Raw genomic sequence first — 105852 nt, forward strand, 5'->3', positions numbered from 1 at the left:
TGTGTGGGTGAAGGGCGGTTGGTCATTCTATCGATTTATGACATTATTCTGGTGAGCAAGGGTTTATGTAGTATTCTAGGGCAAGATATAATGACAGAAGATACGCTGCATGTAACTAGGATATAGACAAGTTGACTAACAAATAGGGTACAAAAATGTCGGAAATTATATGCGTAAACATATCTACAGTAAATCAGGCAACAAAATAAAAACGCACCGCTGTCAAAAAATTATTCCGCCGTCTCTGACTGTAGCCTACAGAGCATTTCATAAATTAGAGGGTTAGGGTCGGGTGCAGGCCTCAGATTTTCACTGTATCACATAGTCAGGCGGTTGCGGATTGGTTAGCAATTGCGGGTGAACAAACAGCTGACCCGCGCACCACTAGTAACGTTAGCCTACATATATACATTAATAGCCAAACATTTTCCTGGAAAGAGAACCGTAGACGTCCCCATGCCCAGTGCACGCAGTACCTCCTCCCCTCAGAGCAACGTGACAGGAATCAGGACACCGGATGATAAACAATATGTGCTGCTGGTCCTACATACAATATAGACCTACCGATGAGGTAGCAGCATCGGCTGAGGAAAATTGGTTACATAAATGACATATTCAGAGTAATAATGGCAACAGTTAAACCAGATGACAGACTGACAAGTTCTCAGGGCTTCATGTGCGTTGGTTTTGCGGGAGTTTTCAGTAAAACTGTCACGTCGCCCCTGGAGGTGGTGAAAATCAAGAGTCAAGTGGGCACATTTCACTGTAAAAAAGGCTTTCTCCACAGCTTTCTTGTAGTCTACCAGAAAGAAGGCATACGAGGATTTTGGAAGGGGAACCTCGTCTCCTGTCTCCGCCTGTTTCCTTACAGCGCCGTCCATTTGTCAACATACAAACAGTGAGTGAATAAGCAATTCGGTGTGTTGTTTCTGAGTTATGAAAACGTTAATCTTAGACAAGTAGCTACGTTGCTACTATCTAGCTATAACGTTACAGCTAGCTAGCAGTATAGTTAATTTAATTATCATGCTAGTTGGCTATATTCAACCAGGCTGATACTGTCTTTTGTCCCAAACACCCTACGTCTTTATACTGGGTTGACATATTTGCAAATACATATTATGATTACTTAGGCGTCTTCTGCGGAACTGGTATAGCTAACGTTAGTGCCACACATTTCTATCCAATTCACTTCCGTTGTTTTTAAGATTCTTGTGAGACACGCCTTCTATCATTGTCCAATCAGACTGCTCTTAAAACTCATCCGAGTATGGTGTCACTTCATATCCAAACAAACGCAGAGGTAGTCATGTCTAACTTCTTGACGTTTATGGTTGTTGTACTCCCATTCGACCATGCCATGGTAACTGAGGATATATGGTACATGGTGTTTTCTAATTCTAGCGCTGACAGTAAGACCTCACGCGTCAGTGCATGGGCACATGTAAACACGAACCCTGCCCCGCTCGCCAGGGAAATGTTATGTACATCGTGTTCCAAGAAAAGGGCAGCTCCTCTCCTTTCTTGACTCAAAGTGAATATTTATTAAGTCAAGTTTGCCAGACTTTATGGCTGTTTATTAAATATCAGATGAGATTTACTGCGGCTCTACTTCGACACCCATCTTAATTTTCGGACGTATGGTAGTGGGTTCTCAATGGAGAACATCACTATGAAACATACATTTGAACGGTTCTTGAATTAGATGCTCAGTCTGTTACAGTTATATAACATACAGTTACTTACTACTAGAATTTCTGGCAGAATCTTGAAAAACCTGTAGCCATAATAATGCATATATTCACTGGCTGTACCTGCCTCATGAATAACGTATGCAACGATGAAAGTAAATATATTTTCAGATAGGCTCCTTTTATAAAGATAATTAAGAACCAAAACATTGACCTCTGTGTTCTTGACTTTCCAGGATCGTCCACCTCCATATGGATGAATTGGGCTACGTCTCTCAGTGGAGGGCCATTTTTGCTGGTGGGCTAGCTGGTATAAGTGCAGCGCTGGCCACGTACCCTCTGGAGGTGGCAGAGACCCACCTCATAGCTCAGAACTGCAGAGAGCCTACCTACAGGGGGGTGGTCCATACGCTTTCCAAGATATACCAGACCGAAGGCCTTCGAGCACTCTACAGGGGCTTCTCTCTCACAATCCTCGGTACGCACTTATCTCTGTATACTACAGAAATGTGGAGAAAGATATTCTTAAGAAAAGCCAAACAATGATTTAGTATAACTTGTTGTATCACTCTACATAAAGTTTGTCTAGTCTTCTTACTTGTGAAACACATTTCTTACAGATTATAGGGCTTTCATTGTTGTTTGAAATTTGGAACAGCCAAACAGAGAATATTTATATCATGATGATACGTTTTTCTATGGGGCAGTGTTGACCTAGCTAGTAACTGTGGATCTATTCTGCTACAGGTGCATTTCCCTTCTCTATTGGTTGCTATGCAGTCTACATCAACTTGGACAAGCTGTGGCGGAAGCCCCAATTCCGGTTCACAGCCTTACAGAACTTCATCAATGGCTGCATAGCCGCAGGAGTGGCCCAAACCCTCTCCTACCCCTTTGAAACTGTGAAAAGGAAAATGCAGGTAAGTGCGCTCAACTCATTGGGCCATTATATGAGACACACCCAGTTTGGTAATATCACATCAGTCCATATGGTGGTGCATTTGTACACATTTTTACCGGTACCTTTGACAAGTACATGCAGGCAGTAAAAAACTTGTCCTTACACAGCAAAACACTTGCCCTTGATAAAGTAGCCTACCAGTGGATGTGTTTTTTTTTTCTACTTTCTAAACAAAATGCAACATACAAGCTTAGAAAATAGCCAAAAAAGATAGTTTAAACTTTCAAAGCGTGACTAAGACTAATAATTAATCTTCATAGACTTTAAACTACAATAACTGACCATAGTTATTGGCACATACCATACATTGGGCTGATGTATGAGTTCATGTCTCCCCTCACATGTCCTTCTCTGTATGTATGAGAGGACACAGGGTTCAATAGGACTTCTATGAAGGACAGAATACTACATCCGTTTTTATCAATTTATTATTAGTGACCACAAGGTGCTGTGGCAGCTGAGAATGTGAATGCTGTTCAGGGTCTGCCTGCGCTATAGAGAATCTCTCTAAATATAGCTGACAGCTATCACACAGTGGACAAAGCACCGTCTCACTCCATAAGACAAACTGCACCTCTCTTTAATTCCCTCTGTCTAGTTTCAGACACACAGAATTAAAAATATATTTTGTTCATGTTTTGTATAGAAGTATATCAGATTTTTTGGGGGCCTAAACAAGAAGTTCAATTAGAAACGGATGACACAACCCACAAGCAAATATTTTTAAGGAAGCTTAAAGCATGGGTGCAGTTCTTGTTTCTTCAGCCAGCCAGTAACATAGCATTTCCTTAACAAACTCAGCCTGTCGTGACTGGAAGTGTGTTGTCTTTGGGGGATGGTTATTCTCATGGATTAAAGAGCAATTATCGTAAATTCATAAAATCATTCCATTCATTCCATAGTCTCTCTCCCCACATAAAAAATACTACAGTTTACTATAGAACACTATATTACTTACTATGGAATTCTATAGTACATTTATTTATTTATTTAACTAGGCAAGTCAGTTAAGAACATTCTTTTAAGAACATTCTTATTTACAATGACGGCCAAACCCGGACGACGCTGGGCCAATTGTACGCCACCCTATGGTCGGGTGTGATATAGCCTGGAATTGAACCAGGGACTGTAGTGACACCTCTTGTACTGAGATGCAGTGCCTTAGACCACTGCGCCAGTACACTGTAGAATACTACACTACACCCTTGTATCCCTCATCATGTAGTGCTTTCGTTAGAATTTTTACATCGATTGGACTGCTAGATAGCTTTGTCGATGCAGAAATTAGATCAAAACGGATTTAAGTTTTCCTGCATTAAAATCACCGACCACTAGGAGTGCTCCCTTTGGATGAGCTTTTTCTTGTTGACTTACAGCCATATATACAGTTGAAATCAGATGTTTACATACACCTTAGCCAAATACATTTAAACTCAGTTTTTCACAATTCCTGACATTTAATCCTAGTAAAAAGTCCATGTTTTAGGCCAGTTAGGATCACCACTTTATTTTAAGAATGTGAAATGTCAGAATAATAGTAGAGAGTGATTTATTTCAGCTTTTATTTCTTTCATCACATTCCCAGTGGGTCAGAAATGTACATACACTCAATTAGTATTTGGTAGCATTGTCTTTAAATTGTTTAACATGGGTCAAACGTTTTGGGTAGCCTTCCACAAGCTTCCCTTTTTCCTCCAAACATAACGATGGTCATTATGGCCAAACAATTCTAATTTTATTTCATCAAACCAGAGGACATTTCTCCAAAAAGTACGATCTTTTACACCCATGTGCAGTTGCAAACTGTACTGGCTTTTTTATGGCGGTTTTGGAGCAGTGGCTTCCTCCTTGCTGAATGGCCTTTCAGGTTATGTTGATATAGGACTCGTTTCACTGTGGATATAGATACTTTTGTACCTGTTTTCTCCAGCATCTTCACAAGGTCCTTTGCTGTTGTTATGGGATTGATTTGCACTTTTCGCACCAAAGTATGTTTATCTCTATGAGACAGAATGTGTCTCCTTCCTGGCGGTATGACAGCTGCGTGGTCCCATGGTGTTTATACTTGCGTACTATTGTTTGTACAGATGAATGTGGTACCTTAAGGCATTTGGAAATTGCTCACAAGGATGAACCAGACTTGTGGAGGTCTACAGTCTTGGTTGATTTCTTTTTATTTTCCCATGTTGTCAAGCAAAGAGGCACTGAGTTTGAAGGTAGGCCTTGAAATACATCCACAGGTACACCTCCAATTGACCCAAATGATGTCAATTAGCCTACCAGAAGCTTCTAAGGCACAGTCAACTTAGTGTATGTAAACTTCTGACCCGCTGGAATTGTGATTAAGTGAAATAATGTCTGTAAACAATTGTTGGAAAAATTACTTGTCATGCACAAAGTAGATGTCCTCACCGACTTAGTTTGTTAACAAGAAATTTGTGGAGTGGTTGAAAAACTAATTTCAATGACTCCAACCTGAGTGTATGTAAACTTCCGACTTTAACTGTAGTTTGTTGAGTGCAGTCTTAGCTATACATCTCAGCGCCATTCTTTATACTACAGTCATGTCTGCAAAAACACGACAGTAAATAGTCATGTCCGCAAAAACACTACAGTAAATAATACAGTATACTACAGTCATGTCTGCAAAAAAACTACAGTAAATAGTAATTTCTGCAAAAACACTACAGTAAATGCTACAGTAAAGTCTGCAAAAAAACACTACAGTGAATAATATAGTAATACTACAGCATTTTCATGTGGGTCACTACTTAGATCAGATGCTTATGAGTTTGTCCCAAATATCTGTCATTCATTTATCCTAAATGCATTTATTTTATACTGGTGCACTCTAGGGTCACTTTCCTAGTAACTGGAAATCTCTCACGACATAATGGAGTGTCAAAACTCATCTATTCAGGAATGTTTGTCCTCTCTTTCTCTCGCCAGGCCCAGAACCCTCGGCTCCCCCATTATGGCGGCGCTGATATCCACTTCACTGGAATGTTGGACTGCTTCAGGCAGGTGATCAGAAACAAGGGCATCCTGACACTGTGGAGTGGCATCACAGCCAACATGGTCAAGGTAGGACCACCTGAGTCATGTTCCCATTTTTTAAAATACTTTAGCCTATTACTGTAATGATTTATTGCGCTCTACCCCCGACCCTCTACCAGTCCTCCTCAGTCTTGTCTGCTGTAGATATAATGCAGTAATAGATATAGTAATATACAGCCAATGCACATTTATCAAACAATGCCATTTTTATATCAGAGTGAAACAGTAGAATGGCCCATAACTTGGGAGATGGACCTTGAGAGAGATGTGCTTTGTGGGTAATTTATAACAGGGTTATTGCAAGCTGGCAGATGTGGGTCGGATCCTAGAACAGCATACAGTGCTCTCATCTATCATCTCCAAATGGCTTTTCATGATGGCAATGGAGTTGTTTCTTTTACTGGTCTAAAATCTCCTCTCATAATCAGTCTACCAAGTAAATTGTGTACTTTGTGGAAAAGAAGATCATAACCAGGTCCTACTACCAGGGCAGATTTGAACCTAGCTCTTCACATTTTATAGAGCCCCTTCAAAAGCAATTTATCTGTTTGTCCTCCTCAGATTGTTCCATACTTTGGCCTTCTCTTCAGCTGCTTTGAGATGTGCAAGCAGGTCTGTCTGTACCGCAACGGGTACATTGTGTCTCCATTGAGCTATAAGTTGGCACCAGGCGTGGACCAGAGCATGGGCCCTACTGAGGTGGAAGAGGTGAAACAGTACCTGAAGAATAGGAAGTTTCAGTCACAGCAAGGAAGTCGCTGGTGAAACTGGTGTAACAAAACCTGCAGAAGGGGATGATGACCATTGGTATAGGAACGTGTCTGAACTATCAAAAAGAGTCAGGAATATTTGTTGGAATGCAATACTTTGAAGATGACAATTTGGTTGATGCCAGGTCTTTTACAGCTTTGTGAATTAGTAACCATTTCAGAATCGGAGGTAGATCCATTGATAGACAATCATGCTGTATTGTTTTTTAAAGTTGCAATGCAATCATAGGAATTGTACTTTTATACTTAAACACATGGATTTTTTTTTACTGTTTTGTTCAGAGCAAGGTTATGGTATTTTCTAACGTTGTTATACAGTTTGACAGTATTTGATACTATTGCACTCATTCCGCTCCAGCCATTACCAGGAGCTCCTCTTCCCCAATTCAGGTGCCACCAACCTCCTGTGTAATATGGTCGGCCTTACGTAAAGGTCATGAAGAGGAACACAAAGCACAAACCTGTTATAAGATGGAATTAGCTTACTAATGCCAATTAATGTTTTTCATTGTGTACATTAGGTTGTAATGACTATTTTAACAGACTTGGGTATATCATATTTATATGCCTTAAAGTTTCCATATTTATTATAAGTCTTATTTCACTGACTGTTTTAATTATGCGTGGTAGTTATTCACCCAAAGGATCTGATTGTGTCCTAGCCACTTATCAGTCACTAACTTTCATAGCACATACAGTATGTATCATTGTGTTGTGAATCTAGCAATAAGATTGTAACTGAAGCACACCAATGTCAAGTTTACGTGTACTGTATACGGTATGTAATACATTGGATTGATGAAACAATGCAAATCTCTGTTTTAGATTGAGATGATTCAGAATCATTGAAGTGAAATGTACTTGAACAGTCATTGTAATGGCTGAGATTTGTACTGTACATCAAAGCACAATTAGAGAAGTGAAAGAGGTGGCCTGAGAGGGGCTGATATGCGGGCACCCTGACAAAACTACACTAGATATAAGTATGTGGACACCCCTTCAAATGAGTGGATTCGGCTGTTTCAGCTACACCTGACAGGTGTATAAAATTGAGCACACAGCCATACAGTCTCCATAGACAAACATTGGCAGTAGAATGGCCTTACTGAAGAGCTCAGTGATTGTTAACGTGGCACCGTCATAGGATGCCACCTTTCCAAAAAGTCAGTTCATCAAATTTCTGCCCTGGTTAACTGTAAGTGCTGTTGTTGTGAAGTGGAACTGACTAGGAGCAACAACGGCTTAGCCACGAAGTGGTAGGCCACAGAATGGGACTGCCAAGTGCTGAAGCGTGTAAAAAATGGTCTGTCCTCGGTTGCAACACTCACTACCGAGTTCCAAACTGCCTCTGGAAGCAACCAGTTTGTTGGGAGATTCATGAAATGGGTTTCCATGGCCGAACAGCAACACACAAGCCTAAGATCACAATGCCAAGCGTCCGCTGGGGTGGTGTAAAGCTTGCCGCCGTTGCACTCTGGAACAGTGGAAACGTGTTCTCTGGAGTGATCAATCACGCTTCACCATCTGGCACTCGACGGACGAATCTGGGTTTGGCAGATGCCAGGAGAACGCTCCAGTGAAGCGAAATCTTAACACTACTGCATACAATGACATTATAGTCGATTCTGTGCTTCCAACTTTGTGGCTACTGTTTGGGGAAGGCCCTTTCCTGTTTCAGCATGTTAATGCTCCTGTGCACAAAGCAAGCTCCATACAGAAGTGATTTGTTGAGATCTGTGTGGAAGAACTTGACAGGCCTGCACAGAGCCCTGACCTTAACCCTATCGAACACCTTTGGGATGAATTGGAATGCCGACTGCGAGCTAGGCCATTCAGCTCGTGGCTGAATGGAAGCAAGACCATGCATCAATGTTCCAACATCTAGTGGAAAGTCTTCGCAGAAGAGTGGAGACTGTTATAGTATCAAAGGGGGGACCAACTCCATATTAGTGCCCATGATTTTGGATTGAGATGTTCGACTAGCAGGTGTCCACATACTTTGTAGTGTATCACAGCGATGCCCAGTGAGGTGAGCTTACCAGACAAGCTAAATGCCTTCTATGTTTCGCAAGCAACCCTGAACCAAGCATGAAAGCACCAGCTGTTTCGGATAAATGTGTGATCACATTCTCCGTTGTCAATGTAAGACTTTTAAACAGGTTAACATTCACAAGGCCACAGGGCCAGACAGCATACCAGGACACATACTCAGAGCATGCACTGACAAGCTGGCAAGTGTCTTCACTGAAAGTTTCAACTTCTCCTTGGCCCAGTCTGTAATACCTACATGTTTCAAGCAGACCACCATAGTCCCTGTGCCAAAGAGCGCCAAGGTAACCCGTCTAAATGACTATTGCCCTGTAGAACTCACATCTATAGATATTAAACGCTTTTAAAGGCTGGTCATGGCTCACATCAACACTATCATCCCAGACATCTTGGACCCACTACAATTCGCACACTTCCAACAGATCCACCGATGACACAATCTATATTGCACCCCACACTGCCCTCTCCCACCTCAACAAGAGAAACACCTATGTGAGAATGCTGTTAATTGACTACAGCTCAGCATTAATAACGATAGCTCATCACTAAGCTAAGGACCCTGGGACTGACCACCTCCATCTGAAACTGGACCCTGGACTTCCTGACGAGCCACCCTCGGGTGGTGAGTGTAGGCAACAATACATCCGCCATGCTGACCCTCAACACGGGGGCCCCTCAGGAAGTCCAGGGTCCAGTTTCAGATTAGTCCCCTCCTGTACTCCCTGTTCACCCTAAGACTGCTTGGCTGCGCACAACTCCAACACCATCATTAAGTTTGCTGATGGCACGACGGTGGTAGACCTGATCACCGATCACGATGAGACAGCCTATAGGGAAGAGGTCTGAGAACTGGCAATGTGGTGCCAGGACAACATCTCTCCTTCAACATCAGCAAGACAAAGGAGCTGATCATGGACCACAGGAAAACGGAGAGCCAAGCACGCCCCCATCCACATTGACAGGGTTGTAGTGGAGCGGGTCGAGAGCTTCAAGTTCCTCAGTACATCACTAAGGATCTATCATGGTCCACACACACACACACACACACACCTGACAACACCTCATCCCCCTCAGGAGGTGGAAATGATTTGGCATGGGCCCTCAGATCCTCAAAACGTTCTACAGCTGCACCATTGAGAGCATCTTGACTGGCTGCATCACCGCTTGGTATGGTAAATGCTTGGCGTCCAACCGCAAGGCCCTACAGAGGGTAGTGCGTTCAGCCCAGTACATCACTGGGGCCGAGCTCCCTGCCATCCAGGACCTCTATACCAGGTGGTGTCAGAGGAAGGCCCTAAAAATTGTCAAAGCCACCCAAGTCATAGACTGTTGTCTCTGCTACCGCACGGCAAGCGGTACCAATGCACCAAGTCTGGAACCAACAGGACCCTGAACAGCTTCTACCCCCAAGCCATATGACTGCTAAATAGTCCGTTCTGGTAGATATTTGGTTAAAGCTACAATATACAACTTTTTGGGCAACCCCACAAAATGCACATAGAAATGTGAGTTATAGATCTGTCATACTCATTGAAAGCAAGTCTAAGAAGCAGTAGACCTGTTCTATGTGAGATATTTCTATGCTGTTCCTAGGCCGTCATTGTAAATAAGAATTTGTTCTTAACTGACTTGCCTAGTTAAATAAAGGTTAAATGAAAAAAATTGTACAATGATACTCAACACAATGAATGCTTGTTTTGTCACAAACTGAAATTAGGCGAACTTTTAGAATATTAGCAACCAGGTAATTGCGGAGAGATTTCTGCATAGTGCATCTTTAACTATCTGAATTGACCCTTTTTGGACATTTATTTGTATTTTTTAATAATCTCATACGCTGCTGTTACTGTTTTTATTTACTATCCTGTTGCTTAGTCACTTTATTCCTAGATTTTGTACATATCTACCTCCAATTACCTCGTACCCCTGCACATCAACTCGGTATTGGTACCCCGTGCATATAGCCAAGTTATCATTACTCATTGTGTATTTATTATTACTTTTATTATTGTGTTATTACTTTTCTATTATCTCTTTTCTTTCTCTGCATTGTTGGGAAGTGCCGGTAAGGATGTAATTCACTGTTCAAATTTTATTGGTCACATACATATGGTGAGCAGATGTTATTGCGAGTGTAGCGAAAATACGTAAAATTATTAGTGCCATTATTAAAGTGACTAGTGTTCCATTTATTAAAGTGGCCAGTGATTACAAGTCTGTATGTAGACAGCAGCCTCACTGTGCTAGTGATGGCTGTTTAACAGTCTGATGGGCTTGACATAGAAGCTGTTTTTCAGTCTCGGTTCCAGCTTTGATGCACCTGTACTGACCTCGCCTTCTGGATGGTAGCGGGGTGAACAGGTAGTGGCTCCGGGTGGTTGTTGTTCTTGATGATCTTTTTGGCCTTGCTGTGACATCGGGTGCCGGAGGGCAGGTAGTTTGTCCCCAGTGATGCGTTGTGCAGACCGCACCACCCTCTGGAGAGCCCTGCGGTTGTGGGCGGTGCAGTTGCCATACCAGACGATGATGCAGCCGACGGGATGCTCTCAATTGTGCATCTGTAAAACTCTGTCTGGGTTTTAGGTGACATGCCAAATTTGCGCCTTCTTCACCACACTGTCTGTGTGGACTATTTGTTTGTCTGATCAAGTCAAATCTGATAAAATCAAGCCTACTACTGTTGTTGTCGTCTGCAAACTTGATGTTTAAGTTGGAGGCTTGCATGGCAACGCAGTCATGGGTGAACAGGGAGTACAGGAGAGGGCTGAGCACGTACCCTTGTGGGGCCCCAGTGTTGAGGATCAGCGAAGTGGAGATGTTTCCAACGTTCACCACCTGGGGTTGGCCCATCAGGAAGTCCAGGACCCAATTGCATAGGGTGGGGTTGAGACCCAGAGCCTCAAGCTTAATGATGAGCTTGGAGGGTACTATGGTGTTGAATGCTGAGCTATAGTCAATGAACAGTATTCTTACATAGGTATTACTCTTGTCCAGATGGGATAGGGCAGTGTGATGGGGATTGGACCTATTGGGGCGGTCAGCAAATTGAAGTGGGTCTAGGGTGACGGATAAGGTGGAGGTGACATGATCCTTGACTAGTCTCTCAAAGCACTTCATGATGACAGAAGTGAGTGCTACGGGGTGATAGTCATTGGTCTGCGCATGCTCTGTGGACACGGCTAGGGATGCCTTCTGGGGTCTCCTATTCCATCGGCTATGTATTATCCTCAAAGCGGGCAAAGAAGGTGTTTAGTTTGTCTAGAAGCAAGACATCGGTGTCTGCGATGTGGCTTGTTTTCCTTTTGTAGTCCGTGATTGTCTGTAGACCCTGCCACACTTCTTGTGTCTGACCCATTGAATTGCGACTCCACTTTTTTTCTATATTGACATTTTGCCTGTTTGATTGCCTTGCGGAGGGAATGATTACTCTGTTTGTATTCTGCCATATTCCCAGTTGCCTTGCCATGGTTAAATACGGTGGTACATTTGTAAGTCTACGCCTGTTGTTTATGAAGAATGCGATGAATAAAATTGTATTTGAATTCAATTAATTTGCTAAACAATGTGGCTTTCCTGAATATGAGTTGACAATGTATGTTCGAATGACAACACAACTGTTTGTACTTATACAAAGGTTCTGAATGGAGCAATTGCACCATCATTATCATATTTGGCAAGACATTACATTCAGAAAACCGTCTCTTATGGAAATGTTGAATACAGATAACAGATTGATTGTTCACATGTAGTTCTTTCATGATTTCTATCTCAAAGGCTCTGAGCGGTGCACTCTGAGAAACCCCTAGTCTGGTGACTGTAACCTGATCTGCTAGTTCCCCTAGTCCCAGCTGAACTCACCACTACCACCTTACTACAGTAGGCCAATGTCATACAAGAAAGACAGTAACATTTTATTTTCCCAAAAGATGTAGGATGTTGAATGGATATTTGAGGAGCAGATCCATTCTTTTTTTTCTTCCCAAGGAAGTTTGATCACAGGACTGACTATCATTATCGTTATTGTCACTTAATTGTAAGACTAAGATAAGTTGTGTCAATGTAATAATAATATAACATCATTATGCCAATTATATCAATTATAATATCATTTGATCTGCTTGATCGTTGTATATAATCTAAAAAGGAATTCTATCTCAAATAAAATTTTATTGGTTACATACACATATTTAGCAGATTCTATTTTGGGTGTAGCGAAATGCTTGTGTTTCTAGCTCCAACAGTGCAGTATTATCTAACAATTCACAACAATATACACATGTAAAAGAATGGAATTAAAAAATATATAAATAGATAGTGAGAAAATGCAGAGTTAAGGACATTTTAACCTGGTAGTGAAATGGATGACCTTTTCCCCCCTATAAGTAAGCACCCTCTCACAGCTGATCATTAACTCAGAGTAGACAGGAGTTTCAGCCAAAGATGATGGATCACTCAGGCCTATACCATTGAAAATAATGGTTTGTTTCTGTTTACTTTAGGGGGGTGGCTCTCCCATAGGCACCAATGCCATTGCAACTGGGTCTAGTATACTCAGGCTGCGTTTACACACGTAGCCCAATTCTGATATTTTTCCCACTAAATTGACTTAACCAATCAGAGCTGATCTGATTGTTCAAAAGACCAATTAGTGGGAAAAAAATGTCAGAATTGGGTTGCCTGTGTAAACGCAGCCTTCATCTTCTGTCTGTTTCAGCTACTCCAAGCTTCCATGCTTTTCACATATGACCTTGGGTCCAGAACTCACGCACAATCAAGGTGTGTCAAGTGTCATTCACAACCATGTAGCCTACTTAGCCAGCAACCTATTGAATGACATCACTCAAAATTAACTATTTTAAACCTTGGATAACTTTAATGTTATCACATGTAATATTATAGGCCCGTCTTTCATGTATGATATTAATTAAAATGTTTATTTTGAAAGAAATAAATACTCTTGGACACAGGCCAACAACACAGCTGAATTCATGAAGGCAGGACAAATCTCTCAGGCCAGGGGACGTTCATAAAAACATCGTCTCCGCCCACTAAATCCACCAGCGCACCAATGGCATGCCGCCTTTCAGCTCCCGCTTTGTCTCGCGAACACAGTGGTATTAAATCCGCTCTCAACTAAAAGTATCGGCCATTTCGACTGAGCCGGCATACCTCAATACCTCAGCAGTCTTTGGTAGAGCGGGAAGGTTTCCGTGTATCAACGTCCCGGATAACAACACAAAAATGAATGAGACCGTCGTCTCGTTCGCTAAGGACTTCTTGGCTGGTGGTATTTCCGCTGCCATCTCCAAAACAGCTGTAGCTCCTATTGAAAGAATCAAGCTTCTGCTTCAGGTAAGTTTGACTGGCTTTTCAGAAATTAACTTTAGCTATAGTAACGTTATAGTACTGTAACGTTACTAACGTTAACACCGATTGAAAGGGATTCGTTTGGTACTAGCTGGTTAAGTTACTAACGTAACTCCTCTCGTAAATGCCATTTAGTTTCTATTTTTTTTTAACCTGGGTTACCTAGTTAACTCACTCCTGTAACTTAGCTAATGTCATTGGTGCCTTGCAAGGTTGAAAAGATGCGAGTGACTCGTCCATTTTGGTTCATCTTGGGACTGTCAGTTCAGCAGCAAACCGGTGTCTGGGTATTTGGCTAACGTTAACTACTTTGCCTGCTGCAAATTACAAACGTTATTATGCAACCATGTAACGTTGAGTTTTTAAAGACTCCTTATGTGTCATGCTCATTGTCATTCCTACTTACTAGTTATTTGTTCACGAGCTAGCTTGGACATTGAACGTCGTTGTGTCCTCCGTCATCAAATTACGTAACTAGCGGTTACTAGGCCCGAGAAGTTGCCAAGGTCGTAGCAAGGGGAGGCTTCATCCTGTGTTTAGATGAGGCCTAGCGAGAACCAATCTAGTGCTGAGGAGGCGCGTCGTTATGGTGAATGGAATGTGGAAAGGCAAAGTGCTTGGTGCTGATGGACAACGTTGCCTAGCTTGCTTCTTGTCTACATGATTTTAGCTACTATTAGCTGTGTATCCACAATGTTGCCAACATTAAATTACAATGACTGGTATTGTTAGGGGTGTTGGCTTATTTAGTTGACCTAGTTGGCTAAAGACATTGAATGCTTGAAGCATACCTATTACACTTTTATTGATACAGGTAGGCCTTGTCCTCTATCTTTGTCATTAAACTGCTGTTTCCTTTTCTCTTTAAAAATATTGTATGAAGACTGAGTGTTGGCTTTTGATGTGTTTGTGAATACAGGTGCAACATGCTAGCAAACAGATCACCGTTGACAAGCAGTACAAGGGTATCATGGATTGCGTCGTCCGTATCCCCAAGGAGCAGGGCTTCCTGTCGTTCTGGAGAGGCAACTTGGCCAACGTCATCAGATACTTCCCCACTCAGGCCCTCAACTTTGCATTCAAGGACAAATACAAGCAAATATTCCTGGATGGTGTGGACAAGAAACAGTTCTGGAGGTACTTCGCTGGTAACCTGGCCTCTGGTGGTGCTGCTGGCGCTACCTCCCTCTGTTTTGTGTACCCCCTCGACTTTGCCAGAACCCGACTGGCTGCTGATGTCGGCAAGGCCGGTGCTGGGCGTGAGTTTAACGGCCTGGGCGACTGCTTGAAGAAGATCTACAAGGCTGATGGTCTGAAGGGCCTGTACCAGGGATTCTCTGTGTCGGTCCAGGGCATCATAATCTACAGGGCATCTTACTTTGGTGTCTATGACACAGCCAAGGGTGAGTCCATGGACTACTCTGAGCACAGGCCTCATTCCTCATGTCTGAGAAGAACTGCAAGTGTGTTTGTTTCACAAATCTTAAAGCCTGTTTTAATCTGCTTGGTTTCTCTGTAGGCATGCTGCCAGATCCCAAGAACGCAAGCATCTTGGTCAGCTGGGCCATCGCTCAGTCTGTGACTGCAGTTGCTGGTCTTACATCCTACCCCTTCGATACCGTCCGTCGCCGTATGATGATGCAGTCTGGACGTAAAGGAGGTAATTTAACTTTTGAACACTTGTCTGTATTTTAGTTTAAAGTTATTTATTCACTGTCATGCTATTCACCAACAGTGGGCAACTGCTTGAGAAACATTCAGCCAAGGCAGAGGTATGACCTGTTGCTTTTGTTTTGCAGGTGACATTATGTACACTGGCACCATTGACTGTTGGAAGAAGATTGCGAAGGATGAGGGCGGCAAGGCCTTCTTCAAAGGAGCCTGGTCCAATGTTCTCCGAGGCATGGGTGGTGCCTTCGTGCTGGTCTTGTACGATGAGTTGAAGAAGGTCCTCTAAACTATTTTTAGATGTCTCCCCATAAATGTTTAAACTGTAACATAACTTGTACATTTGGAAGGACTGTCAAATTCCGCCTTATTTATAGGGACCAACTAGTATGTTTGTGCTAGTTGTACTGGAGAAATCGGTTTTGCGCTTTTAATTTGCCCAATGTTTTTCTGTTTTCCCCCCCAGAATGTCATTCCCATTTAAAAAAAAAAAAGTTACTATGCCAGGTCTTCAAATGTCAACCTGTTTCATCCGGCTGGCCTGTTTCTAGTCAATACTGTAAAAATAAAGGCAACCTACTGAATGAACCTACAATGAGCTTTCCACTTGGTTTGTGTTTCTTTGGCAGTAGCATCACTGAATGGCATGTAGTGTTACTCCTGGATTCTCCCTGGTGTGGTTTCTCTTGAGAGCCAGCTGGTGTCTTATTCGTTGAGGTGTAATCTTAAGAGCTGGGTTGTCCTTGACAGTTATGGTTGGGCTCCAGCCAAAGTCAGCTGACTGGCGCTTGGACTGGGTGTGTGTAATCTATAAACTGGTGATAAGGTTCTAAACATGGATGGTGAGAAAGAAACTGCTACAGAATCTTGTGGCATGAAGTTGATGGCTTGTTCTTACCTGGCTCAAAATGCATATTTGAGTAAATTCTGCTCAAACGAAGTAACTGACATCCACTTCTGAGAGGAATGCTAGGATTATCTGTTGCGAAGTGGATTACTTCAGGCATCTAAATATACTCTTCGTTCTCTCAAGCTGGGTGCTGGACCGTTACCTGTATGCGGAGCAAACTGTTTATAAAATGACAATCCTGCTCAAAGATCGACGTTGAACTTGAGTTTGACTGGGTGCCAATCTACACTGCTCCAGCAAATAGACTGTAGAGAAGGAAACTCAACCCTCCCTTTTAGAGTAGTTAGCTGAACGTCAGAATAAAGTACTAGGAAATGGTGGGTGCTGACATGTTAAATCTGAGACTCGATCCTGCACTAGTGGTATTGCTGAGAAATTCCTCCAGATCGCAGCAGCTGTTAAATGGGAGCCTATCCAAACTCATGTCATCAAGAAGTCAGAATGCGCCTTAACAGTGTAGTTGTGAAAAGTTAAGACTTCGGTACATCAGTGTTGGCTGCAATATCCGGTTGTAATCCTGTCCTTGGGCTACTTTCACCAGCTAATGTCAACTACCGGAGTAGGCAGGCCAATGTCATGCTCTTTGCAGACATGGTATTGTCTACAATGTTCTTCAATGGAGGACACTCTTAATTTAGCTCTCAGTGCCTCTCAGATTACACATGATTTACCCAGCAGGGTATGGAGTACCTAATCTTCCTTGGGCTGATGAGAGTTAGGAAGTCATCCTTGGCATCAGCATTGCTTTAGTGACACACCAAATATGGTCCTGACTGGTGGTAACTTCAGGTGTTTCAGCACGCCCTTTCCACTTCTGCATCATTACAGCTGAACTAGGAGGCATATGTGAGTTGCTTAGGTAACACCCATTTGAGGTCATTGGTGAGAGCTCAGATAAGCATGCTTTCAGTAGTACCACACCTTTGGACTTCTAAACTTCAGTGTCTTATGGTCTATTGCAGATTGAAAGCGAACCACACTAAGACCAATATTACAATTACTCGCAGCATGGGCTGTTATGTAAGAGGCAGATTATTGCAGTGAGGTTATTTACAGGTGAAACTGGTTTGATCTGCCCTTAACTGGTGTCAACCTAATGTCAAAGAACAGAGCCTGCTGATGGATCACGTGGTTTTAGCAAACTCTGCTGCGGTTTCATAATCCTTTCCTGCTGAATGACGTCATTTACACGTCTCTGCTCGTCACTGAAATGAAAGGAATGTGATTATGGAACCGCAGCATTGGTTTCAAATCAGATCGATATATTTTTTAATCTATATATATCCAATTAGCTGCTTCACTACAGCACCTTAGACTTAAGTAAATACATCTAAAAACATGAGAAACACTGGATAAGAGCCAGGAAGTGCTCATTTAGACTACTTAGTTAATATTTTAATTATACTCCATATTTAAAATGGCATTTTGAATGTTAAACATCACGTAGGATCTGAACGTCTTTTTATGCACCGTTTTACCATTGCCAGTATGGTTTATGGTTACCTGCCAGCTCATCGAAATGCAGCGAGTGCCATCATGTGGTGATTCTGTTATTTGCGTTTTATCTATTCCCTTTACACACTGTTGGTAGAGTGGGTCACCAACAACAAAATCGTCAATGGAGCAAAAGCATTCCTTGTCATTTCGCATTTTATTTCTATGATAAATCTATAGCGCTCAAATGAAATTCCTTGAGAGCAATTTTTTGGTTTTTAAATTTATATCATTTTACAAAGTCATGACAAAACAATGGTCCTTAGTTTTTGAGTTATGATAAAGAGGTGTGCTAGTGAGGTATCTTATTGAGAAAGGTATAGTTAGTGTGTAACAGATTCCCAGGATTTGGTATGCTTAATGCGGCCATTAAGCATACCAAATTTTAAAAACCATGCTTCAGGTTTCCGGGAAGCTGCACTTGTACAACTGTTCATTTAGCCATAACACCTAATTGTTTTCATAGGTCAGATCAGTACCCAGTTCAGGCTGCACATCCTGAACAGTCTCAGATCTCTGTTTGGCATTACACTTGCAATTTGTGGATAATTAAACAAAAATACAGCACAGGCTTGGATCCACCAAGGGGGGAAAAAGTGTCATTATGGTCGTAATATCCAATTAACTTTAAAACATTGATGGGAAAACATAAGGATTTTTTGGGGGGAAAAACAAAGATGTTATCCCCCTGTATGTGAATGTACTACTAGACATGGATTTATATGGTATTACAGCCTAACCGAGGTAAAATCTGATTTATTGGATATTTGGTTCTCTCAATAGCTATTGAACCAAGCATGCCATGACTATGAAGATGGTATTTTCTGAATCGGGTGGATGGAGAACAATCCACTTTTTAAATATTTTATTACTATAAAAATATATACTGAATCGGGGGAAGATTTACATTTTTTTGTTTTCCATTCTCCCCTGATTGAGAGTATCCTTTTCAAAGTCATGCTTTGTGACCCCCTCCCCAAATACAACATATACAAAAGTATGTAGACACCTCTTCAAATTAGTGGATTCATTGCTGACAGGTGTATAAAATCGAGCACACAGCCATGCAATCTCCATAAAGAAACATTGGCAGTAGAATGGCCTTCCTGAAGAGCTCAGTGACTTTCATAGGATGCCACCTTTCCAACAAGTCAGTTCGTCAAATCTGCCCTGCTAGTGCTGCCCCCGGTCAACTGTAAGTGCTGTTATTTTGAAGTGGAAAGTCTAGGAGCAACAACAGCTCAGCCACAAAGTGGTAGGCAACACAAGCTCACAGAACAGGACCATCGAGTGCTGAAGCGCGTAGCGAGTATAAATCGTCTGTCCTCGGTTGCAACACTCACTACCAAGTTCCAAACTTCCTCTGGCAGCAACGTCAGCACAATAACTGTTTGTCGGGAGCTTCATGTAATGGGGTTCCATGGCCGAGCAGCCGCACACAAGCCTAAGATCACCATGCGCAATGCCAAGCGTCGGCTGGAGTGGTGTAAATATCGCCACCATTGGACTATGGAGCAGTGAAAACGCGTTCTCTCAATTAATGAATCACGCTTCACCATCTGGCAGTCCGATAGATGAATCTGGGTTTGGTGGATACCAGGAGAACACTACCTGCCCCAATGCATAGTGCCAACTGTAAAATTTGGTGAAGGAGGAATAATGGTCTGGGGCTGTTTTTCATGGTTTGGGCTAGGCCCCTTAGTTCCAGTGATGGGAGAGCTTAACCCTACAGCATACAATTACATTTTAGATTCTGTTCTTCCAACTTTGTTTGTCAGTTTTGGGAAAGTCCTTTCCTGTTTCATGACAATGACCCCGTGCACAAAGCGAGATCCAAACAGAAGTGGTTTGTCGAGATTGGTGTGGAAGAACTTGACTGGCCTGCACAGAGCCCCTGATCTTAACCCCATCGAACAACTTCAGGATGAATTTGAACGCTGACTATCCTCCTGATTCCTGCTTACAAGTAAAAATGAAAGCAGGAAACATCTCCAATCAAAAATCAAATCTAGAATCGGCTTTCTATTTCGCAACAAAGCCTCCTTCACTCACGCCGCCAAACTTACCCTAGTAAAACTGACTATCCTACCGATCCTCGACTTCGGCGATGTCATCTACAAAATAGCTTCCAACACTTTACTTAGCAAACTGGATGCAGTCTATCACAGTGCCATCCGTTTTGTTATCAAATCACCTTATAACACCCACCACTGCGACCTGTATGCTCTAGTCGGCTGGCCCTCGCTACATATTCATCGCCAGACCCACTGGCTCCAGGTCATCTATAAGTCTATGCTAGGTAAAGCTCCGCCTTATCTCAGTTCACTGGTCACGATAACAACACCCACCCGTAGCACTCGTTCCAGCAGGTATATCTCACTGATCATCCCCAAAGCCAACACCTCATTTGGCTGCGTTTCCTTCCAGTTCTCTGCTGCCAGTGACTGGAACAAACTGCAAAAATCGCTGAAGTTGGAGACTTTTATTTCCCTCACCAACTTTAAACATCAACTATCTGAGCAGCTAACCGATCGCTGCAGCTGTACATAGTCAATCTGTAAATAGCCCACCCAATCTATCTACCTCATCCCCATACTGTTTTTATTTTATTTACTTTTCTGCTCTTTTGCACACCAGTATCTCTACTTGTACATCATCATATGCTCATTTATCACTCCAGTGTTAATCTGCTAAATTGTAACTATTCTTTCCTATGGCCTATTTATTGCCTACCTCCACATGCCTTTTGCACACACTGTATATTGACTTTATTTTTTCTACTGTGTCATTGATTTGTTTATTGTGTTATTGGCTTGTTTATTGTTTACTCCATGTGTAACTCTGTGTCACACTGCTTTGCTTTATCTTGGCCAGGTCGCAGTAGCAAATGAGAACTTGTTCTCAACTAGCCTACCTGGTGAAATAAAAAATAAATAAAGACTCCAGCCACTCTAGTAATAGACTGTTACTTTTACTTTTATTTCTTATTCTTATCTGTATTTTTTTTAAACTGATTTTTTGGTTAGGGGCTCGTAAGTAAGCATTTCACTGTATGGTCTACACAACATTTGATTTGAGCCGGGCCTAATCACCCAACATCAGTGACCGACCTCACTAATTATCTTGTAGCTGAATGGAAGCAAGTCCCTGCAGAAATGTTCCAACATCTAGTGGAAAGCCTTACCAGAAGAGTAGAGGCTGTTATAGCAGCAAAGGGAGAACCAATTCCATATTAATGACCATGATTTTGGAATGAGAAGTTCGACAAGCAGATGTCCACATACTTTTGGTCATGTAGTGTATATACAGCAAATTCTGAAAGTATTCAGACCCCTTTACTTTTTCCACATTGTTACATTACAGCCTTATTCTAAAAAATATTACATTGTTTTTTTCCCTCATCAATCCACACAATACTCCATAATGACAAAGTGACAACAGGTTTTTTGAATTTTTTGCAAATTTAATACAAATTCCCCACAGATCTGGGGAAGGGTACCAAAACATTTCTGCAGCATTGAAGGTCCCCAAGAACACAGTGACCTCCATCATTCTTAAATGGAAGAAGTTTGTAACCACCAAGACTCTTCCTAGAGTTGGCCGCCTGGCCAAACTGAGCAATCGGGGGAGAAGGGCCTTGGTCAGGGAGGTTACCAAGAACCCGATGGTCACTCTGACGGAGATCTGGAGTTCTTCTGTGGAGATGGGAGAATATTCCAGAAGGACAACCATCTCTGCAGAACCACCAATCAGGCCTTTATGGAAGTGGCCAGACAGAAGCCACTCATTAAAGGCACATGACAGCCCGCTTGGAGTTTGCCAAAATGAACCTAAAGGACTCCCAGACCATGAGAAACAAGATTATCTGGTCTGATGAAACCAAGATTGAACTCTTTGGCCTGAATGCCAAGCGTCTGGAGGAACCTTGCACCATCCATACGATGAAGCATGATGGTGGCAGCATCATACTGTGGGGATGTTTTTCAGCGGCAGGGACTGGGAGACTAGTCGGGATCAAGATGAACGGAGCAAAGTACAGAGAGATCCTTAATGGAAACCTGCCCCAGAGCACTCAACCTCAGACTGGGGAGAAGGTTCACCTTCCAACAGGACAACAATCATAAGTAGACGGCCAAGACAATGCAGGAGTGGCTTTGGGACAAGTCTTTGAATGTCCTTGAGTCGCCCAGCCAGTGCCCGGACTTGAACTCGATCAAACATCTCTGGAGAGATCTGAAAATAGCTGTGCAGCGACACTCCCCTTACAAGAATGGGAGAAAGTCCCCAAATACAGGTGTGCCAAGCTTGTAGCATCATATCCAAGAAGACTTGAGGTTGTAATCAGTACCAAACATGCTTCAACAAAAGTACTGGGTAAAGGGTCTGAATACTTATGTAAATGGGACATTACAGTTTGTTGTGTTTATTTTTCATACATTTGCAAAAATGTGAAAAAAACTGTTTTTGCTTTGTTTTTATGGATATTTGTTTTAAGAGAGAGCGATAAAACCCTTTTTTTACACAAACCAAAAAGGTCCACACGTCATATAGAATATACCATCTTTATAGTCATGGCATGCTTGGTTCAATAGCTATTGACGAGAGAAACCGGAATATCCCATACAAAACACATTTTACCTAGGTCTCTGACCTAGAGGTCCAGAATTTAAGTACTCACCCGGGGGATCACTGGATTAAGCCCCAGTCCATCTGTTCCAAGTTTGTGGTAGGCAAAAAAAAAACTCGTGGTTAAAAAAAAAGTGAAAGAAATTGAGCCGGGAAAAATGTGATCTTAAATGTTTTAGTTGTGTTGTTTTCCATTCGCCTCTGAAAAACATGTGGCGCATGCTACACCAGAATTACCTTTGTCAATCGTTTTAAATAATTTTTTCATTTTAACAAATCTTGGCAAGCTCAGTTGATCCAACTATGGCCAATAAATAGCATGCCATGCCATAATCAGTTGCAGATACCCAAAGAGTAAAAAGCATCACTCTGACCAATCAGTGCCCTCCTCTGGGTGCACATTTTTTTTTCTTCTTAATGTCTTTTTTTTTCTTTCAAGACGACGATCAAGCAAGTTGAAATGGCTTTTGCCATATCTCCATGAATTAATGTTTTTGTTAATAAAGATATATATTTTAAGGCTGAAAAGCTACGAATGGAAACTTCGTAGTGGAAGGAATGTTACTGGTGTCTTGCAAAGATAGAAAATGTACATTTTGCGCTTCTCTCTCGCCATGATTATTGGGCTTGTTTGGTATTTCTCGGACTGCGGACAGGTTGTGGCTCAAATAGTTTTGTGTTTACTATTTTGGCCATCAACCCCTAATTTCTTCATAAAGACCGGGCGGGAAAGCGGCACTCAAACATACGATGTGGCTGAAGACAACTCATTTCAGGTAATTAAAACCGTTATATACATTTCATACGATTGACTATTTGCAGTTGTTATTTTTCGTTTGTCTTAGAAATCATCATCGCAACAATGTAACGCTGGTCACGAGAATCAATGTAACATGGCGTGAGCCATGCACGTTACTTCTGTTTATAAAATGACACAATGAAACAAGCTTATGAATCATGTCATTAATACCAACAAACATTTAAATATTTCAACGGATTGTCAGTCTGTGATCTATTACAAATCGTTAGACCATGAACGATTACTGTTGTCTAGTAACTTAGTTGTGGTGTCAAGTGACACTAAACTTATGACATAAAATTTTAATGACGTGCTCTTGACATGGACTTCCTCATGTCCTATAAAGCTGGTGGAAAAATGCCCGTATTTTTGCAAGTGGACGGAAAATAAGGTGAGAGTTGAATATACACATTGGCAATGAAAGGAGTGCTAATGACAACAACCGAGAAATAATGGTGTCTCTCATGTTGTAGCCATACACAAAAGTGAAGCTCTACCTTCCATGCACATTACTCTTTGTAGTTTAGCTGGTTTCTTTCTGTGTACACATGCTATAGGGACTGGACTTGTGCCATCTTTCTACTTGGTTTAATCTACAAGGTAAGGAATGAATGATGTCAAAACACTAATCCTTTCTGAATTGTTTTACAGGAAACACTAAAGGATGAACATTTAGGTTGTGGTGTGACTGATACAACAAGCACTAAAGCTAAAGCATCACAGGAGACACAGTTTCCCCATGTGAAGAGGTCTCTTCAGCAAGGTGTGTAGTTGTGCTCAGTATGAGCTGAGGACCTTACAGAATTTTGCCATTATAATGTAGAAAGTTTTTGTAAATCATCCTGTCAGGCTTTCTTCCAGGATGAAAGATTTGTAAAGAAGTGTCTGTTCTTAAGATCGGTTAGTAACAAGACAAGGACACATAACGGAAACATTTTGTGCCGAGATTCTGCCTTTTGTTTTAGTGATATATGGTCAGCCAAATGTAGGTCTGTATTCTGCGACAGTTGAGTAGGACAGCAAATGCGGCTGCAGACATCTGATGCTAAATGATCTGGGAGGGGCTTGGGTATCAAAAATGTTGGGGGAATAGACATTCTACACCCTTTTCAATGTGCTATGCTTTGGAATATGGGAAGTGGAGGTTTTACCAAGTTGTGGTTGTGCATGAAAGAGGAAATGGAACAACGTTGTTTGTATAAGGCATACTCAGTCAGGTTTGGACTGTTTTCTGTCAGGAAGTTGTTTTGACAATCCTGCTAAAATGAACACCGCTCACTTCAAACTGCACAATATGTAAGTACAATAAGTAGCCTAGCTTATTGCTTACAATACTCAGGGCTCTTTTAAATGTAAGTTATTTTTGTCCAACGCAGCTGTTTTGCTTTTGGGTTGATTTTGAATGTGTGTTCTCAGTGTTTGAGTGTGCCTACGCCCAGCTAGTCCTACCCTGGTACTGCGTCCCTGAGCCCTGTGACAGTCAGCTCCTGCACGGGGTGCTGTGGAGGGAGTTTGACCAAGTCATTGATCAAGTCATCAGCAGAGGCAAAGACTTTGATGTCTGCTCAGCAAGTGTGGGCTGCATTCGCATCCTGACCCAGCACCTCCATAGTGCCAAACAGTCTGATAGGTAATGCGGCTCTCCTGAAGTCACTTGTAGAATAGGTATTAAGTTGCCGTTCTCCAGCTATATCACTTGCCTATACTGTTGAATTGGTTTATGTATATTTGAATGTTTAGGATAAATCATTATCAATCATAGTTCTGAAATTCAAACTTTTTTATTGGGTGTAATGCATGTTTTTGATAGATTTCATGTGACCAAGCTAGGGAACTATGTATGTTTTCACATGTTGGAACAATGACCTGTATTTAGATGATAGAATTTATTGCTAATACGTTTGTAATACTCTGTCCTAATGTAATTTATCTACATAGTAATACTCTGTCATTAGTCCAAAAAGGCTATTTTTATTGACTTTGTCTCTGTCTGTTTGTCTCTTTTTGTCTCAGAGAACCATTGTTCAGCTCTAGGGGAGAGGAGGTTGAAGTTCTAAGAGTGTTCTCTGAAGCACTGGTGCGAAACCTTTTCCCTCAGTCTCTATGGGGACTGGCAGTCAGCCACTGTGCCTTAAATGAGATTGTTGCCTTAAAAGGTAAACCCCACAACATAAGCCTATCAGTGCCTCAGTTTTCTCTCATTGCTAAACTTTTGAAAACGAGAATAAATTAGCATCAAACATTATCATTCCATCATGGATAGAGGTACTGCACATACTGTGCTACAACTAAAATAAGGGCTCTCCTTAGAGGAAAGCTAAAACCGTGTGTTATCATGGAAACGTACTGATAATGGTTGGTGGCCTTCAGTGGCTCTGATCACAGGAGTCAGTGAAATGAGTTGAACCATTACTAAGCCATAAATGTAATTGTACGGAATTTCACTGTTGTAGATAAAATATTAACTTCTATATTCTGCATCTGTAACTTTTATTGGATTAAATGAGCCTTGAAATGTATCCCTTTTTTTGTTGCCCGGGAGACATGGACAATGGTGGATACTGGAGGTGTCCATTAGTATAACAGTGAAACCAGTGGAAAGTGTCACAGTAATTCTGAGACTAAGTGTGTGTTTTTTCCCCCTATGTATATTGAACATGGCTTTGTCCTACCATAATAGTTTACTCTGTATAGCCCTTCACATTGACTTTGTCATCCATGCCCTAAGTGCTGGACCTGCTGGTGCGGTGGCTATCAGACCCAGACAACCTCAACCAGCTGGTGGTGAGTCAGCTGGATGGAGTGACCCCCAAGAGCTCTGTGGAAGAGCTGTGTGAGTCTAACTCTGACGGGGCCTCTCCAGCCGCCCTGGAGAGCCAGACCAGTGACGCGTGAGTGACCCTTTTCTTACCAGGCTGCTTCTCTTTTTTTTCTTTGGTAGACACGCTTCAGTGTTGTTAGGGTGATGTGCCGACAACACCAATAAATAAATTGTGCTCTGATTTTGTTTGGTTGCCATTTTAGAACACTGGAAGAAACCGAGAATGCTCAAACCGGTGACGGCAAGTCCAAAAAGAAAGGTGTGGGTGTGTTTATTTGGAACAATAACTAGGCTAAATTGAAACACTTTGTTTGGCACAAACAACAGTCAATGGACCAAAATAAAGTTAATTTAGTTTGTGTCCAATTTCTGTTTGTGCTGTGATGTTTTAATTTTTTATGTTTGTTTTTGTTTCCCCTGTGCCTTAAGGTTCTTGCAGTTTGCAGTCAACCTGTGACACAGTAAAGGCCACGGAAATGTGGACACTTAGCTAATTGGATATGTGTTGTTTTTCCAGCCAACAAATTGAAGGAAGGCTGGTCTAAAATCCTTGACAAGATGAAATCGAAGAAAGATAAAAGGAAGAAGATGAAGAAAAAGGAGCAGGTGCTGGTGGTCAGAGCCAAGTCTATCCAGGATTGTCCGTCAAAGGAAAGTGAAGGTAGTAGCCGGGAGAGCTCCATCCAGAGCCAGCAGGACCCCGATAGCGTAAGGACACTGTACCAGATAGAGCAGGTCTGCAGTCACAACTTCACTATTCACTCTGCTCTAATCTTTTTCATAGTAAATGTTGTAGATTTTATCCATTTTATTTGATATCTTACAGACAGTACATGTTTTGCCATCTATCCAATAGAAGGTAAACATGAAAGCCTTATTTCTGGATGCCCTCTGAGGTTGAAACGTAACACGGCTGACATTAGGTTTTGTAATTGGTTTGGTTCACCAGGAGGATGGTGATCTGGAGAGCTACTTGACCAGCGTACAAGAAGAAATGATGGAATTCAAGCTGTCATATGAGATGTGGCGTGTTGGCCACTGGGCTGTCAGCGTCCCTCATGTGAGTCACAAATCACACACAAGTCACTGGAATGCAACTACTGCTGAATATGAAAGTGAGTTTTGTGAAGACATGTCCTTGGTTGTTCTGTGGTCTAATAATGATTGCGCCAGAATGGTGTGTAAAGTAAGATGTTACTGTCTGCAGATGGAGAGGGAAAACGAGGAGATGTGTTTTACAGTTCACCTAGAAGAGAGGGATAACCCTGAGAACCTTCACTGGGATGTAAAGAAGACCCAGACGGACATCATCCATTTCCGCAACCTATGGCAGGTTAGAGATGGATGAAGAGAGAGATTGTATTGTTGCAATCCCCCCCACAAAAAAAACAGTGTCAAAACAGACTGCTGTAAAAGTTTGGAATGCATCAGATACTGCACTGTTTAATTTCATCTCTGACATTTTATGGATGTTGTACAATTAGATAAAAGCATTGCAGGTTCTAATAGTCTGAGTGCACCCTCTTTTGACAGTAGTCTCTTTTGCATCCTCTATAGAGCCATATCATATAGTTATGTCACACATCATTCTTAAATATCTTTCATGGTTTGTGTTTTTTGTTTTGTAGGACTCTGCTAATTTACCCTCCCTATCCGTGTTAGAGGCAAGCACTGAGTGTAACAGCGAGGATTTTAGAGAGACCAAAACGTCCCTCAAGGTCTTCTTACAGGTACACTGGCACACTTCAGACACAAGCAGAAATGCACATGGTATAATAAAAAATGCATGTCTTAATCTCCATGCCCTCTCCAGGAGCTGGTCTCTGATGCTCTGATGGGCCACACTCAGCCAGTGTTTCAGTTTCTGTGTCCTCTGGACAAGCTGCTGAGTGAAGAGGAGCATGTGGGGGGAGTGTGGGGTCTCCTCAGCGGCCTGGCCTACTTCCTGTCTCCAGGGCAAGAGGAAGATGAGGTAGGCATTTTAATTACATGTTGAGCAAGGCCTTCAAGATCATCTTGTATCATAATGGGTCACCACAAATGACAAATAATGCCCTCTGCTGGTGCATTAAGAAATCACAGCAGCTGTGAATCTTAAGCAGTCTGTCCGTATTTGTAAAGGTATTGCAATGCACATTGCATTTTTCAGGACAAGCACAACACTCTTCAAAGAGGGACCAAATCAGATGATTCCAACACAACTGAGAATGCAGACTCAACTGCAACTGAGAAGCTGAATGAAAACATTGGTGATACAAGGGATGGTTCTCCTTCAGAACCAAGTCCCATTGAGTGCTGCAGAGGTAAAGCGATGGTGCCAGTAGAGAAATCAGACTGTTTGGTTAATGCAGGCAAAACCGAGGACAAAAAAGAGGAATCGGAGAACCCTGTAACTTCTCACCTGAAGATGATCAACAAAGAACTATCCAGATCAGAGGAGTGTCTGGCCCAAACAAAATCAGACAACCTTGAAGACCAGACCGACTCTGTCTGTAGGCCGCGACATTTCAGTCAAAATGGAGGCTCGCAATATGACCTCACTGACAGTCCGTCATGGTGTTATTTAGTTGGAAAGTCAAATAAAAAGGATAAACTCACTTTCAAAATGTCAGGAGGGATCCACAGGAGTAGAGGAAAGGACATGGGGAGTCAGTCAAAATTAGAAGACTCGCAGTGTTTGAAAAAGAACCAATCCAGCTGGGAGCAAATGGAAGCAACCAAAGCCATTTTTGATTTGTTGAAAGCAATATCTGGTTAGTTTTCTTTTCCTAATTTGTTTGAAATTGTAATTTTGGATGTTTTATATTTTAATCAGTCACCTGTAGTAGTGTGTAATAATCAGCGCCCTACTTTTCCCTCCAGGTAATTCCATCCTCCTGAACATATTTGATGCGATTCTGAAACCCGTCATGCCGATATTGAAAAAGTAAGAGGTGAAATATTCTCCCATTTTCCACTGCAGTCCTGGTTCGTCATAGTGACAGTGTAATAAGATGATCTACATTTGGCCTTTTGAGAATCCCAGCATTACTTTTTATAATCTCCTCTAGGAAAGTGAAAAGCTTCTTGAATAAGATGAACCCAACGGATGCCCAGATGGCCTCCTATATCGATAACCTATGTGACAAACAGTGGCCTGAGGGCTCGCCAGTGGTGACCAGCCCTAAACCCCACCGCAACAGTCAGGAAAAAAACGAGACCAAAGACCGAGCTCAGCACCTCATCAATGCCAGATGTACAGGATATACACTGTTTTTCACTCTCATCAACACAGCTGCTAGAGTTATGATTTTCATTCTAAGACTGAGATGTGGGAATTGTCCCAGTTCACTAACATCATATTCTCTACTATAGATTCAAACTATTTAATCTTGAAGAAGACTGATATGGAGACCGTGTTTAAGCTCTTCCAGGACTGTGAAGAAAACAAGAAGCTGGTCTATGTGAGTGTTTAGCCTCTTGAGTTTCTGTGGCGAGCACTGGAAGAGATGTCAATGTCTTCATTAATGTTGCAGCGCTCGCTCTGTATATTTGATGTTTGTCAAATGTCATAAAAATATGTCTAGACTTGTACAGTTGGGTAGAAACATTGACTCAGTCCTTTTGCTTCATTTCAATAGATGCTGCTTTCTTTCCTTTTGAGAGAGCTTCTGCCGGGTGAGGATGCCCTTAATGTGAGTGCCATAACCCTGCAGAAAGTCAACGCCAACTAACTCATTTTAAGATGTTCACAGGTCATGCTTTTAAATTAACTGTAGTTCTGATGTTTTAGAAAATTAAACAATTTATTTGATTGGTTGTCATGCCTTAACAGTCCCATTTAAGTCTACACTTGGTGGGAGTATTATAATAAAGAAATCTTATGATACATTTCCAGAGAAGTATATTTTACCTCATACATTAAACATGCTGTGAATCATGCCTATTATTTAAAATGTATCATATGTTGACGTGTTATGTATTTGGCAATATCAGCACACTAATGTGAGGTTATTCAAGTTAAAACATCCTCTACCGGTGTAGAAAATAGAAACATTTGCTATCGAGATGGTAACGATGTACTCCATTGTCAATCTCAGAGGGGGCATAAATGTACTTTGATTTCACTGGTAGGGACACACAGAGCACTTTGAATAAAATGTTGAAGTTTTGACGTAAAGGGTTTTGAGCACTTTCATAGTTGATGGGGGGGGGAATGTGTTAAATAAGAAGCTTTTGAGGAAAGTTGTTAATATTTTGTTATTGGGTTTTGAGAATTTCCAGTAATTACACACACACCTGCCTTCTAAAAGAAAGCTTGCAAGACACTGAATGTGAAAATTAAGTGCCTTGTTAATAAAGCTATTTTATATATATATATTAGATTTTCCTTGCTTCTTTGGCTACGTTTACACAGCAAGCCCAATTCTTTTTTTTTTTTTACCAATTGGCCTTTGACCAATCAGATCAGCTCTGAAAAAGAGCTGATGTGATATGATTGGTCGTAAGACCAAATCATGGAGAGAAAAAAGTCAGAATTGGGCTGCTTGTGTTAACACAGCCTCAGACATATGCCTGGTATGCTTTAGATTGTGTGGTAGGTATATTCTGTCTTCTGATTCTTCCAGTCCTACCATATGGGATTAATGAGTTTTAATGAGTTTCTCTATGTTGAGCATGTTCACAAAAAAAAATTGATCATTAAAGTAACTGTTTAGCATTTCCAGATGTCTATGAAATAGAACCTTAGAATATGAGTGAAATTGTTTCCGTTCACAAAAATGTAAGAATATTAGAAGGCAGCCTTTCTTTGTTGGAATACTGTGTGCATACCCCATCAACAGAATGGTGTGGGCGTATACCGGTTGATAGAAATATTAACCCATGTAGACGGCTGATTGGCCAGGTCATCCTCTTCAGGAGGATAACATCATCCTCTGAGTAAATGGCAAGTATTTTTAAACTGTCTGAGATGTGGATTCGAAGTGCTTTGGCCACATGAGTATAGGATGAGTCAACAACTTTATTTGGGTATGAGTTAACAGATTATAAACTTATAAAAGTCAGATTTCACTGAACAGTTTCTTTAAAGCCCACATGCAGTCTTTTTTAAATCACTGTATGTGCATGAAAATAACGTTCTTATTAACTTTAAATATATTTACATACACAGCCCTGATTGGCGGATATAATTGTCTAGACCATGGTTTTCCAAACTCTTATCTGTGAAAGTTTTGTTTTTTGCCCAAACACTACACAGCTGATTCAAATAACCAACTCATAATCAAGCATTAACTATTTATGTAGAGGAGTAGTGCTAGGGCAAAAGCCCAAATGTGCACCCAGGGGGGGCCACAGGACCAAGTTTGGGAAGCCCTGCTCTAGAGAAGTGATTCACAACCTTTTTTGGTTACTGTACCCCAAATCACATTACATTTGCTCTGTCTGGAGAACCCACAAAGTACCCCCTCATGTTCATGTTACCAGTAGGCCTATGGTCACTCATGAGTTTTCCTGAGTACTTCCTGTGGATAGCACAAGTACCCCAGGTTGGGAACCACTGCTATAAAACCAATCATGCTTACCCCATCAAAGAAGGAGGATACATATGCAAATAAAAGATGACTGGTTATTGGTCTGAATAATCAGATCATATTGTGATGTCATGCTGTGGACCAAAAACTCCATCTCACCTGAACTGGCTGAATTATAAACATTTTCATCGAAAAACTCTTACACTAAAAGAGCATTATCAAAATGTTACAAATTCCAGAGTGTTATTTCGACCTCATAGTGTGGAAATGTCATTTAAAAAAAATGGAAATCACATTGTTAACTGCACTGCACCTTTAATGCTATGCCTAATGATGATACCCAAGTAAAATATTTGGGTATCATCGAAATAGTAATATTGATCTAGCTACTCTGTTCAAGCCAGTCAGTGTTGTTTTGAATGAGAAGAAAGTATCTGAAAATAGTATAAATACTTCTGTCTTAAACAGCTTCTTTATTTGAAAGAAAATACCATAGGCCTTAGAGTATTGTTGTGTTTAGTGCTCCTTTACTCTGCTGAATGTGCAGAAGGGCATGAGACAAAGGAATATGTAACATTAGGGAAAGTAGTGGTATGTGTTAATTGTAGGGGTGCCCATGGGGCTGGGAATCAGAAATGTGAAGTGCGAGAGAGGCAGGTTGAGGTTTCCAGGGTTAGAGTAGTGCATACGTTTTCATATGCTGAGGCAGTGAAGAAAGTAGAGGGAGATGGGTAAAGGGAAGGGATCCTGAGAGGAGTGGTGTGAGTAGTAGATCTGTATATGGTATATGCCAATAAGTGATTTGTTTCAGTAAGATTGGATTTTTAGCATTAATAGCAATGGTTATCAACTGTACTGCAGGGATGGAACGTAAGTCACAGAGAATTGAGGTTGTGGTGGAAGCTGCAGAGAGTTATTTGGGTGTGTGAGACTTGAAGTCAGAAGAGTTACAGGGTGTGTTAAGTGATGGTGTTCCATCCCTTCAGGTTGTTGACCTGAGGTAGGACTAAATAGATTTAAGTAGTGGAGTAAGGTGATGTGATTTTTATTTTATATTTGTGAGTGTAGTGTTAGATGGTAGGGTATTTGTTTATAGATTTTTTTTTCAAGCAAAGTACAAGGGACTTGTACTTCAGTCTAGTAGGTGGTGGTAATGCATATGGATGCCAACCGCCATTAAACCTCATCGAAGAAGAAGATGAACGCGATTCCTGTTTCCCTCCAACACAGTAGGTGGCGTGCTCACCAGTATGACTGGTTAATCCAAGATGGCTGCGCCCTGAGAATTAGTTACAACGTGAAGGTGCTTCTGCTTTGGACATTGAATAACGGATAGGTATGGTACAAATTACAATGTGTTACTTACATTGAAGTGTCTGCTAGCTACGTTTGTCCTATTTCGTCATCTCTAATGTGTAGATTTATTTCGCTAGCTTGTTTCAATCGTGTGATTGCTAGCTAACGTTATTTCCTATTCCGCAAAGTAGCAAGCACGAGCTGACACTAACTTTGCGAAGGGTAACGTTATTATCTAAATGTTGTATGAGTGTCTGCAATAATGCTCAAATCAGTATTTCCCACGTTATTCATCTTCCTTTTGTTGCAGGCTTTGGTTTTTCCATTTATGTTTTGATGTTGGACTTTAGCACATAGGGAGGGGCCACTGATCCGTGTCACCTCGTTGACATCTCGTTAGTGGGAAGGTCTTTCTCTCCCTATTTGATTTCTAGAAAAACATTAATTTGTCTGCCCTGTTTTTCGTTTTGCTCCACTTTTTGGTTTGCTTCCCGTCTTTAAGTTTGGTGTGGGCTTTAATTTTGTTTGTCTGATAGTAGGCACATTTAGTGGGCGCTCATGGCGGGTTTCTTATTAGGTTCCCGTTGTTACAGAGTTAAAAAAAAAAAAATTCAGGTTGGATATTCGCCTGTAGGTTTCCTTACGTCCACCAACAGCAGCTAGGGACCGTCAACATTGTGACAAATCACATTTTCAAATTTCAATAGTTATTTAACCAATACTCCTAAAACTTTCACAACTGGTTCTAGCTAACCCGATGGCATAGACACACATTGCACACTTATTTTTTTGTCGATTTGCATCTCGCACTATTTTGAATGTATTTATTTACATGTTTTAATTCCAATAGCTCCTTGGTCATGTGACCTACCCTTCTATATTGCACACCCTTTAGTTAGTCCATTTTCATCTCAAGATTTGTTCAAAATGTAACATTTCAATAGCTCCTTGGTCATGCGACCTAGAGACTTAAAACAAGGTTCAGAATGTCCACTCAGTGGGCCTACACTGCACATCCTTTGGTTAGGCAATTTTCATCTCACACATTTTTACATGGATTTTTCCAAATGTAAAATTTCAATAGTTCCTTGGTCATGTGACCTACTGACTTCAAACATGGTGCAGAATGTACCCGTCTATATTGCACACAGTTGTTTGTGTACTGTAAAATCACGTGGTTTAACATACATTTTTCATAGTTTTAAATTTCAATAGCTCCTTGGTCATGTCAATTACACACCTAAGAAGCGTTCAGTGGATATACACCCATATTGCATAACCTCTAGTTATGTCTCTTCTATATTGTTGTACATTAAAATGTGTTTGACAATTAGGGGGTTCAGTCCAATGTTTACCCTTTTCTTTAATATTTATCTATAATAATTGGTAGTTCTTAGTACTTATTTTCCCTGTTTTTTTATTTTTCCACGGTATTTAACAGCGGTACACAATAGGAGACAGACAGATAATATCTATTTTCGTCGTTAATATCAACCATAAAGGGAAAAGTACGAGAATCATGCTATTAATTGTCCAAAGCAGGGATGGAGAGTGAGTTAGTGAGGTAGGCTGCAGTGGGTTTGTTGGTCAATACATATACTGAACATGCAACCACAGTAATGGCAGCCAGTAAATCAGTGAATACAAATATAACATTGACAAATTAAACAAATTGTAGACCTTTAATCTTATCCAACATGTCAACAGACACTTTACTTCAAATAAGTATGAAACATTTCAGTGTTAACTTTCTCTTTATCCCTGGTTGATGTACATTTCAGAGCCTCTTCAGTGTGGATGGGGTATAGCATACATTTTCAACAACAACTGACTGCACTTCCAGTTTGTGTTCTTTACTTTGTTGAACTGTTTTGTCTTCATTGCTAGTTACAGCACATGGAACCACCGTTGGCAGGCATAACATTCAATCTAAAACAAAACAAAGCGTAACACTTTATAAATAAAAATATTTGATTTGATTTGAAATATCAATGTAGTATGACGAATTAGCCATCCATTGTGTTGTATCATAAATTACATACCAGACATTTGTAGTATATCCTCAGCCATTTCTTTTCAGTTGCTCCATGTGTTTTTGAAGATTCCATATCAATTTGGGAGGGGATGTTGGGGAAGTTTTGTGCAACTTCCTTGGCCATCTACACCAGAAAATAAAATAGAGTTTTGACCTAATTGTCACATAACAGTTAACCATTCATTATTGAAAATATAACTATCAAACCTGCATTACAAAGACCCCACAGCTGAAGGGGTCCTGCTGCATGGTGTGAGTTATTTCCCCTCCTTTCCACTTTATGTCCGTCCGCCCAGTCGTCTTTTCCATGGCAGAATCTTCTCATTTAGAAGTATTCTCTTTTTTTATATAAAAATAATGGAATTCTGATTAGTTATAGGCAAATGAATACACAAGCCAAATTTGTATGCTGTTTTCCTTATCTCTATAATCTAGTAGTAATTTAGTAGTAGAGGTCATTTCCTTTATGCCCCATTCTACACACACACACACACACAGCCTAAATTATAGGCACTGAACCATTTACAGGACAATAATAAAAGTAGCATATAGGATCCAACCCTGTCACAGAGTGAATAAATGTAGAGCGTTTGTAGACTTTAAGAAAAAAATATTAAGTGACCGTTTCATCAGTACGTGCTTAAAGAAAATCATATCACAAAGATGACAGTGCCCACCAATTCTATGACAATAGAGAATGAATTGTAAAAATATCTGAAAATGTCAGTTGTTGAACATAATACTTCTATTTGCAATAGCAATTTATGATATATGCAGTGGAGGAATATTCCATGTACCAACACTACATGTAGGACGGACATAAGACATTCCCACAAGTTCTCATTTACAACTGCGACCTGGCCAAGATAAAGCAAAGCAGTGCGACACAAACAACAACACAGAGTTACACATGGAATAAACAAACGTAGTACAGTCAATAACACAATAGAAAAGTCTATATACAGTGTGTGCAAATGAAGTAAGCTTAGGGAGGTAATAAATAGGCCGTAGTGGCGAAATCATTACAATTTAGCAAATAAACATGGGAGTGATAGATGTGCAGAAGATGAATGTGCAAGTAGAGATACTGGGGTGCAAAGGAGCACAAAAAGTTATCTGTAAAACTACCACAAACGTAGCACCAAGTAGTTATCACTACACAAAAAGCAATCCAGAGATTCAGTCCATTTCTACAGTGCCCAAAGATAAAGATCGGCAGAAAACAGGTTTGTCATTACTGCCGTGAGAAAGGGCACACTGTCTCTGTGTACTAAATTGAAGCAGAAAAATTAGAAGGGGAAAAAGCTGTTTATTTTTGTGGGAGCACTCCAGCCCATTAAGTCTCTGATTGGGATATCTCCTCAACAAGATTTTGGATCAATGTGATTTAGTGTTGTGTTGTCTCGCTTGTTGTGATGTGTGTTTTGTCCTATATTTATATTGTATTTATTTATTTTAATCCCAGGCCCCCGTCCCCGCAGGATGCTTTTTTGTATGCCGTCATTGTAAATAAGTATTTGGTCTTAACTGAATTGCCTAGTTAAATAAAGATATGCATGAACCCGTTGTTTCAGAAGGCTTTGTGTGTTTGTAGAGTGGTGATGCTGTTAAGCAGCCAGTGAAGATACTGAGAGACACTGGGGCAGCCCAGTCCTTCATTTTGGAGGGTGTTTTGCCTTAGTCTGACACTTCAGCAACTGGTTACAGTGTGTAAGTACAAGGCGTGGAGATGGGTTGATTTTATTTCTGGTTCTGTTGTCGTTGGAGTGAGGCCTAGACTCCTGGTGAAGGGGGTCTCATTCATTTTGGGAAACAATTTGGCTGGAGGGAAGGTCGTGCCATATCCTGTCATTTTGTAAGGAACCCAGATTAGAGGTACCTAATGGGTTATTAGAAAAATAATAGGGATGCACAATATATCGGTGAACATATCGAAATCGGATGATATTAGCTAAAAATGCCAACATCGCTATCGGCTGATGTCTAGTTTAAAGCCGATGTGAAAGCTGACGTGCATACCTATATAACGTAACATGATGTAATGACGCCATGTAAAATTTTGCACTACACATGCAACGCAGCATTCCCAACTTAGCCCACAATGTCTGCTGTGTGGATCGAGCAGTCATTTGAAAGAGTAAAAACATTTCAGCGAGACAACTCAAAGGCAAAATCCATTAAAGCCAGGATAATGGAAAGCTAGCAACACCAGCAGTTGCAGTCGAACAACCTGAATATGCCAAAAACACTGGGCCAATTGTGCGCCGCCCTACGGGACTCCCAGATGTGATTTTGCCTGGATTCGAACCAGGGACTGTAGTGAAGCCTAGTAACTGTACTAGAATGCTTAAAAGGCCGCACATTTTTTAATTGTTTATCGGTATCTGTTTTTTTTTTGGCAAGGAAAATATCGGTATCGGCCAAAAAAGTCACATCAGTACGTCACTAAAAGATATGCTAAGAAGGTCACCGAGAGCAAGTCTAGTGTTGAGGATGTCAGCGTTCCCACCATGGTCCATCTGTCTGAGGCATTTATGGGTGATCCTGATTTTGCTAAACCTCCTGAGTTGACCTCTCCTTTGAAAAACCCACATTTGAGCGAGTTTATAGGACCGCTGAAGGAAGAGGGTCCTTACAGTTGATACTTAGATGTCTAGAAAGCAGCTGATTGCAGAACAAAGATGTTCCCCTCTCCCCTCTTTGCTGAGATACGTCCAGAGGAGGATTTGATGAAGTTCATGTAGGTTACTTTGACAGAGATGGTGTTCTACTGAGGAAATTACGTTCTCTCGCCACTTCTGGGCAAGACGATTGGCCCAGTGTATCTTAAATTGTTGTTATAGTTACGCTTCGACAAGAGATACTGAGGTTTGGTCATGATGGTAGTATGGCAGGCCATCTTGGGGTCAACAAGATGTATGGACCGGATCTTGCATAACTTCTTCTGGTCTGAAATAGGATGTTGTGGCTTACTGTAAATCCTGTTTGCCAACCAAGCTGTACTGGTTGCACCTTTGCAGCCTATTCCTGCTTTTGATGAACCTTTCAGCAGGTTTATGTTGGCTTGTGTTGGTCCTTTGCCCAAAGCAAGGAGTGGTAACCAGTTGTTTTGGACAATCATGTGCGCTATCACTCATTTCCCTGAAGCCATTCTACTGAGGAAAATCCCTAGTGGAAAGTTACTATGGATATTACAGGCGTTTTGTCCCTTGAAATCAGGCATGTCTGTGTTAAGGACCATTTGGTTGTTATAGAAGAGTACGTGAGTTTTAGGCAGCAAGAAAAGTGGGGGGTGGGGGCCTGTTTTGTCTTGTATTTAATTGTTGAAAGACAGTAGATGCCATTTTTATATTGAATGCAACGCGTTTAAGTAGTGACGCATTTAAGTTGGTTATGTTGTGCAATGGAAGTTGTTGTTTTCTGTTGGTGATGAGAACTTGTCCAACAAAAATATAGAATATATGTTTGTCTTAAGGGGGAAGGTGTTACAGGCTTTGGTTTTTCCATTTATGACTTGATCACATAAGGCGCACCGCACCGATTCATGTCACCTCTTTTGTCAGTGTGTGCTGGTTGCCATCTCGTTAGTGGGAAGGTGTTTCACCAGTGCTGACCCAGGTGTGGAGGATCAACACCTTTTATTTGGCACTCCCTATTTGATTTTCTAGAAAAACATTCCTTTGTCTGATCTTCCCTGTTTTTTTGTTTTTGCTACACATTTTGGTTTGCTTCCTGTCTTTAAGTTTGGTGTGGGTTTTAATTTTGTTTGCCTGTTCTTGGGAAAATGTAGTGGGCACTCATGGTGGGTGTCTTTTAGGTTCCAGTTGTTGTTGTTGCTAGTGAACTTTCCGAGGACAACCCATAGTGTCTTTTCAGATCCTCTCCTAAAAGCCTACCTATTTCATTTTGGTTGTTGTCAGTGACGTGATTAGTACCCCCTTCTGTTTGAACAACATTATTTGTTTTTCTTGCTGGGGAACATAACACTATGGTTGGTGTCTTGTGCAGTCCATGGAATTGCAGGGCCACAGTGTTTCAGTTGACAGTGGTCCACAAATGCATTGGTGAGTAGCTAGCTATCCCATTCATAGACGCTAGCTACCTAACATGCTGACCAGGCTGCCAGCGTTGCATGGGCGAGTGTTGCACAATAAATGTACACGTGTTCTGTCATTTCATCCAAACTGCTTGTGCGTCAACGGGCGACTGCTTAGCCACGGTCCTAAAATAGAACTTGGTTCTATTTTCGAAGCTTGACGCGATTGAAAGATGAATGAGGTCCAAACTCAATCCAGTTCTTCTTCAATGAGGATTAATGTCAGTTGGTGTCCAATAAATGTTGCATTACCTTCAACTAGACAGAGGTATAAATATCTTATACTTTGCATGGAAGGGAGGGGGGAAAATAAACAAATACCCTACACTCATTATAAACCCACCACCCTATTCCACACTACTCCACAATTTAAATCTATTTAGTCCTACCTCAGGCCAACGGCCTGGAAGGACGGAACACCACCACTCAACACACCCTGTAACTCATCTGGTGTCAAATCTTGTACACCCAAATACTTCTATGCAGCTGCCACCACAACCTCTATTTTCTGCAACTTATGTTCCATCCCTGCGGACAGTTGAGAACCGTTGCTGTGAACGCTAAAAGCCAATCTTACACAAGCATATATCACTCACTCATTGCCATATCCCTCTGTACTGGCACAGATCTACTACTCATACGAATCCTCTCAGGATCCCTCCCCTTGACCCAACTTCCTATACTTTCTTCATTGCCTCAGTATACGACACCCTCTGCACTACTGACCCTGTTAAACCTCTCGCACCGGACATTTCTGATCCCCAGCCACACATACTGCTTCTTTCCCCCAATACTACACATTCCTTTGTCTCATGCCCTTCTGCACACTTCTCACACCTAGGAACCTCCCTCCTACACTCTGCAGCCACATGCCATAAGCTTGACACCTGTAACAATGTAATGGATTTGGGACAAAAGCTTGCACGGGACAACTGAAATATCCTAACATCACTTTGTCAGGCAAAGACTCAACATCAAAACTCAAAAGAACAGACAATAACTCTTCTGTTTCACAACTCATGCCACCCTTTCCGCGTCACACCAAAAGACAAGTATCACAAACACTGGGCATCTTTCGTTTCTGTTGGTCTACTTTCACATTTACTGCTACCCCAGTTATCACACCCTGGCACCCTTTTGAGAGCAAAACGCAATTATCACAAGACCACTTTCGGTTACCTTCACTGATTCCACAGCACCCAACTCTGTTTTCACCCACCGTGAAACACCATTGGGGATCAGCAAAAGGCAGGAGTCCATTTTCTCAAAATGTCAATCCTACCGTCACAGACTACGAGAACTTCACCACACCTGCCACCGCTGTTAGTTTACCCTCATTCATTTCCATTTCACCTCTAAATCCACAGAAGAAAAAGAGAGATTAATTAACAAGGATAAATTTAATCAATGAACTAACTAAAAACGAATGAGGTTTTCCCTTTTGTCTGTGGATTAGTTGTCGGAGTAGAGAACAAACTATTTTGTATGACTCAATGGGTAAAAATCCAGCAAAAAAAAAAGGAACATGCATTTCAGGTAAAATAACAACCCAACATTTACCTTTGTCATTTGGAAATTGCTCCCAAGGATGAACCAGACTTGTGGAGGTCTACAATTGTTTTTCTGAGATGTTTTGATTTTCCCATGATGTCGAGCAAAGAGGCACTGAGTTTGACGGTAGGCTTTGAAATCCATCCAAAGGTACACCTCCAATTGACTCAAATGATGTCGAGTAGCATATCAGAAGCTTCTAAAGCCATGACATCATTTTATGGAATTTCCCGAGCTGTTTAACTTAAGGTATAGGGGGCAGCATTTTCACTTTTGGATAAATTGCGTGCCCAATTTTCAACTTCCTGCTACACATGCCAAGAATATAAGATATGCATATGATTCATATATTTGGATGTAAAACACTGAAGTTTCTAAAACTGTTTGAATCATGTCTGTGAGTATAACAGAACTTATGTAGCAGGCAAAACCCCGAGGACTAACCGTTTTTTTTGTCTGTTCACTGAGTTCTCATTGGCAAACAATATTTCTTAGGAACTTGTTTTCAGTTCTTACCGCTTCCACTGGATGTCACCAGTCTTTGGAATTTGGTTGAGGTTATTCATTTGTGCAATGAAGAAGTAGGGCCACCTAGGAACTGCGTAACACTGTTAAGAGTTGCGCAAGACTTGAAAAGTAGCTTGGTTTGTTGTCTTCCTGTATTGAACACAGATAGACCCGTCTTCAATTTGATCGATTATTAACATTTTAAAAATACTGAAAGTTATATTACAAAAGTAGTTTGAAATATTTTGCCAAAGTTTATAGGCAACTTTTGAAATATTTTGTAGTGACGTTGCGCATTTTGGAAGCTGTTTTTTTCTGGATCAAACGGGTCAAATAAATCGACGTTTTGCATATATATGGAAGGAATTAATCAAACAAAAGGACCAATTGTTATGTTTCTGGGACATATTGGAGTACCAACAAAAGAAGCTCGTCAAAGGTAAGGCATGTTTTATATTTTATTTCTGCGTTTTTTGTAGCGCCTGCAGGGTTGAAATATGCTACCCTCTTTGTTCATCATCAGATAAAAGCTTCTTATGCTTTCGCCGAAAAGCCTTTTTAAAATCTGACATGTTGGCTGGATTCATAACAAGTGTAGCTTTAATTGAGTATCTTATGTGTTATTTAATGAAAGTTTGATTTTTATATCGATTTATTTGAAATTTGCCGCGCTGCATTTCCCCTGGTTTTTGGCCAAGTGGGACGCAAGCGTCCCCTATACCATAAGAAGTTAAAGGCACAGTCAACTAGTATATGTAAACTTCTGACCCATTTGAATTGTGATCCAGTGAGTTAGGAGTGAAATAATCTGTCTGTAAACAATTGTTGGAAAAATTACTTGTCATCACAAAGTAGACGTCTTAACCAACTTGCAGAAACTGCAGTTGAAAAACGAGTTTTAATGACTCCAACCTAAATGTATGTAAACTTCCAACTTCAACTGTAGGTGCTCATTGGTGAGTCTAGAATGGTACTTATTGTTAATGATGTTCATAGTGGAGAGAAAAGACTCACAACTGTATGTGTTGCCAAACATGGTCAAGGTGTGTAGTGCTACTTTATTTTCCCTGGTCTCACCAGTCTCAGACACAGCCTGCAGACAGAAAGCGGCATGATCAGTTAGTTGAAAGTGCTCTCTCTGCAACATTTGCTTGCAGATCAATCAGTTCCATCTGTAGAGATCCAGCATGTGCCCACTTGAAGGTCTGTCACCTCCTTTTGAAAATCCCCTGCCATCTGTGATGAGGAATGGATTCTCAAGTAGAATGAGCTGTTGTCCAAGGCTGAAGCTGTCAAAGCGATTTTTCTGAAGTTTCCAATCAGTTTATCTATGAAGTCAACATGAGGAGAAACATCTCTCACCCTGAATCTGTTCCTGCACTTTTGGGGAGTGTGCACAGTCTCCTTGTTTTCTCTGGAAGGAGCTGACAGATGTCATCAAATCACAAACGGAATTGTTCTTGCCCTATAGTTTCACGTTGAGCTCATTAAGGTGTGATGTCTACCAAAAAAGCAACATCAATTTTGCTCGTCTTGCAAAAAAAGTTGAAACTGTGTTGTCTTCTGACTCCTGAGCTGTACTACAAAAGCTGTTATTTATTTTCGAATGGACCACAAGCGTTCCAACACCCTGCCTTTACTGAGCCATCTTACGTTGTTGTGCAGCAGTACTTCATTTGCCTCAACTTCTTTCAGGAATTCTCTCAGCAGGTGATGTTGATGAGGATGCCCTGAGGAAGTTAATGAGTTTCATCATTGTATTCATCACTTCAGCATACTCTTCTGACAGATTGGCGAACAGGACAGACTGAATGATGCAGTGGTAAGCTGTGAGATCAGGGTTGTCCTCTTTCAGCTGTGCCACAGCTCCTCTTTCTCTTCCTGTCATGGCAGGGGCCCCGTCTGAGGTGATAGAGATCACCTGTTTTAGATCTATCCCCCCCTCTTTCTCAGTATCTCCTTTATGGCCATGTAGATGTCCTTTCCTCTTGTGTGTCTTGAGTGGAGTTACACCTAACAGGTCTTCACAGAATTCCTCCTTCTCTATGTGGTAAGATCTAACATACACCAGAAGCTGGTCATTATCACTCACATCAGTAGATTCATCAGCTTATGCTCTTTTAAATAATTATAGGCCAATCTCAAATAGAGGTCGACCGATTATGATTTTTCAACGCTGATGCTGATTATTGGAGGACCAAAAAAGATACCGATTAATCAGCCGATTTTATATTTAAAAAAAATATATATATATAATAATAAATACATAATAATGATAATTAATTTTTTTTTATTTTAACTTAATATAATACATCAATAAAATCAATTTAGCCTCAAGTACATAATGAAACATGTTCAATTTGTTTTTTTATCATGCATAAACAAAGTGTTGTAGAAGAACGTAGAAGTGCAATATGTGCTATGTAAGAAAGCTAACATTTCAGTTCCAAGCTCAGAACATGAGAACATATGAAAGCTGGTGGTTCCTTTTAACATGAGTCTTCAATATTCCCAGTTAAGAAGTTTTAGGTTGTAGTTATTATAGGACTATTTCCCTCTATACCATTTGTATTTCATTAACCTTTGACTATTGGATGTTCTTATAGGCACTTTAGTATTGCCAGTGTAACAGTATAGCTTCCTTCCCTCTCCTCGCTCCTCCCTGGGCTCGAACCAGCAACACAACGACAACAGCCACCACATCCAAGCTTAACCCATGCAGAGCAAGGGAAACAACCACCCCAAGGCTCCGAGCGAGTGAAGTTTGAAACGCTATTAGCGCGCGCTAACTAGCCAGCCATTTCACTTCGGTCACACCAGCCTCATCTCGGGGGTTGATAGGCTTGAAGTCATAAAAAGCGCAATGCTTGACGCACAACGAAGAGCTGCTGGCAAAATGCACGAAAGTGCTGTTTGAATGAATGTTTACGCGCCTGCTTCTGCCTACCACCGCTCAGTCAGATATTTAGGTACTTGTATGTTCAGTCATATATGCAACATAGGACACGCTAGATATGCAACACAAGATACGCTAGATAATATCTAGTAATATCATCAACCATGTGTAGTTAACTAGTGAATATGATTGAATGTTTTTTATAAGATAAGTTTAATGCTAGCTAGCAACTTACCTTGGCTTACTGCATTTGCGTAACAGGCAGTCTCCTTGTGGAGTGCAACGAGAGAGAGGCAGGTCGTTATTGCGTTGGACTAGTTAACTGTAAGTTTGCAAGATTGGTTCCCGGGGTGACAAGGTGAAAATCTGTCTTTCTGCTCCTGAACGAGGCAGTTAACCCACCGTTCCTAGGCCGTCATTGAAAGTAAGAATGTGTTCTTAACTGACTTGCCTAGTTAAATAAAGGTGTAAAAAAATTATAATATTAATAATCGGCAAATCGGCGCCCAAAAATACCGATTTCCAATTGTTATGAAAACTTGAAATCGGCCCTAATTAATTGGCCATTCCAATTAATCGGTCGACCTCTAATCTCAAAGCTGTCACCCCTAGTGAAATTACTTGAAACCCTTGTGAGTGAACAGCTAAAATAGTAAATAAAAACTAACTATCTCATCAATGGACCAATCGGGCTTCAAGAAGAAGCATAGCACAATTACAGCAGCCATGAAGGTTTAAATGATATCACTGAAGCCCTTGACAAAAAACAGCACTGTCTCACTTTTTATTGATCTCTCTTAAGGCTTTTGATACAGTTGATCATGCAATACTAAGCCAGAGATTGCCGAGTGTAGGTCTTTCAGAGCATGCAGTTGCATGGTTTGCTAACTGTCTGATAGAACTCAGTGCACTCAATTTGATGGGCTTATGTCTGTTAAATTGTCTGTCTTTAATGGAGTGCCCCAAGGCTCTGTACTTGGTCCTCTCTTATTCACTATTTATATAAATGATTTAGACAAAAATTTCCAAAATGCACAACTTCATTTTTATGCTGATGATACTGTTATTTACTGTTGTGCCTCGTCTCTTACAAAAGCTTTCCAGAACTTGCAAACTGCTTTTTTATACTGTTCAACATACCTTGTCAATTGAAGCTTATCCTCAATACTGACTAAACTAATGGTGTTTTCTAAAGAAAGAAATAGACCTCTGAACCTTTTGCATAGAGTTGATTGTGACCTGTGGAATGTTGTCTCACTCCTCTTCAGTGACTGCAAAGTTGCTGTATATTGGTGGGAACTGGAACACGCTATCATACACGTCGATCCAGAGCATCCCAAACATGCTCAATGGATGACATGTCTGAGTATGCAGGACATGGAAGAACTGGGACATTTTCAGCTTCCAGGAATTGTGTACAGATCCTTGCAACATGGGGCTGTGCATTATTATGTTGAAATATGAGGTGATTGCGGCAGATGAATGGCACAACAATAGGCCTTAGGATCTTGTCACATTATCTCTGCATTAAAATTGGCATAGATAAAATGCAATTGTGTTCGTTGTCTGTAGCTTTTGTTTGCTCATACCATAACCCCACTGTCACCATGGGGCACTCTGTTCACCACATTGACATTAAAAACTGCTCCCTCACACAACGCTATGTACGCTATCTGCCCGGTGAAGTTAAAACCGGGATTAATTAATGAAGGGCAAACTTCTCCAGGGTGCCAGTGGCCATTGAAGGGGATCATTTTCCCACTGAAGTCAGTTATGATACCAAAATGCAGTCAGGTCAAGACCCTGGTGAGGATGAAGAGCATGCAGAGGACCTTCCGTGAGACGGTTTCTGACAGTTTGTGCAGAAATTCTTTGGTTGTGCAAACCTACAGTTTCATCAGCTGTTCGAGTTGCTGGTCTCAGACGATTCCATTGGTGAAGAAGCTGGATGTGGAGGTCCCAGGCTGGTGTAAGGCCGATTTGGATATACTGCAAAAGTCTCTGAACAACATTCAATTCTCTGGCGACATTCAATTCTCTTGTGGCTTCTGAATGGCGCAGCGGTCTAAGGCACTGCATCTCAGTGCTAGAGGCGTCACAACAGACCCGGGTTCGATTCCAGGCTGTGTCACAGCTGTGATTGGGAATCCCATAGGGCGGTACACAATTGGCCTAACGTCGTTAGGGTTTTGCCGGGGTAGGCCGTCATTGTAAATAAGAATTTGTTCTTAACTGACTGGCCTAGTTAAAATAAAAACAGCTCTGGTGGATATTCCTGCAGTCAGCATGCTAATTGCATGCTCCCTGATAACTTGAGACATCTGTGGTATTGTGTGACTACAACTGCACATTTTATTGTCCCCAGCACAATGTACACCTATGTAAGGGTCGTGCTGTTTGATCAAGTTCTTGTTATGCCACACCTGTCAGGTTGATGGATTATCTTGGCTAGGAGAAATGCTCACTAACAAGCAGTGGTGTAAAGTACTTAAGTAAAAATACTTTAAAGTACTACTTAAGTTGTTTTTTGGGGTATCTGTACTTTACTATTAATATTTTTGACAACTTTTACTACATTCCTAAAGAAAATGATGTACTTTTTACTCCATACATTTTCCCTGACACCCAAAAGTACTCGTTACATTTTGAATGCTTAGCAGGACAGGAAAATGGTCTAATTCACACTTATCAAGAGAACATCCCTGGTCATCCCTACTGCCTCTGATCTGGCGAATTCACTAAGCACATGCTTCATTTTAAAATGATGTCAGAGTTGGAGTGTGCCTGTTTCTAAATAAATAGAAACTAGAAAATGTGGCTGTCTGCTTAGTATAATGAATTCGAAATGGTTTATACTTGTACTTTTGATACTTAAGTACATTTGAGCAGTTCCATTTATTTTTGATACTCAAGTACATTTAAAACCAAATACTTTTAGACTTTTACTCAAGTAGTATTTTACTGGGGGACTTACTTTTACTTGAGTCATTTTCTAATAAGGTATCTCTTTACTTGTTCTCAAGTATGACAATTGGGTCCTTTTTCTACCACTGCTAACGAGGATGTAAACACATTTCTGCAGAACATGTTTGAGAAATAAGCTTTTTGTGCGTATGGAACATTTCTAGGGTCTTTTATTTCAGCTCATGAAACGTGGGACCAATACTACATGTTGCGTTCATATTTTTGTTCAGTGTTTTATAGTTGGTTCACAGTTGGTTTTGGTATTTTAACCTGCGTGTCATGAACTCGTCTCGTGGGATAGACAATTAACATCCGTAGACGCATGCGCAGAGCCGGTTTGGTCAGCATGTTGGAGCCTACTGATGAAAATATCTATTTACTGGGGGACTTAAGTTGACATGCATCGCTTGCAGTATGTGTTGGAAACATAAGGAACTTCTCTTTCTTATCAGCGAGAAAAATCATTAAAAGGTTAAATTATTACATACTAGTGTTGGAACGATTGCTGGAGCTACGATGCAGTTTAAAGCACTACTGATCCAACACAATGTACGGATGCTCGTTTCAAAGTAACGTTATCAATGACGTCCGAAGCTTCGTTTGATCACGTGGTTTTTCAAACAGTTTTGCATAATACGAGATCCCACCCAAGGGGCCAGGGTTCCGGTCTAGAAGCACGTTTTCGATTGCTCCTACTGTTCCACTTCGGTACTGCAGTTTAACTGACGCCCGGCCTAGAAATACAATTTCCATAGACCGCCACATAGGGAAGTCCTATTTAAAATTCCTCTAAGACAATAGTCATAACCCTTGTGCACAAAACATCCTTTGAATTAGTAAAATTGTCGCAGAGGCAGACATCACTCACAGCCGAAGATACTAACATTGTACATCAATACAATGTCTGCCATATTTTTGGATGACATCATCACTGCTCACACTGCTCTCTGTGCTCACTATTTGCTAGTGTGGATGTGATGTTGGTCCTTATAAACCGTATGCAACCCGGATATACAGTAGACAGTCCATGATGATTACTCTGCGTCCGACCGTTGTTTTCAGTCTCTAGTTCTTATTATACCTAAGTGGATCAATCAAATGAATACTGAATAAAAATGTAACGCAACGTGCAACAATTTCAATGATTTTTCCGAGTTACATTTCAGTCATTCAATTGAAATAAATGAATTGGGCCTTAATCAATGGATTTCACATGACTAGGCAGTGGCGCAGCCAAGGATCGGCCTGTGAGGGCATATGCCCACCCACTGGGGAGCCTGCAGGTGAAGAAGCCGGATGTGGAGGTCCTGGGCTGGAGTGGTTACATGTTGTGAGGCTGGTTGGACGTACTGCTAAATTCTCCAAAATGACGTTGCAGGTGGCTTATGGTAGAGAAATTAACATTAAAATCTATGGCAACAGCGCTGGTCGACATTCCTGCAGTCAGCATACCAATTGCACGCTCCCTCAACTTGAGAGCTCTGCGGCGTTGTGTGACAAAACGTCACATTTTAGAGTTGCCTTTTATTGTCCCCAGCACAAGGTGCACCTGTGTAATGAGCATGTGGTTTACTAAGCTTCTTCATATGCCACACCTGTCAGGTGGATGGATTATTTTGGCAAAGGATAAAATGCTCACTAACAGGGATGTAAACAAAAAAAAGCTTTTTGTGAGTATGGAACATTTCTGGGATCTTTTTCAGCTCAAACATGATGAGCTGGTCAGCACTTTACATGTTGCGTTTTATATTTTTGTTCAGTGTGTTTTATAAAGCCTTTTTTTACATTAGCCCATGTCACAAAGTGCTTATACAGAAACCCAGCCTAAAACCCCAACGAGTAAGCAATGCAGATGTAGAAGTATGGTGGCTAAGAAAAACTCCCTAGAAAGGCGGGAACATAGGAAGAAACCTAGAAGAACCAGGCTCTGAGGGGTATCCAGTCCACTTCTGGCTGTGCCGGTGGAGATTATAACAGTACATGGCCATTAAGTTGAGATCCTTCATCAAGATGTTCAGACGTTCATAGATGACCAGCAGAGTCAAATAATAATCACAGTGGTTAACAGGTCAGCAGGAGTAAATGTAATTTGGCTCTTCATAGCCGAACATTGAGGTCGGGACAGCAGGTGTGGGAGAGATGGTTGAAAACAACAGGACTGGGATAAGGTAGCAGGTCCGCTGAACAGGTCAGGATTCTATAGTCGTAGGCAGAACAGCAGAAACTGGATCAGCAGCTCGACCAGGTGGACTGGGAACAAGACACCCAGGAGTCGTCAGGCCAGGTAGTCCTGAAGCATGGTCCTAGGGCTCAGGTCCTCCAGGAGGGGAGCGAGAGAGAGATGGGAGCATTAGAAGGAGCATACTTAAGATCACACAGGACACCAGATAAGACAGGGGAAATGCACCAGATGAGATCTCCACCACCACACGAACCTGAGGCTGCGTAAGACCGGACAGGAAGATAATATCAGTGACACAACCCACTCAAGTAGAGTATATAGAAAAAAGCCTGGCAAGTCATGATGCACCCCTCCTAGGGATGGCATGGGAGAGCACTACCAAGCCTGGTGACTCGGCGCACGTGGCATTTCGACTACTTTGAAAAAATACTTTATGCGGAGTTGTGCCTGTTGTCATGTAGATGGACTCATCATGGATATAACCCTTTTTTTTTAGCATTGCCGTTGACAGCGGCCAACATTTTTAAAGTAGCCAACTGGGTGGGGATGACTACTTTAAAATGGTGATAGCGTCAATGATAACACAAAAGCAATATGGTGGCTGCCTATTGGAAAATAGCTTTTTCCTGCTTCTCAGCTCATTCTCATCAGTGTAGATGAGGGAAAGGAGACTAGGAGGAAGCCTGATGTGCACCCGTAGTTATAATATCTGATCAGGACCCCTTGGGCTTGTTCAGGTAATAGAAACATGCACAGCATTGCGGATGGAAATTTAAACTGCTGGAGCAGCCCCTGGAGGAGACGTCCCACCCCAGCCCCATGAGGTTGTTTCACCTAGCTATTTTAAGATCTGTCGCTCTGATTAAGAGTGTATGCTAGATTACAAAAATTAAGTCAATATTTTAAGTTTGGGCTTGGTAGAGTGATCTATAGCCTTGTCAGTGAACATTTGAGAGGATTTCTTCAAAACTTTACTTCTGGGGTGCTTTGTCTTGCATCCAGACTGCCTGACATTTTGACTTCACTGCAATCGATATTCATCTTTGGTGCTGGAGAGTTTGAACTTGGTCTGAATGCTAATGTGTGACAAGGCAAACCGAATAGTTATCTTTTAACTTGACATCTTAAGACAGTCATATCAGGATAGTATCACAATATCAAATAGGCACAGCATATGCTAGGTGTGTTCACATGTGTTTTGAAATGGCCAGTTTGTTGTTTTGATAGACCATGCCATCTGTGTCAAAATGCAGATTTCCTAGTTGACTTTGAAAACCACTGATTTTGAGTTTAAGTGTGTAGATCGTGACCGCTCTGGTCATCACAGTTTAAACTTCGATGCAAGCCGTATGTCTGGGGATAACATGGCATGGACTGCAGTGAATTGTGATGTACTCAATGATGCCCCAACTTGTTTGTCAGTACCCACTTCCAAATCAGTTGCAATATGGCTTTAACAAAACAGATATTGCCACTGACACCTAGACTAGTTGCCTCAGTTTCCTGAAGTTCTCATCTTGGTCGTCTGCCAAATTCAGAGACTAAAATGGCAGGCTGTCAAAATAAGTTTCAGGCATGTTGAGGTGATGTTGAGGCTCCACTAATCTACTGACGGAACGCAAGAGGTGGCTAACAACAGACCTCCATCCTATGCTAGCTTGCTACCGATGTCCTGGCTAGCTGTCTAAATCGCCGTGACCCCCAAACCAACCTCTCCACTCCCTGGACCCTTTTGATCACTCGACTAAGGATGCCTCTCCTTAATGTCAATATGTCTTGTCCATTGCTGTTCTGGTTAGTGTTTATTGGCTTATTTCACTGTAGAGCCTCTAGTCCTGCTCACTATACCTTATCCAACTTATTAGTTCCACCACCCACACATGCAATGACATCTCCTGGTTTCAATGATGTTTCTAGAGACAATATATCTCTCTTCATCACTCAATACCTAGGTTTACCTCCACTGTATTCACATCCTACCATACCTTTGTCTGTACATTATACCTTGATGCTATTTTATCGCCCCCAGAAACCTCCTTTTACTCTCTGTTCCAGACGTTCTAGACGACCAATTCTTATTGCTTTTAGCCGTACCCTTATTCTTCTCCTCCTATGTTCCTCTGGCGATGTAGAGGTGAATCCAGGCCCTGCAGTGCCTAGCTCCACTCCTATTCCCCAGGCGCTCTCTTTTGATGACTTCTGTAACCGTAATAGCCTTGGTTTCATGCATGTTAACATTAGAAGCCTCCTCCCTAAGTTTGTTCTTTTCACTGCTTTAGCACACTCTGCCAACCCGGATGTTCTAGCTGTGTCTGAATCCTGGCTTAGGAAGACCACCAAAAATTCAGAAATTTTAATTCCAAACTACAACATTTTCAGACAAGATAGAACTGCCAAAGGGGGCGGTGTTGCAATCTACTGCAAAGATACCCAGCAGAGTTCTGTCCTACTATCCAGGTCTGTACCCAAACAATTTGAACTTCTACTTTTAAAAATCCACCTCTCTAAAAACAAGTCTCTCACCGTTGCCGCCTGCTATAGACCACCCTCTGCCCCCAGCTGTGCTCTGGACACCATATGTGAACTGATTGCCCCCCATCTATCTTCAGAGCTCGTGCTGCTAGGCGACCTAAACTGGAACATGCTTAACACCCCAGCCATCCTACAATCTAAACTTGATGCCCTCAATCTCACACAAATTATCAATGAACCTACCAGGTACCTCCCAAAGCCTTAAACACGGGCACCCTCATAGATATCATCCTAACCAACTTCCCCTCTAAATACACCTCTGCTGTCTTCAACCAAGATCTCAGCGATCACTGCCTCATTGCCTGCATCCGTAATGGGTCAGCGGTCAAACGACCTCCACTCATCACTGTAAAACGCTCCCTGAAACACTTCAGCGAGCAGGCCTTTCTAATCGACCTGGCCGGGTGTCCTGGAAGGATATTGATCTCATCCCGTCAGTAGAGGATGCCTGGATATTTTTTAAAAATGCCTTCCTAACAATCTTAAATAAACATGCCCCATTCAAGAAAATTAGAACCAGGAACAGATATAGCCCTTGGTTCTCCCCAGACCTGACTGCCCTTAACCAACACAAAAACATCCTATGGCGTTCTGCATTAGCATCGAACAGCCCCCGTGATATGCAGCTGTTCAGGGAAGCTAGAAACCGTTATACACAGGCAGTTAGAAAAGCCAAGGCTAGCTTTTTCAAGCAGAAATTTGCTTCCTGCAACACTAACTCAAAAAAGTTCTGGGACACTGTAAAGTCCATGGAGAATAAGAACACCTCCTCCCAGCTGCCCACTGCACTGAAGATAGGAAACACTGTCACCACTGATAAATCCACCATAATTGAGAATTTCAATAAGCATTTTTCTACGGCTGGCCATGCTTTCCACCTGGCAACTCCTACCCCGGTCAACAGCACTGCACCCCCAACAGCAACTCGCCCAAGCCTTCCCCATTTCTCCTTCTTCCAAATCCATTCAGCTGAAGTTCTGAAAGAGCTGAAAAATCTGGACCCCTACAAATCAGCCGGGCTAGACAATCTGGACCCTTTCTTTCTAAAATTATCTGCCGAAATTGTTGCCACCCCTATTACTAGCCTGTTCAACCTCTCTTTCGTGTCATCTGAGATTCCCAAAGATTGGAAAGCAGCTGCGGTCATCCCCCTCTTCAAAGGGGGGACACTCTTGACCCAAACTGTTACAGACCTATATCTATCCTACCATGCCTTTCTAAGGTCTTGAAAGCCAAGTCAACAAACAGATTACCGACCATTTCGAATCTCACCATACCTTCTCTGCTATGCAATCTGGTTTCAGAGCTGGTCATGGGTGCACCTCAGCCACGCTCAAGGTCCTAAACGATATCTTAACCGCCATCGATAAGAAACATTACTGTGCAGCCGTATTCATTGATCTGGCCAAGGCTTTCGACTCTGTCAACCACCGCATCCTCATCGGCAGACTCGACAGCCTTGGTTTCTCAAATGATTGCCTCGCCTGGTTCACCAACTACTTCTCTGATAGAGTTCAGTGTGTCAAATCGGAGGGTCTGCTGTCCGGACCTCTGGCAGTCTCTATGGGGGTGCCACAGGGTTCAATTCTTGGCCCGACTCTCTTCTCTGTATACATCAATGAGGTCGCTCTTGCTGCTGGTGAGTCTCTGATCCACCTCTACGCAGACGACACCATTCTGTATACTTCCGGCCCTTCTTTGGACACTGTCTTAACAACCCTCCAGGCAAGCTTCAATGCCATACAACTCTCCTTCCGTGGCCTCCAATTGCTCTTAAATACAAGTAAAACTAAATGCATGCTCTTCAACCGATCGCTACCTGCACCTACCTGCCTGTCCAACATCACTACTCTGGACGGCTCTGACTTAGAATACGTGGACAACTACAAATACTTAGGTGTCTGGTTAGACTGTAAACTCTCCTTCCAGACCCATATCAAACATCTCCAATCCAAAGTTAAATCTAGAATTGGCTTCCTATTTCGCAACAAAGCATCCTTCACTCATGCTGCCAAACACACCCTTGTAAAATTGACCATCCTACCAATCCTCGACTTTGGCGATGTCATTTACAAAATAGCCTCCAATACCCTACTCAACAAATTGGATGCAGTCTATCACAGTGCAATCCGTTTTGTCACCAAATCCCCATATACTACCCACCATTGCGACCTGTACGCTCTCGTTGGCTGGCCCTCGCTTCATACTCGTCGCCAAACCCACTGGCTCCATGTCATCTACAAGACCCTGCTAGGTAAAGTCCCCCCTTATCTCAGCTCGCTGTTCACCATAGCATCTCCCACCTGTAGCACACGCTCCAGCAGGTATATCTCTCTAGTCACCCCCAAAACCAATTCTTTCTTTGGCCGCCTCTCCTTCCAGTTCTCTGCTGCCAATGACTGGAACGAACTACAAAAATCTCTTAAATTGGAAACACTTATCTCCCTCACTAGCTTTAAGCACCAACTGTCAGAGCATCTTACAGATTACTGCACCTGTACATAGCCCACCTATAATTTAGCCCAAACAACTACCTCTTTCCCAACTGTATTTAATTTATTTATTTATTTTGCTCCTTTGCACCCCATTATTTTTATTTCTACTTTGCACATTCTTCCATTGCAAAACTACCATTCCAGTGTTTTACTTGCTATATTGTATTTACTTTGCCACCATGGCCTTTTTTGCCTTTACCTCCCTTCTCACCTAATTTGCTCACATTGTATATAGACTTGTTTTTTTTACTGTATTATTGACTGTATGTTTGTTTTACTCCATGTGTAACTCTGTGTCGTTGTATGTGTCGAACTGCTTTGCTTTATCTTGGCCAGGTCGCAATTGTAAATGAGAACTTGTTCTCAACTTGCTTACCTGGTTAAATAAAGGTGAAATAAAAAATAATTTTTTAAAAAAGGTGGGAGAGACCATATAAAAGACTAATCTCCTCACAATATTGTTGTCGCTTATCTCTGTTTTCACCTTACCCCTAAAAAGTACTTGGTGAAATCAGGCTTTGATGGATTTCGGTTTGAAATGTGCTGCTTATGCTATTTCTGTCTTCAAATAGGCTATTGCCTGAAAAATGGGTTGCACTTGGAACAAACTTGTAAGCAGCTGGGGGTTGGTGCCCTTGCATTTGATGTGCTCGTTTGTGGAAATATAGCCTAGCCTGCAATCTACAAACTACAGCGCTCAAGGGGAATTTACCAGCGGGATTACATTGTAATTGGTGGTTTGTCGCTATTTTTCTTCTGTGCGCTATTATCAGCTTTTAATCATGATTATTCTCTTCTGCATTTTGTCTATGTTCGTATCTGTATATATCACAAGTTCTCCTTTTGCCTTTGTTTAGTCCAATCTTAATCTCATCTAGACCTATTGTGTGACGCATTGGGGTTCTATTGACTTTCACGGCTCTGCATAACGTCACAGTGTTTGACTTGCAAAGCTTTTTTCCTCTAAGGACATATGAAACTGGTGTCCGTCTCTCTGCCTTTGACTGATTACTAGGCTAAGAGGGTACAGGCCAAGTTCACATTCCTTTTGTGTGTTATTTACAGAAATTAGAATATTCAGACCCCTTGAATTCTTCCACATTTTTACTCTAAAATTGTTTAAATCGTTTTTTCCACCTCAACAATCTACACACAATACACAATGAAATTGGAAGTTTACATACACCTTAGTCAATTACATTTAAACTCAGTTTTTCGCAATTCCTGACATTTAATCCTAGTCAAAATTCCCTTATCAGTTAGGATCACCACTTTATTTTAAGAATGTGAAATGTCAGAATAATAGTAGAGAATTGATTTATTTCAGCTTTTATTTTTTTCATCACATTCCCAGTGGGTCAGAAGTTTACATACACTCAATTAGTATTTGGCAGCATTGCCTTTAAATTGTTTAACTTGTGTCAAACGTTTTGGGTAGCCTTCCACAAGCTTCCCACAATAAGTTGGGTGAATTTTGGCCCATTCCTCCTGACAGAGCTGGTGTAACTGAGTCAGGTTTGTAGGCCTCCTTGCCCGCACACACTTTCAGTTCTGCCCACAAATGTTCTATAGGATTGAGGTCAGGGCTTTGTGATGGCCACTCCAATACCTTGACTTTGTTGTCCTTAAGCCATTTTGCCACAACTTTGTAAGTATGCTTGGGGTCATTGTCCATTTGGAATACCCATTTGCGACCAAGCTTTAACTTCCTGACTGATGTCTTGAGATGTTACTTGAATATATCCACATAATTTACCTCCTCATGGTGCCATCTATTTTGTGAAGTGCACAAGTCCCTCCTGCAGTTAAGCACCTCCACAACATGATGCTGCCACCCCCGTGCTTCACGGTGGGGTTGGTGTTCTTCGGCTTGCAAGCCTCCCCCCTTTTCCGCCAAACATAATGATGGTCATTATGGCCAAACAGTTATATTTTTGTTTCATCAGACCAGAGGACATTTCTCCAAAACGTACGATATTTGTCCCCATGTGCAGTTGCAAATCGTAGTCTGGCTTTTTTATGGAGGTTTTGGAGCAGTGGCTTCTTCCTTGCCGAGCGGCCTTTCAGGTTATGTCGCTATAGGACTCGTTTTACTGTGGATATAGATACTTTTGTACCTGTTTCCTCCAGCATCTTCACAAGGTCCTTTGCTGTTGTTCTGGGATTGATTTGCACTTTTCGCACCAAAGTACGTTCATCTCTAGGAGACGGAACACGTCTCCTTCCTGAGTCTCAAATTATGTCAATTAGCCTATCAGAAGCTTCTAAAGCCATGACATAATTTTCTGGAATTTTCCAAGCTATTTAAAGGCACAGTCAGCTTAGTGTATGTAAACTTCTGACCCACTGGAATTGTGATACAGTGAAATAATGTCTGTAAACAATTGTTGGGAAAATTACTTGTTTCATGCACAAAGTATATGTCCTAACCGACTTGCCAAAACTAGTTTGTTAACAAGAAATTTGTGGAGTGTTTGGAAAAACAAGTTTTAATGACTCCAACCTGAGTGCATGTAAGCTTCCGACTTGTATGTATGTATGTATGTAATAATGACAATTAGAACAATATTGAGTGAACAATGAACACTTTTCTTTGTAAATTAATATAATGCCTAAATAAAATCTATTTAGTCTCAAATAAATAATGAAACATGCTCAATTAGGTTTAAATAAAGCAAAAGCACAGTGTTTGAGAAGAAAGTAAAAGTGCAATATGTGCCATGTAAAAAAGTTAACGTTTAAGTTCCTTGCTCAGAACATATGAATGCTGGTGGTTCAATATTCCCAGTTAAGAAGTTTTAGGTTGTCATATGAATTATGACGCGTTGACTAAACTCAGTAAAGTTTGATTGAATGCTTACGAGCCTGCTGCTGCCTACCACCGCTCAGTCAGACTGCTCTATCAAATATCAAATTATAGGCTTAATTATAATATAATTAACACAGAAATACTAGCCTTTGGTCATTAATATGGTCAAATCCGGAAACTATCATTTAGAAAACGTTTATTATTTTATCGAACCGTTCTGTATTTTATCGAATGGGTGGCATCCATAAGTCTAAATATTGCTGTTACATTGCACCACCTTCAATGTTTTGTCATAATTATGGCAATTATTGGCAGTCTCCGACGCTGTTTCAGTATGTTGGAGACACCCGCTAAGTGCTACTGAAAGTCAACAAAGGAACATACCCCTAGAGCCTGCGAGAGCTGGGGCGCAAGATGGCTCAACGACTGATCACACGGTTACGGACCCAGGAACGGAAACGACTACGAGTAGGAACACAGCACATGAGACAACCATAACAGCAGCAGGACACACACTTCAGGTGTGCAGCTGTGGTTGGGAGAGCGTAACATCGGCAAGGGGGTTAAGGATCCATCAAGGGAGGAAAAGGTGCTTGGGAGAGCAGAGACAGGGACCTCGCATTGACCAGTACTTCTTACGAAGCAGCCAGTCAAATCAGTCGAATGAAGCACAGCGACGGGACGCAAACCAAAGTTCGCAGAGCATCAGCACCCCTGTAACGGAGGAGGATAACACAAGCACAGAAATGCCGGTGGATGAACTCACCCAACCACAGAAACCTCTAAAAGAGGAAAAGATCAAAGGGCACAGACCGAGTGTGAAGTGGCCCAAAGCTGTTGAAAAGAGAGTGGGAAACAATCAACAACGACCTGACAACCTGACAAAAATCCTGGAACAACAGGTAGGAACAGCAGAGAAAAAGCTTGAAAGGATGGGAGATATTATCTACCACTACGGAGAAGAGCGCTTTGGAGTAAACGAAAGGAGAAGTGGCAAGACACCACCCCCGCCAGCCAAATCTAGGAGGCAGCAGGAGATTGAGATACTTGTCAGAGAGAGAAGGCAGCTGAGGAAGCAGTGGAAGAAGGCCTCTGATGCAGAGAGAGAAGGTCTCATGCTACTCCAAGCAGACATTAAATGTCGGCTGGCAACCTTGCGAAGAGCGGAAAACTTAAGTAAACTTCGTAGGAAGAAGGTACACTCAAGAACACGGTTCTATAAAAACCCCTTTAAGTTTGTCAAAGATCTCTTCGCAAAGGAAAAGTGCGGAATCCTAAAAACTCCAAAGCCTGAACTGGAAGAACATCTGGAAAAGGTCCACCAGGACATGAAAAGGCATGAGCAGATAGTCATCCCACATGACATCCCACCTATTCAACCACCAGAATTCAAAATGGAGAGAAGTAGAGAAGGTTGTCCGAAGAGCAAGAGCGGCCTCTGCTCCTGGGCCTAATGGAGTACCATACAAGCTCTACAAGAACGCCCCGGATGTTCTACGCTTTCTTTGGAGGCTCATGAGGATAGTGTGGCAGAAGGAAATACTACCAAAGGCATGGCGAAGGGCTGGTGGTGTGCTAATCCCGAAAGAGAAGGATGCGACAGACATCAGTCAATTCCGACCAATCTCCCTTCTCAACGTCGAAGGGAAGATCTTTTTCAGTATAATAGCACAGAGGCTGTCCACTTATCTGGAAAGGAACAAGTACATTGATACATCTGTACAGAAAGCAGGCATTCCTGGTTTCTCTGGTTGCCTGGAACATACTAGTATGATTTGGCACCAGATCCAAACAGCTAAGAAGGACAAGAGAGACCTCTATGTCATCTTCCTCGACCTGGCCAATGCCTTTGGCTCAGTTCCCCATGAACTCCTCTGGGAATCCTTCAACATTTTCCACGTACCAGAACCCATCACTACACTGGTAAAGGCCTATTTCCAAGACCTGCAATTGTGTTTCACAACACCTGACTTCACAACAACATGGCAGCGCTTGGAAGTAGGTATAATGGCAGGCTGTACAATTTCTCCTCTGGCCTTCACTATGGCCTTGGAAGTCATCATCAGGGCATCGAGATGGGTGGTCGGCGGTGAGAGAACTAAGGAAGGGCTCCGTCTCCCACCTATCCGAACATACATGGATGACATGACTACACTGACCACCACTGCAGCATGCACCAGGCGGCTACTTGCAAAACTGCAGGATAACATCAAGTGGGGCCGGATGAAAATCAAGCCAAGCAAATCTCGAAGCATCTCCATATTCAAGGGACAGCTTAAAGATGTGAGGTTCTGCATTGGAGATGACCCGATACCAACGGTGTCTGAGCAACCCATCAAGAGCCTGGGTAGATGGTACAACGAAAGCCTCCGGGATAAAGATCAAGTGCAGCAAGTAAGGCAGGACATTGCCGACGGTCTTGAGAACATCAACAAGACCCTACTGCCTGGGAGGCTCAAGCTTTGGTGCCTACAGTTTGGACTTCTCCCCCGGGTAATGTGGCCACTCACCGTCTATGAGGTCCCAATAACAACAGTGGAGAAGATGGAGCGAACCATTACCTCATACGTGAAGAAATGGCTGGGTGTCCCACGATGGCTGAGTAACATCGGCCTCTATGGCAAAGGGGTCCTTGAACTACCTCTTACAAGTCTAACGGAGGAGTACAAGTGCTCTAAAGTAAGACTTCAGATGACATTGAAGGACTCCAAAGACCAGACCATTAGCAAGGCTGCACCTCCCCTGCAAACTGGACGGAAATGGACATCATCCAAGGCTGTGCAGCAAGCAACATCAGCCCTGAGACACCAAGACATTGTGGGGAATATCCAGTATGGAAGAGGAGGCTTTGGCCTGGCAGCAAGCAAACCAACGTTCCAAAAGGCAACAACATCTGAACGCAGGAAGCTGGTGGTCGAGGAGGTGCGCAGACAGGAGGAGACTGCAAGAAGTGCAAAGGCTGTCTCTCTTGCTAAACAAGGGCAATGGATGCGGTGGGAAGGCCTGGAGAGGAGAAAGATCAACTGGAGTGAGCTTTGGCAAATGGAGGCAAGCAACATCAGCTTCATCATAAGAGCTGTTTATGATGTGCTTCCATCACCAAATAATCTACATCAATGGTATGGCGAGGACTCGACCTGCCCCCTCTGCCCAGCTCCAGCAACTCTCAGGCATATAATGACAGGTTGCAAGACCAGCCTCTCACAAGGCCGCTACACCTGGAGTCACAATCAGGTCCTCAAGAGCCTGGCTGCAGCACTTGAGACCAAGAGGAGTGCAACCAATTCATTACCTCCAAAAACAAGCAATCCCGTCAAAACAACAACATTCATCCGGGAGGGACAGAAAAGGCCCAAGTATCCTCCTACAAAGCCAGAACCTGGACACCTAGCCATGGCCCGGGACTGGAAGATGCTTGTTGATATTGGCCAGCAACTCATTTTTCCACCTGAGATTGCTTCTACCAACCTTAGGCCAGACATGGTACTCTGGTCCCCTTCACGAAAGGCTGTGTACATCATAGAGCTCACAGTCCCGTGGGAAAACTCTGTTGAAGAGGCCTACGAGCGAAAGAAACTGCATTACACAGAGTTGGCAGCAGACGCAACTCAGCGTGGCTGGAATGCAAAGGTCTGGCCAGTTGAAGTGGGATGCAGAGGATTCGTGGCTTCTTCCATCATCAGGTTGCTGAAAGAACTTGGAATCCATGGACAGGCTCTGCGGCAGACCGTCAGAGCAGTTTCTCAAGCAGCTGAAAGAGGCAGCCAGTGGATCTGGATCAAACGGAAGGACCCTTGCTGGGCTATAACTTCATGACCCACCCCCACCTGAGAACCCAATTCAGATCCCTCCAACTTGAGGAGGGCATATGAGGTATGCGGTCAGCTGTATGGCTGGCTCAGGGAAGAGGCCGCCCCTGCCTTGCATATTCCCGTGGGACATCTTAATTGGGCATGGGACACAAGCTAAGGCTTGATTACCCTTTAGCTGGCCACCTTTGATGAGGGTGTTTAGTGATTAAAGGCCGAAACACCCACTGATTCGAAGGCACACTACTGAGGATGTGTCCCAAAATTGACATCTTACCCCAGTCTAACAAATAAACCTCCCATGCCACTCTGTCAACATCACGGCAAATCTCATGTGAGTGCATTCCATCTATTGGCACAATGGACAGTTTTTAACATCTCGTCCCGTGTTTTATGATTCTGTAAAATTTGGGCAAATTAGTTGGCAACTAGCCAGGTGGCCCAAACTGTTGCATATACCCTGACTCTGTGTGCAATGAACGCAAGAGAAGTGACACAATTTCCCAAGTTAATATTGCTTGCTAACATTAATTTATTTTAACTAAATATGCAGGTTTAAAAAAAAATACTTCTGTGTATTGATTTTAAGAAAGGTGTTGATGTTTATGGTTAGGTACATTCGTGCAACGATTGTGCTTTTTTTCGCTAATGCGCTTTTGTTAAATCATCCCCTGTTTGGCGAAGTAGGCTGTGATTCGATGATAAATTAACAGGCACCACATTGATTACATGCAACACAGGACAATCTAGTTAAACTAGTAATATCATCAACCATGTGTAGTTAACTGGTGATTATGTGAAGATTAATTGTTTTTTAATGCTAGCCAGCAACTTACCGTAGCTCCTTCCTGCACTCGCGTAACAGGTGGTCAGCCTGCCACTCAGTTTCCCCATGGAATGCAATGTAATCGGCTTCCAAAAAATGCCAATTACCGATTGTTATGAATCGGCCATTTCGATTAATCGGTCGACCTCTAATTCAGACCCTTTTAATCAGTCCTTTATTGAAGCACCTTTGGCAGTGATTACAGCCTCGAGTCTTCTTGGGAATGACGCTACAAGCTTGGCACACCTGTATTTCAGGAGTTTTTCCTCATTCTTCTCTGCAGACCCTCTCAAACTCTGCCAGGTTGGAAGGGGAGCATTGCTGCACAGCTATTTTCAGGTCTCTCCAGAGATGTTAGAACGGGTTCAAGTCCGGCCTCTGACTGGGCCACTCAAGGACATTGAGACTTGTCCTGAAGCCACTCCTGCGTTGTCTTGGCTGTGTGCTCAGGGTTGTTGTCCTGTTGGAAGGTGAGCCTTCGCCCCCGTCTGAAGTCCTGAGCACTCTGGAGCAGGTTTTCATCAAGGATCTCTCTGTACTTTGCTCCGTTCATCTTTGCCTCAATCCTGATTTGTCTCCCAGTCCCTTCCGCTGAAAATCATCCCCACAGCATGATGCTGCCACCAAAATGCTACACCATAGGGATGGTGCCAGGTTTCCTCCAGATGTGACGCTTGGCATTCAGGCCAAAGAGTTTCATCTTGTTCAGCCTAGAGCATCTTGTTTCTCATGGTCTGAGAGTCTTTATTTGCGTTTTGGCAAACTCCAAGCGGGCTGTCGTGTCTTTTACTGAGAAGTGGCTTCTGTCTGGCCACCCTACCATAAAGGCTGCAGAGAGGGTTGTCCTTCTGGAAGGTTTTCCCATCTCCACAGAGGAACTCCAGATCTCCGTCAGAGTGACCATCGGGTTCTTGGTAACCTCCCTGACCAAGGCCCTTCTCCCCCGATTGCTCAGTTTGGCCAGGCGGCGGCTCTAAGAGGAGTCTTGGTGGTTCCAAACTTCTTCCATTTAAGAATGATGGAGGCCACTGTGTTCTTGGGGATCTTCAATGCTGCAGAAATGTTTTGGTTCCCTTCCCCAGATCTGTGCCTCGGCACAATCCTGTCTCGGAGCTCTACGGACAATTCCTTCGACCTCATTGCTTGGTTTTTGCTCTGACATGCTCTGTTAACTGTGGGACCTTTTTATATAGACTGGTGTGTGCCTTTCCATATCTTGTCCATTTAAATTGAATTTACCACAGGTGGACTCCACTCAAGTTGTAGAAACATCTCAACGATGATCAATAGAAACACAGGATGCACCTGAGCTCAATTTCTAGTCTCATAGCAGGGTGTGAATACATATATAAATAAGGTATTTCTGTTTTTATTTTTAATAAATTTGTTAACCTCGATAAACCTCCTTCGCTTTGTCATTATGGTGTATTGTGTGTAGATGGCTGAGGATTTTTTAAAATCAATGTTAGGTTGAGGCTATAACTTAACAAAATGTGGAAAAAGTCAAGGGGTCTAAATACTTTCTGAAGGCCCTGTATCTTCAAATGATGTGCCAATGTGGCTGTTCCATAGAGGTTATTGCTCCCCCTTTTAATCAGTGTTTGGCCAGAGAAAACACATTTAATTCCTAATTTGGTAAGGATTATCCAGCCTCAAGTATTTTAGCATGCTCATCAATGGGAGGTTGACTAGTAGTAGTTGCAGAAATAGCAATACGTATCACCTTCTAATAGTGTTTCAGCTGCCTAGCTCTAAAATAGAGAATATTGAGTCAAATATGATTTCGGAATGCACAATGCAGTTCTGTGAAATGTGTTGTCAGTTGTCGCCGTTATCTAGGTCAGTGCTTCAAGAGCCCTCTGCGCTTGGCCTTCTGATAAACAATTTCATTTTGAGAGGGAACTGTTGTTTTCATTATTCATGCTCTGGAGTTGTGGTGTATCCACAGTGGTACTTGAGAAGACTCCATGAGACCATAGGCTTACTGGTCAAATGCACATGAGGGGATACTTCAGGGGTACTCCGAGCAGAGCAATTTAAATGAATTTGGTGGTACAGTAACCGAAAAAGGTTGTGAACCACTGCATTAAAGCATGACACCTAATTTCCGCATACTACAAATCTATACTGAACTAAAATAAAAACGCAACATGTAAAGTGTTGGTCCCATGTTTCATGAGCTGAAATAAAAGATTCTAGACACAAAAAGCTTATGTCGATCAAATTTTGTGCATATGTGTTTTACATCCCTGTTAGTGATCATTTCTCCATTGCCAAGATAATCCATCCACCTGACAGGTCTGGCATATCAAGAATGATTAAACAGCATGATCATTATACAGGTGCACCTTGTGCTGGGGACAATAAAAGACCACTCTAAAATGTGCAGTTTTTTCAAACAACACAATGCCTCAGATGTCTCAAGTTGAGAGAGCATGCAATTGGCATGCTGACTGCAGGAATGTCCACCAGAGCTGTTGACAGAGAATTGAATGTTAATTTCTCTACCATAAATCTCCTCCAACGTCGTTTTAGAGAAAATGGCAGTACGTCAAACTGACCTTACAACCGCTGACCACATTTAACCAGGCCAGCCCAGGACCTTCACATCCAGCTTACTCACCTGCGGGATCATCGGAGACCAGCCACCTGGACAGCTGATGAAACCGAGGAGTATTTCTGTCTGTAGTAAAGCCCTTTTGTGGGGAAAAACTAATTTTGATTGGCTGGGCCTAGCCCCCTGCACAGTCATGTGAAATCCATAGATGTTGACCTAATTCATGTATTTCAATTGATTGATTTCCTTATGAACTGTAACTCAGTCATATCGTTGAAATTGCGTTTCATTATTTTTAAGTATAATTCCCAAATTATACAAATTACACATTCACTGCCATTCCTAATTTATTTTCTATTATGTGGTAACATAATTCCACATCTTGCCTTGCATTTCACCGGCTGGTCAATGTGTGTTGGCGTTTGTATTTCAGGTTGAATACCATTCTAAGGCAGTTGTCAGTTTCAGCACTCATGCTATTTCTTTGGTCATTGCGCATTGCTTTTTTCCCAACCTGAAATTGGGGAGATTACCTTGCTCGTTGATGCATGCTGGACTCCTCTCGATTTCTGACTTGTTCACAAATCGATTTAAACTGCTACATGATTCTTTAACGGTGGAGTTGCAAGTTAGTAGCACAAATGAGTAGCACAAAATTGACTGCTGAAATGTAGTGGCGGACGTGAGTGACATTTTATAGGCAAGGGGTAGAGTTTCATTCTTAAAACTTAAAGGGTATTTGTTGCCCCAAAGTTAGCCAACCAGCTTAATGCAATTTAACATTTTTTACAAAGCCCCGCAATTACTTTTCACTTCAACAACTGCAGCTACAATACATACAACCACAACTTCTTATTGGAAAAGTTTCTGCTACTTTGAAACACCAAAGCGCTCAGCTGTATCTTTTCGATTGTTTCTGCTCTTCATCTCTTCTTAATCTAATTGGTTATCCTCTGTTGCCCAAACTGAATTGTTTTTAGGTCTCCTCTCCACTCCTTTGAAGCTGTAACTTCTATTGAATGCGGGTCTCACCCAATATCACCTGGCTAAACCTTAAAATTCCCTACTTGTCTCTTGTCTACACCCATTGATCTCTGGGTTTTTACAGCTGTGGTATTTTCCAAGTGGGGATTACAGTCTACAGGCTTGCTATTTATGTGTTCTGCCTCCTTCCGTGGAGCAGAGCCAAGAGTTCAGCCCACTCTCCTCACTCCACTAACGACTGGTAATTTGGTAAATGCATTTGAAGGTGGAATGAAAAAGACCCCTCACTGTGGAGTGATGATGCCTCCAACTCCTTTTTATTAATTCTGTCACTTATCCGCCTGACCGTGTCTTGGCTGGGTTCCAAATGACCCCTGACCTCTGCTGGTGGGGGCTATGCAAAAATCAGTATAGAAAGACATGGTTGCTATAAGTCATACAGGCTACTGTGGTTCTATACTCTACACTGCTCTGGTAGTGGTATCAGATTAGATGCAGTGGAGAAAGTCCTCATCCCAAGGCCTATATTTTCATTCAGACACTTACTGATCCACATCACAAACGCCCTTCAGGAGACCAGGTGACTCTCGCAGGGAGATCGAATGCAAAGATTTGTTTAATTACTCGACTGCTACGAAATTGAAAACCAGGGTTTAGCCCAGGGGTATATCCTATCGATTTGGACTGTGTGGGATATTTTAATGAACCCAGCATGTTTGTAAATTAGTTGTTTAAAAGTGTCTTTGGTGGGTGAAGTTGATAGAAACCTGAGCAGAAAAGGCTAACTCTGTAGTCTCTGTTTCTCCTTACAGACGGGCGGATAGAGAGCGATCGAGACAGACCACGATGTCCAAGATCTCCAAGGCCGCTAAGGCCGTGAAGAAGGTGGACATGGGGGGTGTGATCCGGGCCATCGTGAGGTCAGGGCAGGCTGCCCCCGGACCACCTCTGGGTCCTGTCCTGGGACAGGTAAACTCCCTGTTTAGACTTCCCTTCCTGTCTCTCCTATTCTATTTTCTTCAAAACAAAAAGAGAAACATAGTGTCAAGTTCTTTACACGTCTCCTCTTGAATGTCTTCGAGTGTCAGGCTCTTGTGCGTCATCGGTTGGCAGTTGCGCTTAAAATATACTTGTAAGTTCCAGACAAAAATAAGTGGTGTTGGTGCCTTTTGAGAGCTGAACCATGTTGAATGATTTAGATTCCCTTCTGTTAAGTGTATCCCTCTCACACACAGTGGGTTGAAGAGCCCAGGAAAAGATGAAGAGCGTGGTAATGAGGTGAGACGGGTTGCGTCCAGGCAAAGCCCAGCTGCATGTCTGAAGGGACCCTCTTTTTAGAGTGGTTTGGTATGCCATTGTTGCGGCGCACCGTGCGAGTGTGTGTTTCTTTGCTGCCTTGCTCCATCAAGCTCTGAGTGTATATGTGGTAGGCTAAATTGTAAATAAATGCCAGTCGGCAGCCGATCTGCTTTAGGCACCGGCCTTTTGGCCCTAATCTTCCCTCTCTCCTTGTTTTTTTCCCCTTCCTCTCCTCTGTCTAACCACCCCTGACAGAGGGAGCACAAAGAGGTAGGTTGCCTGTCGGCCGCAGGACATATTTAAACAAACGAGAGCAATAAAAGGGCGAACGGGAGACAAAAGGGAGAACCTGACGGCTTTGGTGGGGGAGAAGTAATTACAGTCCAGAGTGAAATTAGCACACCCCAATGGAGGCGAGTAAAGAGGGAGAGGAGGAGGAAAGAAGAGCGGCGCCACTATATCTTCGGAACCTCAGGAAAATGCTGAGGGTTGTACATGGGGCTTAACAGGTGTAACAAATCCAAGGAAGTAGTCATTTGCTGAAGCGGCGGCTGATGTAGTTTCTGCCGTTATATTTGAAATATGAGACAAGTTGCCCAACGGGGAGGGCATCCACAATGTGTAGTGTTTGAAATGGAGAGTGAGTGAGAGATGAAAGAGCGCGAGACGGAGAAGCAGACTCCCAGCCTACTCTAGTTCACATCCCTGCCGATTCTCTCAGAACTACAGAGAAACTCCCTGGAGGAATGGCCTTACTGCGTGTGTGTGTCAGGGTTGGGCTCAATTCAGAATTTTGGAATTGACGTCTGATATGGAATGGGTTAGGTAGTATAGGTTTTAGGAGTATAAGTAGACGCAACATACTACAAAAACAACATCCTACACTTCCACACCTCATCCCCAGGGGGCAGCAGCAACCAACCGGGTCAAGGGCTGTGCTTTGCTAGGAAGCCTTGATGAGCACGTTAGGTGCTGCCAATTAAGGTGATTGACTGTCAATGTCCTAGCTGGGAAATCTGTGAGGTTGATGGTTTTCTTTGGTGGCAACTAGGCCTATTGTTTTTTTGTTGTCTTTTAGTTTGGGCATGCCTTTGGTATTTATTCCTTTTTATAACAGTTTGATCCACCATCTGAACAAATAATAATCTGCTTGGACTGGCTGACCAAGAGGTCAAGAGAGACGAGCTGGTGTCTCCTGGGTAAATGCATTCAATACCTGGTCACATACGCTTGTTTGTCACATTAATGGACACGTCGATTCAGATTACTGAACCGTTAGGCAAGCCCACAACCCCCTAGACTTATCGAGCACCGTGTTCACAGTTGGCTGTCTAATCGGTTTCGTAACACTCCCATTCAACTCCTGTTTAAATTCTAATTAGAATTGGCGACCCCGCAGGATGCAACATTTTAGTTTTGAGTGACATGAAGTAAAATTAAATTCAGTGCAATTCAAAGAAATGAATCTCAGTCATAGAACATGAGTTTAATTGAATCTGACGGGTCACACTTTCAGATAGTAAAGAATATCACTTTTCTCTGTAAACAATGTTCATTTACAGTTTTTGTACTTTTTGTTTTACTTTAGTGCTTAGAATAGCCAATTTATGTTTCCACCAACCAATTTAATTTGTTTGGCTTCTTTTTTGAAGGCCTCGGGTGAACTTGAAGGTTAAACTAATGCATTCTGGGAAATGTCACTCATTGAGGCATTCTCAATTCAATTCTTAATTGAGCCCAACCCTGGTGTGTTAGCGCATTCTGTAAATATGCCCTGTAAACCAAGTATAAAGCTATCTAAGCTATTAGCATTTAGACAAATGGGCCCCAATTTCAATTAATAATAGCATTAATGGTTAGAGCGGAGGCAGACTGGGTGCGGAGTGCATTAGGAACCGCTGATGGAAATTGAATAGACCCTTGCCTATCCTCAGAACAGCACTTCCTCTCACACACACCCTAGCCCATCTGCAGGCTCCCCTGTTGAAACATTCAAGTCAGACCAGCAGACAAATGGCTGGCTGAAGGATCACTGCATGCCTACCAGGGCTGGTGCTACTGGTTAAGTTGTGATTATATGATAGCTTTTCCTCTCTGTCACTCTGTCCTCATAGCACATTACGCTGCTGCACTGCCTGCCTCAGATGTGCAGAGAGTTGGACAGCTAGTATGTCCCCTAGCTGTGATTGATCGACCTATGATCCTGTTTTCTCCATTTGTGGTGACAGGCTGCCAATACCCTCCTACACATGGCCAATAAAGTGTCGGAGCCTGGGAGAATGAAAAACTTTATTTCAGTTTGTAAACTGTCCCGGAGGTGTCGCTGACAACAGCGGTGAAAGAGCTTTCACAGGAAACACACTGACAAACACCACGGGATTATGTCCCATATGACACCCATGTCTGTGTGGAACCAGTACTAATTGTAGCTCCTTGGAAAACAATGCAGTTCTTCGCTTTACATTTCTCACGCCGCCCCAGCCCTCTCTCAAATACTACAAGCGTCCGGGACCCAGGGGATGGATAAATCATCCCTTTAACCAAAGTGAGCTAATTGGATGAGTTACTGCTGTGATTGCCTGGGTTGGTTGCCTGTGGTTTTTAGTTTCTGTCTCAGTGTGAGGCCAACCGTCTTCTCTTCAGTGCTAAATGCTTCCCTGACCTGGGAGCTCTGATGAGCTTGACGGCTGATGCCGAGCTGTCTTTCTCTCTGGTCAGTTTCTAGAGTTCATGGGCGATGGAGGGGCCCATGGAGGTCTCTGTGGGATCCAGACTGACGTGGGACAGGGAGTAACCGTGGCTGTGGGAGTGGGACGGTATGTGGTAGCGGGAGGGCGGCCCAGGGGTGGTTTTGCCTGTGGCTTGGTCCTCCGTCTGCTCTGAGCTCTGTGTTGCCAGGGTGGATTCCCCCCCTGCCTCTGCTCCGTCCCCAGCCCCCATCCCTCGGTCCCCACCCTGCTTGTGCCTCTCCCAGGCTGAGCTCAGCTTCACAGCCAGGGCCAGCAGGTTCTTCCCCAGGAACACTGTCGAGACCCGGGGGTCCCGGTACCACAGCATGCCTGTTCCCCTGAGGGCCAGTGTGACCACGTTGATGGTGACCAGGCTGAGCCAGGGGTACAGGGGCTCCTTACGTGCCCCCCTCTGTCCCGGCATGGCGGCGGCCCCCAGCTCTGTGAGGGCCACACAGGGCAGCAGCAGCAGCAGGGCGTAGCAGTAGAAGAACACCAGGCCTTCGGCCCACAGGGGCACCCTCAGGTCAGTGGCCCCTGTGGGCTTCCCACAGCCCGGCCTGCAGGTCCAGAACGTCCAGCAGGTCCACCACCACCCAGAGCAGCCTCCCTCGCACCTCCTGCTTCCTTCGCATTGGCGTCATGTTGTCAGCCCCAGTCAGGATGAGGAACAGGGAGGGAAGGCAGATAGACAGCAGCAGGGTGAGTGTCTTCCTGGCCAAGGGGTCAGGTGGCCGACGTTCCGTCCGGTAGTTCTGGCAGACGAAGAAGAGTTTGAGCTGGAGCAGGGACAGGAAGAGGAACCAGAGGGCGTTGGCAAAGCCGCGGCGTGGGGAGAGCGCCTCCGACACCACGCCCGCCGACACGAACCGCAGCGCCAGCAGGAAGCCCAGGTCACCTAGCAGCACGGCGGCACAGGGCCACACGCTGGGCCCTGCCTTGCCGCGGGCTCCCAGCATGCTCTGCTCCAGCAGGTAGAGGTCGACCACTGCCATTGTGCTCACTGTGACCAGGGTTGATACGCACACCTGGGGCGTAGGCACCATGCCTGGGAGAGGAAACAGAAAGATGACAAGTCAAGACAAAATGTGCTATATTCAGAAGAATGGCTTTAGACTATGTCCTCATTCACCAATGAGAATTTCACTTGCATGATAGACCATCTTTCTTCAAGATGCTTGCTTACCTAACAGTGATGCCAGTCATACTTTGCTTGTTGCTATGGATAAATATCATTTTAATGCCAATTCAGCGGTGAGCTTTTCCATCTTTCAGTCAGAGACTGTTCTTCCCTGACCATGTATGCTGAGGAACTGTGTACATTTTCTCACTCCTCTGTAGATAAGTTATTTCAATGTGGCTCTTCAGCTATGTAAGTTTTAACCCTGCTCGGCACCTCAAAATTACCCAGGTTTTCTGCTGTGGCGTTTTGCTTGTGTGCCCTTACCTTATTCATTAATAATGAATTGTGTTGAAGTGCAGCCAGGCAGGCAGCTTGTCTACTTGTTTTCCTTGCTGTTTAGGCGGCCTCATTGTTGCTGCGTGCTGCAATCTTAAAGTCAGCGGAAAATTGCCTTCTCATTTGGGAGGAATATTAATAATACTTCTCTTTAAGATTTGTTCTGGGGATGTTTTTTGACGGTAATTGCTTGCTTGTGTGTTCATGAACACGTGTTTGTCACCGTGCGTGTGTCCCTGCGTGCAGGCCATTCTAATGGGCTAATTTGCCCATTTATGGAATACCAATGTGTACATTCTTTTGTGCGAAGCCATATTTTAAGTGGACTGTATAAAACCCCAGTATTGATTTGGGAGTGAGAAATGATCACCAAATTTTTTTTTTGTACGGTGAAATGCCTCTCCTTGACGTATTGAGGCTAAGAGACTGTAGTGTATGGTTCTCAGAGCAGACCCAGCCAGGAGCGCTGAGGAGAAGTGTTAGCCATCTGCCTACAGCACCACCAAGGGTGTCAACCACTCCACGGGATCGATGGCATTTTAATATAAATCATTACCATCTCCAGATATGCCATAATGGCAACACTTGAGTCTGATCGAGCGAAACGATTGCGGGCTCTGTGGCCAGCGAGGAACAGATGAACAGATCTGCCTTTTAATAACGTGTGCTAACGTGTGCTTCTAATTGACGACAGGCATCAATCTTTTCAATGCAGCACTCATCTGAGCCCTGTCATCCAATGGCGCGAGAGAGACTGTCAGTGTCTGCAGGAGAGACTTGTGGGAGAGAGGGAATTGAAAGTAAGAGATTGATGCTCTTGGTTGTCCACATTCCTAATAAAGTATTACTACAACATAACAGTTCATAAATTAACTCAGCCTGGCAAGGAGGGGAGATGAGCGCAGGATGGAAGGTTAAGTGAGGAAGACGAAGCGGCAGACAGAATTTGGTGGGGAAAAAATACATGGTGTCTTACGCGAACTCTGAGAACCGAAGAAATTAAATGCATTACTACTTCTTGTGGAACAGATAAGTGAAAAATGGATGACTGAGGAAACAACCTAGACTGACTGATCCTCCGAGGGGCATGGTGAAGGAGGAGCCCAGACGTCAGAATCACTCATATATGATTATCAGATGTTTTTTTGTTTCGCTGCAACCCATAACCTGATTTATCATTGCTGGAAGTGAATGGATTCTAGTGTATCAATTCGCTGACTTCGAGAATATTGGAATTGAAAATGGTGCTTTAGCTGAACAACCCCCAACTGCCGTCAGAGGCAGGAGAAAGGTAATCTGCCACCCCAGATGGTGTGTTTTGTTGCCTTTCTCATTCCCACCACGCCTCTTGGCGATTCCATATGCGTCTCAAATTGTACCCTGGAACCCCGGCGTTCCTCTGTCAGCCTGTGTTTGTGTTACGGCTTGACAACACACCCAATTGATTCTGTTCTGAGTGAGCGTGCCGGATGACAGCTGTGTGTGTGTCCACTCTGCTCATCAATAATGACCAAATTCATCATCACTATGATTAGAAATGGATACTGTAGCTGATTCAGGCTTTTCCACTGCACCGGTAAGGAAAGGGCCTGGGAAGGTGGACAGGTAAATGATTTCCTTGGGATTTCTCAGACCAAGGTGTGTAACAGGGCAAAAATAAAGGCTACTTTGTTGTGTGTATTGTGTGGTGGAGAAAGGAGTGTTTTCACCAATTACCCAGGGTAATCTGTTATGGCTTTCGAATTGCCTCCCTCACACACACACACACACACACGTATAATTTTGAAATCGGGCTCGCCTCCTTGTTTGTCACTTGTGTTTTTCTCTTTATATTGGAGGTCTACCAGGTGTGCTGGGCTGAAGGTAAAAGGAATATGAATTGCTCTATAATTCATCTATAAAAACATTCTGCCTGGAATGTTTGTCTTACTACAAACTAAATCAACTGCTTGCTTGTACCAGCAAGGGATGTGCGAGTGAGACTGAGAGGACTGCTTGTTGGAGAGAAAGAGGTGATTAGGTGTGTGCAATTAAACTGGATGAATGAATGGGGGTGAAATCTGTATAAGTCTAATGGAAAATCCCGTCTAATCCTGGTGACTGAGTTGCCCTTGAGCAGTAACATCTGATGTCTCAAGAAGCGTTTGTAAACCTGTGGGAACAGCTATTATAAGATTTTACACGTGTAGGGGGTGAATATGTGTTGGTGCATGTTCCTCCAAATGTAATATTTATTTTCCATGATCATTTCAACAGATCTGTTTTTAAATCCCCTCTCTATGGGCGATTTTGTCTTCCATTATGTTGATGCAGCCCCCAAAATGTAACCTAATCATCTAGTCTTATGCACAAATGTGATGCACCACCTGTTACATAATGACCTTTTTTATTAGTAGATGCATACATAATTCAACTCTTTGAAAGTGGGGGATAGTTACCCAAAGCATGCGTTCTTGCTTTGCCTCTCCACCTGGCTTGATTGAGATCCACTTCGTCTATTAGTAGAAGTTGAATGGTCCCTGGATGAACATGAAGGTCCAAACTGACTCCTTACATTGATTGCTTTGTTTGTTATATGTCCAAAAATATTTTGAAAAGGCTCCCTCTCTGCTATGATGGTCTTATCCTGTTAAACAGGGAAAAGTAATTGCCCTCTGTCGATCTTTGAGTTTGTCCAAATTAAGTTCACATTTAAGCAGTCAAGACTCTTTTCTTTCTTCTGAGTCGGTCAAATAAGCTTGTCATTTTGCTGAATTATTCCACGGTCACCACCGCGGCTGCAGAATTCTCCATCTCTCAGTATGTCCGTCCTGAATTTGACACCTCGGGTCTGGCAGCCGAAGATCCAGTGAGTCACGAAGGAGCTGTGCGGGCTTATTGGCCGTGCTCTAAGCTGTCGAAGTCGCTCAGAAGTGGAATACTGCTTGACGCGGAATCATTATCAGGAATAGACAACCCCCCCCCCACATAAGGAAGTATTGGCTGTAAAGGAAACCTTGAGGACACGAGAGCCATGAATAAACTCACCAAGCCACTAGACTTTGATAGTGGTGTTCATTTGTAGGCAGGTTACGTGCTCTCAGCTCTCCCTCTCTTCCTCGCTCGTTCTCCCTGCTCAGCTCTCCCTCTCTTCCTCGCTCGTTCTCCCTGCTCAGCTCTCCTCTGCCACCTCCTCCTTTTTACCATCAGCTCAGCTGTATAACTTTAAGATCCAGACTGGAATGCATGAATATTTAGGAGCCCACGGTTATGTCCCATCGGTTATGGTAATGATCATGATACCACTTTGCTGAAATTATAACTAGCTTAATGGCTTTGTATTACATGGAAGTAGATTATGGCTTTGATTGCCTTGCCAGTAAAATATCAGATATACACAATGAACCCTTACTGAAATGTCACTCAGATATATGGAAGCAAGTAGAGCAAGAGATGCCTGTGGACACACTTCAAAACCATCCTGTCTTTTTGTTGTACTGTAAATTTGAAATGGGTCCCAGTCGGCTGCAGTATAGCCTAAGGGTTTCCGAATGGAAGGGTTTTAGTGTTGGAGAGATTGTTTTGATGGTCAAGGAGAGGACGTTTGCGTCACCTTGTCATTGTGTTCCGTTAAGTGCATAGGCAAATCAATCTCCACCTTCTCAGGGTCACATCTAAATTCAATGACTCTCATTTGTCCCCTCTCCCTCTTATTCTCTCTGTTCTCCGTGTGTGCGGGTCATCTCCAAGTGAGAGCTTTAGTCAGACCAGTGAGAAAGGGGAAGGAGAGTCATATATTTCTTGTCACAATCAGCTACGCGCTCCACTGGCTTCCACAGAGATTTCCATTCCCTGGGTTCAATTTGAGGTTTTTCCTCTCTCCTTCTACTCTCCCGTTCTCTCTCCTTATGCCCTCCGGTTCCATTCACTCTACCTCTCCTCTCTATCGTTCCTCCCTCACTCTCCCCCTTTGGTTCCCTGTGGGTGTGGTTGAAGGTCACCCGGCATTGGCTCTTTCAGCGTGGAGAGGCTGAGCAGGGTGGGAGGTGGGGACAGACAGACAGAGGGAGGGAGAGGGAAGGCAGCCTGTCCACAGCACTGCGCAGTCATCACTTTCCCTAGACATGAGTGGGGAAGGATGTGGGTTAAGAGACCGTCCAAGATTCCTAAGGACTGATTGGTACCAAGCTGATGTCCACCAGTGGCAGAGGCCAACCACCACCGGGCCAGAATAGAATGCTGTGTCTCTCTCTCTGCTTTCATGTTTCCTTTCTGCCACTCCTCTAACTACTGCATAATTTAGTTTTAATGTGGCAATTGGAGTGCTTTCTAAATCAGTTATTTGAAATGAATTCATTATGCCCTAATCTATGGACTTCACATGACTGGGCAGGGGCGCAGCCATGAGTGGGCCTGGGAGGACATAGGCCCACCCACTTGGAAGCCATGCCCAGCCAATCAGAATGAGTTTTTCCCCACAAAAGGGCTTTATTACAGACAGAAATACTCCTCAGTTTCATCCGCTGTGCAGGTGGCTGGTCTCTGACGATCCCGCAGGTGAATAAGCTGAATGTGGGGGTCCTGGGCTGGCCTGGTTACATGTGGTCTGCGGTTGTGAGGCCAGTTGGACATAATGCTAAAATCTCTGTAATTATGTTGGTGACTTATGATAGAGAAATTGACATTAAATTCTCTGGCACTAGATCTGGTGGACATTCCTGCAGTCAGCATGCCAATTGAACACTCCTGCAAAACTTGCCATCTGTGGCATTGTGTTGTGACAAAACTGTGCATTTTAGAGTGGCCATTTATTGTCCCCAGGACAAGGTGCACCTGTGTAATGATCATGCTGTTATATCAGCTTCTTGATATGCCACACCTGTCAGCTGGGTGGATTATCTTGGCAAAGGAGAAATGCTCAATAACAGGGATGTAAACAAATTTGTGCACATTGAGAGAGAAGCATTTTGTGTACAGAAATATTTTTGGAATCTTTTATTTCAGATCATGAAACATGGGACCAGCACTTTACATGTTGTCAAAAAGAAAGGAGTACCAAGGCATTCTAAATATGATTAATAAAAATGTCTTTATTTGTATGGCATGTTCAATGGAAACAAAGATTTAAACTCATTCTACTGTGCTGCTGCTGCTACTGTACTACTACTAGTAGTAGCAGCATACTGCCACTTCACTCCAGTGAAACACTCAAGTCAATAGCCCTGTAATACAGTTCCTGGCTCTCCCTCTCGCTCCTCCAGAGTTCCTGATGCGTCTTGTTGATGCCTCCAGTAGACCATTCAGCCTGCTGCTGCCGCTACACATGATTAATCATGAGGCGCACCACTGCCTCGCGTGTGAGGAGAACGTAATGGAGTTGAGAAATACCATGTTTTCTTTGTTATGATGTAATCACCTTCTTTCTTTTTGTTGCCCTGCTGCTCATCTGATTCAGCAGGTTCTCTGTAGTGTATAAACTGTTCAAGACCAGGCCGATATATACATCCTTCGAGGAGAGCGGTGTTGCTGGATGATGCTCACCCATTTCACTTGTTATGGAGATGAGCTCTTTGGGAGTTTGGCCAGCACTGTCCGTTGTCCTCTTCCTTTGTCATTTGGAAAATGTGCTTGAAGTAGCCATTTCTATTTCAGTACGGTATTGTGTCAAGAGTTAGCTGCGACTCAGAGGACCTGTGCTGATATGCTTTTGTTGTCCTATTTTGCGTACCATGAGACATCCATGTCTTCATCACTGGAAAAAGATAAACAAGTTGAGTTTGTCATTTAAAAGCTTACAAACGGGGTGGTTTGATGGATGTAATAGAATTCAAATGTAACTTTAAAGTTGTACCACAAAGATGGTTGATGGTCAACACATCAGAGAATGTTGACTTGAATGGAAATATTTGTTAGTAATTAAAAGTAAACATTTTACATTTCAATGGTGCACCAGCTTCATTGCTGTGGTCTGACTGAAGGGATTGGGCCATTCTAAAAATTCTGTTTCTATGATTGAAATGACACCCACCCTGTATTCAAGAACGTGTCTCAACCGAGGGCAGGCACAACATTAACACCTGATGTGAAATGGTCTAAGCTACAACATGTGAATATAAAAATGGACATTCATTTTTTATTTTATTTAAGTTTTACAACGCTTTTAAGTAATATCAAACTCAACCGTTTATCATTTCCAATGATGAAGACATGGATGTCTCGTAGTAGGGTGAGATCTGCAAAATGGGTCAACTTTGAGCACCTCTATCTAAATGTTTTGCCGTTCAGTTTTACCTTTGGCAAACACGTATGGAATTTGTTTTTTAGGATACATTTTTGTTGCAAAAGGGATGCTGTCAAGTGATTGAATTCAAATGGATTTACCCATCAACAAAAATAATTTGTTTCTGAAAGATACACATTAATATGACGTATTAGGACATTCGCTCTCCCTCTGATCATCTTGTCAGGCTCAAATGAGGGTAGAGACACACTCATATACAGTGGGGCAAAAAGTATTTAGTCTGCCACCAATTGTGCAAGTTCTCCCACTTAAAAAGATGAGAGAGGCCTGTAATTTACATCATAGGTACACTTCAACTATGACAGACAAAATGAGAAAAAAAATCCAGAAAATCACATTGTAGGATTTATAATGAATTTTGCAAATCATGTTGGAAAATAAGTATTTGCCACATTAAAACTAAATTATTTGCAAATAAATTCATTAAAAATCCTACAATGTGATTTTCTGGATTTTTTTCCCCTCATTTGGTCTGTCATAGTTGAAGTGTACCTATGATGAAAATTACAGGCCTCTCATCTTAAGTGGGAGAACTTGCACAATTGGTGGCTGACTAAATACTTTTTTGCCCCACTGTATATGAGTATCTCCTGTGGCACGTCTGTCTTCTCCCCTTTTTCACCTTGGTCAAATGAACCTTTTTCATTGTTTAAATATTGACGATGAACACTGTTCACACCGAACACTCAAACCTACCTCCCAGCCATCTCTTTCTCTGCTTTCTCTCTTTTCATTCTGTCCATATACACTCACAGCCACCCTGGCTCGCTCATGTCGGTGCTCGCTATATCTTGTTAAAAATAGTTAGTGAAGCTGAAAGGCCAATCACATTTTAACTTGAGGTGTGACAGAAAGAGTGGAGAATAGGGTGTCAAATCAAATCAGATTTTAATCACATATGCCTAATTGCTCCCTTAATTGTTTATCATAACCCTCTGATCTGGAAATAAATTGGAGCAATTACTCACTGCTGTCGCTGTGGAGTTAGTCTGCTGAAATACCGCCGTAGATTAGCAGTTAATCCTGATGCACAGACAGGATCTCAGAGAAACTCTTTGAAGGTGCGGGAGTCAAATACTCCTTCCACTAGATAATGTGTCGGCCTGCCTTGGGTGATGGGCTGCTGCCATTTTGCCCTCTGGAGCCTAATCAGTCATGGTGCAGGAGGAGAGGATTTAGCTGGCTGCTCGTCTCTTACTGTGGGTTGATTAGATGTTCAGATGGAGTGGAGCAGGGCCAGGGTTGGCTATTTGACCAGGGTGCAAATGCTCAGTGTCTCTTCCGCGGCCGTCAGTTGCTCTCCCTCTCTCTGCTATAAATGTCATGGGAAGTCAGGGAGCCAAGCGAACCTTGCTTTCATGGCATGCCAGACTCCACTGCCAGTTTAAAGAGCCTCATTACAATTACCAACACGGCTCAATCCCAATAATGACTTCAATTAGGCTATTAGAAAGTGCGGGGGCGAGAAGGATACTAGCTCACCCTGTCATCGTCAAACGCCCCACTGACTGGCCCCTCATGTAATGTATTAATTAAAATGATTACCTGATATAGTTTACCTTGTGCCCACCTTCACTGTCTGCTATTTCATTGTCTGGTCAGTCAATTTGCCTTTAACTTTCCAGAAGTCTGTCTGCTCCAGTATTATATTTTTATTTATTTAACTAGGCAAGTCATTTAAGAACAAATTCTTATTTACACTGACGTCCTAGGAACAGAACAACAGATTTGTACCATGTCAGCTCGGGGATTCGATCTAGCAACCTTTCGGTTACTGGCCCAACGCTCTAAACACTAGGCTACCTGCCTAGTGGTTAGAGCTTGTCCAATTTGGAGCTGAGATTCCCATAGGCTGGAGCATCGACCTTCTTGCCCGCTCCAGTAGCGCTCACTTTAGGAGCTCAGGGCACGCCCGGCCAGCATGCATTTGTAGTCTGCTTGTGTGCTGCTTGCTTTAGCTACTGCTAAATATTTTCATAAAGAAACTGATCAAAAGCACAGATGCTAAATCAAGGTGACTTACAAAGATGAGAAGCAAGAGAGGGACTGGGGTGATGTAGTGTCCACAACTAAAGAATCATTGTCTGAAAAGACATCCCAAAAGCATGATGGTGTACTTACTACGTGCACATGCTAAAAGAAAGCAATTAAGGTGGGTAGATAAGTGTGTCATCGTAGCAAGGTATTTATGAACTAAACATATTTTATTTTTAGTTTCAACTAAATGTTTCATTCATTTTTGTTCTATTATCGATACAATAGGCCATAATTGATTTTGGCCCATTAGGCCTGGCATATTCCCACGTTCAAGGAGCTTTCCGTTTTGATTGGGTTATTTTGCCTAAACCTTTAGGCCTATCTATAGAAACATTTTAAAACAACTCCACATCCCTGCCCAGCCTGGTAAGTGTGGCCAAAAGGCTGTTTAGCATCCCCAGTGGCTCTGCAAGTGTGGAAAGGATGTTCTCCACTGCTCACCTGTTGTGACAAGTCTCCCCCCTGCCAGAGGTCCCCCCCCGTCACTCATTTTCTCAATTACTCTCTGTGGCACACATCAGAGTCAAATACTTTCTAGAGAACAAACTTTGTCAGGCTAGGCAACTGAAATTAATAATTAATGTATGTGTGTTATGTTAAGTAGAGGAGGGAGTCAAATGTTGGCAAGCAATAAACATTTCAGGACAACTATGGCTGAATTAGTATCCTTACGCTTTCAAAAATACTAATCGAATAAGACATGGGAGAGATGACAAATTTTTACAGAGATGTATTAATAGACTAGTACAAAATTCAGTAGCAGATTTGGGTACGGGCGACACTGACAGTCGCCGGGGTTGGCACGAGGCGCCCCCTGGTGCGGGCGGGCGGGGACACTAAGGACGGGGGTTCACCCAGGACGCCTTTGAAGCTAGAACCGCCACATACACTTGAAACAAATAGCTAAACCAAATAATTCCGTGTATTTCTTTGTAGACTATAGCCTTGAAATAATACAGCCTAAATAATTCATTTTCATTCCTTCTAGGCTCCCTGTCTGGCTCCTGACCTATATGGAGTGTTTACATGCTGTTTAATATGACATGTAGCCTTCTCATGTTAATTCAAATACTTTACATTCAAATCCATAGGGTTTGGTTTCCATACTTAAATACAAATTGGTAGGTCAAGGTAGTCACAAAAATAGATGGGTGTTGGTTAAATTGTGATTTTTAATGATTGGAGCGAATTTGGAGGGCCCGTTTTTTTTTTTGTGTGTGTGTGGAGTGGTTTTTAGCAGAGCGTAGGAAAGCACATGGAGCGCCGCGCAAGCACCTCTCCATGAGCGTTGTTTCCAACTGCTTAACTCTGCTCACATGCTCTGGTCTGCTCTGCATATGCGCCCGCTCTCTTTCTATATATACCGTTGAAGTCAGAAGTTTACATGCACTTAGGTTGGAGTCATTAAAACTAGTTTTTCAACCTATCCATACATTTATTGTTAACAAACTATAGTTTTGGTAAGTCGGTTAGGACATCTACTTTGTACATGACATAAGTAATTTTTCCAACAATTGTTTACAGGCAGATTATTTCACTTGTAATTCACTGTATCACAATTCTAGTGGATCAGAAGTTTACATACACTAAGTTGACTGTGCATTTAAACAGCTTGGAAAATTCCATAAAATGATGTCATGGCTTTAGAAGCTTCTGATAGGCTATTTGACATCATTTGAGTTGTACCTGTGGATGTATTTCAAGGCCTACCTTCAAACTCGGGGCCTCTGCTTGACATCATGGAAAAATCAAAAGAAATCAGCCAAGACCTCAGAAAAGGAATTGTAGACCTCCACAAGTCTGGTTCATCCTTGGGAGCAGTAAAACAGTAAAGTAAAGCAGTAAAATATCCACAGTAAAACGAGTCCTATATCGACATAACCTGAAAGGCCGTTCAGCAAGGAAGAAGCCACTGCTCCAAAACTGCCATTAAAAAAAACCGAGACTACGGTTTGCAACTGCACACGGGGACAAAGATCATACTTTTTGGAGAAATGTCCTGTGGTCTGATGAAACAAAAATATATACAAATTTTTGTCCATAATGACCATTGTTATATTTGGGGCAAAAAAGGGGAGGCTTTCAAGCCGAAGAACACCAACCCCACCGTGAAGCACGGGGGTGGCAGCATCAAATTGTTGGGGTGCTTTGTTGCAGGAGGGACTGGTGCACTTCACAAAATAGATGGCGGAAAATTATTATGTGGATATATTGAAGCAACATCTCAAGACATCAGTCAGGAAGTTGAAGCTTGGTCGCAAATGGGTCTTTTAAATGGACAATGACCCCAAGCATACTTACAAAGTAAAATGACTTAAGGACAACAAAGTCAAGGTATTGGAGTAGCCATCACAAAGCCCTGACCTCAGTCGTCCTATAGAAGATTTGTGGACAGAACTGAAAAAGTGTGTGTGAGCAAGGAGGTCTACAAACCTGACTCAGTTACACCAGCTCTGTCAGGAGGAATGGGTCAAAATTCACCAAACTTATTGTGGGAAGCTAGTGGAAGGCTACCAGAAATGTTTGACCCAAAGTTAAACAATTTAAAGGCAATGCTGCCAAATACTAATTGAGAATATGTAAACTTCTGACGCACAGGGAATGTGTTTGAAAGAAATAAAAGCTGAAATAATCCATTCTCTCTACTATTATTCTGACATTTCACATTCTTAAAATAAAGTGCTGATCCTAACTGACCTGAGATGGAATTTTTACTAGGATTAAATGTCAGGAGTTTTGAACCTGAGTTTAAATGTATTTGACTAATGTGCATGTAAACTTCTGTCGTGTCTTTGGCTATGCCGGATTAAGTGATATGACATGCTTTTCTATAAAATAATTTATCCGTAATTAATATTACCTGATTGAGCTAATCATGTTCATGTAATTAACTAGTCGGGCACCACAAAATAATATTTATAGAGCTGTTATCTTCCAAATAAACCCTTAAAGACCTTGTAATATTTTACATCAATAGCAGTCAATATTAATCGTCATCTTAATTCAGTCTCATCTGAAAGTTGTAAATTCTTGGTTATCTGCACGAATCAGCAATAAAAAATTGGGTTTAATCATTTATTTACTAAATACCTAACTAATCACACAGAATTACACATACAGTGGGGCAAAAAAGTATTTAGTCAGCCACCAATTGTGCAAGTTCTCCCACTTAAAAAGATGAGAGAGGCCTGTAATTTTCATCATAGGTACACTTACACTATGACAGACAAAATGAGAGATGAAAAAATTGTAGGATATTTAATGAATTTATTTGCAAATTATGGTGGAAAATAAGTATTCTCTGTTTAGGGCCAAATAGCATTCTAGTTTGTTTAGTTTTTTATTCCCTGTGTGTTTCATTTCTCTTTTTTTTTTCTGTGTGTCAAGTAATTTATCTTTTTGTTTTCTCATGATTTGGTTGGGTGTAATTGTGCTGCTGTCCTTGGGGCTCTGTGGGGTGTGTTTGAACAGAGCACCAGAGCCAGCTTGCTTAGGGAACTCTTCTCTAGGTTAATCTCTGTAGGTGATGGCTTTGTAAGAGACGATTTGGGAATCGCTTACTTTTCGGTGGTTGTAGAATTTAACGTTTCTTTTTTGGATTTTGATAATTAGCGGGTATCGGCCTAAATCTTCTCTGCATGCATTATTTGGTGTTTTACATTGTACACAAGACATTTTTGCGGAATTCTGCATGCAGAGTCTCAATTTGGTGTTTAACCCATTTTGTGAATTCTTGGTTGGTGAGCGAACCCCAGACCTCACAACAATAAAGGGCACAACAATATGAGTTCTATAACTGATTCAAGTATTTTTAGCCAGATCCTAATTGGAATGTTGAATTTTATGTTCCTTTTGATGGCATAGAATGCCCTTCTTGCCTTGTCTCTCAGATCGTTCACAGCTTTGTGGAAGTTACCTGTGGGGCTGATGTTTAGGCCACGGTATGTGTCGTTTTTTGTGTGCTCTAGTGCAACGGTGTCTAGATGGAATTTGTAAATGCAGCAAAAAAAGAAATGTTTATGACCCTGTCTTTCACAGATAATTTGTAAAAATCCAAATAGATCTTCATTGTAAAGGGTTTAAACACTGTTTCCCATGCTTGTTCTATGAACCATAAACAATTAATGAACATGCACCTGTGGAACGGTCGTTAAGACACTAACATCTTAGATGGTAGGCAATTAAGGTCACAGTTATGAAAACTTAGGACACTAAAGAGGCCTTTCTGCTGACTGGAAAAACACCAAAAGAAAGATGCCCAGGGTCCCTGCTCATCTGTGTGAACGTGCCTTAGGCATGCTGCAAGGAGGCATGAGGACTACAGATGTGGCCAGGGCAATAAATTGCAATGTCCGTACTGTGAGACGCCTAAGACAGCACTACAGCAAGACAGGACATACAGCTGATCGTCCTTGCAGTGGCAAGACCACGTGTAACAACACCTGTACAGGATCGGTACATCGGAACATCACACCTGCGGGACATGTACAGGATGGTAACAACTGCCTGAGTTACACCAGGAACGCACAATCCCTCCATCTGTGCTGAGAGAGAGAGAGGCTGGACTAAGGGCATATAGGCCTGTTGTAAGGCAGGTCCTCACCAGACATCACCGCAACAATGTTGCCTATGGGCACAAACCCACCGTCGCTGGACCAGACAGGACTGGCAAAATGTGCTCTTCACTGACGAGTCACGGTTTTGTCTCACCAGGGGCGATGGTCGAATTTGTGTGTATCGTCAAAGAAATGAGCGTTACACCGAGGCCTGTACTCTGGAGCGGGATCGATTTGGTGGTGGAGAGTCCATCATGGTCTGGGGTGGTGTGTCACAGCATCATCGGGCTGAGCTTGTTGTCATTGCAGGCAATCTCAACGCTGTGTGTTACAGGGAAGACATCCTCCTCATCATGTGGTACCCTTCCTGCAGGCTCATCCTGACATGACTCTTCAGCATGGCAATGCCACTAGCCATACTGCTTGTTCTGTGCGTGATTTCCTGCAAGACAGGAATGTCAGTGTTCTGCCATGGCCAGCGAAAGCCCAGATCTCACGTCTGGGACCTGTTGGATCGGAGGGTGAGGGCTAGGGCCATTCCCCCAGACATGTCCGGGAACTTGCAGGTGCCTTGATGGAAGAGTAGGGTAACATCTCACATCAAGAACTGGCAAATCTGGTGCTGTCCATGAGGAGGAGATGCACTGCAGTACTTAATGCAGCTGGTGGTCACACCAGATACTGATTTACTTTTGATTATACCATTCCTGTAGTCACATGTCTGTGGAACTTGTTCAGTTTATGTCTCAGTTGTTGAATCTTGTTTTATGTTCATACAAATATTTACACATGAAAATAAATGTAGTTGACAGTGAGAGGATGTTTCTTTTTTTGCTGACTTTTTTTGGTCCTGGCAACTGGACGTTTTTTGGGACACCATTATTTTTGTCTTGCTGAGATTTACTGTCAGGGCCCAGGTCTGGCAGAATCTGTGCAGAAGATCAAGGTGCTGCTTTAGGCCCTCCTTGGTTGGGGACAGAAGCACCAGATCAAACAGTTGATAGTTGACTTCAGATTCTAGTAGGGTGAGGCCGGGTGCTGCGGACTGTTCTAGTGCCCTCGCCAATTCATTGATATATATGTTGAAGTGGGTGGGGCTTAAGCTGCATCCGTCTCACCCCACGAACCTGTGGAAAGAAATGTGTTTTTTGCCTATTTTAAGCGCACACTTGTTTATGTACATGGATTTTATGTCGTATGTTTTTCCCCAACACCACTTTCCATCAATTTGTATAGCAGACCCTCATGCCAAATTGAGTCAAAGGCTTTTTTGAAATCAACAAAGCATGAGAAGACTTTGCCGTTGTTTTGGTTTGATTGTTTGTCAATTAGGGTGTGCAGGGTGAATACGTGGTCTGTCGTATAGTAATTTGGTAAAAAGACAATTTGACATTTTGCTCAGTACATTGTTTTCACTGAGGAAATGTACCAGTCTGCTGTTAATGATAATGCAGAGGATTTTCCCGAGGTTGCTGTTGACACATATCCCACGGTAGTTATTGGGGTCAAATTTATCTCTACTTTTGTGGATTGGGGTGATCAGTCCTTGGTTCCAAATATTGGTGAAGATGCCAGAGCTAAGGATGATGTTTAAGTATAGCCAATTGGAATTTGTTGTCTGTATCATTTCATTGAGGATACCATCAACACCACAGGCCTTTTGGGGTTGGAGGGTTTGTATTTTGTCCTGTAGTTCATTCAATGTATTTGGAGAATCCAGTGGGTTCTGGTAGTATTTTATACTTGATTCTAAGATTTGTATTTAGTCATATGTTTTTGTTCTTTGTTATAGGGCCAAACAGATTGGAGAAGTGGTTTATCCATACCTCTCCATTTTGGATAGATAACTCTTTTGTTGTTTGTTCTGTGTTTTCTAATTTTCCCAGAAGTGGTTAGAGTCTATGGATTCTTCAATTACATTGAGCTGATTTCTGACGTGCTGTTCTTTCTTTTTCCGTGGTGTATTTCTGTAATGTTTTAGTGATTCACCATAGTGAAGGCAAAGACTCAGGTTTTCTGTCTCTCTGTATCTCTCACTCTCTCTCTCTCCCCTTAGTATGTTGCTAACACCATGGGACAGCATCTCTGCCGGTCTGTGACCCTTTCATGTCATCCTCTGTGTCGAGCTTAAGCAGAAATGCTTATCTGTCTGTCTGACTCGGTGAATGTCCCTCTGTCTGTGCTTAAGCACTTTATAACCACATTAGACCCATCTCCTCTACTCCCTGCTAGTCTGTGTGGATTTTCATGTCATTGTTCCTTGGCCGTGGAGTCTGTGACGGATCATTATCTGCTGGGGGAGAACAGAAGAAAGGGGAGTCCGGATCTGTGTGAGGCAGCGCCTTGCTTCGACTTGCTCCCCAATATCCCAACCTTTTATAGTAATCCATATTTAATTAGACATTTTCTCTCCATCCTTCCTTCCTCCCCATTTGTTTGTTTAGCTCTGTTTTTTTTATAGGGGGGGCAATAGATGGCAGTGAGGTTGACATGGGATTCCTCTTAATCAAATCAGAGGGAGAGGCTCCAGGGACTTTATGGTTTCATTTCATGAGAGATATAATTCAAATGTGCCTCATCTGCTCTGAAACAATATCAGCCGTGAGAAAGTTGTGACTTCATTCAGGTTGGGTTTTTATTAAAGACTGAGAGAAAATGCATAGAGGCAGTAATATTGATTGGATGGATTGACAGATCAATTCACACAGGAGTTTTTGAATGTAATTTTCTTTTTAATGGAGTGACGCTAAAAATAGTTTTTTTCTGCTCCTTTAGTCCCAAATAAAGGTCATACTCCTCCTGTCATTGAAGAATGTCTGCTGGGATGAATGGCTTTTCATTCGAGACATTTAAGATCTGCAGGCAGTGTTCAACACGGTCCATCACGGCAGCACATAAGCTCCATTCAACTGTAAAAATCTGTTTTTCTCGTTCCTCGCATACTCTGAAATGAACATTTCAATCAGAGCTTGTGTGTTGCCCTAGGATAAGGATGGCGGGTGGTCAGTTTACATTTCAGCAGCAGTAATTAGATTGCTTTATATTCATTGCCTCCCAATGCAACTCTGAGGAATGGCTTATTGTGCTGTGTTTGAGTGTGGAGCTAGGCTAGGAGAGTGTGGAGGTAGGCTAGGAGAGTGTGGAGCTAGGCTAGGAGAGTGTGGAGCTAGGCTAGGAGAGTGTGGAGCTAGGCTAGGAGAGTGTGGAGCTAGGCTAGGAGAGTGTGGAGCTAGGCTAGGAGAGTGTGGAGCTAGGCTAGGAGAGGGAGTGGGGGTGCTCGTCGACTTAATGTCACCCATCCATTTCGCTTTCTCTGTTTGCCTGGCAGGCACTGGAAACAGGAGGCTCATTTATCACATGGTCTCCCAGGCACCGGCCAAGCACATGCATTCTGTCATACCCTGACATACACACACACAGTTGAGTACACAACCAACACAAAAACAACCACCCCCACAAAAACTACAGAAACAATGACTCAACCACACTTGCAGATGCTCTCACTCCCCGGGGCAGCCATGCGTGCTCATACACTCAGCCCGCTCTGAGAAGCCCTGTGATTGATTGACAGACCCAGGCTAGTCATTGGTATTCCAGCAGCTCGCTGCATCTACCGTAAGTGACACTCTGATGGATGTTTGCGGCTCCAGACACCTCATCCATTTTAAAAAATGTTCGCCCGTCTCGGTCTGTCTTCACTGTATTCTCTCCTGCTGTCTCCATCAGAAGGGCATCCCCATCGGCCAGTTCTGCAAGGACTTCAACGACAAGACCAAAGAGCTCAAGGAAGGAATCCCTCTGCCCATCAAGATCCACGTTAAGGTGTGTTTTATTTTAAAGTTTTTTTTCTTTATACCAGACTTAGGGCCTGCAACCTACTCAGTGTACCCGCCCCTGCCCCCTACAGCTTGCCCTTTCAGAGATCCTGCCTGATTTCACTGGCTGCATACATTACCCAAGAATCTCCATTATTCATACTGTTACACTGAAGAATGCTTTTCCATTTGCATTCATTAAGCAGTATCCAGGGGGATGTAAAAGTCGCACAGAATTTAGAGCATATAAAAGGATAGAATCATTTTTGCTACTCATGGGCTCCATCTGCTGGTCACTACCAGCATCTCCTCAATACACAAATGTCATTTTGTGTACAGTAGAATTTCCCTTGCCATGTCAATCTCCACAGAGTAATTATCATTCATGCACTTTGTTTGGCTTCATATAATACACTATATATACATAAGCATGTGGACACCCCTTCAAAATAATGGATTTGGCTATTTCAGCCACACCCGTTGTTGACAGGTGTATAAAATCAAGCACACAGCCATGCAATCGCCATAGACAAACATTGGCAGTAGAATGGCCTTACTGAAGAGCTCAGTGACTTTCAATGTGGCACCGTCATAGGATGCCACCTTTCCAACTAGTCAGTCAGTCAAATTTCTGCCCTGCGAGAGCTGTAAGTGCTGTTATTGTGAAAACATCTAGAAGCAACAACGGATCAGCCGCGACGTGGTAGCCACACAAGCTCACAGAGCGGGGCCGTCTGTCCTCGGTTGCAACACTCACTACCGAGTTCCAAACTGCCTCAGGAAGCAACGTCAGCACAATAACTGTTTGTCGGGAGCTTCATGAAATGGGTTTCCATGGCGAGCAGCACACAAGCCTAAAATCACCATGCGCAATGCCAAGTGACATTGGAGCAGTGGAAACGTGTTCTCTGGAGTGATGAATCATGCTTCACCATCTGGCGGTCCGACCAGTATCTAGTGGAAAGCCTTCCAGAAGAGTGGAGTCTGTTATAGCATCAAAGGGGGGACCAACTCCATAGTAATGCCCATGATTTTGGAATGAGATGTTCTACAAGCAGGTGTCCACATACTTTTGGTCATGTAGTGTGTGTGTATATATTATATATATATATATATATATATATATATATATATAAAGTATATATATATATATTATACTGCTCAAAAAATAAAGGGAACACTTAAACAACTAATGTAACTTCAAGTCAATCACACTTATGTGAAATATAACTGTCCACTTAGGAAGCAACACTGATTGACAATAAATTTCACGTGCTGTTGTGCAAATGGAATAGACAACAGGTGGAAATTATAGGCAATTAGCAAGACACCCCCAATAAAGGAGTGGTTCGGCAGGTGGTGACCACAGACCACTTCTCAGTTCCTATGCTTCCTGGCTGATGTTTTGGTCACTTTTGAATGCTGGCGGTGCTTTCACTCTAGTGGTAGCATGAGACGGAGTCTACAACCCACACAAGTGGCTCAGGTAGTGCAGCTCATCCAGGATGGCACATCAATGCGAGCTGTGGCAAGAAGGTTTGCTGTGTCTGTCAGCGTAGTGTCCAGAGCATGGAGGCGCTACCAGGAGACAGGCCAGTACATCAGGAGACGTGGGGGAGGCCGTAGGAGGGCAACAACCCAGCAGCAGGACCGCTACCTCCGCCTTTGTGCAAGGAGGAGCACTGCAAGAGTCCTGCAAAATGACCTCCAGCAGGCCACAAATGTGCATGTGTCTGCTCAAACGGTCAGAAACAGACTCCATGAGGGTGGTATAAGGGCCCGGCGTCCACAGGTGGGGGTTGTGCTTACAGCCCAACACCGTGCAGGACGTTTGGCATTTTCCAGAGAACACCAACATTGGCAAATTCGCCACTGGTGTCCTGTGATCTTCACAGATGAAAGCAGGTTCACACTGAGTACGTGACAGACGTGACTGTCTGGAGACGCCATGGAGAACGTTCTGCTGCCTGCAACATCCTCCAGCATGACCGGTTTGGCGTTGGGTCAGTCATGGTGTGGGGTGGCATTTCTTTGGGGAGCCGCACAGCCCTCCATGTGCTCGCCAGAGGTAGCCTGACTGCCATTAGGTACCGAGATGAGATCCTCAGACCCCTTGTGAGACCATATGCTGGTGCGGTTGGCCCTGGGTTCCTCCTAATGCAAGACCTCATGTGGCTGGAGTGTGTCAGCAGTTCCTGCAAGAGGAAGGCATTGATGCTATGGACTGGCCCGCCCGTTCCCCAGACCTGAATCCAATTGAACACATCTGGGACATCATGTCTCGCTCCATCCACCAACGTCACGTTACACCATAGACTGTCCAGGAGTTGGCGGATGCTTTAGTCCAGGTCTGGGAGGAGATCCCTCGGGAAACCATCCGCCACCTCATCAGGAGCATGCCCAGGTGTTGTAGGGAGTTCATACAGGCACGTGGAGGCCACACACACTACTGAGCCTCATTTGGACTTGTTTTTAAGGACAATACATCAAAGTTGGATCAGCTATTGTCGTTCTTTTAACGCAACGTAACGTAATCAACACTGCTAGCTAGCCAGCTAGCCCCTGAATCAACAACGCAGCCACTGCCAGCTAGCCTACAAAGTCAACAACGCAGCCACTGCCAGCTAGCCTACTTCAGCAGTACTGTATCATTTTAATCATTTTAGTCAATAAGATTCTTGCTACGTAAGCTCAACTTTCTGAACATTCGAGACGTGTAGTCCACTTGTCATTCCAATCTCCTTTGCATTAGCGTAGCCTCTTCTGTAGCCTGTCAACTATGTGTCTGTCTATCCCTGTTCTCTCCTCTCTGCACAGACCATACAAACGCTCCACACCGCGTGGCCGCGGCCACCCTAATCTGGTGGTCCCAGCGCGCACGACCCACGTGGAGTTCCAGGTCTCCGGTAGCCTCTGGAACTGCCGATCTGCGGCCAACAAGGCAGAGTTCATCTCAGCCTATGCCTCCCTCCAGTCCCTCGACTTCTTGGCACTGACGGAAACATGGATCACCACAGATAACACTGCTACTCCTACTGCTCTCTCTTCGTCCGCCCACGTGTTCTCGCACACCCCCGAGAGCTTCTGGTCAGCGGGGTGGTGGCACCGGGATCCTCATCTCTCCCAAGTGGTCATTCTCTCTTTCTCCCCTTACCCATCTGTCTATCGCCTCCTTTGAATTCCATGCTGTCACAGTTACCAGCCCTTTCAAGCTTAACATCCTTATCATTTATCGCCCTCCAGGTTCCCTCGGAGAGTTCATCAATGAGCTTGATGCCTTGATAAGCTCCTTTCCTGAGGACGGCTCACCTCTCACAGTTCTGGGCGACTTTAACCTCCCCACGTCTACCTTTGACTCATTCCTCTCTGCCTCCTTCTTTCCACTCCTCTCCTCTTTGACCTCTCCTCTCACCTTCCCCCCTACTCACAAGGCAGGCAATACGCTCGACCTCATCTTTACTAGATGCTGTTCTTCCACTAACCTCATTGCAACTCCCCTCCAAGTCTCCGACCACTACCTTGTATCCTTTTCCCTCTCGCTCTCATCCAACACTTCCCACACTGCCCCTACTCGGATGGTATCGCGCCGTCCCAACCTTCGCTCTCTCTCCCCCGCTACTCTCTCCTCTTCCATCCTATCATCTCTTCCCTCTGCTCAAACCTTCTCCAACCTATCTCCTGATTCTGCCTCCTCAACCCTCCTCTCCCTCCCTTTCTGCATCCTTTGACTCTCTATGTCCCCTATCCTCCAGGCCGGCTCGGTCCTCCCCTCCCGCTCCGTGGCTCGACGACTCATTGCAAGCTCACAGAACAGGGCTCCGGGCAGCCGAGCGGAAATGGAGGAAAACTCGCCTCCCTGCGGACCTGGCATCCTTTCACTCCCTCCTCTCTACATTTTCCTCTTCTGTCTCTGCTGCTAAAGCCACTTTCTACCACTCTAAATTCCAAGCATCTGCCTCTAACCCTAGGAAGCTCTTTGCCACCTTCTCCTCCCTCCTGAATCCTCCTCCTCCCCCTCCTCCCTCTCTGCAGATGACTTCGTCAACCATTTTGAAAAGAAGGTCGACGACATCCGATCCTCGTTTGCTAAGTCAAACGACACCGCTGGTTCTGCTCACACTGCCCTACCCTGTGCTCTGACCTCTTTCTCCCCTCTCTCTCCAGATGACATCTCGCGTCTTGTGACGGCCGGCCGCCCAACAACCTGCCCGCTTGACCCTATCCCCTCCTCTCTTCTCCAGACCATTTCCGGAGACCTTCTCCCTTACCTCACCTCGCTCATCAACTCATCCCTGACCGCTGGTTACGTCCCTTCCGTCTTCAAGAGAGCGAGAGTTGCACCCCTTCTGAAAAACCTACACTCGATCCCTCCGATGTCAACAACTACAGACCAGTATCCCTTCTTTCTTTTCTCTCCAAAACTCTTGAACGTGCCGTCCTTGGCCAGCTCTCCCGCTATCTCTCTCAGAATGACCTTCTTGATCCAAATCAGTCAGGTTTCAAGACTAGTCATTCAACTGAGACTGCTCTTCTCTGTATCACGGAGGCGCTCCGCACTGCTAAAGCTAACTCTCTCTCCTCTGCTCTCATCCTTCTAGACCTATCGGCTGCCTTCGATTCTGTGAACCATCAGATCCTCCTCTCCACCCTCTCCGAGTTGGGCATCTCCGGCGCGGCCCACGCTTGGATTGCGTCCTACCTGACAGGTCGCTCCTACCAGGTGGCGTGGCGAGAATCCGTCTCCTCACCACGTGCTCTCACCACTGGTGTCCCCCAGGGCTCTGTTCTAGGCCCTCTCCTATTCTCGCTATACACCAAGTCACTTGGCTCTGTCATAACCTCACATGGTCTCTCCTATCATTGCTATGCAGACGACACACAATTAATCTTCTCCTTTCCCCCTTCTGATGACCAGGTGGCGAATCGCATCTCTGCATGTCTGGCAGACATATCAGTGTGGATGACGGATCACCACCTCAAGCTGAACCTCGGCAAGACGGAGCTGCTCTTCCTCCCGGGAAGGACTGCCCGTTCCATGATCTCGCCATCACGGTTGACAACTCCACTGTGTCCTCCTCCCAGAGCGCTAAGAACCTTGGCGTGATCCTGGACAACACCCTGTCGTTCTCAACTAACATCAAGGCGGTGGCCCGTTCCTGTAGGTTCATGCTCTACAACATCCGCAGAGTACGACCCTGCCTCACACAGGAAGCGGCGCAGGTCCTAATCCAGGCACTTGTCATCTCCCGTCTGGATTACTGCAACTCGCTGTTGGCTGGGCTCCCTGCCTGTGCCATTAAACCCCTACAACTCATCCAGAACGCCGCAGCCCGTCTGGTGTTCAACCTTCCCAAGTTCTCTCACGTCACCCCGCTCCTCCGCTCTCTCCACTGGCTTCCAGTTGAAGCTCGCATCCGCTACAAGACCATGGTGCTTGCCTACGGAGCTGTGAGGGGAACGGCACCTCAGTACCTCCAGGCTCTGATCAGGCCCTACACCCAAACAAGGGCACTGCGTTCATCCACCTCTGGCCTGCTCGCCTCCCTACCACTGAGGAAGTACAGTTCCCGCTCAGCCCAGTCAAAACTGTTCGCTGCTCTGGCCCCCCAATGGTGGAACAAACTCCCTCACGACGCCAGGACAGCGGAGTCAATCACCACCTTCCGGAGACACCTAAAACCCCATACCTAGGATAGGACAAAGTAATCCTTCTCACCCCCCCCCCCCCCCCCCCCTTAAAAGATTTAGATGCACTATTGTAAAGTGGCTGTTCCACTGGATGTCATAAGGTGAATGCACCAATTTGTAAGTCGCTCTGGATAAGAGCGTCTGCTAAATGACTTAAATGTAATGTAAATGGATCAGCCTGTAGTGTGGTTTTTCACTTGAATTTTGAGTGTGACTCCAAATCCCGACCTCTATGGGTTGATGCATTTGATTTCCATTGCTAATTTTTGTGTGATTTTGTTGTCAGCACATTCAACTATGTAAAGAAAAAAGTATTTAATAAGAATATTTCATTCATTCAGATCTAGGATGTGTTATTTTAGTGTTCCCTTAATTTTTTTGAGCAGTGTATATATATATACATACATACACATGTATTGATGAGCTTCACCCTCTAATGCGATCTCCCAGACAGACCTGGTTTAGCTGGTGTTGTGGATGTGTCACTCCCTAGCATGCCACAGTGCGTTTGGAACCTTTGCAGCCTTGATCCGTCTTGTGTTCATTTCTCTCTCCCCGTCTGACTCATCCTGTTCAACAAAAAGAAAGAAGTAGCAAATCTTATTTTACAAAGTCACCATCCCTAAATCAAGAGTAATTCTTGAATGTCTACCGGATCCATGCCAGGATCATTGGGTCCCAACTAATGGCTATTTCATAGATGGGGACAAATGGTGTCATTTCAATGTGAAGTCACTAATGATAGATCATTCCATTGACAAGGTAATGCAGAACCGAGGTTGGGAGAGCAACTTTCCACTTCATAAAGCGTCCATTCCTCTTTTGATCACACCTTGCTTGATTGATGGATTAAAAGGCATCTAAAACTCTGTCCCTCACCATCTCTCCCCCTCCCTGCAGCCTGACAGGACGTATGACCTGACGATTGGCCAACCCACAGTGTCCTACTTCCTCAAGCAGGCGGCTGGCATCCAGAAAGGAGCCAGCAAAACAGGTAAGGTTTGGACCTTGTTGACTGGTGCCACTCTGTTCTTCCGTTTACTCCATCGCTGTAAATGTCTGTCTGTCTGAGGCCAGACTAGCCCTGTACCGGAGGGAGGGACGGACAGACAGACGACGTCTCCCACAGGGCGTTAGGGCTGAGATTGAATGTCTTTGATTGATGATATATTTATGATCGACGGGGAACTTTAAGCCAGGCAATTACAGGCAGGAATGTAGTGGTAGAGGTGGTGGGCTGAAGAAAGAGAATTATGGATTTCCCCCGTCTGCACCAGCTACTCCCTCTCTCCGATCTCTCCTTGGTTCCCCCCACACTCGGCTCTCCTTTGCTCCCCAACGTTTCTTTCTTCCACCCTCTGCTCCCCTTGGTTTCTTGTCTTATCGTTTCCCCTCAGTTTCTTCATCTTATTCCCATTCTGGACTCCATCTCTTTCTCCATCTCTAGGCCATGAGATAGCAGGGAAGGTGTCTGTAAGGGCGGTGTATGAGATTGCTCAGGTCAAGGCCCAAGACGAGGCCTTCAAGATGCAGAACGCTTCTATAGAGACTGTCGTCAAGAGCATCATCGGCTCGGCTCGCTCGTTGGGCATTGAGATCGTCAACGAGTAAGACCCTCTTCTCTCAAAGTGCCCAGTGTCATTGATGTCATAAATGTGATTCAGCTCTAAAGCACTGTGACGCACACACATGAATAATATTGGTACAATACATAGTAATGAAAAACTATAGGGTCATACTCTATAGAGCCCCACAGTGGAGTTGTCATAATACCCATAAAACCTTGTGGTCAAACAGGTAAATGGTTCCAATCATTTTCCCACCATTAATTTTCCCCATAGGGAATTTTAGAAACACTTCAAATAAGGGCTGTGTTTCATGTAGACTTACCTTAGCGTGACGTGTTGATAACTGTAAATCTCTGTCGGACAAGGTGACTTTTATCAGTATATAAAGGTTCTATTTACTCTGATATGAAAATGCTAATTAGCATCATCATGCAAGAAAAATCCCTGCAAGCTCCTGCACGTCATCTCTAGCTGACATCTTAGCTAACATGTATTGTGTCAATTTAAGACTTGCACAAGACAGTTTTCAGATTTGTCCGTTTAAGGAAATGTAGCCAATTTATGAATTCCTAATGTGTAGATAACATTAGTTAATCCAGAGATTCTTACCTTTGCCTCGATTCGGCAGTCTCATTCAGATCATGGCATTTGTAGTTCTTTATGATGGCCACATTAGCAGCTAATTTGCGTTTCATTTTTGGGGGGTAAATACAGGCGAAATATATTGGTAAAAGTTGCCTTGTCCAAGAGCTTTACAGGTTATCAAAACATCATGCCAGGGTAAGCCTACATGAAACACAGCCCTTATTTTTAAATGTTTTTAAAATCCCCTATGAGAGAGATGAATGGTGGGGGGAATTGGAACCATTTCCTTGTTTGACCGCTAGGTTTTATGGGTATTATGACTCATACTTTGGTCCTCTATTGTACTCTCATATGCATTGATAGACTGGAAATAAGTGTCATTGTCATCATTTGGCACTGTTATGGTTCTGTTGTGACGCACCATTATTCAGTTAGGACTACTTCATTTTTCCTCCCCTCTTTTGATCCCTCTCTCCTTCCCTCCCTCTCATCCCACCTGCAGTTTATCGGCCGAGGAGTACAATACTTTCCTGGAGGAGAAGGAGGAGAGGTTGAGAGCGGAGGCAGCAGCTGCAGACGAGGCAGTGTCAGTGAAGAAGAAATGAGAGCCGCCCTCTATGCTAATGATGTATTTATACAGACCCTGTAACCTACACACACCACTCACATACACACACATTCTGTCATAACTGTCATTCTGCTCTGTATTGCTAAGCGAAATAAACGTCTGTTATTATGAATGATTTCAAGTGTATGACTGTATTTATGCCAGTTTTCTCAGCAAGATTCATGTTTTGCCTCCAGAGTTTAAATATTTGATTTAAGGAATGCATCTCCTCTCTTGATAAACCAAGACCAACCTGTTTTATTAAAGGAATTTGTTATACAAAATCCTGCATCTTCTTTGACTTGCCATCTGTCAAACCTGAGTGTGTGTGGCTAATGGCATTCTGGCTGTGCTTCTGGAGCCATGTATTTGCATTCCCACCACAGCGTTGTACTCTTAACACCGTTTGATGAGGATATCAAGGAAGGAAGAGGACACCTTGAACACGGATGGATCTGGAAACTACTGTACTTGACCAAACATTAAGAACACCTGCTCTTTCCTTGACTGACTGACCAGGTGAATCCAGGTGAAGGCTAGAATCCCTTATTGATGTGGCTTCACCAAATGCTGCAAGGTATTTAAAAGTGTACTAATTTTCTTGGCCACAAGATGACAGGCGATAGCTGAACTGCTCTATTGTCTCTGCTGTGCTCACATCCAGGAGGCTCACTGCAGTGACTGGTATGGTGCTGGAACAAAATGTTCGGCTGCAGGAACCAGCATGGTATGGCAGGGCTTTGTCCCTCCAGGTTTAGTTTTTACGGTGTTGAAGGTCTCCTATTTGTACCCTGTTCCTGCAGCTCTGCTGCTGAGATTAGGTTTCAGGTACCTGGGGGGTGACGGTAATAAATGTCAAAGAAGACGAGAGAGGTGGCAGGATTCATTTACACTGTAACATTGCCATGCCCATCAGTCATCTAATGATTTTTACCCAAATGTACCCTCCATGATGTGAAGAGCACAGTACTTGCACTGGGTACTAGTCAGTGATTGATAGTACATGATTTATCCACCTGCTGTATAATTAGGTTCTGAAGCATTATTTCTTCATAACTGTCCGTCACGCTCGCTCGCTCTCTCCCATCTGAATTGGAGGCTGAGGAAAGGGGGGGCTGCTTGAATCAGAGCTCTGACAGGAATGCCTATATATGGAGTCTGAAACCATCACAGCGCGCTGTCAGTGTAGCAGGTACATTGAGTGAGTGTGGGCAGCTGCTATTTGTAAAGGGGGGGGGGGGGTCCTATTGTGTGGGTGTCTCAACGTCAGCGCAAGCACGCCTGCTTAAGTGGGAGGCCATGTGTGAGTGAGAGCCTCGGTGTGGAGCGTGTGCGTCAGTCTGAGTCAGATGGTATGAGACACTGTCTCCTCGTGTGTGTGCGTCAGTGCTGTTGCTGAGCGGAGCTCGCTCCAGGGGAAGAAACGAGGAGAGAGGAAGGAGGGATGATGATTGTAGGTAGGAGGATGAGGAGGACTGACAGGGACGACAGAGATCCAACCGCTTTAAGTGCACTTTAATATAAATGCATTTGTTTGACAATCAAATACACTTATCAGCAACACAAAAGAACACTGATCCACAATGTCCATTCTTCAATATATCACCATGTGTATATAGACCCTCTTAAACAATAGAAATGTCTATGTACAGACTGATGTATTCATACAAATGTACAAATGTGTACAACCCTTCAAAAAAACGGCATGTGCATATATCCACAGACATAATGCTTTATGCATTGAACATCAATAATTGTTTTCAATATAACACATACAATAATATACCTACACATATGTTCAACTTAGCATTTAATAGCTAGAACGTAGGAATCAATCCTTTACTTGACCGTAGACAACTCTACGTTAGCATGTTGACACCATGGGAATAGTACCATTCTCAACCCGTGTCACTTAGGAGGAACTGAATAGAAATGGCACCCCATCACATTATTTTCAGGTCATTTTTTAAAACAAAACTTCCATTTTTTTTTTCTTCCAACCCCTCTCAAAAAAGAAGAATCACATTGTCATTCACGTAGTCGTGTTGTGTCTCACTACACCGTAACTCCATTCGAGCTATGATGTGACTGTCCATTGGTTAATGGACATGGAGAAAGAGTTCAGTTAGAGTTCAGTAGGCCATGGCCATGCCAGGCACACAGGAGCCGCTATGAACTGCCGGCATTGCAAATATTAATGCTGCAAGAAAATCCAGCATAGCTACCCTTCAAGCCAAGCCCAAGAGAACGGTGACCTAAAGAGCCCACATTCAGAGTCTATTGTACAATGTGCTGGTCCTGTACACAACAGAACCACACACAGTTGTTGAGTAACTTCCAGACGATTTCCATTTGGCAACACTTCATAAATACCGGAAAACCTTTGTCATGCGTTCCTGCTTGTGGACATTCCAAGATCTCTTGTCTTCATATGTTTTGTATTGTATTTTCTTTGCACATCACATTGATACACAAGTTTGTAATGGAGAAATAACATGAAGTCAAATGTTTTAAAATGTGCAGCCTGCAAACTCAAAGCTCAAAGTGTCTGAAGTATTAGCTTAGTTTGACTACGGTATTTGTACATTTTGACATGGCCTTAGAGGCCATGACAAGAGAGGATTACCAGAAGGTCAGAGTAGAACTATGTGTCTCTCTGTGGAAACGAAATATTGAAGATGTGAGTGAGGAAATCGGATCCCCTTTTGTCAGCTACTGTCAGCGGTTGTACCAGGTCAGTAGAGTTTTTGTAAACAGACTTTCATCACATTTGTGATTTGGGTTTGCGTTGCTGCATTACAAAGCAATAGTGCTGTTAAGTCATTTCCCTTTTGAAATGTCAAGGAATGTGTTCTTTTTTTTTGTTCACAACAGGTTTTTCACTACGAGTGAATACAAATGCGCGTCTGGAAGTTAAACGGCGCTTTACAAGGTCAGAGGTTTTGTTTACGTCTCTGTCTGATCCAATCTGAAGCTCATGTTACAGAAAAGCTGAGAGGCACCAAATGGACCCAAAACTCAGTCAGTTGTGGGTCCATTCGGTTGGTAAATGTTGCACCATTATGTATATATTGCACCATTATGTAAATGTTGCACCATTTGTTGAAATAGAAATACAGGACTGAATAAATGAACAAAAATATGAAGTCAATCTTTGTTCTCGGTAGACATGTAGGAGTTCAAGTCCTTTAGTAGTATACATTATGTATATATTTATACACTTAAATCATTTTTACTTTTCAGTAAAATAGCTCCACGAAATATGACAATATGCCATACTTAATGAAGTAAGTCACAGACTTATTTAGAACGGGGGAACACTTCCACTCCCATCTGAAAAACACAAGAGACAAAGAGGAAGGGCACATTAGTCTGGTATGTTCAGGTTTAAAACATCTTAATTCATTTCTCAAACAGAGAAAGACGGTAAGTGAACTGGATGATTCTCACCTTTGTGGAAGCACTGTGGCGGCTGGTGACACTGGAGTTGATACAACTCAGGTTGTTGACCCAAGCCGGGGGCGATCGAGGCACCTCCCCCAAACATGGGTTCCAGGGCGGCCAGCTCCTCCAGGAGGGACTGAGCGCAAGGCACGGCGGGTGTAGAGTGGTCGACAGGCGTGGAGGGGGCGGAGGTGGGGGAGGCAGTGAGTCGCAGGGGAGGGGATGCTGGGATGGAGGAACAGGAGGACAGAGGTGATGACGCCACCTCAATCTCCATAGGCTCCTCCACCAGCCCCTCCACTTCTGCCATCGCCCCGGACTCGCCGGCCAACGTCGCCTCGCACCCGGCCGTGGGGTTACAGTGCGCCGATTGGACGCTACAGAAGTGGCTGACCCCCTCAAAGTGGGAGGGTGAGTGCCAGCACACTGGGTTGGGGGGAGAGGGCGGGTTGGGGGAGAGGGGCGGAGGGGTGGAGAAGTCCTGGAGAAGGGCTTCTAAGATGCTCTCTTCAAACAGAGATTCATCATCATGGAATATGGGGAAGTCCAGGCCTCTCCACGCTTTAACCGGGTAAAACTCTCCCAGCATGTGGCTAGAGTCAACACCAGCGGTGTCTATGGATGGGGAGAGGGAGGGGGAGGGAGGGGAGGAGGAGGGGGACATGGAAGGAGGGGATAGCTTGGATAAGAGAGGATCCAGGTAGAATCCCTCTGCTAAGGAGCTGATGTGCTGAGCTAAGAGGGAGATCTCTGCTCTCTCCTTCTCCCTCTCTCTCTCCAGGGAGAAGAAAGAGAGACAGGGCTGTTTACCGGGGGAGGCCTCTGGGGTGAGGAGGCCGTCGAGGGGGTAGTGAAGGGACCCTAAAGGGACATCTACATACAGGGGTCCCCGAACCTCAGGCAAGGTCATCACTGTGCAGTCCCCATCCCCAGGGCTGTCAGGGGTGGGGGGTAGCTTCTCATAGAGAGAGCCACTGCAGGGATCAGCAGGGAAGAACAGGTCGGTGGAGGGGCCAGTGAGGCACAGGGAGGAGGGGGAGCAGGACTGGAGGCTGTGGTGGGTGGGGCGGGTGGGGCGGAGGGGGAGAGGGAGGTGGCAATGGAGGTGGTGGCTGTAGCTGTGGTGGTGGAGGGAGGGGGTGTGGTGGTGCCAGTGGGGTCGAAGCTAAAGAGGGGTTCGCCGAACAGGAAGCTGCCACCGCCCAGTTGGGGTGTGTAGGGGGGCGTGCACACAAACTCTTTGGTCTGCTGCTCCTGAGAGGTGGGCGCTGGGGGGAGGGGCAGGGGAAGGGCAGGCAGCGGAGGTTCAAGCTGGAAGGAAGGGGGCAAGAGAATGTTCTGAGTGAGGAAGTCCAGATCTGCTACCGTGGCAACGGTAACCGGGGTGGGGGAGGAGGCAGCGGATGGGCTTTGGACAGGGGCAGGCATCTGCTGCTGCTGGAAGAAGCTCTCCTCCTCAATAGAGGAAATACTGGAGCGAGGGTCACCCTCCACTTGCATGGGTTCAGTGGTGGCACCCCCTGTCTCATCGGAGGAGCCCACACTCGACACAGTCATGCTGAAGTCAAAGGACTGGGCTGAGAGGCCACTGCTGCTGGGGGTGAAGACTTGGTCTGGGCTGGACAGGCTCAAGCTGTCCTGGCGGGAGGTACTGGTACTCAGTACCAGGGTCAGCTGGGTCTGCTCTGTGCTCAGCTGCTGTCTCACTGACCACCCCTCCGCTTCACTGAGAGAGAAACAGAAAGAGTGAGAGACGAAAATGGTTAGTAAGATTCCCTTCTGATTATTTCAATCAGTCATCTCCTTTATATCTCTTGGCGATGTGTTATGATGATCTATCATAGGGTAGAGCTAGTACCTAAGTATGTAGTTGTTGCTGCTGATGGGGCTGTCTCCTGCCTCCAGCTGCAGTACCATGTAAAGCCAGACCCAGGACTGGTCTGCAGACTCCACCCGTACCACCATCTCAGATCTACCTTCTCCTCCTTCTCTCACTGTGGGGGAACAAAGAGGGAACAACAACATCAGACATCGGGTGTAAGTGGATACAGTGTAATTGTGTGGTGGTTGTGTGGTATCACTGAATTGGTACTTACACAGGCTGCAGTGCTGAGCAGAGGCGTGTGACAGGTCCTGTGGGTGGAGGAGGCTGTACCAGGAACGAGACCTCAGGGCTGACACATCGAGACCTAGGTAAACACTGACACTGCAGGGAAGATGGAGAGAAGACATGGTAAGTTTATGATATTTCAGAACTATATTATCACTCAGAAGATCTAATGGAACAGTTGGCGCTGCCTTGTTAGTGGGTGTGACCTCACCTGTCCTGTGCATTCTGGAGCCTCATGTCTCTGCTGTGTTGAGACTGGAACGAGGCTAGGAAGAAGTTGTTCTCAGCAGCAGGAGGGATAAGAGCAGGAACTTGGTCCCCCCCAGGGCCAAAGCGGGTGGGGACTGCCTCCAGAGGGGAACAGAAGCACATCCAAACAGGGTTGGATGTCCAGTAGGAGCTAGGGGTGGAAGAGGAGGAGGGAGGGGACAGGCAGCGCGCCCGGATCAGAACCAGCTTGTTCCCGGCACTCAGCCTGCGCACCGACTTGGAAGTGTTGAAACGACAACGGAATAGACGATCTGAGGGAAAGAAGAGGCAAGGAGGGATTGTGAGTATCAACAATGATCTGAGGGAAATAAATGCAAGCCATTGGTAACTCTGTTCTGTACCACTGGAAATATGGAGGCATGTCTTACCTGTGTCAGGTGACGTAGGAGGGGCCAGGTTGGTTCTCATGATGAAGTGGTCAGTAGGGTCAATGATATCATACACACTGTCACCCTGGGCAACCAAATCCACCTGAAAGAGGAGTTCATATTAAACATATTGTCATTACATTTTTATTAACTTATGAGCTTAATATTGAAACATTATATGGTCTCCCGTGGACCCACCATGGAGTGGCCGAGGTGCTCGGAGACGCTGTCTGACAGGTAGAGCAGCTTGCCTTCCCCGGTCAACAGGAGCAGAAACCCAGGTAGCTCCTGCACCAGCTCTGACAGCTCGTGGAAAGACAGGAACCTCGCGCTTTCCTCGAGACTGCCAGCAGATCCCGATTCTAAAAACAAAAGATGATGAAAAAAAAAGCTATTATCGTTTCTGTCTAGCTAATGGATGTCATCATAGCACCAGTGGAACGGTTCTGCTCCCAGCAATAGCTATAGAACAACCGCATTAGATTTCAGTACCATGGATAGCGATAGAAGCGTTTCAGAACTGGATAGCGACACACGGCTCTAAAAGCGTTTTTCACCCAAGAACTTCAAACCAAACACAATAATGTTCCATTATATGTATTCCTAAATGACATAATTCACATGTAGATATGAAGTTCATAAACTGTCTCTTTCGACAATACATATGGCACCTGTTGATTCAACACATAAAGCTCACGGTAGCATGCCACTAGCTCAAACAGATTGAAGCAAAAGTCTGTCAGTATATGTTTCATTCACAAATGTTTGTAGCTATGTATAGGTAGGCTATGGATTATACAGTGAGTTTGAACTTGTCGATTATAAACTAAATCGGGGCTTACCTTGAGAGAAGAAAACCGATTTCCTGGTGTACATGCTGGCAAGGGACATGATATGTAGGTATGAGAGTCGTGCCTTGTCCGCATCGGAGATAGGAAGCAAGTCCTTCAGGTTCCGAATCTCCGCGTTGATTTGGTCCCTCCGAGCCTTTGACGCTCCCTTCGTTGATCGATACATTGTAGCCTGTTATAGTGATTGACTAAATTCCCTGCAGTTTAAATTGTAACTTAATGGAATAGTATTGACCGTGGCGTCAGATGAGGTCTGGGTATCTTTCCCTCAAGATGAGGTGTCAGAGATAGGCTAGTAGTAATAACCTTGTCGTAGTACTATTGGACTTTCATCTCAGCTCGTTCCAGAGTAAGGCTTCAGACCTTCTCCTATCAGTTATTTTTTCCTCTTCGGTTCCGCCACAGCGTCCAGCAAGGTTGCTGGCTAGCCGTTGAATGTATCTCCCCCGTTCAGAGTGTGAGTGATTCGGCGGCTGTAGTAGCCGTCTCTCGCCCAGATGTCCGGATCCCGTAAATCTGGTGGAGGGACTCTGCTCTCGAGTAAGTTATATAGGCCGGGATTCCGGTGATGAAGGGGGGCTCCCAACGCGCCAACACCGACGTAGTAGGGAGAAGGGGGGCTAGAGGGAAGGGTGGACGAGGGGGATTCAATGCTAGCAATGGTGAAATTCTCTACTTCTGCCGCTCCCCCTCCCGCTCATACCCTCTCCCTTTGGAAGCTATTTTCTGACGTCAGCCCTTCCCTCTACCAAGTGATGACGTTGGTTTGATTTCGGGAGCTCCGGCGACGCAAAAAGCCCGATTTGGACAAAACCGAGGAATGGGCGGAGACAAGCGTAAAACGTAGACGGAGTCACCGGACCACCGTGTACTGGGGGGAGGGGGGGAGAGACCGAGATGCATACGAAAGAGACTGTGTGTTTCTATGTCTGGCACCCGAGGAACAATTTATCCTCTCTGAAAAGTAATAATTCCTAATATAGTGTAGGTTTGGTTATCAGTAGCCTACATGATGCAAATGCGTCCTTTCCTAGCCAAACTGGCTCATAATATGTATATGTGATTATGAGATTATGAAGGATGCGATGCATTTCGTAAAACCTTCCACCGTCGATCTCTAGGGTAACACAGATGCATGCCAACGTTAGCCATTAAATATGCTCCAGCGAAAAGATAGTCTGGCATGGGTGGAAGTCTGCTCAAGGGAGAAACGCGGGACAGAGTTACAGCAACAAATTCAATCGCTTTTTATGAATGGAATCCACCATTCTGACTGTAATTCAGTTGTCAGGCAGCGCAGTGCCTCCAGGGCTAACGCGCAAAAACAGAGGAGGGGGTCGGTAATCCTAAAGAGCATACTGTAGGAGAGGCATCGGCTAATCGCGCTGTATAGTCTATATCTTACATAAACTGCAACATCCTTCCTTATAAGGCTATTTGAGCGGAATGTGTAGCTAAGGGTGATGCTGAGCCATGTCTAGTCTTTGCATCGAAACCTGTGCTGGTTGCATTTTAGTTTGAACAGATAAGACCAGAGTTTGATCTTACCCAAAATACATCCTTTTCAATGAAACTATCATACAAAACGTCGCCTAAATCATAGTCTTGGAAGGCTTGGAGATGTGCAGCATGTATTCTTATCTACGTGTACAAATATGTGACAGACGACAGTCAGTTCCAGTAAATTGTGAAAGCTCAATTTGAGATGAAATGTGATGTTTTCTGAAATGATTTGAAAGGAACTGTATGAAGGTATGTTGCAGATGTTTTGCCATGGTGTTCTTACCACGTGTTAAAGTTGAGCAAATAGTCTATGTAACACTTGAAGCATACAATCTGTTTTGTAGTCTTAAATATATTTTATAGGATGCTCGAAGAGTAGACACACACATACACACATACACAAGCAAACCTGTTGCTAACAGTGCTTGAGTGCAGAGATGAATCTCGTTGTTTCTATAAATAGCTCTCACCGGTGACTGACATATGCACTCAGTGGCGCACCCCCGCTTACATCTCCAATCGTCCCTATTTTTACCACATTTCTCCCTATTTTTAGACAGATGTTTTTGTTTGAGGCTCAAAATAGACATATATTTACGAGTCATAGGTGTCACGCATCTAACATGTTGCATGTCCACAAACTTTCACGATTTCACGGACCATTTAATGTGGTACATTTGGAAAGGTGCAGTAACAATGTTGTGACAAAATAGTATAAACAGCTTCCCACAATTGGATTGACATATATACGTTTGTCTGTGGCTAAAATATGCCATCACATCCTTACCTCTCCCTGCAAGTACTTTAGAGCGACCGCAATAGATTTCAGCACCATGGACAGCGACATAGCTTTTCAGCACTCCGTTGAGATTCACCGCTCTCTATGAACGTTTATTGTGCCTAAACATAAAAAACACTATCATTTATGTATTCCTAAACAGCAATGTTCACACAGAGCGATGAAGTTCATCAGATGTTGCTTTCTGCAAGGCATATGTACGATCCAATGGATCTGCATTACATCATTGATCCTCTTTATTCATACCTTCCTCTCTATTCACACCTTGCTTTCCCCTATCAGACTGTTGACCTGTGATGTTGTATTGTGGATAAAATCACAGACAGTTCTCTGAATGAAGATAACTACAACCACTACGTTCAGCACTGGGTAGAGTGAAAAGGGATTTTTCTCCCATGTAAGTTACTAGGCTGGTAGGCGCAGGTGTCTCGCATCTCGAAATGTTTGAGGAATCTATGCTCTGGTCTGTTGGTTGTTGGTAGGCTTCTATGGATTTTTACTCCAATGTAAGATCTTAGGAAGTAATTTTTGGATCACAATTATTCAAAATACATTTAATAGATATTTTTATCCGATATTTCACCCAAAATATTAGTAATCTCTATGCATGTACTCTCAA

The 105852-nt window shown here is 43.4% G+C and overlaps 5 protein-coding genes and 1 pseudogene across 6 annotated transcripts; 4 read left to right on the top strand and 2 right to left on the bottom strand.

Annotated features, from left to right (window-relative positions):
* The first annotated feature begins 433 nt into the window (after positions 1 to 433).
* On the top strand, positions 434 to 12075 carry slc25a43 (solute carrier family 25 member 43). Its single transcript, XM_029662002.2, has 5 exons — positions 434 to 898; positions 1928 to 2169; positions 2439 to 2611; positions 5602 to 5736; positions 6271 to 12075. Exons 1-5 carry the CDS (start codon positions 627 to 629, stop codon positions 6472 to 6474), a joined length of 1026 nt encoding a protein of 341 aa, XP_029517862.1. The 5' UTR covers positions 434 to 626; the 3' UTR covers positions 6475 to 12075.
* A 1583-nt stretch (positions 12076 to 13658) lies between these two features.
* slc25a5 (solute carrier family 25 member 5) lies at positions 13659 to 16158 on the top strand. Its single transcript, XM_029662003.2, has 4 exons — positions 13659 to 13880; positions 14815 to 15298; positions 15415 to 15555; positions 15695 to 16158. The coding sequence occupies exons 1-4, from the start codon at positions 13770 to 13772 to the stop codon at positions 15850 to 15852; spliced, it is 894 nt and encodes a 297-aa protein (XP_029517863.1). The 5' UTR covers positions 13659 to 13769; the 3' UTR covers positions 15853 to 16158.
* Positions 16159 to 23690: 7532 nt separating this feature from the next.
* Positions 23691 to 30570, top strand: LOC115130654 (uncharacterized). Its single transcript, XM_029662004.2, has 16 exons — positions 23691 to 23783; positions 24044 to 24155; positions 24809 to 25022; positions 25406 to 25548; positions 26121 to 26283; positions 26417 to 26472; positions 26731 to 26948; positions 27163 to 27273; positions 27421 to 27546; positions 27842 to 27943; positions 28027 to 28185; positions 28363 to 28966; positions 29076 to 29139; positions 29264 to 29448; positions 29568 to 29656; positions 29834 to 30570. The coding sequence occupies exons 7-16, from the start codon at positions 26772 to 26774 to the stop codon at positions 29924 to 29926; spliced, it is 1710 nt and encodes a 569-aa protein (XP_029517864.1). The 5' UTR covers positions 23691 to 23783; positions 24044 to 24155; positions 24809 to 25022; positions 25406 to 25548; positions 26121 to 26283; positions 26417 to 26472; positions 26731 to 26771; the 3' UTR covers positions 29927 to 30570.
* Positions 30571 to 32953: 2383 nt separating this feature from the next.
* On the top strand, positions 32954 to 96024 carry mrpl11 (mitochondrial ribosomal protein L11). 2 transcript variants are annotated; one of them, XM_029662006.2, is made up of 6 exons: positions 32954 to 33062; positions 66078 to 66234; positions 87352 to 87447; positions 94029 to 94122; positions 94576 to 94735; positions 95784 to 96024. In XM_029662006.2, the coding sequence occupies exons 2-6, from the start codon at positions 66112 to 66114 to the stop codon at positions 95884 to 95886; spliced, it is 576 nt and encodes a 191-aa protein (XP_029517866.1). In that variant the 5' UTR covers positions 32954 to 33062; positions 66078 to 66111; the 3' UTR covers positions 95887 to 96024. The 2 variants fall into 2 exon arrangements, with proteins under 2 accessions (XP_029517866.1, XP_029517867.1); XM_029662007.2 differs by lacking the exon at positions 87352 to 87447.
* Positions 68844 to 73890, bottom strand: LOC115130655 (transmembrane protein 121-like; annotated as a pseudogene).
* Positions 96025 to 99192: 3168 nt separating the features above from the next.
* LOC115131159 (neuronal PAS domain-containing protein 4A-like) lies at positions 99193 to 103097 on the bottom strand. Its single transcript, XM_029662755.2, is given in 9 exon segments — positions 99193 to 99221; positions 99339 to 100364; positions 100367 to 101058; positions 101191 to 101326; positions 101429 to 101538; positions 101654 to 101963; positions 102081 to 102183; positions 102279 to 102442; positions 102923 to 103097. Coding segments are annotated over 9 exon segments (2745 nt in total).
* Between the last annotated feature and the right edge of the window lie 2755 nt (positions 103098 to 105852).

This window comes from Oncorhynchus nerka, linkage group LG6 (genome assembly GCF_034236695.1).
Source record: "Oncorhynchus nerka isolate Pitt River linkage group LG6, Oner_Uvic_2.0, whole genome shotgun sequence".
Taxonomy (NCBI): domain Eukaryota; kingdom Metazoa; phylum Chordata; class Actinopteri; order Salmoniformes; family Salmonidae; genus Oncorhynchus; species Oncorhynchus nerka.

Bases quoted from the DNA above. Each gene is read 5' to 3' on its own strand.
- slc25a43 (XM_029662002.2), top strand. From the start codon at position 627: ATGGCAACAGTTAAACCAGATGACAGACTGACAAGTTCTCAGGGCTTC. The intron at 2,170-2,438 runs GTACGCACTTAT...ATTCTGCTACAG, and splicing joins CTTCTCTCTCACAATCCTCG to GTGCATTTCCCTTCTCTATT. The intron at 2,612-5,601 runs GTAAGTGCGCTC...TTCTCTCGCCAG, and splicing joins CTGTGAAAAGGAAAATGCAG to GCCCAGAACCCTCGGCTCCC.
- slc25a5 (XM_029662003.2), top strand. From the start codon at position 13,770: ATGAATGAGACCGTCGTCTCGTTCGCTAAGGACTTCTTGGCTGGTGGT. The intron at 13,881-14,814 runs GTAAGTTTGACT...TTGTGAATACAG, and splicing joins GAATCAAGCTTCTGCTTCAG to GTGCAACATGCTAGCAAACA. The intron at 15,299-15,414 runs GTGAGTCCATGG...GTTTCTCTGTAG, and splicing joins TGTCTATGACACAGCCAAGG to GCATGCTGCCAGATCCCAAG.
- LOC115130654 (XM_029662004.2), top strand. From the start codon at position 26,772: ATGAAATCGAAGAAAGATAAAAGGAAGAAGATGAAGAAAAAGGAGCAG. The intron at 29,140-29,263 runs GTAAGAGGTGAA...AATCTCCTCTAG, and splicing joins GTCATGCCGATATTGAAAAA to GAAAGTGAAAAGCTTCTTGA. The intron at 29,449-29,567 runs GTACAGGATATA...TCTCTACTATAG, and splicing joins GCACCTCATCAATGCCAGAT to ATTCAAACTATTTAATCTTG.
- mrpl11 (XM_029662006.2), top strand. From the start codon at position 66,112: ATGTCCAAGATCTCCAAGGCCGCTAAGGCCGTGAAGAAGGTGGACATG. The intron at 66,235-87,351 runs GTAAACTCCCTG...TGTCTCCATCAG, and splicing joins TGGGTCCTGTCCTGGGACAG to AAGGGCATCCCCATCGGCCA. The intron at 94,736-95,783 runs GTAAGACCCTCT...TCCCACCTGCAG, and splicing joins GGCATTGAGATCGTCAACGA to TTTATCGGCCGAGGAGTACA.